Source organism: Salmo trutta, chromosome 3, assembly GCF_901001165.1.
Source record: "Salmo trutta chromosome 3, fSalTru1.1, whole genome shotgun sequence".
Lineage (NCBI taxonomy): Eukaryota > Metazoa > Chordata > Actinopteri > Salmoniformes > Salmonidae > Salmo > Salmo trutta.
In genome coordinates, this window is record NC_042959.1 from 43227658 (window position 1) to 43371836 (window position 144179).

Sequence of the window (144179 nt, forward strand, 5' to 3'; positions counted from 1 at the left end):
CCTCCATCTCACCCGCTTCCTCGAGTTTCTTTTTTGTGAAGAAAAAGGAGGGAGGTCTGCGTCCGTGCATTGATTATAGAGGTCTAAACGCGATCACGGTGGGGTTTAGTTACCCACTACCTCTTATCGCTACGGCGGTGGAATCATTTCACGGAGCACAGCTCTTCACAAAATTGGATCTCAGGAGCGCGTATAACCTGGTGCGTATCAAGAAGGGAGATGAGTGGAAAACCGCCTTTAGTACCACATCAGGCCATTATGAGTACCTCGTCATGCCGTATGGGTTGAAAAATGCTCCAGCCGTCTTTCAATCCTTTGTTGACGAGATTCTCAGGGACCTGCACGGGCAGGGCGTGATTGTTTATATCGATGACATTCTGATATATTCCGCCACCCGCTCCGCGCATGTGTCCCTGGTGCGCAAGGTGCTTGGTAGACTGCTGGAGCATGACCTATACGTTAAGGCTGAGGTGTGAGTTTTTCAAACGAGCCGTCTCCTTTCTGGGTTATCGCATTTCCACCACGGGGGTGGTGATGGAGTGTGACCGCGTTAAGGCCGTGCGTAATTGGCCGACTCCAACCACGGTGAAGGAAGTGCAGCGGTTCTTGGGCTTTGCCAACTACTACCGGAGGTTTATCCGGGGTTTTGGCCAGGTAGCGGCTCCCATTACCTCACTGCTGAAGGGGGGGCCGGCGCGTTTGAGGTGGTCGACGGAGGCGGACAGAGCCTTCAAGAAGTTGAAGACACTGTTCACCGACGCGCCCGTGTTGGCGCACCCGGACCCGTCTTTAGCGTTCGTAGTAGAGGTGGACGCATCCGAGGCTGGGGTGGGTGCCGTGCTATCACAGCGCTCGGGTGCGCCACCGAAACTTCGCCCCTGTGCTTTCTTCTCAGGGAAGCTCAGTTCGGCGGAGCGTAATTACGATGTGGGGGACAGGGAGTTGCTAGCGGTAGTCAAAGCCTTGAGGGTGTGGCGACACTGGCTTGAGGGGGCTAAGCACCCCTTTCTCATCTGGACCGACCACCGAAACCTGGAATACATCCGGGCAGCGAGGAGACTGAATCCACGTCAGGCAAGGTGGGCCATGTTCTTCGCCCGGTTTAGGTTTACCATCTCATATAGACCGGGTTCCCTAAATACTAAAGCCGACGCGCTGTCCCGTCTGTATGACACGGATGACCGACCCATCGATCCAACTCCCATCATTCCAGCGTCAAGGCTGGTGGCACCAGTGGTGTGGGAGGTGGACGCGGACATCGAGCGGGCACTGGTGTTGGAACCTGCGCCGACGCAGGTGCCCGAGGGGCGCATGTATGTGCCGCTCGATGTTCGCGATCGGTTGATTCGGTGGGCGCACACGCTACCTGCGGCGGGTCATCCTGGTGTAGAGAGGACAGTGCGGAGCCTAAGGGGGAAGTATTGGTGGCCCACCTTGGCTAAGGACGTGAGGTCATATGTCTCTTCCTGTTCGGTGTGTGCCCAGAGTAAGGCTCCTAGGCATTTACCGAGAGGGAAGTTACAGCCCCTCCCCGTTCCGCAACGACCATGGTCGCACCTGTCTATCGACTTCCTGACAGATCTTCCCTCCTCTCAGGGGAACACTGCGATCCTGGTGGTTGTGGATCGGTTTTCTAAGTCCTGCCGTCTCCTCCCTTTGCCCGGTCTCCCTACGGCCCTGCAGACTGCGGAGGCCCTATTTACCCACGTCTTCCGGCACTACGGGGTGCCGGAGGATATTGTCTCTGATCGGGGTTCCCAGTTCACATCCAGGGTCTGGAAGGCGTTTATGGAGCGGCTGGGGGTCTCGGTCAGTTTAACCTCCGGTTATCACCCCGAGAGCAATGGGCAGGCGGAGAGGGTGAATCAGGAGGTGGGCAGGTTCCTGAGGTCGTATTGCCGGGACCGGCCAGGGGAGTGGGCGAGGTATATTCCCTGGGCAGAGTTAGCCCAGAACTCACTTCGCCACTCCTCTACTAACATGTCACCCTTCCAGTGTGTGTTAGGGTACCAGCCGGTCCTGGCCCCATAGCACCAGAGCCAGACCGAGGCTCCTGCGGTGGAGGACTGGGTTCAGCACTCCAAGGAGACCTGGAGAGCAGTACAGGACTCACTGAAGGAGGCCAGTGCCAGGCAGAAGAGGAGTGCTGACCGCCACCGCAGTGAGGCGCCGGTGTTCGCACCGGGTGACAGGGTCTGGCTCTCGACCCGGAACCTGTCCCTCCGCGTGCCCTGCCGGAAGCTGGGGCCGCAGTGTGTGGGGCCCTTCAAAGTCCTGAGGAGGATAAACGAGGTGTGTTATCGGTTGCAACTCCCTTCCTATTACCGTATTAACCCCTCGTTTCATGTGTCTCTCCTCAGGCCGGTGGTAGCTGGTCCCCTACAAGAAGATGAGGTGCCGGAGGTCCCTCCACCCCCCCTGGACATCGGGGGGTCCCCGGCGTACAGCGTAAGGGCCATTCTGGACTCGAGACGCCGGGCGGGGGGCCTGCAGTACCTCGTGGACTGGGAGGGGTACGGTCCGGAGGAGAGGTGCTGGGTACCGACGGAGGACGTCTTGGACCCATCCATGTTGAAGGAGTTCCACCGCCTCCGTCCGGATCGCCCTGCGCCTCGTCCTCCGGGTCGGCCTCGAGGCCGGTGTCGGCGCGCTGCAGGAGCCGCGCGTCAGGGGGGGGGGGGTACTGTCACGAGTCCTACCGACGGTGGCGCCCCCTTCTGCTCGGGTGGCGCTCGGCGGTCGTCGTCACCGGCCTATTAGCTGCCACCGATTCCCTTTTTGTTTTTCCCTTTTTTTATGTTTTCTCACCTGCCCTGAGTTAGTCATTAGGAGGGCTATTTAGTTCAGCTGGCCCGCTTCCTATTGTGCGGGATTGTCTTTCTGTGTGTCGACATTAGTTTGCTCGACTGTGCTTGTGTTGCTGTATTTTTCCCTGTTGTTGGGAGCCCTTTAATTTTGTACGTTGTGGTTAATTAAAATTACCACACCGTGTTCGCTGCTTCCTGCGCTTCTTTCCGCCACACCACAGACAAGCCGTTACAGTCTCAGAAATGGCTAATATATTAATGTTATCTGATGTAAGTATTTTATTGATTTCATGAACCTTATTTCTTAGGCGACATATATTAATATGTGCTATTTTTAGCCCTTTCCTGGGTAGCTTATAATTGAGGTCACTCAAAATTGTATATTTGCTGAAATGCTTTAAATTCCAGGATCTCAGGTTCAAGTTATGTCAAGTTTTGAATGAAAATTAGGATTAACTAGCACTTTCTAAAGGATTCTGTTAAAACTATTGAGCTTAGATGCATGGCTGCTGAGCTGTGCTGACCTCACCACAGTACATGAGTAACACCCTGAATGAACATGTATTAGAGGGAGTAATGTTTTGGGGTTCAGTGCAAACAATCAGTCTGCCAGCATTAATAATAGCCCTCCAAGGCTACATTTACACAGGCAGCCCAATTCTGATCTTTTTTTCACTATTTGGTTTTTTGACCAATCAGATCAGCTCTGAAAAAGATTTGATGTGAAAAGATCTGATGTGATTGGTCAAAAGACAAATTAGTAGAAAAAAGATCAGAATTTGTCTGCCTTTGTAAACGCAGCCTGTTTGTGAGTTGTCTCAGTCATGTTCACCATGAATAGGGGTGTGTCAGTGCCGCAGCATAGCTCCACCCTTTGGCCTGATCAAAGGTAATGTTTTTCCTTGGAAATGAAATGTTCCCCTTCTAAAGATTTTGATTTAATTTCAACTCACTGAGGTAATTTTGTGAAGTGATGAGCATTTCTACGTAGTGTGTAGCCTAACCTGGGTGGTAACTTAATATTAGGGCACAAACACATTCTAACACAAATTCGAATATATATCTCTATTAAAAATTATATTGTGATTCAATGAATAAATTCTTTGATCAATCAAATTGTACCGTGAATAGGAGCAGAGAGAAGTCTTGATCTCGTGGTCTTGGTCTTGAGACCACTCTAGACCACATAAATGCAGTCTGGTCTGTGTACTTAAGGTCTAGCCTGAAGCTGGGATAACAACCCCTAATTTTCTCACATTTAACCCACAGCTTTTGTATGCTTGTTTGGACAATACCTATCCCCAAATTACACACCATCAAAGTGCTGTTTCGCTTTTGCTGTCATTACACAGCGTGGTGCTTAAGTTGTCAGAATGTGTAAACATTTTAAGAAGTTTGCAAGCCAGAACTTTGTCATGCATCTCTATGAAAAAAAGATTAGTATAGGCCAATGTCACAGGAAGGCAAAAAAAGATCAAGGACAACAACCACCCGAGCCACTGCTTGTTCACCCCTCTATCATCCAGAAAGTGAGGTCTGTACAGGTGCTTCAAAGCTGGGACTGAGAGATTGAAAAACAGCTTCTACCTCAAGGCCATCATACAGTTAAATAGCCATCACTTGCACATAGAGGCTGCTGCCTATATACATAGACTTGAAATCACTGGCCACTAATAAATGGAGCACTAGTCACTTTAATAATGTCTACATATCTTGCATAACCCATCTCCTATGTATATACTGTATCCTATACTATTCTACTGTATCTTATTCTGTGCCGCTCCGTCCATATATTTATAGATTCTTTCCTTTACTTAGGTTTGTGTGTATTGAGTATATGCTGTGTAATTGTTAGATATTACTCGTTAGATATTACTATAAGGGCACAAGGCGAGACCCAAATGCAGACACAGAGGGCAGATGGCTGAGCTAGGATATTTATTATAACAAAAGCGGTAGGCAAAAGGCAGGTCGGGGACAGGCGAGAGTTCATAAACCAGGTCAGAGTCCAACAGTACAAGGGGATAGGCAGGCTCGAGGTCAGAACAGGCAGAGAGATCAGGCAGGCGGGTTCAGCGTCAGGACAGGCAAGGGTCGAAACCAGGAGGGGCTAGGAAAAAACATAGACTGGGAAAAATAGAAGCTAGGAAAAATGCTGGTTGACTTGGCAAAACAAGACGAACTGGCACAGAGAGACAGGAAACACAGGAGATAATAAGCGACACATGAAAGGGGGTGGAGACAAGCAGAAGGACAGGTGAAACAGATGAGGGGGGTGACAATTACTGCACAGTCAGAGCTAGAAGCACAAGCATTTCATTACACCCGCAATAACATCTGCTAAACACGTGTATATGACCAATACAATTTGATTTGAAGGCCTAGTTATACAGTACCATTCAAAAGTTTGAACACACCTACTAATTCAAGGGTTTTTCTTTATTTTCACTATTTTCTACATTGTAGAATAATAGATCAGAAGCAGTAGGGATGACCAGATATGAATTCTTGATAAGTGCTTTAATTTGACCATTTTCCTGTCCACCTAAGCATTGAAAGTGTAACAACATATACTTTTGGATGTCAGAGAAAATTTATGGATTAAAAAGTATATCATTTTCTTTGGGAATGCAGTGAAGTAAAATCCACTGAACAGCTAGTATACAGTATAGTACTGCCAAAAAGCTTCAGGTCTTTACCTCTTAAAATTAAGAGAACTACTAACAATTTTGTAGCAGTATCAGTATGGCTTTCAAGTGAAAATTGATTTGTGTAACTTACGTTCAGCTTTTATAGTACAGCTCTTTAATGAAATTGATTTTTGTGACTTACATTTATCTTGTATACAGTGCATTTGGAAAGTATACAGACCCTTTCACTTTTTCCGCATTTTGTTACGTTACAGCATAATTCTAAAATGGATTAAATAAAAAAATGTCCTCATCAATCTACTCACAGTACCTCATAATGACAAAACAAAAACAGATCTTTTGACATTTTTGCAAATGTATGAAAAATAAAAACAGAAAAATCGTGTTTACATAAGTATTCAGACCCTTTGCTATGAGACTCAAAATTGAGCTCAGGTGCATCCTGTTACCATTGATCATCCTTGAGATGTTTCTACAACTTGATTGGAGTCCACCTGTGGTAAACTCAATTGATTGGACATGATTTGGAAAGGCACACACCTGTCTATATAAGGTTCCACAGTTGACAGTGCATGTCAGAGCAAAAACCAAGCCATAAGGTCAAATAAAGTAATTCAAGAATTGTCCGTAGAGCTCCGAGACAGGATTGTGTTGAGGAAGGGAAGGGTACCAAAACATGTCTGCAACATTGAAGGTCCCCAAGAACACGTGGAAACCTGGCACCATCCCTACGGTGAAGCATGATGGTGGCAGCATCGTGCTGTGGGGATGTTTTTCAGTGGCAGGGACTGGGAGACAAGTCAGGATCGAGGGAAAGATGAACAGGGCAAAGTACAGAGAGATCCTTGATGAAAACCTGCTCCAGAGCGCCCAGGACCTCAGACTGGAGCAAAGGTTCACCTTCCAACAGGACAACAACCCTGAGCCCACAGCCAAGAAAATGCAGGAGTGGTTTCGGGACAAGTCTCTAAATTGCCTTGAGTGGCCCAGCCAGAATGCCGACTTGAACCCAATCGAACATCTCTGGAGAGATCTGAAAATAGCTGTGCAGCGATACTCCCCATCCAACCTGACAGAGCTTGAGAGGATCTTCAGAGAATGGGAGAAACTCCCCAAATACAGGTGTGCCAAGCTTGTAGCGTCATACCCAAGAAGACTCGAGGCTGTAATCGCCGCTAAAGGTGCTTCAACAAAGTACTGAGTGAATGGTCTGAATACTTATGTAAAAGTGATTTAAAAAAAAATGCTAACATTTCTAAAAACCTGTTTTTCTTTGTCATCGTGTGCAGATTGATGAGAAAAAAAACGTTGAATCCATTTTTCAATAAGGCTGTAACGTAACAAAATGTGGAAAAGGTCAAGGGGTCTGAATACTTTCCGAATGCACTCTATACAGTACCTTGTATGCATTTGTATCTGTCATGTGTGAATGTTGCTGTTTATATGTTTACTACAGTATATATCTTTATCTTATCTGACTTTCCACAACTGAAGTTCCTTCTGTAGAAATAAAGTAATTCAATTCAATACCTGTGTTTACACAGCACATTCAAGACAGGAAGCTATATATGCCTCTCTTGGCTGGGTCCATATCCAGATCTTGATCTGCTGAAAATGTCACATGTGCTTCTGTAACGCCCTCTACTGCTCATCCTATGTCTCCTTGTCCTGCCGCCACTCTCCCAGTACTCTCTCCCTCTCCCTCTCTCTCTGTGTGTGTGTGTGTGATTGTGTGGGCGGAGACAGGTGTGCTGGAGTCAGAGCAGATCCCCACCAGCTGCAACCTGTTCCACAATCAAGACCTCTACAAATACTCAGCCCTGCCACATCCACGCGGCGGGATCGTATTCTCTGCTCAGTCAGTCCATGTTCTAGCCATTTGTTACTGTTCAGATCCTGCTATCCTGTTGTGCCTGTTTTCCTTGCCTGACGTTGTTTTCCTCTCCGCTACAGTTCTGCCCGCTCTGACTCTGGTCCCTGTCTCCTGTCCCAAGTCTCGTCATCGTGCTCCTCTGTCCTGGATTCCCCACTCTACTACCCCCTTGGATTCCCCTCCGGACCTGCTTACCCTGTCTCAACCCCTCTCGCCTCAGCCTCCGCACCTGGTTTGCAGCAACCCGCCCAAGCTTCCCCTGACTTGCACTCCATATCCTCCTGGGGTTCAATAAATACCTTGGTTACTTCATCCCAGTCTCCTTATCTGAGTCTGCTCTTGGGTTCCCCTGTTCCACCCCGCGTAACAGAAAATAAGGACGATTTCTGATGCATTTCTGAGTTTTCAGCACATGCTCAATAATTTGACATATGAAATCAATTTTATCTTAATTCACAAATAATTTTGGATTCCCTCCAATATCATATACTGCTCAAAAAAATAAAGGGAACACTTAAACAACACATCCTAGATCTGAATGAAATAAATAATCTTATTAAATACTTTTTTCTTTACATAGTTGAATGTGCTGACAACAAAATCACACAAAAATAATCAATGGAAATCCAATTTATCAACCCATGGAGGTCTGGATTTGGAGTCACACTCAAAATTAAAGTGGAAAACCACACTACAGGCTGATCCAACTTTGATGTAATGTCCTTAAAACAAGTCAAAATGATGCTCAGTAGTGTGTGTGGCCTCCACATGCCTGTATGACCTCCCTACAATGCCTGGGCATGCTCCTGATGAGGTGGCAGATGGTCTCCTGAGGGATCTCCTCCCAGACCTGGACTAAAGCATCCGCCAACTCCTGGACAGTCTGTGGTGTTGGTGGATGGAGGGAGACATGATGTCCCAGATGTGCTCAATTGGATTCAGGTCTGGGGAACGGGCGGGCCAGTCCATAGCATCAATGCCTTCCTCTTGCAGGAACTGCTGACACACTCCAGCCACATGGGGTCTAGCATTGTCTTGCATTAGGAGGAACCCAGGGACAACCGCACCAGCATTTGGTCTCACAAGGGGTCTGAGGATCTCATCTCGGTACCTAATGGCAGTCAGGCTACGTCTGGCAAGCACATGGAGGGCTGTGCAGCCCCCCAAAGAAATGCCACCCCACACCATGACTGACTGGTCATGCTGGAGGATGTTGCAGGCAGCAGAACGTTCCCCACGGTGTCTCCAGACTCTGTCACGTCTGTCACATGTGCTCAGCGTGAACCTGCTTTCATCTGTGAAGAGCACAGGGCGCCAGTGGCGAATTTGCCAATCTTGGTGTTCTCTGGCAAATGCCAAACGTCCTGCACGGTGTTGGGCTGTAAGCACAACCCCCACCTGTGGACGTCGGGCCCTCATACCACCCTCATGGAGTCTGTTTCTGACCGTTTGAGCAGACACATGCACATTTGTGGCCTGCTGGAGGTCATTTTGAAGGGCTCTGGCAGTGCTTCTCCTGCTCCTCCTTGCACAAAGGCGGAGGTAGCGGTCCTGCTGCTGGGTTGTTGCCCTCCTACGGCCTCCTCCACGTCTCCTGATGTACTGGCCTGTCTCCTGGTAGCGCCTCCATGCTCTGGACAATACGCTGACAGACACAGCAAACCTTCTTGCCACAGCTCGCATTGATGTGTCATCCTGGATGAGCTGCACTACCTGAGCCACTTGTGTGGGTTGTAGACTCCGTCTCATGCTACCACTAGAGTGAAAGCACCGCCAGCATTCAAAAGTGACCAAAACATCAGCCAGGAAGCATAGGAACTGAGAAGTGGTCTGTGGTCCCCACCTGCAGAACCACTCCTTTATTGGGGGTGTCTTGCTAATTGCCTATAATTTCCACCTGTTGTCTATTCCATTTGCACAACAGCATGTGAAATTTATTGCCAATCAGTGTTGCTTCCTAAGTGGACAGTTTGATTTCACAGAAGTGTGATTGACTTGGAGTTACATTGTGTTGTTTAAGTGTTCCCTTTATTTTTTTGAGCAGTGTTTATAAAATATACAGCACTAGTCAAAAGTTTGGATACACCTACTCATTCAAGGGTTTTTCTTTATTTGTACTATTTTCTACATTGTAGAATAACAGTGTAGACATCAAAACTATGAAATAACACATATGGAGTCATGTAGTAAACAAAAAAGTGTTAAACAAATCAAAATATATTTTATCTGAGGTTCTTCAAAGTAGCTACTCTTTGCCTTGATGACAGCTTTGCACCTAAGCAGGCATCAGGTGCGTGTCTTGAATGTATCTCACCCCAAATATCTCCCTAGTAGCAGGAAGATTTTGTAGGTCCTGATTGGATGCATGTAGAAACTGTCCCATTACGGAGAATGTGGAGAATCTGCGTATCTGGAGCATGTCTACTCCTTATACGGTATCGAATAAAAGGTCAGATATCCGGAAATATATAGATAAAGATGTCCCTTGATATTGACTCTTTTCACCCAGTGAGTATTACTCGCGGGCCGCGAACAATTATTTTAGGCCTACACCTTGTTCAGTGTTCTAGCTAACAACCTGGTAACTTACACTCAATAGGAAAATAGTGCTTTTACACCACGTACAAACCTAATATTCCACAAATGCCTTTGTAATTTCAATGACAGGTATTTGTATCAACATTAGCTTTTTGTAATAAACAAATGTCTTAACAGGGTTAGATATTAATTTCTAGGCCATGTGCTTCAGAAGTAGCTGGAATTCATATAGGCCCAATATAGGCTATAAAGTATCCCAATCGATTTTGACCCTGAATTTTATATTATGCTCCTAACCTTTTTAAGTTGGGAGCATTAGTACTTAAGGATGTATTTTTATTTAGAGCCCTGCCTATAAGTGACATGAAACCAAATATGGAGTTGACTTCAGTTGATTTGGCCATTAAAACAATACATGATCCAATCCCTTTATTACTTTCAGTGTAGCTTGTGGTGGATAAAGTTAGACGAAGTTTGTAGTGGCTGTTTAATTAAAGAAAACTGAACCACAGAGCTACACTGAGTGTACAAAACATTAAGGACACCTGCTCCTTCCATGACCTAGACCGACCCGGTGAATCCAGCTGAAAGCTATGATCTCTTATTGATGTCACTTGTTAAAACCAATCAATCAGTGTAGATGAAGGGGAGCAGACAGGTTAAAGAATGATTTTTAAGCCTTGAGACAATTGAGACATGGATTGTGTAAGTGTGTGTCATTCAGAGGGTTAATGGGCAAGTCACAAGATTTAAGTGCTTTTGAATGGGGTATGTAATAGGTGCCAGGCACACCGGTTTGTGTCAAGAAATGCAATGCTGCTGGGATTTTCATGCTCAACAGTTTCCTGTGTATATCAAGAATGGTCCACCACCCAAAGGACATCCAGCCAACTTGATACAACTGTGGGAAAGCATTAGATTCAACACGGGCCGTTATCCTTGTGGAACACTTGCGACACCTTGTAGAGTCTATGCCCCAATGAATTGAGGCTGTTCTGAGGACAAAAGGGGCAGGTATAACTCACTATTAGGAAGGTGTCCTTAATGTTTTGTACACTCAGTGTATAGCTACTTTTCTGATTTTCTTTTTATAAAGTAGCCTTCTGACCTTCCAAGACTGAGGAAACAAAGCAGTCAAAGGTTATGTAAGATATCCATGACATATAGAGAGCTGAGATGAGAGGCACTTGATGCCTGAGGCCCTCGGTTGTCTGAGAAGGCAGGTCTAAACACGTACACCTACAATGTCTCAAAGTATTCACACCTTTGCCTTTCCCACATTTTGTTGGGTTACAACCTGAATTTAAAATGGTGCCGGAAGAAAGAATGGTCCAAACACACCAAGACAGTTGTGAAGAGGGCACGACAAAGCCTATTCCCCCTCAGGAAACTAAAAAGATTTGGCATGGGTCCTGAGATCCTCAAAAGGTTTTACAGCTGCAACATCGAGAGCATCCTGACTGGTTGCATCACTTCCTGCTCGGCCTCTGACCGCAAGACACTACAGAGGGTAGTGCGTACGGCCCAGTACATCTGGGGCTAAGCTGCCTGCCATCCAGGACCTCTACACCAGGCAGTGTCAGAGGAAGGCCCTAAAAATTGTCAAGGACCCCAGCTACCCCAGTCATAGACTGTTCTCTTTACTACCACATGGCAAGCGGTACCGGAGTGCCAAGTCTAGGACAAAAAGGCTTCTCAACAGTTTTTACCCCCAAGCCATAAGACTCCTGAATAGGTAATCAAATGGCTACCCGGACTATTTGCATTGTGTGCCCCCCTCCCAACCCCTCTTTTACGCTGCTGCTACTCTCTGTTTATCACATATGCATAGTCACTTTAACTATACATTCATGTGCATACTACCTCAATTGGGCCGACCAACCAGTGCTCCCGCACATTGGCTAACCGGGCTATCTCCATTGTGTCCCGCCACCCACCACCCGCCAACCCCTCTTTTACGCTACTGCTACTCTCTGTTCATCATATATGCATAGTCACTTTAACCATATCTACATGTACATACTACCTCAATCAGCCTGACTAACCGGTGTCTGTATGTAGCCTCACTACTTTTATAGCCTCGCTACTGTATATAGCCTGTCTTTTTACTGTTGTTTTTATTTCTTTACATACCTATTGTTCACCTAACACCTTTTTTGCACTATTGGTTAGAGCCTGTAAGTAAGCATTTCACTGTAAGGTCTACACTTGTTGTATTTGGCGCACGTGACAAATAAACTTTGATTTGATTTGTAGTTTTTTTTTGTCACTGGCCAACACACAATACTCCATAATATCAAAGTGGAATTATGTTTTTATTACATTTTTTACAAATCAATTAAAAATGAAAAGCTGAAATATCTTGAGTCAATAATTATTCAACCCTTTTGTTATTGCAAACCTAAATAAGTTCAGGAGTAAAAATGTACTTAACAAGTCACATAAGTTGCATGGACTGAATCTGTGTGCAATAATTGTGTTTAACATGACTTTTTAATGACCACCACATCTCTGTTCCCCACACATACAATTATCTGTAAGGTCCGTCAGTTGAGCAGTGAATTTCAAACAAAGATTCAACCACAAAGACCAAGGAGGTTTTCCAATGCCTCGCAAAGAAGGGCACCTATTGGTAGATGGGTAAAAAAAACAGACAATAAATATGCCTTTGAGCATGGTGAAGTTTTTAATTACACTTTGGATGGTGTATCAATGTACACAGTTACTACAATAATAAAGGTGTAATTCCTAACTCAGTTGCTGGAAAGGAAGGAAACTGTTCAGGGATTTCACCATGAGGCCAATGCTGACTTTAAAACAGTTACAGTTTAATGGCTGTGATAGAAAAAAACTGAGGATGGATCAACAACATTGTACTTACTCCACAATACTAACCTAATTGACAAGAGTAAAAAGAAGGAAGCCTCTACAAAATAAAACATATTCCAAAACATGCATCCTGTTTGCAACAAGGCACTAAAGTAATACTGCAACAAATGTGTCGAAGCAATTCACTTTTTGTCAAGAATACAAAGTGTTATGTTAGGGGAAAATCGAATACAACGCATTACTGAGTACCACTCTCCATATTTTCAAGCATAGTGGTGACTGCATCATGTTATGGGTATGCTTGTAATTGTTAAGGATTAGGGAGTTTTTCAGGATAAAAATGAAATTGAATGTAGTTAAGCACAGGCAAAATCCTAGAGGGAAACCTAGATCAGTCTGCTTTCCACCAGACACTGGGAGATGAATTCAGCTTTTAGCAGGACAATAACCCGAAACACAAGGCCAAATCTACATCATGCTTACCAAGAAGACAGTGAATGTTCCTGAGTCGCCAAGTAACAGTTTTAAATCTACTTCAAAATCTATGGCAAGATCTGAAAATGGTTGTCTAGCAATGATCAAAAATCAGTTTCAATTTTGAAAATAATAATGGGCATATTATACACAATCCAGGTGTGGAAATCTCTTAGAGACTCAGGGGTGTGAATACTTACAGTACCCGTCAAAAGTTTGAACACACCTACTCATTAAAGGGTTTTTCTTTATTTTTACTATTTTGTACATCGCACAATAATAGTGAAGACATCAAAACTATGACATAATAAATATGGAATCAAGTAGTAACCAAAAAAGTGTTAAACAAATCAAAATCTATTTTAGATTTTAGATTCTTCAAAGTAGCCACCCTTTGCCTTGATGACAGCTTTGCACACTCTTGGCATTCTCTAAACCAGCTTCATGAGGTAAATTCAAGAACTTTGAAAGTTTCATCAAGCGCAGTTGCTAAAACCATAATGCGCTATGATGAAACTGGCTCTCCTGAGGACCGCCACAGTAACGGAAGTCCCAGAGATACCTCTGCTGCAGAGGATAAGTTCATTCGAAATAATTGCACCTCAGATTGCAGCCCAAATAAATGCTTCACAGAGTTCAAGTAACAGACACATCTCAACATCAACTGTTCAGAGGAGACTGCGTGAATCAGGCCTTCATGGTCAAATTGCTGCAAAGAAACCACTACTAAAGGACACCAATAAGAAGAAGAGACTTGCTTGGGCCAAGAAACACGTGCAATGGACATTAGACCGGTGGAAATCTGCCCTTTGGACTAATGAGTCCAAATTTGAGATTTTTGGTTCCAACCGCCGAGTCTTTGTGAGACGCAGAGTAGGTGAATGGATGATCTCTGCATGTGTGGTTCCCACCATTAAGCATGGAGGAGGAGGTGTGATGGTGTGGGGGTGCTTTGCTGGTGACACCGTCAGTGATTTATTTAGAATACAAGGCACACTTAACCAGCATGGCTAGCATAGCATTCTGCAGCGATACGTCACCCCATCTGGTTTGCGCTTAGTGGGACTATCATTTGTTTTTCAACAGGACAATAACCTAAAACACACCTCCAGGCTGTGTAAGGGCTATTTGACCAAGAAAGAGAGTGATGGATTGCTGCATCAGATGACCTGGCCTCCACAATCACCCGACCTCAATCCAGTTGAGATGGTTTGGAATGAGTTGGACTGCAGAGTGAAGGAAAAGCAGCCAACAAGTGCTCAGCATATATGGGAACTCCTTCAAGACTGTTGCATTCCTCATGAAGCTGGTTGAGAGAATGCCAAGAGTGTGCAAAGCTGTCATCAAGGCAAAGGGTGGCTACTTTGAAGAATCTCAAATATGGTTACTACATGATTCCATATGTGTTATTATATAGTTTTGATGTCTTCACTTTTATTCTACAATGTAGAAAATAGTAAAAATAAAGAAAAACACTTGAATGAGGCGGTGTCCAAACTTGAGATTAGTACTGTATGCAAATTAGATATTTCTGTATTACATTTTCAATACATTTGCAAACATTTCTAAAAACATGTTGTCATTATGGGGTATTGTGTGTAGACGGGTGAGAAACAAAATCAATTTAATCCATTTGTAATTCAGACTGTAACACAACAAAATGTAGAACAAGTCATGGTGTATGAATAGTTTCTGAAGGTACTATAACTACACCAATATGGCTGCATTCTCCCCTCTTAGTCAAACATGGTGGAATGTGGACAGTTTTTTACACACAAACTCACCACCCTAAAATGTTTTTATCAGGCATAATGCAACATATCCAAATAATGTTCTATGTACAGGTTTAGTGCTGTAACGTCTCTCTATGAGAGATGGGTGTAGGAGTCAGGCGGAGGAGAGAAGATAATTATAATAACAAGAGTTTAATAAAGTCCATCAAAAACATACAGGCACTGGACCAAAAATACACAGTCCAAAAATTGCCAAAAGAACGAAATCCAAAGGACATAACCTGAATGAAAAATGATGAACAAAATAACGTCACCCAACATAAAACAGGGAAACGAAAATAAACCCGCACGACACAAAGCGGGTAGAGAGAAAATAAATACCCATACTAATCAACCCAAACAAGGAACAGGTGCACAACCAAAACAGACAAGACTAAACGAAAAAGAAAAAAGGATCAGTGGCAGCTAGTAGACCGGCAACGACGACTGCCGAGCACCACCCGAACAGGGAGAGGAGCCACCTTCGGTGGAAGTCGTGACAAGTGCTTACACATTACATGGTAGGGATTTTACAGATGTTAGAAAGGAGAAGAAAAAAAATTAACAGGTTCCACAAATGTTTTTGTAGAATCCAGTGAGAATATCCCATATGTCATACATGATTTATTACCTCTCAATGTGTGAGTTATTGACTACTATTGACATTAATAATTGAACAGGATGGTAGTAACGGCAAACCTAAAATTGTTGCTTGGCAAAACTTGTTATCCCAAAATTAACATAAAATATAAAGTGAGCTGCTTCGCTTGTACTGACATAGAAAGACACTTTAAGGTGGTGCTCAAGTTGTCATAATAATGTAAACATTGAGTTGTGTAAACATTTCAAGCAAATTGCATGTTACAACTCTGTCATTCATGTAGCATTCATATTGTGGTGCAATATTAAACACAAAATTCCCTATTGAAACTATACAATTACAATAGCTCTCCTACCATTATCTACCAGTAAAGTGAATTAAATGCTTCAAAGGCATGTCAAAGAGAGGTAGAGGAGACTTTGTCAAATCAAAGTGTTTGTTATGACAGGGACATTGCATCAGCTAGTGTTCATGACCATTCACAAACTGTGGATTCCAGCAGACAAGAAGCCCTACTGTTTTACCACTTCTGCAATGGCTGCATTCTTTGGTAATCACTGCTCTGTCACTGATAATAACTTTCTGAATGGTGCTCTGTGTAGATGTCAGTGCTTTGGGGGAAATGCAGGCAACAACGCTTCTTCTCAGTCTGCGAGTGAAATCTATTGTATTTACTGCATGTCATTTATAAAGGTAAAACAAATAGGATATACTGTAATTCATACTCTGCCATTATCCGCCCCTCTCTCAGCTCATCTCTATGCCGTGCTCCAGGTCCATGACTGGTCTTTTCTCAGGGCTGTAGTCTCGGTCATCACGTTCCACATACCTCTGCAGGGTGCTGTAGTACTGCTCACTCTTGGAGAAGGTGTAGAGGGCTGAGATCTCCTCCCAAGCCTTGTGGTTGGGGAATGGGAATATTTCCGGGTCACGGTTCTCAAAGAAGCTCTTTAGGTTCCTCTCGGCCAGCTTGGATGCGTACTCCATAGCGAATGTGTCAAACTGCTCCTTCTCCTTTTCTACATAGCGCTTCCAGAAGGTGAGCTGCAGGTAGCTGACCTTTGAGCGGCAGTTTGTGTAACAGGTCCCGAGGAGCCCTAGAACGGCTGAAATGATGATAATACACCAGCCCAGTATCTGGGGATGTACAGACATGAACCAAAACTTACGCTCACATAAAATGAATAAACAATGCCAACAATAATAATTGTTAATAATAAACATATTCAATACTAATTTTGCTTTACTGTCAATTGGATTTCATTTTGGTCTGACTCGTACCAGTCTTTGCAGCTGTATCAATAACCCATTGACAGTGAAAAATATGACATTCCACCATACAAAAGTCACAAACAGGGTCTGACTGCTGCTTTGCACTCACCTGTGACTGAGCCCGGAACATGAGCAATAGTTCCATGTTCTCGTCACTGGGCAGCTTGGACTTGCTGCAGGGCACGCGGGCCAACTCCTCCCGGCACATCAAGGTCTTGTTTTTACAGAACAGATCCACCACCAGATTATCATCCAGCCCGCTGACGGCACACTCGTAGAAGGTCCCGTTCAACAGTGCCACACACAGCCACATGATAGGGGCCACACAGGCGCCGGAGAAGATTTTGACAAACACTTTGAGGCAGCCGAAACAGTTGCCCCTGGGGCATAGCTTAATGGGGTTGAGGCAACAGCCAGTGTAGAGGCGCCACAGCCTGCTGCTGAAGAAAAGACCCAGCACCAGCAGCACCAGGCCTGGGCCCAGCAGGAAGGTCAGGCCGTATGCAAAGTTCTGGTCGTGGTTGCAGGGGCACTGGAAGGAGACCATGGAGAAGATCCGCTCTCCCCCGATGGTCAGGATGGCCATGAAGCTGTAGCCAATGGTGGCCTTCTGGTTCATGAAAAAGCGCAGGACGGTCTGGAAGTTATCCATGGTGTCGACAAGGGGTTTGTCACGCATGCTCCGCAAAAACCAAAATAATGCAAGAACGGAGCATTAGAAGAGGAAAAATACAGCGGTGAAATAGTTTAGACGCAAACGGTTGCGTCTCCAACACTCACTCCACTCCCTGTGCTGTTTGAGCCGAAGACAAACACACTGAAGTTCTTCTGAGCCTATTTCTGCCCCTCCCTTTCCCTCCTTCCTGTTCTTTCTCTTTCACTCTTCGTCCTCACCAACTCCTCCCTCTTTTCATCTGTTGCCCAACCTTGTCCACCCACTTATTCCAAAGAGATTGTCTGCATTCTCCAACTCTCAAACCCCACCCTGATTCTTATTTCTTCCTTCTAAATGTCCTTCTCTCTAACTCCCCCTCCTTTCCTATGCATAGGTAATAAAATAGCAGTGACTGAACTGGCTGACATCCTGCAGATCTGTTTTTGTACTTCAGACCATGCAGCTGCAGTTGTCCTCTCAGAGTGATGTCATATGACAAGCAGCCACGGGGTCATGCAGTCTGTCAAAAAAAAACCATTAATTTCACTTTAACCAGATTTATTTCGATAGTTATTTGAGCAGTTCAGCACAGTGATTTCAGCAACATGATTTATTATCTGTATTAAAGTCACATACAGCTTGAGCCAGATACAACATTATACACTATATGAAATCACCCTTTGCTCTCTCTCTCGCCCTCTCTTTCTTTTTCCCTTTCTCTTACATGCACAAAACGCGCGCACACATAAACACACACACACGAAACAATGTGGTATTTCGGCACTAAGGTTGCACTGCATTCATTAGCAGTTGCAAAATGAAATGGAAATCAACAATAATGTTAATACTGAGCTATGGAGCCTCACGCAGATGCATATCATGCATACCCAAAAATATAACACAGAGCACTGTTTTATAGACAATCATATAGCTAGCTAGACATTACATTAGACTTGCATAAGACCTACGCATTGTTTCAGAAAAAGGAGAAATGAGCAGATGAAACACGTGTTCTGAGTCAGTGGTTGGTAAATAGAAGAGTTTCCTCTCCCACTTCCTATAGAAGGCTGTGATGAGTTTCTATGCTCTACAATTCCCACGGGATGAAGCTATAATCTCCTCACCCTAAAAGGCTCTGAGTGCATTGATTTCTCCCACAGAGAAGCTTTTAACAGGTCTGTACTAGCCAGATCAGGTAACAAATGTACTAAATCAAAATGTATCTTGTTACAAAATTTAAAAAATACACTAATGACCAATTTATCAATGTATATGTTAGTCTTCAGAGCTTTGGGGCCCCCTGTTACCTCAAATTCGTTTGCATTGGTGTCAGAAAATACAAAATACCATTCTCTGAAGTACCTTGTTACAGTTACAATTCAAAATATATATATTAAAAGTAACTGAAATCTGTATGTCAAATACATGTAACAGAAATACTGCCAATCTCTGACTAGTACTACCTAAGCTTTACACAGAGATACAAATCTAACAATTACACTAAGTTTACATTCAATTCAGAGCTGATGTTCATCACAGTTCTCTTGTGGCAATGGTCGGTCTACAGTGCAATAATATAAATAACAATAACGCAGAAATACTTTGGAGACCAAGCTTGTAAGGTCCAACTGTGGGTTACCGTCATAAAGATGCTACATGTACACTGGTAACAGGCTTTTACTTGAAAGTATTTTGCAGTGCACTAGCTAATAGGAAGTAAATATGCTCCTTATTGTTTTATTTAACTAGGCAAGTCAGTTAACTAGAACAAATTCGTATTTACAATGACGGCCTAGGAACAGTGGGTTAACTGCCTTGTTCAGGGGCAGAACGGCAGATTTATACCTTGTCAGCTCGGGGATTCGATCTAGCAACCTTTCAGTTACTGGCCCAACACTCTAACCACTAGGCTATCTGTCGCCCCATTTCATAGAACCAGGCCATGCGTTTCCTGTTTAATACCACAGAACACCTGTATGTAGGTCAAGTCCCTGGCCTCTGAGCATAAAAATACTAAAGTGAAAAGAAAAGTAGAAGAGAAGAGAAAGAAAGTATGACCAACTATATAAAAAAAATCCCTTCTGAACATAGAATTTCAAATAAAAAGCTGCAAGCAGCACTCGTGATACAGTGAGTGAACTTTCAAGTAACAATATAAAATTGGGAAGTATTGTTATTCAAGTGAAGACCTGAGAGTGGTTAATAAGATGTGATTGGTCTTTCTACTGAAAAATCACCTGATGCACAGCGATAATGATGATGATGATGATGATGACGAAGATTAGAATGCTGACAACAATCCTCTATAATGAATCATGACTTTGATGATAAAAATAATAAGGATGGTTACAGATAGGGTCATGATAGTGATGCTGTTCCTATGATCATATGCATGCCCATTCACAGCATCATCTTGCCCTCATCCACAAAGGCGAGCACGGCTGGATTAGCAGTGTCTGGACCGTCTGACCTGACAGATGACATTCTGTGGTTCCTGGCCTGTGCTGGGTCATGGCACTCCACGTACTTGTGCAGGATGCTGTAGTAGTGGTCTTTGGTGCTGAACCTGTAGAGGGACGAGATCTTCTCCCAGGCCTGGTTAGGTGGGGTTGTGACAGGCTCTGGAGGCGTCTTCTGGAAGAAGCTCTTCAGGTTCCTCTCTGCAAGCTTTTCGGCGTGATCTGCCGTGTAGTTTTCCAGCAGGTCGCTCTCCCGCTGGGCATAGACCCTCCAGAACTTCAGCTGCAGGTAGCTGACTGGGGAGTTACATCGGGCAACACAGGTCAGTAGGAGGTTGAAGACCATGATGGAGGCAATCAGTAGCCAACCCAGGATCTGAAATCAAAACCAATACATTCAACACAATATTCAACTATTCTGCTTAACCCCTTACCTGGAATGCCTGAGTTAATGTCACAGTTATAATACAGTATACTGTACTGCTCAAACTCAAACCATATCTATAAAAATAGCAGGTAGCAGGAGAATGTATTAGGGAAGCATACTGTATATGGAACGGTAGATTCATTTCAGAGGTGTGTGTTGGTCAGCAATTCCTCCATCACATCTTCACATAGGAAGCAGTGTTTCCCTTAGGGTTTTTTTCAGCAGCGGTGGCAAAGTTAGCATAGGGGGGAGTGGGTGTGACCAATGGTGCGACTCCAACCATACATTTTAGAGGACCTCCTCTTGGCCACAGAGAAACAATGTTGCTGTTTTAAAGCTTATTTCCTGCAATTCTACACATTTTGTAATGGAGATTGTGCTGTGTTCTTATGATATCTGAGTGACTCCAACATTCTATCAAAATCAATGGGGGCTGCCTTATCTTTTCTACATACTTTATATCTGGTTTTAGCCTTTTAAATTTACACTGAAAACGTTTTTACCATCCCCCCAGCGGCTGCCTGTCACTGCTAAATTAATATAGGGGAAACACTGAGAAGTTTTGTACATTAATGAGAACAAGTCATACAGGAACTGAGTCAGACTGAAAAATAACTGCTATTTTATAATAATGGAAGTAGCCTATGCTTTGAGGTACTTCTGCTTTGGGGCATTTTAATGTTGGCATTTCCAAATGTAATGCAATGCAACAAATGCGTTCAAAGCAAAAATGTGTACTTCATAATGTCAGAGGCTCAGTTTAAAATATATTACAACTCCCTTCGCTGTCAGAACACATCCAGTGGTGTCAATTACTGTTAGCGGAAATCTGTCAGTCTAATCACCTACACTCCAACAGGCCGTCGACAAAAACAAGGATAGCCCACTAAAACATATTGAAGCGTGTAAAATGGGGCAAAGAAGATATGATAAAAAATATATAATTCAAACCATAACTTGGTTCTATTAGTGTGAATATTATCTCACCTGCGACTCAGCGCGGATGGTTGCCAGCACATCATTGCTGTCAGATTGGGGCACGTGGGTGGCTCTCTCGCACGGGAATTTATAAAGTTCATCCTGGCACTGCGGACTCTTTCCATCGCAAAGGTGGTTTGTGAAAACCGTTACATTGACGCCAGTCATGGCGCATTCAAAGTAATTGCCATTGAGCAAAGCGACTGCAATCCAACTGACAGGTGCAACTAGTGCTGTCGTGGTGATCTGAAAGAAGACCACCCCACAGGCGCAAACATTTTTAAAATGACAAAATTTGGATTTACGTAAACACAACCCTGTAAACAATTTCCAGGTTTTATTGCTCATGATGTAACCTAACACCAACAATGCCAGAGCAGGCACTAAGAGAAACACCATGCCGTAGGAAAAGTTCCAGCCGCTGCAAGGACATCTGAACACCACTGACGAAAATATCTGTTCCCCGCCTGCAGTTAACAACGCAACTAAACCAAACCCGAGACTAGTCTGCTGTTTCTCAACAATTTTAAGAACAGTTTTGAACTTATCCATCATTCCAGACGCACAGGACTTTACAGACACTTCTGCTGATAGCAAGTCATGGGAGCATATAAATTGACGTGACAGCTATACTTTCAGTTCCCCTGCCCGCTCACTGGGGGGGGCCTCCAACTCATGGTGTTGTAAACATGAAGTCACTTCACTAGGCTACAGTTTATTTATGGACGATACAATGAGGGTATTCTATTAATTCCCAGACCAGCCCCGCAGGTTGTCATGCACCCAAAAATCTGAAGGGGGGTGGTCTGGTTGGGTGCTTGCCCCCCATCTATAAATTGGAGAATTTAGCATTTTTCAAACACCTGAAACATCTTATTTTTCTTGCAATCTAGAGGCATAATCTTTATGCTTAATTAAAAAATATATGTTTATTTTTCTGCATATCTTAGGCACAGCTCTTGACCTGTCTGTATCCTCCTGACTGGTGGTAAAAAAATAAGAAACTAAATATGCTTCTCTGCATCTCTGCTCAAATCTGGGTAAAAGATGGAAAGGAATGTGAGTCGTATTCAGTACATTTAGTAATTGGTTGCTTTGAAAAATTCTACCAACCTTGCCAGCTGGCATGCCAGCTAAGATAGTTAGACAAGCTAGCTACTCTATCTTGATTGATGTCCTGAAATGTATTCTTGGTAGCTAGTTAGGAGTTTGGTAGATTAAGAACCTATCTGGGTTAGCGAAAGCCAACTTTATAAAATTGCTAGGTGGCTAGTAGTAAAACAATATTTACAGTGCCTTCGGAGAGTACTCAGACTTCTTGACTTTTTCCACATTTTGTTAAGTTACAGCCTTATTCTAAGATTGATTAAAATGTTTTTCCCCTCATCAATCTACACACAATACCCCATAATGACAAAGCAAAAACAGGTTTCTAGAAATATATTTTTAAACAACGGAAAAATAATATTTAATAAGTATTACATAAGTGTTCAAACCCTTTACTCAGTACTTTGTTGAAGCCCAAATTGGCAGCGATTACATCCTAGAGTCTTCTTGGGTATGAGCTTGGCACACGTGCATTTGGGGAGTTTCTCCCATTATTCTCTGCAGATCCTCTCAAGCTTTGTAAGATTGTATGGGGAGCGTTGCTGCACAACTATTTCCGGTCTCGATCCGGTTCAAGTCCAGGCTCTGCTGGGCCACTCCTGTGTTGTCTTAGCTGTGTGCTTAGGGACGTTGTCCTGTTGGAATGTGAACATTCGCCCTAATCTGAGGTCCTGAGTGCTCTGGAGCAGGTTTTCATCAAGGATCTCTCTGTACTTTGCTCTGTTCATCTTTGCCTCGATCCTGACTAGTCTCCCAGTCCCTGCCACTGAAAAACATACCCACAGCATGATGCTGCCACCATCATGCTTCACCGTAGGGATGGTGCCAGGTTTCCTCCAGACGTGACACTTGGCATTCAGGCCAAAGAGTTCAATCTTGGTTTCAGACGACCAGAGAATCTTGTTTCTCATGGTCTGAGAGTCTTTAGGTGCCTTTTGGTATACTCCAAGCGGGCTGTCATGTGGCTTCCGTCTGGTCACTCTACCATAAAGCCGGATTGGTGGAGTGCTGCAGAGATGGTTGTCCTTCTGGAAGGTTCCCATCTCCACAGAGGAACTCAAGAGCTCTGTCAGAGTGACCATCGGGTTCTTGGTCTCTTCCCTGACCAAGACCCTTCTACCCCGACCCAGTTTGGCCACTGTGTTCTTGGGGACCTTGAATGCTGCAGACATTTTTTGGTACCCTTCCTCACATCTGTGCCGCAACACAATCCTGTCTCGGCGCTCTATGGACAATTCCTTCGACCTTGCTCTGACATGCACTGTCAACTGTGGGACCTTATATAGACAGGTGTGTGCCATTCCAAATCATGTCCAATCAACAGAATTTACCACAGGTGGACTCCAATCAAGTTGTAGAAACATCTCAAGGATGATCAATGGAACAGGATGCACCTGAGCTCAGTTTTGAGTCTCATAGCAAAGGGTCTAAATACTTACATAAATAAGGTATTTCAGTTTTATATTTTTTATACATTTGCAAAGATTTCTAAAAACCTGTTTTCACTTTATCATTATGGGGTATTGTGTGTAGATTGATGAGGAACAACATTTATTTAATACATTGTAGAATAAAGCTGTAATGTAACAAAATGTGGAAAAAGTGAAGGGGTCTGAATACTTTCCAAAGGCACTGTATATATACAGTATATACAGTACCGGTCCAAAGTTTGGACACACCTACTCATTCCAGGGTTTTTCTTTCTTTGTACTATTTTCTACACTGTAGAATAATAGTGAAGACATCAAAACTATGAAATAACACATATGGAATCATGTAGAAACCAAAAAAAGTGTTAAATTCTTGAAAGCAGCCACCTTTTGCCTTGATTATAGCTTTTCACACTCTTGGCATTCTCTCAACCAGCTTCACATGGGATGCTTTTACAACAGTCTTGAAGGAGTTCCCACATATGCTGAGCACTTGTTGGCTGCGTTTCCTTCATTCTGCAGTTCAACTCATCCCAAACCATCTCAATTGGGTTGAGGTCGGGTGATTGCGGAGGCCAGGTCATCTGATGCAGCACTCCATCACTCTCCTTCTTGGTCAAATAGCCCTTACACAGCCTGATGGTGTGTTTTGGGTCATTGTCCTGTTGAAAAACAAATGATAATCCTACTAAGCACAAACCAGATGGGATAGCGTATCGCTGCGGAATGCTATGGTAGCGTTGCTGGTTAAATGTGCCTTGAATTCTAAATAAATCACTGACAGTGTCACTAGCAAAGCACCCCCACACCATCGCACCTCCTCCTCCATGCTTCACGGTGGGAAGCACACATGCAGTGATCATCCATTCACCTAGTCTGCATCTCACAAAGACATGGCGGTTGGAACCAAAAATCTCAAATTTGGACTCAGCAGACCAAAGGACAGATTTCCACTGGTCTAATGGCCATTCTTTGTGCTTTTGGCCCAAGCAAGTCTCTTCTTATTATTGGTGTCTTTTAGTAGTGGTTTCTTTGCAGCAATTCGACAATGAAGGACTTACTCCCCCAGTTTCCTCTGAACAGTTGATGTTGAGATGTGTCTGTTTCTTGAACCCTGTGAAGCATTTATTTGTGCTGCAATTTCTGAGACTGGTAACTCTAGCGAACTTATCCTCTGCAGCAGAGGTAACTCTGGGTCTTCCTTTCCTGAGGCCGTCCTCGTGAGTGCCATTTTCATCATTGCGCTTGATGGTTTTTGCGACTGCACTTGAAGAAACTTTCAAGTTCTTGAAATTTCCGGATTGACTGACCTTCATGTCTTAAAGTAATGATGAACTGTCGTTCTTTTTGCTTATTTGAGCTAGGCTATCTTAGGGCTATCTTCTGCATAGCACCCCATACCTTATCACAACACAACTGATTGGCTCAAATGCATTAAGAAGGAAAGAAATTCCACAAATTAACTTTCAACAAGGCACATCTGTTAATTGAAATCCATTCCAGGTGACTACCTCATAAAGCTGGTTGAGAGAATGCCAAGACTGTGCAAAGCTGTCATCAAGACAAAGGGTGCATACTTCGAAAAATCTCAAATATATTTTGATTTGTTTAACACTTTTTTGGTTACTACATGATTTCATGTGTGCTATTTCATAGTTTTGATGTCTTCGCTATTAGTAAAAATAAAGAAAAACCCTTGAATGAGTCAGTGTGTCCAAACGTTTGACTGGTACTGTATGTACAGTAGAAGTCGGAAGTTTACATACACTTAGGTTGGAGTCATTAAAACTCATTTTTCAACAAATTTCTTGTTAACAAACTATAGTTTTGGCAAGTCGGTAAGGACAACTACTTTGTGCATGACACAAGTAATTTTTCCAACAATTGTTTACAGACAGATTATTTCACTTATAATTCACAATTCCAGTGGGTCAGAAGTTTACATACACTAAGTTGACTGTGCCTTTAAAAAGCTTTGAAAATTCCAGAAAATGATGTCATGGCTTTCGAAGTTTCTGATAGGCTAACTGACATAATTTGCGTCAATTGGAGGTGTAACTGTGGATGTATTTCAAGGCCTACCTTCAAACTCAGTGCCTTTTGCTTGACATCATGGGAAAATCAAAAGAAATCAGCCAAAAAAATTGTAGACCTCCACAAGTCTGGTTCTTCCTTGGCAAAGGACCTTGTGAAGATGCTGGAGGAAACAGGTACAAAAGTATCTATATCCATAGTCAAACGAGTCCTATATCGACATAACCTGAAAGGCTGCTCAGCAAGGAAGAAGCCACTGCTCCAAAAACACAATAAAAAAGCCAGACTACGGTTTGCAATTGCACATGGGAACAAAGATCATACTTTTTGGAGAAATGTCCTCTGGTCTGATGAAACAAAAATATAACTATTTGGCCATAATGACCATCGTTATGTTTGGAGGAAAAAGGGGGATGTTTGCAAGCAGAAGAACACCATCCCAACCGTGAAGCACGGGGGTGCCAGCATCCTGTTGTGGGGGTGCTTTGCTGCAGGAGGGACTGGTGCACTTCACAAAATAGATGGCATCATGAGGGAGTCAAATTATGTGGATATATTGAAGCAACATCTCAAGACATCAGTCAGGAAGTTAAAGCTTGGTCGCAAATGTGTCTTCCAAATGGACAATGACCCCAAGCATACTTCCAAAGTTGTGGCAAAATGGCTTAAGGACAACAAAGTCAAGGTATTGGAGTGGCCATCACAAAGCCCTGACCTCAATCCTCTAGAAAATCTGTGGGCAGTACTGAAAAAGCGTGTGCGAGCAAGGAGGCCTACAAACCTGACTCAGGTACACCAGCTCTGTCAGGAGGAATGGGCCAAAATTCACCCAACTTCTTGTGGGAAGCTTGTGGAAGGCTACCCAAAACGTTTGACCCAGTTAAACAATTTAAAGGCAATGCTACCAAATACTAATTGAGTGTATGTAAACTTCTGACCCACTGGGAATGTGATGAAAGAAATAAAAGCTCAAATAAATCATGCTCTCTACTATTATTCTGACTTTTCACATTCTTAAAATAAAGTGGTGATCCTAACTGACCTAAGACAGGGAATTTGTACTATTATTAAATGTCAGGAATTGCGAAAAAACGGAGTTTAAATGTATTTGGCCAAGGTGTATGTAAACTTCCGTCTTCAGCTGTATGTCTCACGCCCTGATCTGTTTCACCTGTCCTTGTGCTCGTCTCCACCCCCCTCCAGGTGTCGCCCTTCTTTCCAACTATCCCGTGTATTTATACCTGTGTTCTCTGTCTGTTTGTCACCAGTTCGTCTTGTTCGTTCAAGCTAACCAGCGGTTTTCCCTGTCAGCTCCTATTGTTATATATTTAAATAGGACAAATCTGAGGGGGCACGTGGCCATGTGCCCCCTATAGGCATGATGCCTCTGCTCCTGTCTTATCTTGGGTCCTGTGTGATCTCATGTAGGCTCCCTCTAATTCTCCTCTCTTTCTCTCTCACGTCCCTTTCCCTTGGTTTAAAAACCCAGCCAGTTGTTTTCTCTTTAGCTCAATCTCTCTCTAACTCATTCTCTCTCTCTCTCTCTCGTTCTCTCTCTCTCTCTCTCGCACCTGCTGTCGCGACCTTTGAATGCTCGGCTATGAAAAGCCAACTGACATTTACTCCTGAAGTGTTGACCTGTTGCGCCCTCTATAACCATTGTGATTATTATTTTACCCTGCTGATCATCTATGAACATTTAGACATCTTGAAGAACAATCTGGCCTTAATGGCCATGTACTGTACTACTCTTAAGCCTAGTTTACATTGGCAGTTTGAAGTGACCAAAGTCCTATTTTTTTGCATATCTGATTTAAATCTGTTCTTTTTCCTGCAGTGTGAACAGCCAAAAAGCACATGGAATCAGATATTCAAGTCAGACTGATTCATGGCCGTGCGACTTGTCTGAATATTCAAATCTAATTTATTTGCTCTGAAGTTGATTTTAGACTGTTATTTGGAAAATCTTGTTGCTTGCTAGCTACTCTGTTGACAGTTTTGACAAGAACACATGGTAGCTAACAAGCTTGTTAATTGTTTACAAACAAATTAGTGAATGTGGTAGAAAGCTAAACAGCTACCTAGCTAGCTAGTTGACTGCTGTGGCTAGCCAAAAATGACTTGTTTTGAAAGTTGGATCATCTAATCCTTTGAGGCTTTAAAAGTGTACTTATACTATGATTTTTAACATTTAAAGCAGCTGGGAAATGTCCATGGCAGGTATTGTTGTCACCTTAGCTTGCTCCATAACTTCTGAGCGTTAGGAAGCACAAGCACCACCTCCAATCGGTCTACGCCACTGCTCAAATCCGTCATTACTATGACAACAAGCATAGCCATGTCAGCAAATTACTGCTGTCTGAACACACAGAAATCCGATTTGGTATTTGTATTTTGTTTTTCTTATGGATCCCCATTAGCTGCTGCCAAAGCAGCAGTTACACTTCCTGAGTTCTGGCAAAATGAAGGAAGTTATACAATTTTAAAAATATTACAACACATTCATAACAGATTTCACAACACACTAAATGTGTGCCCTCAGGCCCCTTCTCCACTACCACATATCTATAACACAAAATCCATGTGTACGTGTATGTATAGTGCATATGTTATAATGTGTGTGTACGCATGTCTGTGCCTATGTTTGTGTTGCTTCACAGTCCCTGCTGTTCCATAAGGTGTATTTTTATCCATTTTTTATCTGATTCTACTGCTTGTATCAGTTACTCGATGTGGAATAGAGTTCCATGTAGTCATGGCTCTATGTAGTACTGTGCGCCTCCTATAGTCTGTTCTGGACAGTGAAGAGACCTCTGGTGGCATATCTTGTGGGGTATGCATGGGTGTCTGTGCTCTGTGCTAGTCATTTAAACAGACAGCTCGGTGCTTTCAACATGTCAATACCTTTCACAAATACAAGTGTGATGAAGTCAATCTCTCCTCCACTGAACCAGAAGAAATGTACATGCATATTATTAATGTTTGCTCTCTGTGTACATCCAAGGGCCAGCCGTGCTGCCCTGTTCTGAGACAATTGCGATTTTCCTAAATCCCTATTTGTGGCACCTGACCTCACGACTAAACAGTAGTCCAGGTGTGACAAAACTAGAGCCTGTAGGACCTTCCTTGCTGATAGTGCTGTTAAGAAGGTAGAGCAGCGCATTATTATGGACACACTTCTCCCCATCTTAGCTACTGTTGTGTCAGTATGTTTTGACCATGACTGTCACGATCACTTTCTTCGAACTCCCTGTCACAGATCAGCCAAGGCACAGTGTGCCGGTAATTCCACATACTTTATTTGTGAACCCGAACAAAACAAAAAACAGGTGAAAACAGAAAGAAACGTGACGTTCTGGGGCTGCTCAAAGGCAGCTACACAAAACAAGATCCCACAACTCAAGGAGGGAAAAAGGGCTGCCTAAGTATGGTTCCCAATCAGAGACAACGATAGACAGCTGCCTCTGATTGGAAATCATACCTGGCCAAAACATAGAAACAAAATACATAGAATGCCCACCCCATATCACACCCTGACCTAACTAAACAGAGAAAAACGGCTCTCTCAGGTCAGGGCGTGACAATGACAGTTTACAATCCAGTGTTACTCCACGCAGTTTAGTCACCTCAACTTCCTCAATTTCCACATCATTTATTACAAGATTTAGTTGAGGTTTAGGGTTTATTGAACGATTTGAGTAAGTAAGGGGCCTAGACAGCTTTTAGTTTTTGAAATAGTTTAGTTTTTGAAATACTAACTTATTCCTTGCCCCCATTCTTAAACTAACTGCAGCTCTTTGTTAAGTGTTGCAGTCATTTCCGTCACTGTAGTAGCTGACGTGTATAGTGTCAAGTCATCCGCATGTCGTTAGTAAAAGACTAAAAAAAGTAAAGGGCCTAGACAGCTGCCCTGGGGAATTCGTAATTCTACCTGGATTATGTTGGAGAGGCTTCTATTAAAGAACACCATCTGTGTTCTGTTAGACAGGTAATTTTTTATCCACAATATTTTTTTATATAAGTTTTATTTATTTCCCCTTTATTTAACCAGGTATGCAATTTGAGAACAAGTTCTCATTTACAACTGTGACCTGGCCAAGATAAAGTAAGGCAATGCGACAAAAACAACAACACAGAGTTACACATGGGATAAACAAACGTACAGTCAATAACACAATAGAAAAATCTGTATAGAGTGTGTGCAAATGAAGGAAGGAGGTAAGGCAATAAATAGGCCATAGTGGCGAAGTAATTACAATTCAGCAATTAACACTGGAGTGATAGATGTGCAGATGAGGATGTGCAAGTAGAAATACTGGTGTGCAAAAGAGCAGAAAAACTAAAACAAATATGGGATGAGGTAGGTAGTTGGTTGGATGGGCAATTTACAGATGGGCTGTGTACAGCTGCAGCAATCGGTAAGCTGCTCTGACGGCTAATGCTTAAAGTTAGAGAGGGAGATATAAGTCTCCAACTTTAGTGATTTTTGAAATTCGTTCCAGTCATTGGCAGCAGAGAACTGGAAGGAAAGGAGGCCAAATGAGGTGTTGGCTTTGGGGATGACCAGTGAAATATACCTGCTGGAGCGTGCTACGGGTGGATGTTGCTATGGTGACCAGTGAGTTGGGGTGTATAGCACGGGGTGTAAAGCCATTACACATACGTTTTTCCAGCAGCAGACTATGATCGATAATGTCAAAAGCCACACTGAAGTCCCACAAAACAGCCCCCACAATCTTTTTACTATCAATTTCTCTCAGCCAATCATCAGTCATTTGTGTAAGTGCTGTGCTTGTTGAATGTCCTCTCCTATAAGCGTGCTGAAAGTCAGTTGTCAATTACTTTACTGTAAAATAGCACTGTATCTGGTCAAACACAATTTTTTCCAAAAGTTTACTAAGGGTTAGTAACACAATGATTGGTCGGCTATTTGAGCCAGTAAAGGGGGCTTTACTATTCTTAGGTAGCGGAATTACTTCTGCTTCCCTCCAGGCCTGAGGGCACACACTTTCTAGTAGGCTTAAATTGAAGATGTGGCAATATCGTCCGCTATTATCGTCAGTAATTTTCCATCCAAGTTGTCAGACCCCGGTGGCTTGTCATTGCTGATAGACAACAATCTTTTTTTCACCTCTTCCACACCCACTTTACAGAATTCAAAATTACAATTCTTGTCTTTCATAATTTGGTCAGATATACTTGGATGTTTAGTGTCAGCGTTTGTTGTTGGCATGTCATGCCTAAGTTTGCGTATCTTCCCAATGAAAAAATCATTAAAGTAGTTAATATCAGTCGGTTTTGTGATGAATGAGCCATCTGATTCAATGAATGATGGAGCTGAGTTTTCCTTTTTTCCCAACATTTCATTGAAGATGCTCCAAAGCTTTTTACTATCATCCTTTATGTAATTTATCTTTGTTTCATACAGTAGTGTAGTTTCTTCTTCTTTTTATTCAGTTTAGTCACATGATTTCTCAATTTGCAGTATGCTTGCCAGTCGGTTGTGCAGTCAGACTTCCTATTGCCTCATCCCTCCAAACATAACATTTTTCAATTCCTTAACCTCCTGTGTGTCTCACCCTGATCTGGTTCACCTGTCCTTGTGATTGTCTCCACCCCCTACAGATGTTGCTTATTATCCCCTGTGTATATATCCTTGTGTTTCCTGTCTCTCTATGCCAGTTCATCTTGTTTTCCAAGTCAACCATCAGTTTTCCTTGCTCCTATTTTTCCCCAGGCTCTGTTTGTTTCTAGTCCTCCTGGTTTCGACCCTTGCCTGTCCTGACTCTGAACCCGCCTGCCTGACCACTCTGCCTGTTCTGACTACCAGCCTGCCTTTCCCCTTGTATGGTTGTTGGACTCGGATCTGGTTTTTGACCCCTGTCTGGCCTGACCTCGAGACTGCCTATTGTCTGGTACCCTTTGGACTCTGACCTGGTTTATGAACTCTCGCCTGTCCCCGACCTGCCTCTACCTACTCCCTTTGTTATAATAAATATCGGCGCTCTACCATCTTCATCCTGTGTCTGCATTTGGGTCTCGCCTTGTGCCATTATACTGTGTCCATTTACAGACTCACAAGTTGACAGTTACCCTGTGGATAATGCAGAGACAGAGAGTCAGTAAAACAATTCCACACAAGATGAAGAATAAAGGGTTAATGTTCAGGAACTAGCTAGCTAAATGATACAAAAGACTAACTTAAATTGGCTGGGGTCTGTCCATACGCAGTCAAGAATCCACTGCAGGGAAAAACATTATTATTTTTACCTATGAATAATCTAGCTAGCTAGCCTAGCTACGGTGCATTCTAAAAGTACTCAGACCCCTTAACTTTTTCCACATTTTGTTACGTACAGCCTTATTTTAAAATGGATTAAATTGTAATTTTTTCCCTCATCAATCTACACACAATACCCCATAATGACGAAGCAAAAACAGGTTTTAGACATTTATGCAAATGTATTGTTTTCAGTTTACTTTGTTGAAGCACCTTTGGCAGCGATTTCAGCCTCGAGTCTTCTTGGGCATGATGCTACAAGCCTAGCACACCTGTATTTGGTAAGTTTCTCCCATTCTTCTCTGCAGATCCTCTCAAGCTCTGTTAGGTTGGATGGGGAGCGTCGCTGCACAGCTATTTTCAGGTCTCTCTAGAGATGTTCGATCGGGTTCAAGTCCAGGCTCTGGCTGGGCCACTCAAGGACATTCAGAGACTTGTCCCGAAGCCAATCCTGCATTGTCTTGGCTGTGTGCTTAGGGTTGTTGTCCTGTTGGAAGGTGAACCTTCGCCCCAGTTTGAGGTCCTGAGTGCTCTGGAGCAGGTTTTCATCAATTATCTTTCTGTACTTTGCTCCGTTCATTTTTCCCTCGATCCTGACTAGTCTCTCTGGCCCTGCTGTTGAAAAACATCCCCACAGCATGATGCTGCTACCACCATGCTTCCCCGTAGGAATGGTATTGGCCAAGTGATGAGTGGTGCCAGGTTTTCTCCGGACGTGACGCTTGGCATTCAGGCCAAAGAGTTCAATATTGCTTTCATCAGACCAGAGAATCTTGTTTCTCATGGTCTGAGAGTCCATTAGGTGCCTTTTGGCAACTCCAAGCGGGCTGTCATGTGCCTTTTACTGAGGAGTGGCTTCCGTCTGGCCACTCTACCATAAAGGCCTGATTGGGGGAGTGCTGAAGAGATGGTTGTCCTTCTGGAAGTTTCTCCCATCTCCACAGAGGAACTTTGGAGCTCTGTCAGAGTGACCATCAGGTTCTTGGTCACTTCCATGACCAAGGCCCTTCCCCCCCGATTGCTCAGTTTGGCCAGGTGGCCAGCTCTAGGCCAGGCGGTCAGCTCATTCTCCCAACACATAGTTCTAGGCTAAATAAGTATTTTATGGGTTGACATTATTTTGGAGACAAAATAAACTGGTAATTAGCATAGGCCTTACTATTCAAATACTCACTGCAGTGAATGTTGTATTGTACTCAAAGACTTACCAATTTCGATAGGCCCCATTTCTTAGCCTGGGTGCTAAGAAATGTTTGAATTTTTTTTACTTTAGTTTATTTAGTAAATATTTTCTTAACCAACAATGCAGTTCAAGAAATAGAGTTAAGGGCTTGTAAGTAGGCATTTCTCGGTAAGGTCTACACCTGTTGAATTCGGCGCATGTGATAAATAACATTTGATTTGAAGTATTTACTTTTTTTGTCTATATAATCATCGGCAACTGGTAACTGTATCTGCCTAGTTGAACATTTTCATGTATTTTAAATCAAATAAAAAATCGAATCAAATCAAGAGCACAAACTGGGATCATACCACCCATTTCTCGATTGGGCCCATAGACTAGCACTAGCCTACATATAATAAAATATAACCGAGACCCCATAACCTACTAGACGTACTCATACAACAATTCCATCACTTGATGGCGCTGCATACCACATGACCGAATGCATGTGACCATATCAAGAGGCGGGGTTTGAATGTGACAATTTAGCTAACACAATGTAACCATCTCAAGTGTCCAATACAACTGACTGTAAAACCGCAGACTAACTTGGTATTCAGTACTCGTTTCAACTGCTCACCACAAATGCAACAGAAACGGATATCAAATGGTAGAAAACAGATTGTCAACAAAACGGAACCGCTGAGAGGACAGGGCCAGAGAACAGTCATAGTCATATGAGGTGGGTAGCTCGTTTGGTGTGCAACATCAGGAGAATATTACTGCATACATGGTTTGGATGGTTATTAAATGCGAGAAGGGCATATTTATACCGGGCAATATTTTGGGGGGTTAAGTCGGAGACTAGGTTTATGCGGTCAGGACACTTTGGTGAGACAGGGGTTTATCCCAAATAACCCGTGTTGTTTTTTTTTTCTCGGCTGAAAGATCCGCTGCATTGTTGCTAGGAAACCTTTGACAGCACTGAGATGTAAAAGTGATAGTGAATGACCAAGGCCTGCGGACTCCTCGGCTGAAACAGGCTCGAGCGCACTGATTTATATACTCACCACCATCACCACCACCAGACTGCTTCTGTCTTATCTACCGCGCGTGCTTCTCATGCGATGTAAATTGTAGACTATGTTATCCATGTGTAAACATAGCCATATCATGTTAACCATCAAACATCGTTCAATTCGCGAGTTATGTATGGACACTATGTTTGGCAATAAAATATGGTACAGCAAAGTAGGTTAACATATCTAGCCTAGGCTACTTGTCCAAAGTTTGAAAAACTAGAAGTGTCATTTTCACTGGAGCAACCTAAAATGCAGGAATTGGACAGGACAGATGTGTAATGTAGTATCCCATCTTTCTCTCTCGTTCTCTTGGTGCCTATGCCATGCATCTGAAGGTCACTCGGTGAACCAGTGGTGTAGTCAGAAATCTTGATGGCAGGGCCAGCAAAAATGTAGGTGGGCCAAAATTGAGGCACTCAAATAATCATTAAATGATCACAAATGCATAGCGTATCCTACCTTAATGTAATCGATCACACACAACAAATCATCTAACATGTGATTTCACATTACAGACCAAAGAGTCATGGATTTACATAGGCCTACAATACTATTTGGTCTGTAATGTGAAATCACATGTTAGATGATTTGTTGTGTGTGATCGGTTACAGGGCACATCTCCATGTGGCAACAGGGTAGACATACTGATTTTGGCTACTACATGCTGCATTGCAGGAGCTACATGTCCTCTCACTGCCATCAAAAGTATTGTAGGCCTATGTAAATCCATGACTCTTGCATTTAACATGATTTAACAATGATTTTGATGGCAGTGAGAGGACATGTAGAGGACAGCAGAATGTTCTCCACAGCATCTCCAGACTCTGTCACGTCTGTCACGTGCTCAGTGTGAACCTGCTTTCATCTGAGAAGAGCACAGGGCGCCAGTGGCGAATTTGCCAATCTTGGTGTTCTCTGGCAAATGCCAAACGTCCTGCACGGTGTTGGGCTGTAAGCCCAACCCCCACCTGTGGACGTCGGGCCCTCATACCACCTTCATGGAGTCTGTTTCTGACCGTTTGAGCAGACACATGCACATTTGTGGCCTGCTGGAGGTCATTTTGCAGGGCTCTGGCAGTGCTCCTCCTGCTCCTCCTTGCACAAAGGCAGAGGTAGCGGTCCTGCTGCTGGGTTGTTGCCCTCCTACGGCCTCCTCCACGTCTCCTGATGTACTGGCCTGTCTCCTGGTAGCGCCTCCATGCTCTGGACACTACGCTGACAGACACAGCAAACCTTCTTGCCACAGCTCGCATTGATGTGCCATCCTGGATGAGCTGCACTACCTGAGCCACTTGTGTGGGTTGTAGACTCCGTCTCATGCTACCACTAGAGTGAAAGCACCGCCAGCATTCAAAAGTGACCAAAACATCAGCCAGGAAGCATAGGAACTGAGAAGGGGTCTGTGGTCCCCACCTGCAGAACCACTTCTTTATTGGGGGTGTCTTGCTAATTGCCTATAATTTCCACCTGTTGTCTATTCCATTTGCACAACAGCATGTGAAATTTATTGTCAATCAGTGATGTTTCCTAAGTGGACAGTTTGATTTCACAGAAGTGTGATTGACATTGTGTTGTTTAAGTGTTCCCTTTATTTTTTTGAGCAGTGTATAAACTGAACAGTACCGGATCCAAAATTGAACCTTGTGGAACGCCACGTGATATCTATTTGCTCAGAGTTATGTTCACCAAGGGTGACAAACTCTTGACCTGTTAAATAGGTCCTAAACCAATTTAAAACTGGACCAGAGAGGCCAACCCACCTCTGCATTCTGTCCAGAAGGACATCATGGTTAACAGTGTTGAACACAGCACCTAAATCCAATGACAGAGAGCTGTTTGGCATTTATGTTGGCTCTAGGATAATTTACCACTTTAACTAAGGATGTCTGTGCTGTGGTGGGCATGAAAACCAGATAGGATTTTTAAATACAGTTGGCACTTAAATAATTTAGCTGTTTGAAAACCAATTTCTTCAGAATTTTGAAGAATGGAAGGTTGGAGATGGAGGTTGGAGCTGAAGATTCTAGATTACTTTTTCTTCAGAAGGGGTTTCACCATAGCAGTTTTTAGTGCAGTGGGGAAAGTGCTTGTGAACAGGGAGGGATTAACAATAGCTTGCACCTCTTCAGATATGCAATTAAAAACTGTTTTGAAGAAGGTGGTGGAGATAGGATCAAGAAGGCAAGTAGAAGGCTTAATAAGCTGCGATATCACTTTCCTGGGCATGTCTGTGTCAACCAGGGAAAATAACTCCATAGTGCCTTTGCGTGGTAGGCTAGGGCACATATCATCAAACTTCTCATCAGGTCTGGATTCCCAGCCTAACGTTTGTTATCTTATCTCTGAACTATGCTGCAAACTTATCACATTATATGTGGAGGAAAGTTCACATAGGTTTGTAGGGGTAGGAGTTATGGTCGAGAAGTGCACTCTCAAATTATCCTGATTATTAGTGATCAAGTTAGAAAACTGAGCCCGTCTGGCATTTCCAATTGCTTTGTTAGAAATGCCAAGTTGCTCTCTCAGAATATCATAGTGGACTTGCAACTTTGACATTCTCCACTTCCGCTGTGCCTTTCTGCAATTTCTCTTTAATTGATTTGTTTCCTCACTCAGCCAAGGGGTTCTACATTTCGATGTGGCCTTTTTCAACATTACTGGAGCTATGGCATCAATGGTTGCCCTTAATTTGCTATTAAAGTTATCAACTAAATTATCACAAGAGGAAGGCAGAATAGGTGATGATGTATTGTTCATACACTCAATCAAATCTGTAGCAACTTCAGTGGTAAGATAGCATTTCTTAATAATGCGTTCAGTATTACTCTGGGCTATGGGCAACAAGGTAGTAAAAAATGCACAGTAGTCATCCCGAGTGGCGCAGTGGTCTAAGGCACTGCATCGCAGTGCTAGCTGTGCCACTGGAGATTCTGGGTTCGAGTCCAGGCTCTGTCGCAGCCGGGAGCGACCGGGAGGCCCATGGGGCAGCGCACTATTGGCCCAGCGTTGTTAGGGGAGGGTTTGGCCGGCAGGGATATCCTTGTCTCATTGCGCACTAGCGACTCCTAGTACGGGCCGGGCGCAGTGCACGCTGTGCACGGTCGCCAGGTGTATGGTGTTCCCTCCGACACATTGGTGCGGCTGGCTTCTGGGTTGGATGGGCATTGTGTCAAGAAGCAGTGCGGGTTGGGTTGTGTTTCGGAGGACGCATGTCTCTCGACCTTCGCCTCTCCCGAGTCCGTACGGGAGTTGCAGCGATGAGACAAGACTACTACCGATTGGATACCACGAAATTGGGGAGAAAAAAAGGGGTGAAAATACAAAAAAAAGAGAAATGCACAGTGGTGATCAGATAAAGCAACTTCAACTGTAGAGGATATGTCAATAGAAAGCCCTTTGGTAATAACCAGGTCCAGAGTATGTCCGCGGTTATCGGTGGGCCCAATAACTTGTTGGATAAAGTCCATAGAGTTCAAAAGATTAATAAATTCATTGGCCTTGGAGTCAGTCTCTTTGTCAACGTGAATATTAAAATCGCCAAACTCAGAGAAATCCGTAAAGAAAGTGGGGCAATACTCTGCTGGCCTATACAGGGTTATAGCCAGCACTGGTGGCTGACATTTAAACAGTATAGCATGATACTCAAAAGACTCAAAGTCACCAAATGAAATGTCCTTACAGCTGAGAGCATTAGTAAAAATAGAGGCTGTCCCCCCACCCTTTTCCCTTTTCTGATGTATAAAAAGCTGTGGTCTGGCGGGGAGGCTTCAATAAGAGAGATACTACAGTCTGAAGACGGCATGTTTCTCACAAAAACATGGCTATCAATTTTGCGCTCAGTAATGAGGTCATTCACGAGAAAGGTTTTTCTAGTGATTGCTCTAACATTTTAAAAGCTCCATATTCAATAAGTGTAGGCCACTCGGACTCTGGGGCAGGTAACCAATGGAATAACAACCAAAATATGAAAATTACAGCCACATTTTCTGTCAGTCTCCAATCGATCAGAATGGTAGGATATGACAATTTGTATAAACTCACTAGAAGGTGGCGTTAGAGGAACATAAATGAGGTTACTCACAATAACCACAGTGCCATTTCTACAGGAGTTGATATGCTTTCCAAGTCCTCTGTTGCTTATTCTGACAGGGAGGACTGGAGCACTACCAGACCCTATCAGTCAGTCTCTAAAACAGTTTGTGATATTACTGGAAATAATCCTGGAACCCCTGCGGTTAGGATGAATCTCATCTCTTTTTTAAAAACTGCTTATTGCTCCCACAGCAAATCAAAGTTGTCACAAAAGGAGACATTCCTGTCATTGTAAAGTTTCTTCAGGTACTCGTTTAGAGCAACGAGTCGGCTGAAATGTTCCGAACCCCTCCGATAGCACTGGAGGTGGCCCTGTGCTAGTGTGGTGTTATAAAATATATATTTGTAGTCCACCCTCAGTTCCTCAGATCGCCTAAAGCGAAAGTCATTAAAACCTACGTGAATGGGCCTCCCGAGTGGCGCAGCAGTCTAAGACACTGTATCGGTGTTAGTATAGCCTGGGGTTCGATCCCAGGCTGTGTCATTACCGGCCGTGACCGCGAGTCCCATAGGTCGGCGCACAATTTGCCCAGCGTCGCCCGGGTTAAGCGAGGGTTTGGCCGGGGGGGCTTTACTTGGCACATCGTGCTATAGCGACTCCTTGTGGCAGGCCGGATGCCTGCAGGCTGACTTCGGTCGTCAGTTGAACAGTGTTTCCTCCGACACATTGGTGCAGCTGGCTTCTGGGATAAGCGAGCAGGTGTTAAGAAGCACAGTTTGGCGGGTCATGTTGCTGAGGATGCATCCCTCGATCTTCGCCTGTCCCGAGCCCGTTGGGGAGTTGCAGCGATGAGACAAGATCGTAATCACAAAATTCCGATGGCGTGGGAAACCCCAGGAAGGTGGAAGATGGCCCAAGACCTTTCTGTCTTGAGTCAGCGACCTGCTGAACTGTGGTGGCCACCGGCTGGTGGTATACTCCCAAGATCCGTGCTGACTCCCGGGGCTGGTAGGTCCGTCTCAAGTGGGCCAAAGATGTTTGATAGCTGGATTTGATCTTCTCACATAGATGAAGGGTGGTCAGACTGCCTTCCCTATCTCCTACACCTTGCGAGTGTCTAGTCTCCCATGGGCTGCGGAGTTGAGCTTAACATTTGTCCGTTGGATTGGGGCAGATCAACTCCGCCCGACTCATCGACAGCTTTGCTATAGGAGACATTTATAAGTGAGATTCGGTTTGCCTGGGCTACAGCAAGGTTGTGTACTTAGAAAGCAGGCAATCCTTCTCTCGCAGCCTAGCGAGCAGTCGGAGGATCTCTTCCCTAAGCTGCTTGATGGTGGTGCATTTAGTGCAGACAAATCCCTGTCCCAGTTTTCAGTTACGCCTTATCTTCATCTTGTGATTGTGTGGAAATCATCTCATACCCAGCCGTGGATAAAAACACCAGTGGGCTAGCACTGCTAGCGTTAGCCTGCTTCGTTTTCCTGATGGCTATCAGCTAAATGCTACTTAACAGGAATCCGGAACACAAACTTGCAGTCCCAGCCTTAAAGGCTAACCGCGTCGCGGAATCCATAGCAATAAAACTTTAGCTATGATTTAAAAGAAAACAATTTCATAAAAACAACAAACTGAGTGTAGACAGTACACTGTTCTGTTGCACGCACTGATGATGTATGTAGCCTCAAACAAAGCTCATGAAATTCGTAGCACAGCTAATCTTAATTAGTATTAATATTCAGTATTCGACATTTCTGAGACTCACTTTTACAGCACCATCGATGATACAGCAGTAGGAATACAAGGATATAACATCTATAAAAAAGACAGGAATGTCTACGGGGGAGGTGTTGATGTACACTGTATATAGACTTTCTTTTTTCTATTGTGTTATTGACTGTACACTTCTTTATTCAATGTGTAACTCTGTGTTGTTCTTTGTGTTGCACTGCTTTGCTTTATCTTGGCTAGGTCGCAGTTGTAAATGAGAACTTGTTCTCAACTGGCCTACCTGGTTAAATAAAGGTGAAATATTTTTTTTATTAAAAAAATATTCTTAACCACAGAGAGTCAGTAGGAAGCTCAGGTCATGGTCTTTCTTGGCAGATTGCTAATTCACAAAGTGCCTTTGCTTCATTCTATTCATTTAACCTGAAGTGCCTCGCAGTTTCAAGTGGACTTTCAGTCTGCTTTCTATTAGGGGTTAGCAGTTAATTGATCCAAATGGATTAATTGAAATATGCCTTATCTGTTTCTCTTTCCAGGCTAATGCAGGAAGTAACTGCAGCCCTAAGGAATCACAGAATACTGTTCCACCTCTTCTCTCCTTCTCCGGGAGCATGCCATCTGAACCTTGTGTCAGGTAAATCTGTAAGCTGGTGAATCCGTGCACACACACACACACACACACACACACACACACACACACACACACACACACACACACACACACACACACACACACACACACACACACACACACTAACACTAACACAAGTGAATCACACACACAGCCCTACTAATGTTTCCAGTATTTTGTAATCGGGTGTGACTCATTTTGCTCTTAGAGTTTGCAATGCAATCTGCAGTGTTAGCTCACCACATATACTGCAGTTAACTAACCTCTAACCAACCTTGGTTTGGCATTGCTGATCTAAGCTTTGGTGGGGCAGCATGTTGGGCAGGTGTGTTCACAGTCAATCCCTCCCCTCCACACACACACTTCTGCCTGTCATATTATAATCCTGACTCTGCCTCTCAGCCTGTGGCGACCTGTCCCTCATTCCTGGGGTATTACTCTGTCAGGGCCACACACACTGCAGGTAGAGGGACAGGCTGTTCCTCAGGGCCTTGTCCAGCCCGGACAGAGAGTTAGGGAGGAGCAGCCCGGTGACAATGTTGAACTACAGCTGCTGGGCCTTAGAGGTGGCCAGCAGGGGGCTCCAGTGCTTTACCACAAAACACACACACACACACACACACACACACACACACACACACACACACCAGACTTGTGTTCACATACTATCTTAAGGTGACAGACCAAACTGCAGAAAAAAGGACTGACAGCTAGTTAATAATAAACAGACTAGACTAATAAATAATAAACAGCTGGTCTAATAAACAGACAAATATGAAATGGACAGATAGTCGGCTAGGAGAACAAGAGACACAGACCAGGGGATGCGGCAGGTAGCCTAGCGGTTAAGAGTGTTGGGCCGGTAATGAAAAGTTGCTGGTTTGAATCCCTGACTTGAATAGGTGAAAAATCTGTCCATGTTACCTTGAGCAAGGCACATAACCCTAATTGCTCCTGTAAGTCGCTCTGGATAAGAGTGTCTGCTAAATGACTAAAATGAGATGAGCAGAGAGACCGAGATTTTCCCCCAGCCTTAACTGATGTCTCTCCCTTTCCCTATCTCCCCCACTCCCCCCCACACTCCCAGTGGGCAGGAGCTGGTAACAGATCAGAGGCTATGCCAGTCCAAGTCTCACCAGGACTCCGTCCTCTCCGCCCTCAATCAGCAGAGGAAGGATGGCCTACTCTGTGATGTCACCTTGGTTGCCGGCGACCAGAAGTTCCACGCCCATAAAGCAGTGCTGGCGGCGTGCAGCGATTACTTCCGGGTGAGTTTGGACCTGGGGAGGACACTACACTCTTAGAAAAAAAGAGTTATTCAGCTGTCCTCATGGGAGAACCCTTTGAAGAACCCTTTAGCTGCTAGGTAGAACCCGTTTGGGTTCTTTGTAGAACCCTTTCCACAGAAGGTTCTACATGGAACCCAAAAGAGTTCTACTTGGAATCAAAAAGTGTTCTACCTAGAACTAAAAAGGGTTCTTGTATGGGTACAGCCAAAAAAAACATTTGGAACCCTTTTTTCTAAGAGTGTAGTTTGAAGCTGTATTGTCACGTGCACGAGTACAGTGAAATGCATTTCTTGCAAGCTCTTTCCCAACAATGCAATAATCAATATCACTATTACTAATAAAGTAAAGTAGAACAAAAACACACGAGAAATAGAAATAATAAGAACAGGAGAAAGTAAGTAAGCGATATACAGGGTCAGTTCCAGGGTCAGTGCCAATACCATACAATGTGCAGGGATACTGAAGTGGTTAGGAGTAGATATGTATAGGGTGTAAGGTGACTAGACATCAGAATATATATGATTCTATTTTTTTATTTTTATTTCACTTTTATTTAACCAGGTAGGCCAGTTGAGAACAAGTTCTCATTTACAACTGCGACCTGGCCAAGATAAAGCAAAGCAGTGCGACAAAAACAACAACACAGAGTTACACATAAACAAACGCACAGTCAATAACACAAAATAAAAGAAAAATAGAAAGATCTATGTACAGTGTGTGCAAATGTAGAAGAGTAGGGAGGTAGGCAATAAATAGGCCATAGAGGTGAAAATAATTACAATTTAGCATTAATACTGGAGTGATATATGTGCAGATGATGATGTGCAAGTAGAGATACTGGGGTGCAAAAGAGCAAGAGGGTAGGTAATAATATATGGATGAGGAAGTCGGGTGTGCTATTTACAGATTGGCTGTGTACAGGTACAGTGATCGGTAAGCTGCTCTGACAGCTGATGCTTAAAGTTAGAGAGGGAGATATAAGACCATGTGCAGTTGCATCAGAGATTTTTACAATTCGTTCCAGTCATTGGCAGCAGAGAACTGGAAGGAAAGGCGGCCAAAGGATGTGTTGGCTTTGGGGATGACCAGTGCAATATACCTGTTGGAGCGTGTGCTACGGGTGGGTGTTGCTATGGTGACCAGTGAGCTGAGATAAGGCGGGGCTTTACCTAGCAAATACTTATAGATGACCTGGAGCCAGTGGGTTTGGCGACGGATATGTAGTGAGGGCCAGCCAACGAGGTCGCAGTGGTGGGTAGTATGGGGCTTTGGCTCTGCCACCCACGTGCCTCACGGTTCGGATGGTGGTCTTCGGCTTGCAAGCCTCCCCCTTTTTCCTCCAAACATAACGATGGTCATTATGGCGAAGCAGTTCTATTTTTGTTTCATCAGACCAGAGGACATTTCTCCAAAAAGTACGATCTTTGTCCCCATGTGCAGTTGCAAACCGTAGTCTGGCTTTTTTATGGCGGTTTTGGAGCAGTGGCTTCTCCCTTGCTGAGCGGCCTTTCAGGTTATGTAGATATAAGGACTCGTTTGACTGTGGATATCCTCCAGCATCTTTTGACTGCTGGATTTCCTCCAGCATCTTCACAAGGTCCTTTGCTGTTGTTCTGGGATTGATTTGCACTTTCAGGCGTTTGGAAATTGCTCCCAAGGATGAACCAAACTTGTGGAGGTCTACAATTTTATTTCTTGAGGTCTTGGCTGATTTCTTTAGATTTTTCCATGATGTCAAGCAAAGAGGCACTGAGTTTGAAGGTAGGCCTTGAAGTACATCCACAGGTCCACCTCCAATTGACTCAAATGATGTCAATTAGCCTATCAGAAGCTTCTAAAGCCATGACATAATTTTCTGGAATTTTCCAAGCTGTTTAAAGGCACAGTCAACTTAGTGTATGTAAACTTCTGACCCACTGGAATTGTGATACAGTGAAATAATCTGTCTGTAAACAGTTGTTGGAAAAAATACTTGTGTCATGCACAAAGTAGATGTCCTAACCGACATGCCAAAACTATAGTTTGTTAACAAGAAATGTGTGGAGTGGTTGAAAAACAAGTTTTAATGACTCCAACCTAAGTGTATGTAAGCTTCCGACTTTAACTGTAGGTATTCCTCTTATCTAGGTGGGTGAGGGCAGTGTGGAGTGCAGTTGAGATTGCATACCGACCAACAGATCCAAAGACGCTAATTTGAGTGTGTTAGGGGTGTCTGGGATGATGGAGTTGAAGTGTGCCATAACTAGCCTTTGAAAGTACTTAAATCAAATTATATTGGTCACATACATGTCTTTAGCAGATGTTATTGCGGGTGGTGATTGTGATACTGGGTGGTAGCCTTTGTGGCAGTTAGCCTAAAAGTTTTTGGGAACAGGAATAATGGTGGTCTGCTTGAGATGTGGGGATTACAAACTGGGACAAGGAGAGGTTGAAAATGACCGCAAATATGCCTGCCAGCTGTTCTGCGCATGCTCTGAGAACACGTCCTGGAATACTGTCCGGCCTGCGGCCTTGCTAGTGTTGACCTGATTAAAAACCTCACGTCGGCCTCGGAGAGCGAGATCACCCAGTCCTTTGGGTTGACGGGAGCCCTCATGCACGGCTTGGTGTTTTTGTCGAAGCATGTATAAAATGCATTGAGTTCGTCTGGTAAAGATGCATCGTTGGGCAGATTTTGGCTGGTTCTTGCTTTGTAATCCGTAATGAACTGTAGCCCCTGCCACATGCGGCGGGCATCTGAGCCTGTGTAATAGGATTCCACCTTGTTTTTATTTTAGCCTTTTTCCTGTTTGATGGTTCTGTGGAGGTCGTAGCAGGATTTATTGTCATCAGCCGTATTCTCTGGGTTGGCTGCGATAGACCTGTGTGTGGTAGCACTGTCCTTTTAGTTTAGCTGCAACCTTGGTGTTAATCCAGGGCTTTTGATTGGGGAAGCAGCTAACCTTCACTGTGGGGACAACATCAGTGATGCATTTCCTAATGAAGCCGGTCGCGGAGGTGGTTAGCTTGTCGATGCTATCAGCGGAGTCCTGGTACAGTCAGCGCTAGCAAGCAGTCCAGTAGCATAGCCTCCGATTCAGAGGACCATTTATCTACAGAGCACGTCACGGGTACTTCCTGTTTGAGCTTCTGCTTGTAGACAGGAGTATAGAGTCATGATCTGATTGCCGAACAGGGGATGAGGGAGGGCCTTGTATGCTTGCCTGTGAGTAGAGTAACATTGATCTAGGACTATCACCCCTAGTGGTGAAGGAGACGTGTTGATGAAGTTGGGTATTAGGCGTCTTAATGACGCAGAATTAAAATCACCGGCAACCAAAAAAGCTGCCTCCAGGTTGATGGTTTCCTGCTTGTTTATGGGGCGGCGGGTAGCCTAGTGGTTAGAGCGTTGGGCCAGTAACCAAAAGGTTGCTGGATCGAATCCCCGAGCTGACAAGGTAAAAATCTGTCGTTCTGCCCCTGAACAAGGCAGTTAACCCACTGTTCCCTGGTAGGCCGTCATTGTAAATAAGAATTTGTTCTTAACTGACTTGCCTAGTTAAATAAAGGTTACATTTAAAAAAAAAATGTATAGCCTTGTATAGTTTTAAGTGCCAGCTTGTTGTTTTTCTTGTCCTGAGGTGGAATATATACAGCAGTCATGATAACAGCTGAAAACTCTCTCATGAGATAGAAGGGTCGACATTTGACCATCAGGTATTCCAAGACGGGTGAACAATGGGTCAAGACTTCCACTGGGCTAGAGTCAGCACACCATTTGCTGTTGATGAAGAGTCATACCCCTCCCCCTCTAGGATTTCTCTGAATCCAATGTCCTGTTCCCTTGGTGAATGGAGAATCCATCGAGTTGGATAGCCATGGGGTTGGATAGCCATCTTTTCCGAAAGCCATGTTTCAGAAAAGCAGAGAATATTGCAGTTATGAGAGTCCTATTGATATCAAATTCACGCTTGGATGTCATCCATCTTATTATCAAGTGTCTGGCCAATAAAATGGAGGGAAGAGGTGGCCGGTTATCCCTTCACCTTAATCTTGGTTAGCCCAGGGCAGATGAGTCGGAATTGAGGTTTAGTAACTGGCAATCTGATGTGACAAAAGTTCTTGTCGATCATAAGAACTGATAGGGGATACATTTCATCCAAAAAAGTAAAGATAAACGCCAAAAGAAGCAAAGTTGGGTCAGAGCTCGAAAGACGGCCGCCTTACAGTATGACGCCATCTTCTGTGCCAGTATGTAATGTCAGTGTAATGTGCACATCTGCCTTTGGAGGACATCGAACATATACAGTACAGTCCGCATGCACAGTATATCTACACAGTATATCTGCACATACACTATATATACAAAAGTATGTGGACCCCCCTTCAAATGAGTGGATTCGGCTATTTCAGCCACCCCCGTTGCTGACAGGTCTAAAATCGAGCACGCAGCCATGCAATCTCCATAGACAGACATTTGCAGTAGAATGGCCTTACTGAAGAGCTCAGTGACTTTCAACTTGGCACCGTCATAGGATACCACCTATCCAACAAGTCCGTTCGTCAAAAGTCTGTCCTGCTTGAGCCTTCCCGGTCAACTGTAAGTGCTGTTATTGTGAAATGGAAATGTCTAGGCACAACAGCTGCGAAGTGGTAGGCCACCCAAGCTCGCAGAACAGGACCGCTGAGTGCTGACCACCAAGGTGTCCACATACTTTTGGTCATGTAGTGTATATTAGTCAGTAATCAAGCAAACCAGCTTCATGAGGTAGTCACTAAGGTAGTCAGCCAATCAGTTGTGTTGTGACAAGGCAAGTGTGGTATACAGAAGATAGCCCTATTTGGTAAAATACCAAGTCCATATTATGACAAGAATAGCTCAAATAAGCAAATAGAAATGACAGTCAGTCAATGAAATGACAAGGTCAGTCAACACGGAAAATTCCAAGAACTGAAGTTTCTTCAAGTGCAGTTGTAACAACCATCTTGCGCTATGATGAAACTGGCTCGCATGAGGACCACCACAGGAAAGGAAGACCCAGCGTTACCTCTGCTGCAGAGGATAAGTTCATTAGAGTTAACTACACCTCACATTGCAGACCAAATAAATGCTTCACAGAGTTCAATTAACAGACACATCTCAACATCAACTGTTCAGAGGAGACTGTGTGAATCAGGCTTCATGGTCAAATTGCTGCAAAGAAACCACGACTAAAGGGCACCAATAATAAGAAGAGACTTGCTTTGGCCAAGAAACATGAGCAATGGACATTAGACCGGTGACTACTTTGAAGAATATAAAATATATTTTGATTTGTTTAAAACTTTTTTGGTTACTACATGATTCCATATGTGTTATTTAATAGTTTTGAAGTCTTCACTATTATTCTGCAATGTTAAAACAAAGAAACCCTTGAATAAGTAGGTGTGTCCAAACTTTTGACTCATACTGTGTATTTTTTAAATGGTCTGAGAAGAACAACAATGCATTGGCAGGGCAATTCAAGCAAAGCCAATATGCAGTGATAATGTTTTGGGCCTGTAGCCTACTGCACAAACCTCATGACTAGAGAACTGCTTTTAATAGATTAATGTTAAATCACATTTTCCATTTGACTTACAGGAGCAATTAGGGTTAAGTGCCTTGCTCAAGGGAACATGGACAGATTTTTCACCTATTCAAGTTAGGGATTCGTTATCGGTCCAACACTCTTAACCGCTAGGCTACCTGCCGCATCTCCTGGTCTGTGTCTCTTGTTCTCCTAGCTGTCTATCTGTCCAAGTGAAAATCTCAATTCCATATGTGAAAATCTTAGGCTGACCGCATTTAGTTGTTTGGTCAATATGATGTACCTGTCTGATTCGCGCATGTCTCAGTGGACTACTCCATTGGAGGCCACAGGGATGGCACAGTCCATCACTCTAAGACGTGTGTGGTTATATTATAAATTGTGCAACACTAATAAATCAAATATTATTTTAGAACATGCGCTTTCTCCCGTGTTGGATATGGTCGCTGTCCGCGGTTCTGAAACATAATATTCAGTGCGCCAAAGAATTGGCACTATTCCCTATGTTGCTATGTGCATAATAGCAGAAGTGCAGAAACAGCCCCTGCCTCAAGCCCTATTCATATGGGATTTGTTTTACTGGGGGTGGTCGGGTAATGTAATTATGTGCACATTATGTGCACAAGCGCAAAACACCACATCTGTCATTTTTTTGCGTCAACAATAACTGATTCGATAAATTGAACGAAGTGCATAGCCTATATATGAAGGGCCTACATGTATCAACTTTCACAGTGAATGCTATGTTTGTGCGTATGAATTGAATAATGCATCAGTAAAAAATATAGCGCCTATTTAATATCGCAATGATTATGCTGTTAATAGATCGCAAAGCAGCATACAACCGACTTAAACGTTTGGAAATGATAAGTTCACTTTCGCATCCATAGCCTTAAAACGCATCTCAAGTGCAAGTGCGCTGTTTAGCTCACATCTGAAGGCTGGGGGGCATTTAGGACGTCTACTGGGGATCGCTAAAATATCCTAAGGATTATCACACTTCTTCAATTCAAATATTTAGGCGATACTATACCAAAGATGGTTTAGAAACTTGGGAACCAGGCTCGATTGATCAGTGTAGCCCTGTTGTCGCCTGGACTTGTCGAAATATCTTCATATAGTAGCCTTGTGTAACCACCATCGAGCTGTAGGCCTAAGAGTGCGTCCTAGACTAAATACCCTAACTTACTTACGCCTATATTTCAATATATAGGCTACTGTATTAATCACTCAGTCATTCATTTGTTCATGCCATCACACAGTATACGAGACATTCATGCTTTGAAATGCAATCAAGCATTTTAGTTTTAAAATTAATAACAAAGGAAGCTTTGAATAGTTAGCCTAAACAATAAATACATCGCAATTCACGAATGCATGCAGCTGTTTTTAGTCTGATGTATTAAAGCCGCACATATGCTCAGCATGCTCAACATGCTCTGCTCACACCTACTGTAATGGTCCGAGCCTAAACCACATGAAAACAACACTAGACAATATGGAACACAAAGCTTTTACTATCACATCCTGGAATACACAAGGTCTGAGGTCATCTGCTGTTGGCCTAAAGAGCAGGAGCCCAGACTTCATCAAAGAAATTGGAAATACAGACATTGTCATCCTACAAGAAACATGGTATTTTACATCTGGCTAGATATTAATAAGGAATGATCTCAACAGAGAAAAATCTCCTCGTGCTACCTAAACTCAGCAAAAAAAGAAACGTCCTCTCCCTGTCAACTGTGTTTATTTTCAGCAAACTTAACATGTGTAAATATTTGTATGAACATAACAAGATTCAACAGCTGAGACATAAACTGAACCATTGTCATGCTGGAGGGTCATGTCAGGATGAGCCTGCAGAAAGGGTACCACATGAGGGAGGAGGATGTCTTCCCTGTAACGCACAGCGTTGAGATTACCTGCAAAGACAACAAGCTCAGTCCGATGATGATGTGACACACCGCCACAGACCATGACAGACCCTCCACCTCCAAATCGATCCCGCTCCAGAGTACAGGCAGCGGTATAACGCTCATTCCTTCGACGATAAATCCGAATCTGATCATCACCCCTGGTGAGACAAAACTGCGACTCGTCAGTGAAGAGCACTTTTTGCCATTCCTGTCTGGTCCAGCGACGGTGGGTTTTTGCCCATAGGCGACGTTGTTGCCGGTGATGTCTGGTGAGGACCTGCCTTTCAACGGGCCTACAAGCCCTCAGTCCAGCCTCTCTCAGCCTATTGCGGACAGTCTGAGCACTGATGGAGGGATTGTATGTTCCTGGTGTAACTTGGGCAGTTGTTGTTGCCATCCTGTACCTTCCCGCAGGTGTGATGTACGGATGTACCGATCCTGTGCAGATGTTGTTACACATGGTCTGCCACTGTGAGGACGATCAGCTGTCCGTCCTGTCTCCCTGTAGCGCTGTCTTAGGCATCTCACAGTACGGACATTGCAACTCATTGCCCTGGCCACATGCGTCCTTGCAACATGCCTAAGGCACGTTCACGCAGATGAGCAGGGACCCTGGGCATCTTTCTTTTGGTGTTTTTCAGAGTCAGTAGAAAGGCCTCTTTAGTGTCCTACGTTTTCATAACTGTGACCTTAATTGCCTACTGTCTGTAAGCTGTTAGTGTCTTAACGACCGTTCCACAGGTGCATGTTCATTAATTGTTTATGGTTCATTGAATAAACATGGGAAACAGTGTTTAAACCCTTTACAATGAAGATCTGTGAAGTTGTTTGGATTTTTACGAATGATCTTTGAAAGACAGGGTCCTGAAAAAGGGACGTTTCTCTTTTTGCTGAGTTTATATCGCCCAAATGAATCCCCATACTTTAGGATGACTTCTCATCCTAGAGGGGGAGATAAAACATTTTCAGGCCCAGGGACATGAACTAGTCTGTGGTGACCTAAATGCCAGAACTGGACAAGAACCTTACACCCTCAACACACAGGGGGACAAACACCTACCTGGAGGTGACAGCATTCCCTCCCCCATATTCCCCCCTAGACACAACTACGATAACATAACCAACATAAACGGGTCATAACTCCTGCAGCTTTGTTGGACGCTGGGTATGTACATAGTTAATGGTAGGCTTCGAGGGGACTCCTATGGTAGGTACACATATAGCTCATCTCTTGGCAGTAGTACTGTAGACTACTTTATCACTGACTTCAACCCAGAGTCTCTTAGCGCCTTCACAGTCAGTCTACTGACACCGCAATCAGATCATAGCAAAATCACACTCTACTTGAACAGAGCTTTGCTCAATCATGAGGCATCAAAGCCAAATGAACTGAATAATATTAAGAAATGCTATAGATGGAAGGAAAGTTAGGCAACAACAAATGCAATCCCTTCTAGACAATTTCCTAGACAAACTGTTTTACTGTAATAGTGAAGGTGTAAACTTGGCAGTAGAAAATCTAAACAGTATATTTGACCTTTCAGCTTCCATATCAAATCTAAAAATGTCAAGCAGACAACCTAAGAAAATTAACAACAATGACAAATGGTTTGATGAAGAATGCAAAAACATAAAAAGAAATTGAGAAACCTGTCCAACCAAAACATAGAGACTCAGAAAACCTCAGCCTATGCCTTCCCTATGGTGAATCACTAAAACAATACAGAAATACACTACGGAAAAAGAAGGAAAAGCACGTCAGAAATCAGCTCAATGTAGTTGAAGAATCTATAGAATCTAACCACCTCTGGGAAAATTGTAGAACTCTAAACAAACAACAACACAAAGAGTTATTTATCCAAAATGGCGATATATGGATAAACCACTTCTCCAATCTTTTTGGCTCTATAACAAAGAACAAACAGCAAAAACATATACATGAACAAATACACATCTTAGAATCAACTATTAAAGACTACCAGAACCCACTGGATTATCCAATTATCTTGAATGAGCTTCAGGACAAAATACAAACCCTCCAACCCAAAAAGGCCTGTGGTGTTGATGGTATCCTTTATGAAATGATAAAACATACAGACCAAAAATTCCAATTGGCTATATTTAAACTCTCTAACATCATCCTTAGCTCTGGCATCTTCCCCAATATTTGGAACCAAGGACTGATCATCCCAATCTACAAAAGTGGAGACAAATATGACCCCAATAACTTCCGTAGGATATGCGTCAACCTTGGGAAAATCCTCTGCATTATAATTAACAACAGACTCGTTCATTTCCTATGCAAAACAATGTACTGAGAAAATTTCAAATGGGCTTTTTACCAAGTTACCGTAGGACAGACCACGTATTCACCCTGCACCCCCTAATTGACAAACAAACAAACCAAAACAATGGCAAAGTCTTCTCATGCTTTGTTGATTTCAAAAAAGCTTTCGACTCAATATGTCACGAGGGCCTGCTATACAAATTGATGGAAAGTGGTGTTGGGGGAAAAACATATGACATTATAAAATCCATGTACACAAACAGCAGGTGTGAGGTTAAAATTGGCAAAAAAAACACATTTCTTTCCACAGGGCCGGGAGATGAGACAGGGATGCAGCTTAAGCCCTACCCTCTTCAACATATATATCAACGAATTGGTGAGGGCACTAGAACAGTCTGCATCACCTGGCCTCACCCTACTACAATCTGAAGTCAAATGTCTACTGTTTGCTGATGATCTGGTGCTTCTGTCCCCAAACAAGGAGGGCCTACAGCAGCACCTAGATCTTCTGCACAGATTCTGTCAGACCTGGGCCCTGACGACAAATCTCAGTAAGACAAAAATAATAACGGTCTTCCGAAAAAGGTCCAGTTCCCAGGACCACGAATACAAATTCCATTCAGACACCATTGCCCTAGAGCACACAAAAAACTATACATACCCCAGCTTAAACATCAGAGCCACAGGTAACTTCCACAAAGCTGTAAACGATCTGAGAGACAAGGCAAGAAGATCTGACCCATTTATTGTTCACAATTACTCTGAATAAATTAAAAGTGGTTGTCCTAATCTTTTGTAGAGTAGAGACTGTGTTAGCTATGGAAACACAATTTACCTAGAACAACACTAGTGCTTACACCCAAAAAAGACCAGTCCTAATGAAAAAAAGGCCAGGAGTATCCTCTGCTCTGAGGTTGTAGTGATGAGTGGTGTGACTGTAGCCTGGTCCCAGATCTGTTTGGGCTATCATGTCAACTCTTTGCATGACAAGGTGTGGCATGAAGGCACAAACAGATTGGTACCGAGGCTAGTGTGATTTAGGAGTCCTTGATTATTTTAGTTGTGGATTAAAGACATGACTAATCCATCACCCTGCCACTTCCCCTGTTCCTCCACCCTGATCAATGGCTCTGCCATCATCTCATACTGTGACACCAATCAATTGCTTTGATTGGGGAGCACCCGGCATCAGGCACAGCAGGCTTAGGGCCAGGCAGCTGCTCTCTCTGGGGCTTTGATTTCACTTTGTTTGTTTGTTTGTTTGTTTGTTTGTTTGTGTGTGTGTGTGCATTAACGGAGTGTTTCCCAGAAAAAGATCAGGACCAGGAAGTAACCAGTCTGTGTGTCAGATAGTGATAAATATAGCTTTTAAAATGGGTAGTCCTTGGGGGGGGGGGGGGGGGGGGGGGGGGGTGTGTGCTGATCAAGCAAAAATATTAACTTCTGTTCTCTCTAAGACAATGGGCAATAAAGTTTTATTTTTTGCCCGTGGAACAGACAGCTATATCGGTCCACTAATACAGGACTAGTAAAGACCCAGTGCACTATTTTTCGTATTTATTATTATGATATTTTAGGGGGTGCTTCAGCACCCCTACTTCCCGCATCTATGAGGACATATACAGTTGTTTTTGTAATTCAACTGGGCTGTAGCCTATTTATAGATCAGGCTTGCTGTGCCTATGTCTGAGGTCTCCTCTCTCACTCTCTGTCTCTCTCTCTCTGTCTCTCTCTCTGTCTCTGTGTGTGTGTTCTCAGGCCATGTTCAGTCTGTGCATGGTGGAGAGTGAGGCAGATGAGGTGACTCTTCAGGGAGTGACAAGTGTGGGACTGAAACATGCACTAGACTTCGCCTACACAGGACAGGTGAGTCTACAGTAGCACCTTCATCTACAGCTAGCCACCACATGTCCTCAAGTCACACACAGGTACTGAACTGTACACACAAACTTATCTCACAAATATCCAGGCTAACACTAACTAAGAGTGACAGTTTTCAGCTTTTCGTTAGCTGATTAAAGCTATAGCCCAGCCATACTCAACAGGCAGATTGTGGTCTGGATACTTGACCCCGAGGGGGCCCCCATTCATTTTGTTGAGTCACTCAGGTATCATACGAACGCACATAAAACATGACAAAATGTGTAGAATTGCAGGAGATTTGCTTTAAAATGCAGACGTTTTCTCTCTGCCAAGAAGAGGGGTGTGAGCAGCTTGGGGTCATATGAGTCACGATGTGGCGGTTTGTTACTATGCTGATAAATGACAATATCCATCCGGACCTTTGCCATCTAGTACATTTGTGTGACTGGACCTTCTTAAGTAGTGGTTGAGTACACCTGCTACAACCTATGCATGGATGTGATATCTAACCTAGCCTGACCCTACAGTATGCCAGTGATTTTCCCCCCTCCTCCCCCCCCCCCTCTCTCTCTCCTCACCCCCCCCCCTCTCTCTCTCCTCCCGCTCTCTCTCGCTTGCCTATCTCTCTTCCCCCCATCTTTCTCTCCCTCTCTCTCTCTCTCTCTCTCTCTCACTGTGGTGAGGAATCAGGAGACCTATGCCCTGTGGCCTAGCAGTGAGAGGCTGGCTAGCTCGTAATTATTCCTAATTGCATTTCCACAGTGGAAATGAGCAGGGGGAGTTGTGTCGATGTAGGTCAGCAGCCGGCTGCCGGTCCGTTTCTTTCTGCTGAGATGATGAGACGTGAGCAATATGCTTATTTCAGTAAACAACCACACAGCTGAAATCCACCAGCCACATGTCAGGGGCCATAAAGGTTAGCAGACATGCTGTTGCTATATAGTCTACACTGAGAGGACGTTTTATTTGATGTTGCTAAAATCATGTATTTACATGGCAATTACATTTCAATGGGATAGGTATCACAGTTGTAAGAAGAATAACTGTGTGTGAATAACGATGTCTAATAACACGCTAACTGCAACGTAATGGCCCTTTTTTTAAATTCATGTTTTATAGACACTGAATATAAAGTGGGACCAACACATGTAGTCTATTGAAGAACAGATAGCGTAAATAATGCCTCTCAAAGGCTTTCAGTGACACATGAGTGAAAACACATTAGTTTAAATGCTATTGCACAAAAAAACACGCCTGGCCTGAGACCACAGTCACACACCCACACACATGAATCAGCAGCAGTATATAAAGTGACCACTGGTCCTGAGTGCTTCTGTCATTGAGTGTGTCCAGAATGGCACCCTGTTCAAATACATAGTGCACTACTTTTGACCAGAACCCTATGGGCACTTATATAGGGAATATGATGTAATTTGGGACGGAACCTGTATGTCTGGGGAGGTGAGCAGTGTGTGAGGTGGACAGGAAGTGGTCTCACTCAGGTCCTCTCCTCAGATAATACTGGAGCCAGGGGTGATTCAGGATGTTCTGTCGGCAGGAAGTCACCTTCAGCTGCTGGAGCTGCTCAGTCTCTGCTCACACTACCTCGTCCAGGTGAGGAGTCAAGACAGACACACACACACACACACACACACACACACACACACACACACACACACATATTACGTACTCACATATATTACGTACTCACACAAACAGTCATATACAGTAGTACAGTCAAATAAACACGTGTATCACACACACACACACTGCAATTTATTGTGTATATGGAGGGTCTACTCTCCATATGTTCAAGGTACCTCCTAATCACACAAGACCACACATTAAACCCCCCTGTCACCACCAGAAAGAGACATTAGCATGACAATGGGCAAACCGTTACATCACGTTATGGTAAACAGTGCTCTTATACACCATCTGCTGGTGGAGAGAGAAATGGACACTGTTGCACACCATTGATTTCACTGCACTTTCCCTACAGACATGCTCACTGTAAACACCGTATTATACAATTAGATAGCAGTTAGAGCACAGCTGAAGATGCAGAGAAAAGGCCCAGGTTAGCATAAAATATAGATTCACAAGTGTTTTGTCTGTATGAAAGGCGATATTGAACAGGTTATTCCTGTGTGTTAGTTTTTGTTTGAGCTGAATACTCACAGAGCCATGCAGTATGTTGTACATGGCTCTCCTTACTGCCAGCAGATGGCAGTCTTATTCCACTCGCAATCTCCGTTTTCTATTCTCTTGCCTCCTCTCCTGTTCCCTCTCTCATACTCTGTGATCTACTTGAATGACAATGTGGTCTCATCTCAATAGATTCAGTGATATATAAACTGCAGTTCAAAAACACCCCAAGGAAAATGTGTGTGTGTGTGTGTGTGCGTGCGTGTGCGTGCATGTGAGGGATATTTAACGGTATGTCTGTGTGTGTTACTGGATGTATTAACTCAAACCCTACACCCCAACCGAGCACTCCGTTCTGCCACCTCTGGTTTCTTGGCCCTCCCATCCCTACAGGAGGTCAGGTCCTGCTCAAAGCTCTGCTCTGTCCTGGCACCCCAACGGTGGAACAGACTTCCATCTAACGTCAGGACAGCGGAGTGCCTGCCCATCTTCTGAAATGTTTTGAAACACTTCCTCCTCAAACAGTATCTTAAATAAATCCCACGGCACCCCCCAAAACATGTATAAATAAATAAAAACCTACACTTGTCTTTTCCTGCTACTTTATTGTGGGAAGATCACAGTCCCACGGCTGTGACGTTGTTGTCTCGCCTAGCTATCCTAAGATGAATAAGAGCGTCTGCTAAATGACTAGCTGGGATTCTCATCTCCACGACATGTACAGTTGAAGTCGGAAGTTTACATACACTTTAACCAAATACATTTAAACACAGTTTTTCACAATTCCTCTTCATTTAATCCAAGTAAAAATGCCCTGTCTTAGGTCAGTTTGGAACACCACTTTATTTTAAAAATGTGAAATGTCAGAATAATAGTAGAGAGAATGATTTATTTCAGCTTTTATTTCTTTCATCACATTCCCAGTGGATCAGAAGTTTACATACACTCAATTAGTATTTGGTAGCATTGCCTTTAAATTGTTTAACTTGGGTCAAAAGCTTCCACTTTAAGTTGGGTGAATTTTGGCCCATTCCTCCTGACAGAGCTCGTGTAACTGAGTCAGGTTTGTAGGCCTCCTTGCTTGCACACGCTTTTTCAGTTCTGCCCACAAATATTCTATGAGATTGAGGTCAGGGCATTGTGATGGCCACTCCAATATCTTGACTTTGTTGTCTTTAAGTCATTTTTCCACAATTTTGGAAGTATGCCTGGGGTCATTGTCCATTTGAAAGACCCATTTGCGACCAAGCTTTAACTTCCTGACTGATCTCTTGAGATGTTGCTTCAATATATCCACATAATTTTCTGTCCTCATGATGCCATCTATTTTGTGAAGTGCACCAGTACCTCCTGCAGCAAAGCACCCCCATGCTTCACGGTTGGGATGGTGTTCTTTGGCTTGCAAGCCTCCCCCTTTTTCCTGCAAACATAATGATGGTCATTACGGCCAAACCGTTCTATTTTTGTTTCATCAGACCAGAGGACATTTCTCCAAAAAGTACGATCTTTGTCCCCATGTGCAGATGCAAACCGTAGTCTGGCTTTTTATGCCGGTTTTGGAGCAGTGGCTTCTTCCTTGCTGAGCGGCCTTTCAGGTTATGTCGATATAGGATTTGTTTGACTGTGGATATAGATACTTTTCTACCTGTTTCCTCCAGCATCTTCACAAGGTCCTTTGCTGTTGTTCTGGGATTGATTTGCACTTTTCGCACCAAAGTATGTTCATCTCTAGGAGACAGAACACGTCTCCTTCCTGAGCGGTATGACGGCTGCGTGGTCCCATGGTGTTTATACTTGCACACTATTGTTTGTACAGATGACCATGGTTCCTTCAGGCATTTGGAAATTTCTCCCAAGGATGAACCAGTCTTGTGGAGGTCTACAATTTGTTTTCTGAGGTTTTGGCTGATTTCTTTAGATTTTTCCCATGATGTCAAGCAAAGATGCACTGAGTTTAAAGGTAAGCCTTGAAATACATCCACAGGTACACCTCCAATTGACTCAAATGATGTCAATTAGCCTATCAGAAGCTTCTAAAGCCATGACATCATTTTCTGTAATTTTCCAAGCTGTTTAAAGGCACAGTCATTTTAGTGTATGTAAACTTCTGACCCACTGGAATTGTGATAAAGTGAATTATAAGTGAAATAATCTGTCTAAACAATTGTTGGAAAAAATACTTGTCATGCACAAAGTAGATGTCCGAACCGACTTGCCAAAACTATAATTAACAAGAAATTTGTGGAGTGGTTGAAAAACGAGTTTTAATAACTCCAACCTAAATGTAAACTTCCGACTTCAACTGTATATTTTTAGTGTCGACTGACAGTGACTCGATGTAGTCGGGAGGCCCGGTCCGCCTGCAGCCGCCGCTGCTCAACTCCACTGAGATGGTACATGTCGTGGCGTTGAGAAACTCTGCTACTAAATAACTCCAATGTAAATGTATTTACCTCATGAGTCTTTACCCTATGCCCATGTGTCCACAACAGGAGCTGAACAGTGTTAACTACCTGGACCTGTACCGTGTGTCTGATCTGTTCCACCTCCCTGCTCTGGAGGAGGCTGTTGTCAGCTTCCTGGTAGAACACCTGTGTGAGCTGCAGCAGAGCCGCCAGGAGGAGGTGCTGCTGCTCCCCTACCGCCTCCTCAGGGAGGTGCTGATGAGCGACCGCCTCACCTCCCTCAACGAGGAGGAGATCTGGCAGGTACAACGCACTGGCTCCTCACAGTCTCACACACACACACACACACACACACACACACACACACACACACACACACACACACACACAATGGAAGGAACGCACACATGTTTGTAAATGCATGCACATATGCGCACACACACACACACACACACACACACTATATGCACACCATAAAATGCAGATCTTCCATACAGCCAGACCCACACAGACTTTGATATACTACAACACACAGTGTGTCATAAAACAACAACTGGTCAATTTTCCTTGCCTGCACCAAAATGCTCTCTTTATATTTATGTATAGGAGTGAATAGGAAAGGAAGGTGTATGTGTGTGTGTGTGTGTGTGTGTGTGTGTGTGTGTGTGTGTGTGTGAGTGTATATATGTATGAGGGATGGGTGAAGTGTGGAGGGGGGGGCTATGCATTTTGACTGTTCATTTGCACCAATCAGGCCCCCCTCTCCCTTCTCCCCCCTCTCTGATTAGGCCCACCGCGGCTTCATCAGCGCCCCAATCCCCCAGCTGTCACTCCGGCCGCCCGTCTGATTGAAAACAATCAGGCCTCTGATGGCAAAATTACCCTGACCCTTTAGCCAGGCGATGCCGCCATAATCAGACCCTGATTAGGCTGCTTTGGGCCTCCTTCACTCTGCCGAGAAGGTTAATTTGGGCATCCGCCCGAAAAAACGTGCGGGCGCCAATACACAGCCGATATAGTTTGCCCGTCAATCATAGTCACACCGACTTCTCTCCGAGTCTCACGCTCTGGAAATCACATTTTCTTGGGTCTTTGTTTTTTCCCCCCTTCTTCGCGTGTTTGCCTTTCTCTGCCTGCTCTCTCCCTCTCTCTTTCTGTCTCTCTCTTTGGGGAGGAGGGGAGAGACGGGAAGTTGATTTATTCTCTGCCCCGAGGAAGTTCTCTGATCCAGCGTGACCTTCAGTCAGCCTTCCCGGAGCGCACACACCCCTCCGCCACTTCAGAGGTGGGAGGAGGGAGAGAGCGGGAAAGAGAGAGAGAGGAGGAGAGGGGTGTAGATAGCAAAACCAAGAAGAGGACAAAGCAGAGAGTGGAAGGGGGCAGGGGGGTGTAAATACTGTTGTGTTGGCATAATTTTTGCATGTATTTAAGGAAGAATGACAAAAAGGAGTGGCAATGACAGTAGCAGGACAACATATACAATTGATGTGTGAATAGGTCTGTGTCTATGTAAATGTGTGTTTTTGCTCTGTTGTTTGTACAGAATATGGTTTGAACGCATATACGAGCCAGTGTAATGTTTGAATAGGATTTCAGTGTGTATCCAGTGTGCCTGCGAGTCAGGAGGAGGTGCTGACAGTGAACCGCTCCAGCTCAGTAATCTTGCTTTGCTGTAATAAGTTCCCTGTCTCTGTACTGATTGTGTTAAAAGCCACTTTGTTTCCCCGATAATGGTATCAGTGATCTTCAGCCATCTCGCCCACATTCACGCGCCACTGCCGCAGCTAAACAGCCTCCGATTGCGCTCACTGTTCAATTAAATCCCCTCTCTGCTTCTCTCCTCTCCCGGTCCTCAACAAAGGAATGTACCGGTGGATATTTATGATGCTTGCACACAACACACTATTGTGTGTGTGTGTGCGTTTGTATAAGTGTGTATTCGTTTGTATAAGTGTGTTTGTGTATACGGTAACACACTCGTCTTGATCTTGCAACACTGCTCTGTAGGCATTTGGAATACTAATAAGTATGAATCGCTTCCCTGTCTTCCTCTTCCCCCTCTCCTCTTTAGCTGGTGGTGTGCTGGTTAGAGCATGACTGTCGGTACCAGTACACAGAGGACCTGATACAGCACGTTCGTTACGGCCTTATGGACGTGGCCGCCCTGCACCACGTGGCACAGTGCCACCCACTGGTCCAGTCCAGTGCCACCGCCGCCGCCCTAGTGGACGAGGCTCTGGAGTACCACCGTGCCACCTTCGCCCAACCCCTCCGCCAGACTGCCCACACTAAGCCCCGCTTCCAGTCTCTCACCCTCTACATCGCCGGCGGGCGCAAGCGCGAGGTTAGCCGCGTGCGGGAGCTGCGCTACTTCAACCCAGCCGCCCAGGAGAACGTGCGCGTGGCCGGGTGCTCCAATTGGAGCGAGCTGGCGCCAATGCCCGCTGGGCGCAGCCACCACTGCGTGGCCGTCATGGGCCACTTCCTGTTTGTGGCGGGTGGCGAGGTGGAGCATTCCACGGGGAGGACGTGTGCGGTGAGGACAGCCTGTCGGTACGACCCCCGGGGGAACCGCTGGACGGAGATAGCCTCCATGAAGGCGTGCAGGGAACACTTTGTCCTGGGGGCTCTGGGCCAGTACCTGTACGCGGTGGGGGGGAGGAACGAGCTGAGACAGGTGCTGCCCACCGTGGAACGCTACTGTCCGAAGAGGAACAAGTGGACCTTCGTCCAGTCCTTTGACCGCTCGCTGTCCTGCCATGCAGGCAGTGTGGCTGACGACCTGCTCTGGGTCTCAGGTACACACACACCCAGATGGAGAATAGAGCAAAACACACTGAACACACACACACAAACACACATGCACGCCACCTGTGTGTAATACTCTTGTCTGTTGCAGGTGGAGTCACAAACACAGCTCAGTACCAGAATAGACTGATGGTGTACGACCCAGAACAGGTAACTGAAGAACTGGTAGTACAGAGAAATAACAGAAAAGCCATCAAAACAATGAAAACCATGGTTTCAGAACAGTTTCTGTTTATGTGATAGCTGAGTAATACGCTTGTTTACTGCAATAGGAGGATGTGTGCGCGAGAGAGAGCGCAAGACAGAGAGAGTGAGAGAGACAGACAGAGAGAGCACATGAGAGACAGAGAGAGCGAGCGCCAGAGAGAGTGAGAGCGTGTGAGAGACAGAGAGAGAGAGAGTGCGAGAGAGAGAGAGTGCGAGAGAGACAGACAGAGAGAGAGTGCGAGAGAGACAGACAGAGAGAGTGAGCACGTGAGAGACAGAGAGAGAGCGGGTGAGAGACAGAGTGCGAGAGAGACAGACAGTGAGAGCGCGAGAGAGACGGAGAGAGAGAGTGTGAGAGAGACGAAGAGAGAGAGCGCGTGGGAGACACAGCGAGAGAGAGCGCGTGAGAGAGGGAGAGCGTGTGAGAGACGAAGAGAGAGAGCGCGTGAGAGACGGAGAGAGAACGCATGAGAGACAGAGAGAGCGCGCGTGAGAGACAGAGAGCGCGCGTGAGTGACAGAGAGCGCGCGTGAGAGACAGAGAGCGCGCGTGAGAGACAGAGAGAGCGCGTGAGAGACAGAGAGTGGGAGAGAGCGCGTGCGAGAGAGTGAGAGAGCGCGTGCGAGAGAGCGCGTGCGAGACAGAGAGTGAGCGCGTGCGAGACAGAGAGTGAGAGTGAGCGCGTGCGAGACAGAGAGTGAGAGAGAGCGCGTGCGGGACAGAGAGTGAGAGAGTGCGCGTGCGAGACAGAGAGTGAGAGAGAGCGCGTGCGGGACAGAGAGTGAGAGAGAGCGCGTGCGGGACAGAGAGTGAGAGAGAGCGCGTGCGAGACAGAGAGAGAGAGAGAGCGCGTGCGAGACAGAGAGAGAGAGAGAGCGCGTGCGAGACAGAGAGAGAGAGAGAGCGCGTGCGAGACAGAGAGTGAGAGAGAGCGCGTGCGAGACAGAGAGAGAGAGAGAGAGAGAGCGCGTGCGAGACAGAGAGAGAGAGCGCGTGCGAGACAGAGAGTGAGAGAGAGCGCGTGCGAGACAGAGAGAGAGAGAGAGAGAGAGAGCGCGCGCGTGAGAGACAGAGCGTGCGAGAGACAGAGCGCGAGAGACAGAGTGCGAGAGACAGAGCGAGTGAGAGACAGAGAGAGAGAGCGCACCGAGAGAGACAGAGAGAGAGAGCGCGAGAGACACAGAGAGAGAGAGCGTGAGAGACACAGAGAGAGAGCGTGAGAGACACAGAGAGCGAGCGTGAGAGACACAGAGAGAGCGTGAGAGACACAGAGAGAGAGAGCGTGTGAGACAGAGAGAGAGAGCGTGAGAGACAGAGAGAGCGTGAGTGCGAGAGAGACAGACAGAGAGAGTGAGCACGTGAGAGACAGAGAGAGAGCGGGTGAGAGACAGAGTGCGAGAGAGACAGACAGTGAGAGCGCGAGAGAGACGGAGAGAGAGAGTGTGAGAGAGACGAAGAGAGAGAGCGCGTGGGAGACACAGCGAGAGAGAGCGCGTGAGAGAGGGAGAGCGTGTGAGAGACGAAGAGAGAGAGCGCGTGAGAGACGGAGAGAGAACGCATGAGAGACAGAGAGAGCGCGCGTGAGAGACAGAGAGCGCGCGTGAGAGACAGAGAGCGCACGTGAGAGACAGAGAGAGCGCGTGAGAGACAGAGAGAGAGAGAGTGCGAGAGAGAGAGAGTGCGAGAGAGACAGACAGAGAGAGAGTGCGAGAGAGACAGACAGAGAGAGTGAGCACGTGAGAGACAGAGAGAGAGCGGGTGAGAGACAGAGTGCGAGAGAGACAGACAGTGAGAGCGCGAGAGAGACGGAGAGAGAGAGTGTGAGAGAGACGAAGAGAGAGAGCGCGTGGGAGACACAGCGAGAGAGAGCGCGTGAGAGAGGGAGAGCGTGTGAGAGACGAAGAGAGAGAGCGCGTGAGAGACGGAGAGAGAACGCATGAGAGACAGAGAGAGCGCGCGTGAGAGACAGAGAGAGCGCGCGTGAGAGACAGAGAGCGCGCGTGAGAGACAGAGAGCGCGCGTGAGAGACAGAGAGAGCGCGTGAGAGACAGAGAGTGGGAGAGAGCGCGTGCGAGAGAGCGCGTGCGAGACAGAGAGTGAGCGCGTGCGAGACAGAGAGTGAGAGAGAGCGCGTGCGAGACAGAGAGTGAGAGAGAGCGCGTGCGGGACAGAGAGTGAGAGAGTGCGCGTGCGAGACAGAGAGTGAGAGAGAGCGCGTGCGGGACAGAGAGTGAGAGAGAGCGCGTGCGGGACAGAGAGTGAGAGAGAGCGCGTGCGAGACAGAGAGAGAGAGAGAGCGCGTGCGAGACAGAGAGAGAGAGAGAGCGCGTGCGAGACAGAGAGTGAGAGAGAGCGCGTGCGAGACAGAGAGAGAGAGAGAGCGCGTGCGAGACAGAGAGAGAGAGAGAGAGAGCGCGTGCGAGACAGAGAGTGAGAGAGAGCGCATGCGAGACAGAGAGAGAGAGAGAGAGAGAGAGAGCGCGCGCGTGAGAGACAGAGCGTGCGAGAGACAGAGCGCGAGAGACAGAGTGCGAGAGACAGAGCGAGTGAGAGACAGAGAGAGAGAGCGCACCGAGAGAGACAGAGAGAGAGAGCGCGAGAGACACAGAGAGAGAGAGCGTGAGAGACACAGAGAGAGAGCGTGAGAGACACAGAGAGAGAGCGTGAGAGACACAGAGAGAGAGCGTGAGAGACACAGAGAGAGAGAGCGTGTGAGACAGAGAGAGAGAGCGTGAGAGACAGAGAGAGCGTGAGAGACAGAGAGAGCGAGACAGAGAGACAGAGAGAGAGAGAGAGAGCGTGTGCGAGACAGAGAGAGAGAGGGCGTGTGAGACAGAGAGAGAGAGAGCACGTGCGAGTCAGAGAGAGCGCGTGCGAGACAGAGAGAGAGAGAGAGAGAGAGAGCGTGTGCGAGACAGAGAGAGAGGGCGTGTGAGACAGAGAGAGAGAGCGCGTGCGAGACAGAGAGAGAGAGCGCGTGCAAGACAGACATAGAGAGAGAGAGAGAGAGCGTGTGCGAGACAGAGAGAGAGGGCGTGTGAGACAGAGAGAGAGAGAGAGCACGTGCGAGTCAGAGATAGAGCGTGCGAGACAGAGAGAGAGAGAGAGCGCGCATACGAGACAGAGAATGCGTGCGAGACAGACATAGAGAGAGAGCGCGTGCGAGACAGAGAGAGACCGAGAGAATGCGCGAGAGAGAAAGAGAGAGAGAGAGCACGCGAGAGAGAGAGAGTGCGCGCCAGAGAGAGAGAGAGAGAGAGCGCGTCAGAGACAGAGAGAGTGCGTGAGAGAGAGAGTGCGTGAGAGACAGAGAGAGCGCATGAGAGACAGAGAGAGCGAGAGAGCATGCGCCAGAGAGAGAGAGAGAGCGAGACAGACAGAGAGAGAGAGCGCGTGCGAGAGCGAGAGACAGACAGAGAGAGAGAGCGCGTGCGCAAGACAGAGAGAGAGCGCGTGCGCGAGACAGAGAGAAACAGAGAGCGCATGCGAGACAGAGAGAGCGCGTGCGAGACAGAGAGAGAGCGCATGCGCGAGACAGAGAGAGAGCGCGTGAGAGACAGAGAGAGAGAGCGTGAGAGACAGAGAGAGCGAGACAGAGAGAGAGAGAGAGCACGTGAGAGAGAGACAGAGAGAGAGAGAGAGTGCGGGAGCGACAGAGAGAGCGAGAGAGCGTGAGCGACAGAGAGAGCGTGAGCGACAGAGAGAGCGTGAGAGCGAGAGAGCGCGCGCCAGAGAGAGAGAGAGAGAGAGCGAGCGCCAGAGAGAGAGAGAGACAGCGAGCGCCAAAGAGAGAGAGAGCGAGCGCCAGAGAGACAGACAGAGAGAGAAAGCGTGCGATAGATAGAGAGCGAGAGTGAGAGAGAGAGAGTGCGTGAGAGAGAGAGAGTGCGTGAGAGAGAGAGAGTGCGTGAGAGAGAGAGAGTGCGTGAGAGAGAGAGAGTGCGTGAGAGAGAGAGAGTGCGTGAGAGAGAGAGAGTGCGTGAGAGAGAGAGAGTGCGTGAGAGAGAGTGCGTGAGAGACAGAGAGAGAGAGTGCGTGAGAGACAGAGAGAGAGAGCGCGTGAGAGACAGAGAGAGCCCATGAGAGACAGAGAGAGCCCATGAGAGACAGAGAGAGCCCATGAGAGACAGAGAGAGCCCATGAGAGACAGAGAGAGCCCATGAGAGACAGAGAGAGCCCATGAGAGACAGAGAGAGCGAATGAGAGACAGAGAGAGCGAGAGACAGAGCGCGCGCCAGAGAGAGCGAGCGAGCGCCAGAGAGAGAGAGCGCGAGACAGAGAGAGAGAGAGAGAGAGCACGCGAGAGCGAGACAGAGAGAGTGTGCGCAAGAGCGAGCGAGCGAGCGAGCGCCAGAGAGAGAGAGCGCGTGAGAGCGAGACAGAGAGAGTGTGCGCAAGAGCGAGCGAGACAGACAGAGAGCGAGAGACAGACAGAGAGAGCGTGCGCAAGAGGGAGACAGAGAGAGAGAGAGAGAGAGAGAGAGAGCGTCTGCGCGAGACAGAGAGAGAGCGCGTGCGAGACAGAGAGAAAGAGAGAGCGGGTGCGAGACAGAGAGAGCCCATGAGAGACAGAGAGAGCGGGTGCGAGACAGAGAGAGCCCATGAGAGACAGAGAGAGCGGGTGCGAGACAGAGAGAGAGCGCGTGCGAGACAGAGAGAAAGAGAGAGCGGGTGCGAGACAGAGAGAGCGGGTGCGAGACAGAGAGAGCGGGTGCGAGACAGAGAGAGCCCATGAGAGACAGAGAGAGCGAATGAGAGACAGAGAGAGCGAATGAGAGACAGAGAGAGCGAATGAGAGACAGAGAGAGCGAATGAGAGACAGAGAGAGCGAATGAGAGACAGAGAGAGCGAATGAGAGACAGAGCGCGCGCCAGAGAGAGAGAGCGCGCGCCAGAGAGAGAGAGCGCGAGAAAGAGAGAGAGAGCGCGCGAGATCGAGACAGAGTGTACGCAAGAGCGAGCGAGACAGACAGAGAGCGCGTGCGAGAGCGAGAGACAGACAGAGAGAGCGCGCGCAAGAGGGAGACAGAGAGAGAGAGAGAGAGAGCGTCTGCGCGAGACAGAGAGAGAGCGCGTGCGAGACAGAGAGAGCGGGTGCGAGACAGAGAGGGCACGTGAGAAAGAGAGAGCGCGTGCGAGACAGAGAGAGAGCGTGTGCGAGAGAGAGAGAGAGCGCGTGCGAGAGAGAGAGAGAGCGCGTGCGAGACAGAGAGAGAGAGAGCGCGTGCGAGAGAGAGAGCGCGTGCAAGAGAGAGTGTGCACGAGAGCGAGACAGAGAGAGAGTGTGCGTGAGAGCGAGCGAGACAGAGAGAGAGCGCGTGAGAGAGCGAGAGACAGACAGAGAGATCGCGCGCAAGAGGGAGACAGAGAGAGAACGCGTGCGAGACAGAGAGAAAGAGAGAGCGGGTGCGAGACAGAGAGAGCGGGTGTGAGACAGAGAGAGAGCGCGTGTGAGAGAAAGAGCGCGTGCAAGAGAGAGAGCGCGTGCGAGACAGAGAGAGAGAGCGCGCGCCAGAGAGAGAGAGAGAGAGAGAGAGAGAGAGAGCGCGTGTGAGAGAGAGAGCGAGAGCGAGAGCCAGAGAGAGACAGCGAGAGCCAGAGAGAGAGAGAAAGCGAGCGCAAGAGAGACAGACAGAGAGGGAGAGAGCGCGCGTGAGAGTGAGACAGAGAGAGTGCGTGCGAGACAGAGAGAGAGCGCGTGCGAGACAGAGAGAGAGCGCGTGCGAGACAGAGAGAGAGCGTGTGCGAGACAGAGAGAGAGCGCGTGCGAAACAGACAGAGAGAGAGCGCGCGCCAGAGAGAGAGAGCGCGTTTGAGAGACAGAGAGAGAGCGCGTGAGAGACAGAGAGAGCGAGAGAGAGAGAGCGCACCAGAGAGAGAGAGAGCGCGTGAGAGAGAGAGAGCGTGCGCCAGAGCGAGAGCCAGAGAGAGTGAGCGAGCGAGAGCCAGAGAGAGCGAGCGAGAGCCAGAGAGAGACAGCGAGCGCCAGAGAGAGACAGCGAGTGCTAGAGAGAGAGAGACAGCGAGCGCCAGAGAGAGAGAGAGAGAGAGCAAGCGCCAGAGAGAGAGAGAGAGACAGAGAGAGAGAGCGAGCGCCATAGAGAGAAAGTGAACGCCAGAGAGAGAGTGAGCGAGAGAGCGAGCGCCAGAGAGAGAGCGCCAGAGAGAGCGCGAGCGCCAGAGAGAGAGAGTGAGCGCCAGAGAGAGAGAGAGAGAGAGCGCCAGAGAGAGAGAGAGAGAACGCAAGCGCCAGAGAGAGAAAGAGAACGCGAGCGCCAGAGAGAGAGAGAGCGAGCACCAGAGAGAGAGAGAGCGCGAGCGCCAGAGAGAGAGAGAGCACGAGCGCCAGAGAGAGAGAGAGAGCGCGAGCGCCAGAGAGAGAGAGAGAGAGCGCGAGCGCCAGAGAGAGAGAGAGAGCGCCAGAGAGAGAGAGAGAGAGCGAGCGCTAGAGAGAGAGAGAGAGAGCGCGAGCGCTAGAGAGAGAGAGCGCGAGCGCCAGAGAGAGAGAGCGTGCGCCAGAGACTTAGAGCGAGCGCCAGAGACAGAGAGCATGCGAAAGAGACAGAGAGCCCCAAAGACAGAGTGACAGAGAGAGAGCGCCAGAGAGAGAGAGAGAGTGAGCGCCAGAGAGAGAGAGAGAGCGAGAGAGAGAGCGAGCGCCAAAGAGAGAGAGCGAGCGCCAAAGAGAGAGAGCGAGAGCCAAAGAGAGAGAGCGAGCGCCAGAGAGAGAGAGAGCACGCGCCAGAGAGAGAGAGAGCACGCGCCAGAGAGAGAGAGAGCGAGCGCCAGAGAGAGAGAGAGAGAGAGAGAGAGAGAGAGAGAGAGAGAGCGAGCGTCAGAGAGAGAAAGTGAACGCCAGAGAGAGAGAGAGAGTGAGCGCCAGAGAGAGAGAGCGAGCGCCAGAGAGCGAGCGCCAGAGAGAGAGCGCCAGAGAGAGAGAGAGAGAGAGCGCCAAAGAGAGAGAGAGCGCGAGCGCCAGAGAGAGAGTGAGCGCCAGAGAGAGAGAGAGAGAGAGCGCGAGCGCCAGAGAGAGAGAGAGAGAGAGAGCGCGAGCGCCAGAGAGAGAGAGAGAGAGAGAGAGCGAGCGCCAGAGAGAGAGAGAGCGAGCGCCAGAGAGAGAGAGCGCGAGCGCCAGAGAGAGAGAGAGAGAGAGAGAGAGAGAGCGAGCGCCAGAGAGAGAGAGAGAGAGAGAGCGAGCGCCAGAGAGAGAGAGCGAGCGTCAGAGACAGAGAGCGAGCGCCAGAGACAGAGAGCATGCGAAAGAGACAGAGAGCCCCAAAGACAGAGTGACAGAGAGAGAGCGCCAGAGAGAGTGCGAGCGCCAGAGACAGAGTGTGAGCGCCAGAGAGAGAGAGAGTGTGAGCGCCAGAGAGAGAGAGAGTGTGAGCGCCAGAGAGAGAGAGAGTGCGAGTGCCAGAGAGAGAGAGTGCGAGCGCCAGAGAGAGAGAGGGCGAGCGCCAGAGAGAGAGAGGGCGAGCGCCAGAGAGAGAGAGGGCGAGCGCCAGAGAGAGAGAGGGCGAGCGCCAGAGAGAGAGAGGGCGAGCGCCAGAGAGAGAGAGCGAGCACCAGAGAGACAGAGCAAGCGCCATAGAGAGAGAGAGCGAGAGAGACAAAGAGAGAGAGGGAGAGAGAGCGAGCGAGCGCCAGAGAGAGATCGAGCGAGCGAGACAGAGAGTTGACTGAATGCTCTGAGAAACTCTGGGTTGAGGTCAGTGATTAAAGTAGTCTACAGTACTACTGCCAAGAGATGAGCTATAGGTGTACTTACCATAGGAGTCTCTGTCTCTGGCGCACTCTCTATCGCTTGGCAGTAGTACTGTAGACTACTTTATCACTGACCTCAACCCAGAGTCTTTCAGAGCGTTCAGTCAGCACACTGACACCCCTATCAGATCACAGAAAAATCAGTCTACTTGAACAGAGTAATACTCAATCATGAGGCATCAAAGCCAGAGGAACTGAGTAATATTAAGAAATGCTATAGATGGGAAGGAATGATGTGTGGAACCTACCAAAATATAATTCGGCAACAACAAATGCAATACATTTTAGACAACTTCCTGGATGAAACGTTCCACTGTAATAGTGAAGGTGTAAAATTGGCAGTAGAAAATCTAAATAGTATATTTGACCTCTCAGCTTCCCTATCAAATCTAAAAATTTCAAACACAAAACTGAAGAAAATGAACAACAATGACAAATGGTTTGATTAAGAATGCAGAAACCTAAGAAATTGAGAAACCTGTCCAACCAAAAACATAGAAAACCTGAGTCTACTCCTTCAATATAGTGAATCACTAAAACAATGCAGAAATACACTATGGAAAAAGGAACAGCACATCAGAAATCAGCTCAATGTAATTGAAGAATCCATAGACTCTAACCACTTCTTAGAAATTAGAAAACACTAAACAGATAATTATTTGTGTTGTTATCTGTCCAAAATTGAGATGTATGGGTAAACCACTTCTCCAATCTTTTTGGCTCTATAACAAAGAACAAAGAGCAAAAACATATACATGAACAAATACAAATCTTAGAATCAACTATTAAAGACTACCAGAACCCTCTGGATTATCCAACTATCTTGAATGAACTACAAAACAAAATAAAAACCCTCCACCCCAAAAAGTCCTGTGGGATTGATGGTATCCTCAATGAAATGATCAAATATACAGACAACAAATTCCAATTGGCTAAACTTAAACTCTTTATCATCATCCTCAGCTCTGGCATATTCCACAATATTTGGAACCAAGGACTGATCACCCCAATCCACAAAAGTAGGAGACAAATTTGACCCCAATAATTACTGTAGGATATGCGTCAACAGCAACCTTGGGAAAATCCTCTGCATTATCATTAACAGCAGACTCGTACATTTTCTCAGTAAAAACAATGTACTGAGCTAATGTCAAATTGGCTTTTTACCAAATTATCGTACGACAGATCATGTATTCACCCTGCACACCCTAATTGACAAACAAACAAACCAAAACAAAGGCAAAGTCTTCTAATGCTTTGTTGATTTAAATTTGGCACGAGGGTCTGCTATGCAAATTGATGGAAAGTGGTGTTGGGGGAAAAACATACAACATTATAAAATCCATGTACACAAACAACAAGTGAGGTTAAAATTGGCAAAAAACACTTCTTCCCACAGGGCTGTGGGATGAGACAGGGATGCAGCTTAAGCCCCACCCTCTTCAACATATATATCAACAAATTGGCGAGGACACTAGAACAGTCTGCAGCATCCTACTAGAATCTGAAGTCAAATGTCTACAGTTTGCTGATGATCTGATGCTTCTGTCCCCAAACAAGGAGGGCCTACAGCAGCACCTAGATCTTCTGCAGAGATTCTGTCAGACCTGGGCCCTGACAGTATATTTCAGTAAGACCAAAATAATGGTGTTCCAAAAAAGGTCCAGTCGCCAGGACCACAAATACAAATTCCATCTAGACACCGTTGCCCTAAAGCACCCAAAAAACTATACATACCTTGGCCTAAACATCAGCGCCACAGGTAACTTCCACAAAGCTGTGAACAATCTGAGAGACAAAGCAAGAAGGGCCTTCTAGGCCATCAAAAGGAACATAAAATTTGACATACCAATTAGGATATGACTAAAAATACTTGAATCAGTTATAGAACCCATTGCCCTTTATGTTTGTGATGTCTGGGGTCTGTTCACCAACCAAGAATTCACAAAATGAGACAAACACCAAATTAGGCAGATACCCGCTTATTATCAAAATCAAGGAAAAAGCAGCTAAATTCTACAACCACCTAAAAGGAAGCAATTCCCAAACCTTCCATAACAAAGCCATAACCTACAGAAAGATGAACCTGGAGAAGAGTCCTCTAAGCAAGCTGGTCCTGGGGCTCTGTTTACAAACACAAACAGACCCCACAGAGCCCCAGGACAGCAACACAATTAGACCCTACCAAATCATCAGAATATAAAAAGATAATTACTTGAATCATTGACAAGAATTAACAAAAAAACAGAGCAAACTAGAATGCTGTTTGGCCCTAAACAGAGAGTACACAGTGGCAGAATACCTGACCACTGTGACTGACCCAAATGTAAGGAAAGCTTTGACTATGTACTGACTCAGTAAGCATAGCCTTGCTATTGAGAAAGGCCGCCGTAGGCAGACCTGGCTCTCAAGAGAAGACAGGCTATGTGCACACTTCCCACAAAATGAGATGGAAACTGAGCTGCACTTCCTAACCTCCTGCCAAATGTATGACCATATTAGAGAGAAATATTTCCTTGAGATTACACAGATCCACAAAGAATTTGAAAATAAAACCAATTTTGATAAACTCTCATATCTACTGTGTGAAATACCACAGTGTGCAATCACAGCAGCACGATTTGTGACCTGTTGCCACAAGAAAAGGGAAACCAGTGTAGAACAAAAACCATTGTAAATACAACCCATATTTATGTTTATTTATTTTCCCTTTTGTACTTTAACCATTTGCACATCGTTACAACTGTATATATACATATGACATTTGAAATGTCTTCATACTTTTGGAACTTCTGTGAGTGTAATGTTTACTGTTCATTTTTATTGTTTATTTCACTTTTGTATATTATCTACTTCACTTGCTTTGGCAATGTTAACATATGTTTCCCATGCCAATAAAGCCCCTTGAATAGAATAGAATTGAATTTAGAGAGCAGGAGACAGAGAGAGAGCAGGAGACAGAGAGAGAGCAGGAGACAGAGAAAGTCTCATTTGTATTCACCGTGGAGCTACATTCACCTGCCAGGAACACCAACCCCCCCACCCACACTACCCTCAACAGATGGCCACCCGTCAGCTTATACAGACATAGGCACGCACGCCCACACACACACGCTCACGCACACAAACATGGTCACGTACGCTCCCCCCCCCCCCCCCCCCCCCCACACACACATACAAAACAACCATAGACACACTTAGTCAAATGTGCATAGTCGGATACATCCGTGTAAAATGGAGAGAGTGAAGTATATTATCAGGAAGGGGGGCCAAATCATTAGGAAAAATCATAGCCCTGGTGTCACATTATTTATCCAGCACTGAACATACATCAATTACCCAAGCAGGGATACGCTAAAATATTAATCCATCTATTCAACATCTTCTCACCATCCTTTTTCCTCACCTTCTCGTTCTCTCACTCGTTGCCCCCACCCCTCTCTCCTCCACCCCCCCTCCTCTCGCTCCTCTCTGTCTCTTTCACTCCCCCCTCTCTCTTTCCCCCTTTCTCTTTCTGACAGAACCAGTGGCTGGCCCGCAGTCCCATGCTACAGAGGCGAGTGTACCATGTCATGGCCGTGGTGAGAAGGCAGCTGTATGTGCTGGGAGGAAATGACCTGGACTACAACAACGACCGCATCCTGGTCCGCCACATCGACTCCTATGACATAGACATGGACCAGTGGACCCGCTGCACCTTCAGCCTACTCACGGGTGGGTGGGTTGCGCATACACACATGCTCATGCATACGCATGCACGTGCACACACAGGCAGGCAGACACACATACGCGCACATGTGTACACGCACGCACGCACACACATACTAGATAAGATCACTGTTCTCCTTTTTCCCGTGACTCTCCACCCCTCCCGACCTTGATTCCCTGTGAAGTTGTCAAGTAAGTTCAAGGTGAAGTCATGAAAGGAGATGGAGGGACTTATTTTCGGGATCTTTCCCAACGCACCCTGTGTCTCAGATGACATTGAGTCATCTGGCCTCTCTTTGGCACAGCGAATCATTGTTTTCGCTCTCTCCTCTCTATCCTCTGCAGGTCAGAACGAATCTGGCGTGGCAGTCCATGATGACCGAATCTATGTTGTCGGTGGATATTCTATTTGGACCAATGAGCCCCTAGCGTGTATTCAGGTGAGTGACCTTGACAGGTTTAAGTAACCTGAAACTATGTTGTGCATAGTTTATAAGGTTATAATATATTATGGGGAAAGAGGGTATTCATAGCAAATGTTATCTTATTCAAATATTCTATTATTCCATGTGCATGACATGTTTATTTCACTTCCTGTTGTCCAGGTGTTGGATGTGAGCACGGAGGGGAAGGAGGAAGTGTTCTATGGACCAACTCTACCATTCGCCTCCAATGGAATAGCAACGTGTTTCCTCCCTGCTCCATACTTCACCTGCCCCAACCTACAGACTCTACAAGTGCCCCATCACAGGATAGGTGCTGTCTAACACACTAATAGAGACTACAGTAAAATGTCTACGTAGATACATCATGCAAACAACTCATATGGACATACATACAATTATGTAACACAAAATAATACAACCAAAGGTCTGCTCCTTTACAACAGCCCCACTCTTCCTCTAAAATGCACACACACACACACACACACACACACACACACACACACACACACACACACACACACACACACACACACACACACACACACACACACACACACACACACACACACACACACACACACACACACACACACACACTATTGCCGCCCAGATAAGATTACCCACGTCTTCCCCAGTTTCAGGATCCCAACCTAACCACTTCAAGTGCAGCTGTCACTGCCCATCCTGAGGACTTGACACTACCCATGAACTGAAAAAAAACATGGCCCTGAATGAAAAAAGGAGGGTCCTCAAGAGGACTTTGAGGAGGTTCCCTATTCCTATCCAGCTACCCTGTGATGATGGACTGATCAGCAGGGTTTGGGTCAATTCCATTTCAATTCAGTCAATTCAGGAAGTAAACAGAAATTCTGATGACAATTTTGCTCATTGAAAAGCATTGAGCATAATAGATATTGATTGGAGTAATATATCCTGAATTGACCCCAACCCTGCTCAGATGACTGGTTGAATAAAGGGGCTGCTCTAGTTAAACTGGTACAGAACCGTAGATTGCAATGCTGGAGCACTCAAGGGGAGCAGAGCTCTTTACGGAGTGAAATGGCTCCCTCTTTTACTAATGCACTATAGGGCTATTGGCAATCTAACTAGCTGTACTTACTACTTACCATAACCCATCTACCCAATACGAAGCCAATGGACTCACCCAAGGTCATTTCAATTGAAACCTGTCATGTGTAAACTGTGGTCCCGTCTTACTCTTTCTTGAGCGTATGTTTTTCTATTCAAGCTCAGGACTTAAGACTGTTTAACAGTTCAGTGAATGTCTGACCACGTGTCATACAGTGCATATACTCAACATACTGTGTGTAGGAGAACCTAAGCTATGTGTTGCCACTGTCTTATGCCATTTTCAAAATGTCCTGTTTTACTTCGACAAAGAAATAACGCCGTAACGCCTCCAGCAGTGAGAGAAAGAGGACTTTAAAAACACAATAAAGAGGTACTGTATCAATAAAGCTTGTGATAAGTTGAATCGAGCAAGTCGTTCATCCGCTGTATTGTGTTAGTTTGAAATAGGGGAGCATTTTTTTTTACTTTTGGAAGGGTTGTGTTTTTTTTCTATTGTGCACAGGGCACTTTTTCCCTGGTTTACATTCTCCCTTTTGCAGGATTTACTATATCATTTATTCTATCCTTAGCACATTTTCTCATCTGCTTGCACGCACATCCCTTATATCGAGGTGTTTTGGTACTTCCCTTATGCAATACGCTTTTCCACGCACTAACTATTATTATAAACTGGGTTGTTCGAGCCCTGAGTGCTGTTTGACTGACAGCCGTGGTATATCAGACCCTATACCACGGGTATGACATAAAATGTATTTGCATTGCTCGAATTAGTTGGAAAGCAGTTTATAATAGCGATACGGCATCTCGGGGGTTTGTGGTATATGGCCAATATACCACGGCTAAGGGCTGTATCCTGGCACTCCGCGTTACGTTGTGCGTAAGAACAGCCCTTAGCTGTGGTATATTGGCCATATACCACACCCACTTGGGACTTATTGCTTAACTATACCACAAGTATACAAAACATTAAGGATACCTGCTCTTTCCGTGACAGACTGACCACGTGAATCCAGGTGAAAGCTATAATCCCTTATTAATGTCACTTGTTAAAACCACTTCAATCAGTGTAGATGAAGGGGAGGAGACAGGTTAAGGAAGGATTGTGTATGTGTGCGATTCATAGGGTGAATGGGCAAGACAAAAGATTTAAGTGCCTTTGAACAGGGTAGGTGCCAGGCGCAGCGGTTTTGTCAAGAACTGTAACGCTGCTGAGTGAACAATGGTCCCCCACCCAAACGCCATGTAGCTAACTTGACAACTGTGGGAAGCATTGGAGTCAACCTGGGCCAGCATCCCTGTGGCATGCTTTCGACACCTTAAGTAGAAGGAGGGGGATATATCTACCAGTCTGTCTATCCTGCCCTCTAGCCACCATTTATAGTGACAATAGTGGTAGGTGGACCATTTGTCCAGATCTGCAATAGTCCGCCACAGTGGACACATCATACCCATAAAAACACAGAAATGTTTTTTTTCCGCCATTAATTTTTCACATCGTGAAGTTTACAAAAAAATGTAATTAATTGTGAGGTTTTGATAGCCGTGTAATTCTCTCTCGGACAAGGTGAGTTTTATCAATATATTCGCCTCAATTTACTTAAAATGTGCAATTCTAATTATTGATAAAAGTGACTTGTCTGAGAGAGATTTGCGCGGTTATAAAAACGTCACGCCAGTGTAAGCCTACATGAAACTAAGACCTTATATGAAGTAGTTCTAAAATCCCAGATGGAAAAAAATGAATGGTGAAAAAAACGATTGGAACCATTTCCTGGGTTTTATGACTCATACTGTGGTACTCAATAGGCTAACTAGCAATCATGGCACATATATTCATTCAAAGCTGCACCAATATTCAATATGAATCCACATAAACAGGAAGAGCTGATAGGAAGTGGATAGGCCAGGTAAATCCCTGAGCATGAAAGACGAGGCACGCAGCACAAAAAGCTCCCCTATTGATCTTTAGGGACAATACAATTATCCTACCAAGACTAGCCTACAACACCACAATGAAATGAAGAATTGCATTACTGTTTTCAAGTGAGTACAACACTCTACTCTAGGCTGCAGTGAAAATGTCATTTGAATGACGGTGCAAAAGCCCTGTGAATTGAGCGTTTCATTCCATTTGGCTAAGTTCTGGGTCTACTCTGGACAGTTTATAAGGTCTAGAAAGGCACCGTAGCAGGCCTGTCTGGCTGTATTTCTACTTCTGATACTGAGATGCGCGGTCTTGTTGCGGATCATCATTCTCGCATGTCGTCCTATAATAATGTGGCCACAATAATGCAGGCCCAGTTAATCAGGAAAGCTCAACACATGCTCTGCCTCCTCTCCGATCTGAGCAGCTATTCTTCGCTCATCTAGAATCTAATGATTCAATATAGCCCAAATAATTACCTTATACATTTGGCATAAACACACAACCAGTCACAATGTTTTGGATTACTGCCTGGTATGGCAACTGGTCGGCCTCCGACCGCAAGGCACTACAGAGGGTAGTGCGTACGGCCCACTACATCACTGGGGCCCATCTTCCTGCCATCCAGGACCTCTACACTAGGCGGTGTCAGAGGAAGGCCCTAAAAATTATCAAGACTCCAGCCACCCTAGTCATAGACTGTTCTCTCTGCTACCGCACGGCAAGCGGTACCGGAGCGCCAAGTCTAGGTCCAAGAGGCTTCTAAACAGCTTCTACCCCAAGCCATAAGACTCCTGAACATCTCATCAAAAAATGGCTACCCAGACTATTTGCATCCCCCCCTCTTTTACACCACTGCTACTCTCTGTTGTTATCATCTATGCATAGTCACTTTATTAACTCTACCTATATGTACATATTACCTAAACTAATCGGTGCCCCCAAGGATTGACTCTGTACCCCCCGTGTATAGTCTCGTTATTGTTATTTTACTACTGCTTTTTAATTACTTGTTACTTTTATTTCTTATTCTTACTCGTATTTTCTTAAACTGCATTGTTGGTAAGGGGCTCGTAAGTAAGCATTTCACTGTAAGGTTCACTGTAACCTGTTGTATTCGGCGCATGTGACTAATAACATTTGATTTTAATGTTTTAATCTGATTACTTCAAAAGTCTCCTGTAGGCTACCTGCGCACTTTCGTCCAAAATATAATTCCAGCATCCAAACTGTGCAGTGTCCATTTGATGAATGGAAAGACACATTACAAAACACAAAAGTTTAATGACATTCAGAGACTGTCAAGCCAAGCTTTCGATACTGGGTAGACCTATAAGTTAAGGAGGGATGTAGGCCTATTTTCTGTTTGTCGAGATTGACAGTCTTTGATTGTGGTGTTTAAAAAGCAAACCTTGATATTGAAGCGCCTGAAGCCGGTATGCTTCACTTATTGATTGTGTGGTACATTGGCACAGAAACCTGTTGGTGGAACATTCGTTGCATACATTTTATAGAATCAGATTTTTAATCAGATTTCCTGGCCTCCCGAATGGTGCAGCGGTCTAAGGCATTGCTTGAGGTGTCACAACAGACCCGGGTTCGATCCCAGGATGTATCACAGCCGACCATGACTGGGAGTTGGAGCGACGGGACAAGACTGTAACTACCAATTGGAGAAAAAGGTGTAAAAAAAACCAACTGATTTCCCCTAGCTGATCATTGTCTGCAGCCGGCTCTGATCGTAACGTAATAAAACAGACAGGGAGAATGAGCTCGTTCGTGGTGGTCGGCGAACCCTCAACCTTGTGTCCCATAGCCCTGCGTGGCATCAACTGTGCCACAAAAGCATGCTGAAGTGGAAAAAGCCAATATCCACATTTATAAACACATGGTTGCTATGGTTATTTTTTATTTGTGTTTGTAAACATTATTTTGAGTTAATTATATGAGGGGGAGGGTATGCAACAACAAAAAACTACAGTACAAAGGGGAGGGTCATGTGAAAGTATTTTTTTGTGTGCATTTTCTTTATGACACCTCAAGTTCGACCAGGCGTGAAATTATGACTGACGAAATGAAGCCTGATTGCAAAGGAAAAAGGGAATGGAAAGAGCAGAAGTAATCTTTCGGACTCTCTGGCTGTATCTGATGAGGGACACAGTGTCAGGAAAGGAGGTGGTTCTGCCTGTAAAGTTGGGCCAACAAAAGAGTGCATTAGCACACAGAGATCCTATTTATCTACTATCAGTAGTTACTGTCACACCATAGAAATAGTTAGAACAGAATAGTATACATTTATCTATATGCATCACACACACTTCCCTCGTTCCATGCCTGTACAATTAGGAAACTGAAATACAACACATGCACTTCCACATTCTCTTATTTCATCACATTATTTACTTTATTTCGTAACACCTTTTTGAAAATATTTCAATGGGAAACTTGATCATAAATTATGATCTGTAACCCCAACAGGACAATTTCTATACATTATGTACATGTAAATACATGAATTTCAAGCCCAGTGGTGTTGAGGTCAACAGCATGGTAGCCTGGTCCTGGGGTCAAGGGTTAGTCCTCCTCCAGGCTGATTATCTCCGCCTGACCACCGTCCCCCAGAAGGGTCAGCAAATTCCTATATGTATTCCTGTCACACATGCAGTGAGTGAGTGAGTGAGTGAGTGAGTGAGTGAGTGAGTGAGTGAGTGAGTGAGTGAGTGAGTGAGTGAGTGAGAGGGGGGTCACAAGATGACTCACAAAGATGTCACAGCACAAGATCCAGTATATTTCATACAGAGAGTGGACTGTGTCACTGAACACTGCATCAGCGTTCACTGTATATATATACAGTGCATTCGGAAAGTATTCAGACCCATTGACTTTTCCCCCCAAAAATTGTTACAGCCTTATTCTAAAATGGATTAAATTGTTTTTTTCTCTCATCAATCTACACACAATACCCCATAATGACAAAACAAAAACAGGTTTAGACATTTTTGTAGATAAAAAAAAAGGAAATATCACATTTACATAAGTATTCAGAACCTTTACTTTGTTGAAGCACCTTTGCAGTGATTACAGCCTCGAGTCTTGTTGGGTATGACGCTACAAGCTTGGCACATCTGTACTTGGGGAGTTTCTCCCATTCTTCTCTGCAGATCCTCTCAAGCTTTGTCAGGTTGGACGGGGAGCGTCGCTGCACAGCTATTTTCAGGTCTCTCCAGAGATTGGGTTCAAGTCCGGGCTCTGGCTGGGCCACACAAGGACATTCCGAGACTTGTCCCGAAGCCACTCCTGCGTTGTCTTGGCTGTGTACTTAGGGTCGTTGTCCTGTTGGAAGGTGAACCTTCGTCCCGTCTGAGGTCCTGAGCGCTCTGGAGCAGGTTTTCATCAATGATCTCTCTGTACTTTGCTCCGTTCATCTTTCCCTCGATCCTGACTAGTCTCCCAGTTCCTGCTGCTGAAAAACATTGCCACAGCATGATGCTGCCACCACCATGCGTTACCGTAACTATGCTGCCAGGTGTCCTCCAGATGTGGACACCTACAATTTTGGTTTCATCAGACCAGAGAATCTTGTTTCTCATGGTCTGAGAGTCCTTTAGGTGCCATTTGGTGCCTTCCGTCTGGCCACTCTACCATAAAGGCCTGATTGGTGGAGTGCTGCAGAGATGGTTGTCCTTCTGGAAGGTTCTCCCATCTCCACAGAGGAACTCTGGAGCTCTGTCAGAGTGACCATCGGGTTCTTGGCCACCTCTCTGACCAAGGCCCTTCTCTCCCTTTTGCTCAGTTTGGCCGGCCGGCCAGCTCTAGGAAGAGTCTTGTTGGTTCCAAACTTGTGTGCTTTTCCAAATCATGTCCAATCAATTGAATTTATCACAGGTGGACTCCAAGTTGTAGCAACATCTCAAGGATGAGCAATGGAAACATGACCCACACCGTAATTTCGAGTCTCATAGCAAACGGTCTGAATACTTTTTTATTTCACCTTTTATTTAACTAGGCAATTCAGTTAAGAACAAATTCTTATTTACAATGACGGCCTACACTGGCCAAACCCGGACGCCCTATAGGACTCCCAATCACGACCTGTTGTGCTACAGCCTGGAATCAAACCGGGGTGTCTGTAATGACACTGAGATGCAGTGCCTTAGACACAAGCAAGCTTGTGCGCCACTCAGGAGTAAATAAGGTATCTGTTTTTTATTTTGAATACATTTGACATTCTAAAAACCTGTTTTTGCTTTGTCATTATGGGGTAAAGTTTGTAGATTGATGAGGAAAAAATATATATTTAATACATTTTAGAATAAGGCATATTCTAAAATGTGGAAAAAGGGAGGGGTCTGAATACTTTCGAATGCAGTCTGTCTGTCTCTCTGTCTGTCTGTCTGTCTGTCTGTCTGTCTGTCTGTCTGTCTGTCTGTCTGTCTGTCTGTATGTATGTATGTATATATATATATATATATATATAAATAAATAAAAAATAAAAATAAAATATATATATATATATATATTTTTTTTTTTATTTTTTTTTTTAAATTTATATATTTATATATATATATATATATATATATACATATATATATAAATATATAAATAAATTTAAAAAAATTTTTAAAAAAAAATATATATATATATATATTTATATATATATATATATATATATATATATATATATATATATATATATATATATATATATTGGGGGTTGTGTGTTTTTTATTAGTGATGTGGTTTGATATCTGGCATGTCACACACTGGCTTTATGGTTTTATGACTACTGAAAAGCATTTGAATAGAATCAACTTAGGACGAAAGTCCCAATCCCTACATTTCAGATGTTTTCCCCACATAGGCCAACACGCAATTTATACCATGCAACTTACACCGTGCGATAATGGTTCCCCGTGGTGTGTGTAAACGTAGCGTTATATCAGGTAGAGTGACAAGATTCTCTACGAGGAAACGGATAAAAAGGCATCCTACATGCTGTCGGACTGCTTTGGACTGCTAATTCCCATAATGCAACAGTAAATGAACCTTAAAAATAGGATTATGTATAGGTTAGGTTATGTCCAACATTTGAAAACATTTTGCTACGGTGTACAATAATAGACACGACCCAAGTGCTGAATGCAGAGAGAGGAAGAGTAAAGGTTATGGCAGTTGGTGTCACTCACCGTAGAACAGTGACAGTCTGGTCACATGGTGCATCCCCTGCGGCGGCTGAACATCTCTCCACCACCAGCTGCAGGGCCTCTGTACTGGTCCTCCTCATTGTGAACACACAGCTGCTTTTAGACTAGTTACCACATGCGGGCACACATTGCACACACAAAAACCTAGAAAAACACTACCCATAAAAGCAAGCTTGTTCGCACATTGTTCACAAATATGATTACTGTGTGTACGTGTCTTTATGTGTGTGTACTCTCACGGTGAGGCTCGTTGACCAGCTTCAGGCAGCGGAGCAGAGAGGGGAAGGGGCATGGTGAGCAGGGCGGGGTCACTGCATTGTTCCGTCTCAGCAGCTCCAATAGGAAGGCCAGGACCGTGACCAGGCGGGGCGGAGGGGCGTTGCCTTTAAAATGCAGGAAGTTCTCACTATGGAGACAGACACAGAAGAGGTATGACACAGAGCCAGTCGTCTGGCCATTTAGTAGATGCTCTTAGGAGGCTGTCAAGGTGGATTAGGATGAAGTTGTCCTGAGACACTGCTCCAAGGTCAGTTTGGCTTCGCATTCCCTTACCTAATTATTAAGGTGAGAATTTGGGCAGGGTTAACTCATCCTGGATATGTGCCCAAGAGCAATCTCTACCCAGAGCGTCAGAATCCTACCTGATCATCTGAAGGACGCTCCTCCTCAGTGCTGCCCCACGTGGAGTGGGTGTGGCCTCGCAGGCCGCCAGCAGCGCCGGGTGATTGGCTGTGGCCCCAACCGATGGAGTGGCAGGCAGGAAATGGTCAAGGTACTTGGAGATGACATCACGGAGCTGCTTCCTTAGGCAGGCTCCCTGAGACAGACATACTGGCTGCTATAGACAGACCCTGGAGGGGAAGAAAGGAGAGACAAACACACAGTGAGAGAGGTCAGTATAGTATTATTAATTCTCATGGAAAATACTTCTGGATTTTTCTTTCCTCCCCTCTAACCCTGCTAGTATAGTACTTTCTGAAGTATCCAAACAATACTTTTTTCCTGAAGTATCCAAACTGGGGTAGTAGGTAACATAATGTTTAGGTATAGGGAGTGTGTGTGTTCGCGGGTGTGTGTGCGTGTGTCTGTTCATGCGTCCCACCTGCAGGTAGAGGGTGTCATGACGTTGGCCTGTGGGTAAGGTTTATGACCCCCCCATAAATACCTTTCTCCCCTTCCCCTCTCTCTCTGACCCTACTGAAGGACTTTTGAATAGCCTTTGTTAAATATAGAGAGTCTGGGAACATCAAACAAGTTGGGGGAAAGGAACCATATTTCGGTAATAGAACCAGTTGGAAATATGCGTTGGAACTTCATGAGTATGGATGTCAGTTCGGTTGTCATCTGAGACATTATGACTGATGACAGGACGACATAAACTGTACCTGGGAAAGTCTACACATTCTTCCGAGGACAGGAAGATCTCTGTTGGCCAACACAGCCAGCATCTACGACCAACCTACCGAAGCGCAGCTCAGAGTAAATATTTATTGCATTTTCCATTTCCAAATGGGCGGAAATTTAGAATGCATACGATAATGTATTTACGATGGCATAGCTGCTTTTTCTTGTTACTCAGTCTTCCCGATCTTTCATTCAAGCCCAACCCCCTTTCTTTGTGTAACAAGCCGCCATGCCGGTTTAGCCCACTAGGGCACATTCTCCTATCATTTCCTTGTAACCATATCGGTTTGTTTATGCATTTCTGTGAATTATTTAGTTTAGTAAATAAATGATTTTAAGACAATTGATGTATGGATGACTCATAGTGAAGACTGGGTTCGTGCAGATAACCAACAATTTACGACGTTTGGAATGAGACTAACGTGAGGTAAACTAACACATCATTAATCAGAGGACTCGTGGATCAGATATTATAATATCTGAAAGTTATATTAGGAAAATTATAACTTTGTAATGTGAATATTTTCCTTGTTGCCCCGACCTTCTAGTTAAGTACAGTTACACGATTAATCAGTTTAATCGCGTAATAATAATTACAGAGAGTTATTTGATAAACATGTCTTCAGTTTAATGATGCCAAAGACACGACAAGGGACAGGCTGTCCCTCAAGGCCTTGTCCAGCCCGGACAGAGAGTTAGGGAGGAGCAGCCGATGACAATGTTGAACTACAGCTGCTGGGCCTTGGAGGTGGCCAGCAGGGGACTCCAGTGCTTTACCACGAAACACACACACACACACACACACACACACACACACACACACACACACACACACACACACACACACACACACACACACACACACACACACACACACAGTCAACACCAAGGATGACACATTCAACGCGTTTGAGGAGATTGGCTCGAAGCAAGTCGCTGGGCAGAATTGCTCATCCTTATCCTCTCACATACGCCGATTCCTTCTCGCCCAACACCAAATTGACCTCTAGCCAATATCTTTTCTACACACTTGTAGAGATCTGAAATGATTGGATAGGTATAAGCAATAAGGTTATAGCTCCACCTTACACTTATCCAGTCCTTAGAGATTCATACAACAGCCTAAGGGTATAGGGGCAGCCCTCCGTGATGCATACACCCACCCACAGCCCAGTAGGCCAGCAGTAGCCCCTCCTGAGGACTCTTATTGACCAGGTAGTGTTTGATATACTTCGTGATGTCCCCCTGTGTAGTCCAGAGCACGGGCGACCATGGCAGAATGCTCAGACAACAACTGCAGCCCACTGTACACACGCCCCACAGCCTGAAAAAGAAAAATACAAAAGCGACATAATGTATTTAAGCTGTATATGTTTGGAAATGCATGTCTTAATAGGGCATTGGGCCACCACGAGCCGCCAGAACAGCTTCAATACTTCTTGGCATAGATTCTACAAGTGTCTGGAACTCTATTACAAGGATGTGACACCATTCTTCCACGAGACATTCCATTTTGGAAAACGCTGTATCAGGCGCCGCTCCATGAATCTCCCATAAGGGTTTTAATTGGGTTGAGATCTGTTGTTCGAGACACACACACACACACCCTCAAAACCCCCTATGCTACTTGAGACCCCTCTTTCAAAGTCACTGAGATCTCTTCTTCTAGACATGGTAGCCAAAATAATGGATAACTGGGCATTTTTATACATGACCCCTAAGCATGATGGGATGAATTGCTTAAATAACTCAGGAACCACACCTGTGTGAAAGCACCTGCTTTCAATATACTTTGTATCCCTCATTTACTCAAGTGTTTCCTTTCTTTTGGCGGTTACCTGTATGTATCTTGCATGCTGCAAATATCCTTGTTCACATGCGTGTGTGAGATGACAAGCTACCCTGTTACACTATGTGTGTGACGAGGTGCTCCCATGTTACAGTGTGTGTGTAGTACCTTGATGAGCATCTCCAGAGCAGACCTGGGCACTAGCTTGCTGCCGGCTCTAGTCTGCAGCCCGGCCCTCTGCAGTAGGGAGTCCACCTCAAGGAGCCTTAACACGAGTCTAGTGAGCTCTGACAACTGCTCCTCCAGAGCCCTGCCTGGAAAAAGTCAGTAACACATCATAAATAATCATATATGCCACTTAGCAGACACTTTTATCCAAAGACTGCATTTACACACGTATCCCAATTCTGATCTTTTGCCCAATTATCGGCAAAATATCTGATCTGATTGGTCAAAAGACCAATAATTGGGCAAAATATCAAAATTGGTCTGCCTGTGTAAATGCTGGCCATTTTTAGGATGTGTATTAGCTCCTTATGGGACCTGAACCCACAACCTTGTGTTTCTAGCGCCACACTCTTTCCAACTGCCACACACACACACACACACACTTACATCTCCACAACAAAACACTGAAATAAACGTACAGAAATACACATACTTAAAAACAGAAACGGATGGGAAATCATCCTAATATTGTAATAGACAAGAAGTGTAGGTTGCAAGTGTTTTAAATGTGGCCTAACTGACTGAGGATGTCGTTCCATTGCTGAACGGAGACCAGTGAGGCCTGGCCAGTGTGTACATGCAAGACTCTAAGTACCTTTTGGATAAAAGCGTTTGCTAAATGGTCGGATGTCCAGGGTTCTAGGTTGAGGTTCTGTACCTGCTCTGCTGTCAATGCCATCTGGGTTCTTGTGGATGTGCTGCTGCAGAACATAGCGGAACCAGGCTGTCACAGACAGGGTCTGGGCTAAGCCCGACACGGAACCTCCACAGCCGGAGCTCACTGAATACACCAGCTCGCTGGGGAAGAGAGGTCAGTTTGACATAGAACAGACGACAAATGCGTTTAAGGGAATCACAAGTTAGAGTAAGGTGAGGCGCAGAATTGATCATCTTGATCAAATAATTTGTTATTGTTTGGGATGCGAGGTGATTTGTAGACCAGTGATTCTGTGCAGTCTGACCGCAATGTAGTGGATCTCAATCTCTATGTTCCACCGGAGCACAGCGCTGCACAGATGTGCTAATCTGTATAAGGGAGGCTCACATGATGGATAGTAGTTTGGAATGCAAAGGTGATTTGTAGAGCAGTGATTTTGTGCAGCACCTTGCTTAGAATGATCCTTTCGGATGTCTGCCACCACACATGGTTTGTATTCATTAGTGCACTCCGTAGCACAGTGTTTTGCAATAAAAACCAAAAACAAGCATTTCTTATTGGACAAGTTCAGACCCTGCTTACTAGGGTAATGTACTGGAGTAATGTTACCTGTTCTGGAGCAGGTGGGGTAGGTAGCAAGTCACTAGCAGGGGGGTGCAGCATGTCGTCCCAGCTGAAGCACTGCATGATGGACTGGATGGGGTTGGGCTGGAGGTCTTGGGGGGGGGCAGAGTAAATCCTGGAAATGAGAGTCAACATTCATACCATGTTACCTACGGTAACTACCCTGGAAAATACGTTTGAGAGAGTCATACTATAATGGAAAGATTTTTCACTGCATGCTCAACACAAAGCACAGATGCAAGATGTTGAGAGTAAAAGAGAGAGAGAAAAAGAGAGAGAGAGAGAAACAGTGAGGCAAAGGCAGACAGTGTATATTATCTCATGAGGAAGACAATTGTTAGTGTGTGCAACCCACAGTGTGAAATTGTTGTGTACAGTGAACATTTATCCTCCTCCCCCATTCCTCCCACTCTCTCCCTCTCTCCCTCTGTGTGTGCATCTGACCTGCGGCAGCATCAGCCAGCTGGGCAGGAGGGGTGTTGGAAAGGCGCAGGCTGCGGAGGAAGGGGAAAAGGTTGGCCCAGAGAGCTGCTGCCACCGCTAGGTGGCGGCCTTTACCCACGCTGGCATTGGGAGGAGGCAGCCAGGCACCGGGGGGGACATGCTGAGTGGCCAGGCTGGACATTGCGCTGATGGACCGTCCTGTAGGAGACACACACACACACACACACACACACACCAATAACATCCTTATTCAACAGAAACACAGTATCTCTCCTTCACACCACCTCTCCACCTCCTTCCCTTTCTTATATTCCGCTTCCTTCCTCTCTTTCACATTCTCTCCATCCTTCTTCATCGCTCTCTCACTCTTCCCATCTCTGGGGGGATTAGGTCATGCGGTGCGATGCAGGGTAGAGAGGAACAGGACAGGGCAGAGCGGGGCTGATCCCCTGTACACAGACTGGGCTCTGGCTGCTGTGTCTGCCTGGCTCCACGGCGGCTGGCATTAGCCCAGATAAGCAGCTGAAGGAGCTGTAATCTCATTTAGACTGGAGATGATCCTCCTGTCCCCTCATTCGCCCGGATGGAGCGATGGAGGGGAGGGAGGGAGGCAGGGCTGAGTACTGGCACCCTCAGCTCCCCTTGCACTCCCCACTCGTGTCACACACACACACCTCTGCCTGCGCCTTCCAGCAAGGTTGCATCTAATCCAGAGAGAGCTGAGACAATCGATTAGAGTCTGAATTCATTAGCCTCGTTACTACGGCGGAATGGGCCTTTCACACCCATCAAGGCTCATTGTACAAGACATAGTCAGAGACCCCACTTAATCCTCCCCACTGCCGCTTCTTATAGCTGTACACACACCATTAGAGACCCCACTTAACCCCTCCCCCAATTGCAGCCACTAACACACACACACACACACAAACTGACTTGCAACCCAGACAGCTGATGAAACTGTGGGTTTGCACAACCGATGAATTTCTGCACAAACTGTCAGAAACAGTCTCATGGAAGCTCATCTGCGTGCTCGTCGTTCTCACCAGGGTCTTGACTTGACTGCAGTTCGGCGTCGTAACCGACTTCAGTGGGAAAATGCTCACATTCGATGGCCACTGGCACACTAGAGAAGTGTGCTCTTCATGGATGAATCCCGGTTTCAACTGTACCGGGCAGATGGCAGATGGTGTATATGGCATCGTGCGGGCAAGCGGTTTGCTGATGTCAAAGTTGTAAACCGAGTGCCCCATGGTGGCAGTGGGGTTATGGTATAGGCATGCATAAGCTATAGACAATGAATACAATTACATTTTATCAATGGTAATTTGAATGCCCAGAGATACAGTGTCGAGATCCTGAGGCTCATTGTTGTGCCATATATCCGCCCGCCATTCCCTCATATTTCAGCATGATAATGCAGGGCCCCATGTTGCAAGGATCTGTACACAATTCCTGGAAGCTGAAAATGTCCCAGTTCTTCCATGGCCCTCATACTCACCAGACATATCACCCATTGAGCATGTTTGGGATGCTCTGGATCAACGTGTATGACAGCGTATTCCAGTTCCCGACAATATCCAGCAACTTTGCACAGCCATTGAAGAAGAGTAGTACAACATTTCACAGCCTGATCAACTATATGCGAAGGAGATGTGTTGCGCTGCATGAGGCAAATGGTGGTCACACCAGATAGTGACTGGTTTTCTGATCCACACCCCTACCTTTTTTTTTAAAGCTATCTGTGAGAAACAGATGCATATCTGTATTCCGAGTCATGTGAAATCCCTAGATTAGGGTCTAATGAATTTATTTAAATTGATCAATTTCCTTATATGAACTGTAACTCAGTAAAATCTTTTTAAATTGTTGCATGTTTATATTTGTATATTTTGTTCAGTGTAGTTAAGACATACTGTAGTCTACACCGGCTTAATGCGTTTGTTGTTTTTGTCAGCTAATCAAAGTGGCACTGTCTTCAGTGGCTCCAAGTGAAGCAAACAACGTAGATCTTTAAATCAATGCAAAGTTGAATTAAAATTACGGAATTAAGTTAGTTAAATGATAAGGAGTAGGCTACAACGACCAATCATCAGGCTGTTGTTTAATCTAAAATGAGTTGTAGACAAGGACGGGAAGCACAGCAAAATAGCCTCAATTAGCCTAGGTAGCTAGCTTCTTTACATTGATTTGATGCAGTCAAGACAGGCACAATCTGTATGGCTACTCTCTCTTTTTTTCCTCCTTCCCAGGTCAAACTCAAGCAAGCAGAGTATCACCTCTCTCCTTTAGTCACGCAGGATGCGCAGCAAGCCAGTTCCCAAGTTGTTTTTTTCTTTTTTTTTTTACATTTTAGTCATTTAGCAGACGCTCTTATCCAGAGCGACTTACAGTAGTGAATGCATACATTTCATACATTTTTTTTTTCTTCTCCGTACTGGTCCCCCGTGGGAATCAAACCCACAACCCTGGCATTGCAAACACCATGCTCTACCAACTGAGCCAACTGAGCCACACAGGACCTTACCCCTTTTTCTCCCCAATGTCGTGGTATCCAATTGGTAGTTACAGTCTTGTCCCAGTCAACTCCCGTACGGACTCGGGAGAGGCGTGCGTTCTCCGAAACACAACCCAGCCAAGCCGCAATGCTTTGTGACACAATGCCCGCTTAACCAGGAAGCCAGTCGCACCAATGGGTTGGAGGAAACACCGTACACCGGGCAACTGCGACCAGCCCGCCACAGGAGTCGCTAGTGCGCAGTGGGACAAGAACATCCCTGCCGGCCAAACCCTCCCCTAACCCGGACGGCGCTGGGCCAATTGTGCGCCACCCCACGGGTCTCCCGGTCACGGCCGGCTGCGACAGAGCCTGGACTCAAACCAGGGTCTCTAGTGGCACAGTGCCTTAGACCACTGCACCACTCGGTAGGCCCCATTCCCAAGTTTTTTAACACATGTATTTCGACTATCCGGACATCTGATAAAATGTCATGATATTATTCTAATAGTGAAAATATTTAAAATACTCAACCATAAAAATAAACAAAAATAACGTCTCAGCAAAGAGCAATTTCTCAAGCAACACTTTTGCAAGGACTGTCTGGGAGTGGTCTCAGTGAAGAGGGAAAAACTGAAAACTAGCAGTTATTGCCTGAGAGGTTTGGAACTCTCTTTCTTATTGGTCTATTAACTAATGTAACCAGGCAGGCCAAAACTCCATCCCACCAAAACAGGCAAAAATTTCAGCCGGTATTTTCAAACAGCTCTTACACAAAACGGGCATTATCATAATTTTCACAATTACACAGTATTATCCAACCTCAGTGTGGAAAATGATGTTTATGATTGCACTGGGCCTTAAATAATGACAGGGGAAAACAACTATTGCCTCCCACCACCTCTATAATGTCCATCCACTGCTCTTTAGAGAGAGACCCAGGGTCCAATGGAGGGCCAAGGTGTAGGGGCGTAGGGTCTAGATACGAAGGAGAGCACTTAATTAAGATCTCAGATAATTGTCCACCACCCGTACTCCAATATAATACTGAATGTGTACCACTGAGACCTCACACACACCCTCTGGCGACACAGGGGTCTCAAGCCCTCATGCACAGGATCATGGGAAGGAATGCAATGTGAGGAATTAGCCTACTGGTTGGCTGTTAGGCGGGCGTCCGGCCTTGGCGACAGCCATACGAGTCAGTGGTTGTCACACACGCACACACACCTCTTGGTCTCGGCCTCTGGCGGGATAATTCTCTTGATGTGTGCAGATTCCGCTCTGCTCTTAATAAACATAATGACGGCGAGGCACAATTTGCAGGACTACATAATTACCTGTTAATTGTGTCACTGAAAACACATTAATCACAGAGATACCAAGTACTGCCAGGATGGAGAATTAAGCATAATTTGGCGGGACGAATTTGAGAGAGCGCTTTTTTATTTCATTAAATGGGTCAGCGTGATCTCGGCCATAACACTGTCCCCTTTGGGAGTTTGTGCAAATGAGTGCCCTCCAACCCCGAGATATGAGATGGGGACGTTTTTAGAATTAGCGAAGCTAACGAGATATGCCGCGTTACGGGAGCCTGGACTGAAATAAGAGAAGAGCACACTAGTGATGGGTGAAAAATCTACAGTTATATATCGGGATTTTTTTGAACGATATATCGTATTGACAATATCGCAATATTTTTTATATCGTATCGGCACTTAAGTATCGTGATATCGTATTGTGAGGTCCCTGGCAATTCCCAGCACTAGCACACTTAGTGTTTCACCTTGGAGTTATGTGTGTATGTGGGAGTGTTGGCATGTATACACAGGAGAGTCAAAGCAAGCACACACTCACATAAGTCGTGAGTGAGGATTGTTGCAGGCTGGCAGCTTACTGCTTCACTAGCGCTGACTCAGGGTAATCCAAACTGAACAATAACACAACACTGTAGTGGTCCGGTCCATTTACATACAACCAGACATCCTCTCCCTCCTGACACCTCTGTCCTACCCTTTTACTTCTTCCCTCACCAAAACAGACACCTGTGTCACCTGTGCCTTTCTCTATAAACCCTTGACCTCTGATCGGGTCGTCCGTGTAACACACACCCGTGGCCCGCCTGTGACCTCACCCTGACACCGTCTCCACTCTCCGCCACACAGTCACTCCACATACTCACGACCTGCCGCTATACCCATGGTGACCGCACTGGGGCCCCTAGAGGCCGTAACTATACTCAGGCCTCTGCCAGCACCTGCTGAAGGTGACCTGGGGGCCACGGGGCCCCAAGAGACAGAGAGGGGCCTCCCGACACAATGGATGGGCTGGGTTTATCGTAGGGATGGAGGGGGGACAGAGGACAGCACAATCCTGCCTTTGTAGATGCCAGTACTGGCGCCTGACTGACCCCTTTACGGCTTCTAGATCCCAGCATTGATAGGTAGGGCCAGGAGTTTTTTCACGTGATCATGCCAGCAAAAACTCCAGGATCTAGTTGTAGGGTCTAAGGCCAATGCCTGAAAGCATGTCTGTCTGTCTGTCTGTCCATCTGTCTGTCTGTCTGCTCGTCAATGTGTAGAGTGTGTGTGTGCGGGCATTTGTGTTAACTGTGTCTTAGTGAGTTGCTGAGTGTTTGTCTCCCATCCATCACCGTAGCTCCCTCAGCACAATCTGCAGAAAGCCCAGGGCAGAGCTCAGCTCCGACTGGCGGCAGGCGGGCAGCAGCAGACCAAACTCCTCGTTGAGTAGCTTCTCCTCCGACAGACCGAGACATACGCTCGTCTCAAACACCTCGGCCACGCCCCCTAGGTAGGACCCCAGGGGGCCCCAGAGGGCCAAGCGGCGAGACGGTTCTGTGGTCTTCAGGTAGAACTCCCTGGCAGTCTGAGAGACTGGGCCCCCACATCAAGGCCCCTCTCCTGGAAGAGCATTAAGAGAGCCAGTAGGCCCCTCCACACCAGGCTCTGTTGGGCAGGCCCAGCAGCTCACATGCCCGGCCGGCCACGTCCTCCAGCTCGGCCTGCCGGGTCAACACAAGGAAAACAGCAGGAAGTTCATCAGCCCAGCCTCGGATAGTTCCTGCATCCGCCGCTGGTGGAACTTGGAGTACACCATGGAGAGGAGAGAGCGAGAGAGATGGATGAGAAACAAGGGACATGAGTTTCCATTGGTCATAGTAAGATGAAGAGATAGTAGTGTCACAGTTCAAATTGAGTGTGTGACATTCATATTACTCACTGAGACTTTGCATTGCTCTAGTCAAGATCAGAGTGCATATGTATTGGTAGATCTCCCCACCCGTCCCTTCCTCCATCATAAAGCTCCATCACTCCTTCTCTGGTGCTGATGAGAGACATGCCAGGCGTGAGTGTGTCTGTGTGTATGAGAAAAACACCCAGCGCAACGTTGTTGGATCCTGCGGGTACCGTGAACAAATGCCTTTAGAGATCATGTTAAATGTCAGACACTCAGCCACGCAGCGGTAGGCACACAGTCGCCCTCTCTGCAGTCAAACCAATCTACTGCAACACCAGTTAGAGATCAATAACTACCACACACACACACACACACACACACACACACACACATACATACAGATCCTACACGCGCACGCACACACACACACACACACACACACACACACACGCCACCCCCTGCAGTGCACCCAGAGGGCTCCATAGTTCCCCTAGAACGGACACAGCACATATTGAGGAACAGGGACTGAAACTCCCCCATACAAATTATGAGCATTATCATGACTAGGGCTGTGGCGGTCATTACATTTTTGCAGCCGGTGATTGTCAAGCAAATAACTGCCGGTCTCACGGTAATTGACCATCAATTAAAATAAACACATTTTGCATCTCCTGGCTTTCATGCATAGCCTACAAGTCACTAATACAGACCTTTGGAACATCTACAGTACCAGTCAAAAGTTTGGACACACCTACTCATTCATTTCTACATAGTAGAATAATTATGAAAACATCAAAACTATGAAATAACAAATATGGAACCATGTAGTAACAAAAAAAAGAGTTAAACAAATCAAAATATATTTATATTTGAGATTCTTCAAAGTAGCCACCCTTTGCCTTGATGACAGCTCTGCACACTCTTGGCATTCTCTCAACCAGCTTCATACGGTAGTCACCTGGAATGCATTTCAATTACCAGGTGCGTTGTTAAAAGTTCATTTGTGGAATTTCTTTCCTTCTTAATGTGTTTGAGCAAATCAGTTGTGTTGTGACAAGGTAGGTGTGGTATACAGAAAATAGCCCTATTTGGTAAAAGACCAAGTCCATATTATGGCAAGAATTGCTCAAATAAGCAAAGAGAAACGACAGTCCATCATTACTTTAAGACATGAAGGTCAGTCAATCCGGAAAATGTCAAGGTCTTTGAAAGTTTCTTCAAGTGCAGTCACAAAAACTATCAAGCGCTACGATGAAACTGGCTCCGCATGTGTAGTTCCTACCGCGAAGCATGGAGGTGGTGTGATGGTGCTTTGCTGGTGACACTGTTGTGATTTATTTAGAATTCAAAGCACACTTAACCAGTATGGCTATCCCATCTGGTTTACGCTTAGTGGGACTATCATTTTTTTTCCAACAGGATAATGACCCAACACACCTCCAGGCTGTGTAAGGGCTATTTGATCAAGAAGGAGAGTGATGGAGTTCTGCATCAGATGACCTGGCCTCCACAATCACCTGACCTCAACCCAATTGAGATTGTTTGGGATGAATTGGATGCAGAGTGAAGGAAAAGCAGCCAACAAGTGCTCAGCATATGTGGGAACTCCTTCAAGACTGTTGGAAAAGCATTCCTCATGAAGCTGGTTGAGAGAATGCCAAGAGTGTGCAAAGCTGTCATCAAGACAAAAGGTGGCTACTTTGAAGAATCTCAAATATATCTTGAGTTAATTTGAACACTTTTTTGGTGACTACATGATTCCATTTGTGCTATTTCATAGTTTTGAAGTCTTCGCAATTATTCTACAATGTAGAAAATAGTAAAAATAAAGAAAACCGCCTCAATGAGTAGGTGTGTCCAAACTTTTGATTGGTACTGTACATTTTAAAAAGTCGAATAAATCAATTTAATATAGCCTACACCATCACAATTAATCGATTACTAATTTTAGACAGTTCTAAAGAAACATGATATGAAGAAAATGTAGTCTAAATCAGAACAGAATAGCATACTCTGAGTTGTCCTTATGTTAGGCCCTGATATGGCAGTGGGCTACACTAGTTTATTTAGCAGACAAGATTAGAATTCCGTGGTATTATATTATATTATTTTTATAGTATGAAGAATAAAATGTAACATAGCTGAATGAAATAGAAAGGATATATTCTGTGTTGAGCGGTTAACAAAGAAACAAGTCTTCCTATATGCTTAATTTAGAGTTATTTATGCAACTTTAGTTGTGATAAAAACATTGGGCTATACAGTGCATTCGGAAGGTATTCAGACCCCTTGACTTTTTCCTCCTTTTGTTACGTTACAGCCTTATTCTAAAATGGGTTAAATCATTCCCCCCTCATCAATCTACACACAATACCCCATAATGACAAAGCAAAACAGGTTTTTATACATTTTAGCAAATGTAAAAAAAATATATATATATGGAAATATGACATTTACATAAGTATTCAGAACCTTTACTTAGTACTTTGTTGAAGGACCTTTGGCAGCAATTACAGCCTTGAGTCTTCTTGGGTACGACGCTACAAGCTTGGCACACCTGAATTTGGGGAGTTTTTCCCATTCTTCTCTGCAGATCGTTGTCCTGTTGGAAGGTGAACCTATGCCCCAGTCTGAGGTCGTGAGAGCTCTGGAGCAGGTTTGCATCAAGGATCTCTCTGTACATTGCTCCGTTCATCTTACCGTTGATCCTGTCTAGTCTCTAAATCCCTGCCGCTGAAAAACATCCCAAAAGCATGATGTTGCCACCACCATGCTTCACCGTAGGGATGGTGCCAGGTTTCCTCCAGAGGTGACGCTTGGCATTCAGGCCAAAGAGTTCAATCTTGGCTTCATCAGGCCAGAGAATCTTGTTTCTCATGGTCAGAGTCCTTTAGGTGCATTTTCGCAAACCCCAAAGCGGGCTGTCATGTGCCTTTTACTGAGGAGTGGCTTCCGTCTGGCTAAACTACCATAAAGGCCTGATTGGTGGAGTGCTGCAGAGATGGTTGTCCTTCTCAAAGGTCCTCCCATCTCCACAGAGGAACTCTGGAGCTTTGTCAGAGTGACCATTGGGTTCTTGGTCACCTCCCTGACCAAGGCCCTTCTACTCACGATTGCTCAGTTTGGCCGGCTGGCCACCTCTAGGAAGAGTCTTTGTGGTTCCAAACTTCTTCCATTTAAGAATGATGGAGTCCACAGTGTTTCTGGGGACCTTCAACGCTGCAGAAATGTTTTGGTACCCTTCCCCAGAACTGTGCCTAGACAAAATCCTGCCTCTGACAAAATTCCTTCGACCTCATGGCTTTGTTTTTGCTCTGACATGCACTGTCAACTGTGGGACCTTATATAGACAGGTGTGAATACTTTCTGATTGCACTATGTTTAGATTTTTAAAACATTCTAAGGCTGCATGATGCGACTCTAATGATGATTGGAAAAAGGTCACATGAGCTCTGCTTTGTTTTTTTTCTGCAGGCTGTACACACTTCATCAGTCTCTCATTCACGATTTGACAAGCACTTGATAATATTCTCACCAGGCCTCAAATTTCTGTGTGGCATCCCCCTTGTGTGGCCGCAATACCCCCTAAAGAATTCCATGCCTTTTTGCAGCCAAAGTGGTCGTTGTGGGATGAATATAATAATCATAATTCCCTTCTCCTGACTGCCAATCAATTCTTATTAGCCAATGCCCATCACGTGATTGGGTCCTTCTCACAGGCATCTCAGCTCCATAGAAGGCTACAAGTGAAAACAGACACATCGGGGACACAACTGCGTGTGTCCTTATCGAATTCCATATTGAAGATGTTAGAAGAACTGTCACATTTACTTTTCGTCAGCCAACAAGATGAGCATGCCTAACGAACAGCAAAAGCACTAGCCTATGTCAATCTACTATCGCCCATAGTACAAAGGTTTACGTATTCTATTGGTCAACTAGTCCTTTTGTGCGAGAACTAAATATTCCAAACATACTCTGGGACAGTTGATGGATGTGATAGATCCCAAATTAATACAACCATTCGCATCAAAAAAACTTTAAAAGCAATGAGTCTGAGCCTCCCGAGTGGAGCAGCGGTCTAAGGCACTGCATCGCAGTGCTTGAGGCGTCACTACAAACCCGGGTTCGACCCCAGGCTGTGTCACAACTGGCCGTGACTGGGAGTCCCATAGGGCGGCACACAATTGGCCCAGTGTTGTCTGGGTTAGAGGAAGGTTTGGTCGGGGGAGCTTTACTTGGCTCATTGCCCTCTAGCAACTCCTTGTGGTAGGCCTGTCGCCTGCAGGCTGACTTTGATGGTCAGTTGAATGGTGTTTCCTCTGACACATTGGTGCAGCTGGTTTCAAGGTTAAGTGAGCGGGTGTTAAGAAGCGTAGTTTGGAGTTTGGCAGGTCATGTTTCGGAGGATGCATGACTCGACCTTCGCCTCTTCTAAGCCTGTTGGGGAGTTGCAGCGATGAGACAAGATCGCAATTGGATATCACGAAATTGGGGAGAAAAAGGGGGTAAAATACAAAAATTTTAAATAGCAATGAAAGAGATCAGAACATTTAGCTTAAAACGTTGATAAACTATTAGGCTATTTCTTCACATTATAAGCGCAGCAATGCGCACACGGCAGTAGGCCATGAGTGCAAATGTACCAAAATGATATCAATTAGCGGGATAACACCGTTCTCAAAAGTGACCTCTGTCATGATGTGACTATCATTTATGTGATGACGGTTATTCATCGAAAAATGACATACCCCGTTTAATTATTACGCGATTAAATTAACCATGCAACAATTAATTAATTGGTAATCTGGGGAACCACAGGAAAAGTTTATTTAATGAGTTACCGTTTCCCAAATTAACTCAAGAATATATCAGCATATCTCCATATCCTACCCGTCATCCATCAATCATTTCCTCATATCAGTGTCATTCTAATATTCTATAAATCTGCACGAACCCTAGTCTACATGATGACTCAGCCTACACAAATTTCCTTAGTAAATAGATAATGAACTAACTAAATGATCACACAGAAATACATAAACACACACAGTATAGGTTGAATTGATTACTAACATAATGCAATGAAAAGTCCCTAGTGGTCTAACTCGATATGATGGCTTGTTACACAATGGGAAGGGGGTTGGGACAGATAAAGAGCGGGAAAGACAACTGTATGTACCCATTGTACATACAGTTGGAAAACTATGCTCATGGGAATGTGGCTACATTGCACATGAACAACAGCACATTCGAAAAGAAGTGCAATGTATATATTTATGTTTGTATATCTTTGTCGTCGCTCTCTGTTGAAACCACTCGATCCGTCTATGGCGAGTAGTTTGATGCAAGTCTCTGGTTGTCCACCAGAGGTCACAATGTACTTAGTAGTTGTAGTGTTCGTTAGACTGGATCCTTCAGAGGTAAACACGCGGTGGTCCTCAGTCGAGTTTACTAGGCTACCGGTATTTAAAAAGCTGCAGACTGAATGTTCCGGTATAGTCCCTATCCTCTTCACTAAAGAGTTCCAGAGGGTCCCACCATTTTCTGGTCTTGTAGTTTTAAACCATTTGTCACGTATTCAGCTCGTGCTGCTCGTAGACTGGTCTCAATGGCAGCAACCCAGCATGTTTTGGTCTAATATGTTAATTCTTCAGCAAGTTCTTTAAAGCACTCGCCTTGGAGGGTGGTTCCATCACGTTGCCACAATGTCTGTGCTCACGTGGGCGTGGTTACTGACTTGGCAAAAGTTTATATGAAAAACTATTCTCCTTTAAAGGCTAAAATCATTAAAGGTGCATTTTCATGGTGAAAAATATCTTCCCCAAACTTGAAACTCACGTGCCGCCTACGTATGGCAGTTAGCAGAGGTGTGGACTCGAGTCATGACAAATATGATGACTTGCAACTCAACTTTGACTTTAACACCAATGACTTGTGACTTGACTTGGACTTGAGCATTATGACTCAACCTGACTTGATACCCTCCCCAAGCCCAAATATTAAAAATTCTGCTATTAAAAAAAGTGTGCAGCGCATCAAACTCTTCATTTAACGGATTACAGTTTGAATCGGACAGCAGCCAATCAAATTGTGCAAGCTGAGAAAACGTTGTGCGTGGCAGTGCAGAGGAACGTCGGCGGGTGAATTCTGATGGAGCCCTTGGAAAGACGATACCCCAAATTATTATTTTCGGATATAAAGACGACACTGTATCAACAAAAAACGAATTGCAACTTGAAAAACACGCGGGAAGAAAATTACAGACGGAGGCGCAACAATTTCCAACTTTGTTCAACAATTGAAGCTGCACAAAGAACGGTAAGTCGTGGCTAATATAGCCGACAGCTATATATTTTATTACTTTACTGGTGTATCATGTAGGCTTGTGTAACGTTAAATCAATGAGCCTCCACACAGTCAGTCAGTGCGGGAACGTGATCATTGCACCCAAGATTGAGCTACAACTGGCTAAGCAGTTGGTAACCTAAATCCTGCCTGATGTTACTGCTGTTCCTAAAACCATTGACATACGTTAGCCTACTGTAACCACACAGTGAGAGAAAGAGTGTGTGTTAAGGTTGGGCGATTGCGCCCCATAGCGATCCTCGATAGTCAATCACTATTGGGGGGGTGTGTCTTTCTCCATGGAAATATAATGTTTATTTGGAAAATAATACATTTTTAGATCTTTTTAAAAGCATTCATGATTTGCATAATTGTAATATACTATTACTCATGTAATACCTTTTAACATTTGGTGAAGAGCACATTATGACTCGTTTAGAACTCGAAACTCAAAGTTTAGGACTTAAGACTTGACTTGAGACTTGACTCGGACTTGCCTGTCTTGACTTGGGACTTGACTGCTAAGACTTGATCCCACCTCTGGCAGTTAGGCTTTACACTGATTGTAAAGCGGATTAATGTGCTTAATTTTAAGAAGATATTTTGCCACTTTAGTTGTGATACAAACCTTATCAACAGGCTACATGAGGTGTGTGACTATGATTTGAAAAAGTCGCAAAAAGAAGTCATGCGCTGTTTCTTGCCTGACTGCACACACTAGGCATCATTCACAAGCGATAGATAATACATCATTCACAAGTGAAAGGCTGATATTGTCACCCATCAGACCATTCTTAATTTAATCTTGTCTTTACATATATTAAATAATGTACAGTACCAGTCAAAAGTTTGGACACAGCTATTCATTCCAGGGTTTTTCTTTATTTGAACTATTTTACCAAGAGCGTGCAAAGCTGTCATCAAGGCAAAGGTTGACTACTTTGAAAAATATAAAATATATTTTGATTTGTTTAACCCTTTTTTGGTTACTACATGACTCCATATGTGTTATTTTATAGTTTTGATGTCTTCACTATTATTCTACAATGTAGAAAATAGTAAAAAATTAAGAATACCCTTGAATGAGTAGGTGTGTCCAAACTTTTGACTGGTACTCTGTGTGTGAAATGAGTTATGATTTAGAATGGACCATTATCATGCACCTGTCTCGGAACAGGGGCAGGGGGAAAAATACATGTAATCTATGCACTTCAATAGCGAATGGAGGACGCTTTTTCTGTGGTTCATTTTCATGCCAGGTAGGCTATATTCCTGTTGTAAAGCGAAGCAATATGCTAAAAATTAGGATAAGTTGAGAAATAAATAGAGGCCTAGCCTATAGAAAGCTGATGCAATCCTCTTTTTAATAGAAAACCATCAAAACTCTTGTTTTCTCGCGCAATTGTATAGCCTATAGAAATGTTCCTCAACATGAGCTCTCATTAAGTGTTCGATTTTATTTTCAATCACATTTGCATTTATGTCAGAGTGATTAGAGGGACAATAAAGTGCTGAGTACCAGGCAGTTAGCAAGTTTAATATGCTACTAATGACCGTCAGAGCTTGGAGAAGCTTAGTTACCGTGACTCAGCGGTCCCGTGGAATTTGACTGCGGTCATGACTCATGACTGCCGGTGTGGCGGTAATATGGTCACTGTAACAGCCCTAACCATGACTGGTTCTAAAGTTCTGCTACATGCTACAGGGAGAGAGAGTGAGAGGAGAAGAAGGTAAAAGGTGTATGGATGGTATACATGTCGAAAAATAACCTAAGGTATGAAGAGATTGTGAGAAGAAGCGAAAGATGAGAAAAAGAGAGAAGGTAGATAGGGAGATCCATTTAGAGAAAAACAGCAGTGGGAAATGGATTTACAGTTTGTCTGTAACAGGTTGGGAGGCTTTTTGCTGTGTTTTCTGTCTGTCAGACAGACAGTCCGTCTGCGTGTCTGTGTGTTTGTTTATCCTGGACATATTTTTCCGGAGGCAAGCAGATGCTCACGACTCCCGGCATAAGAGATCAGCGCTCTCCCAGTCGATCCCATTAATGCAGCCACCACAGGCCTCCCATGGAGCCGGTCCAGCCAGCGAGAACGCTGCCGGAACGTTGCCGGAACGCCATAAGCACGCCCGGCTCTTCTCGAGGGAACTGGAGCAGAGACAGAGGGAGAGGGGGTGTTCTAATCTGGACCAGGCCCAGCCCAGTCCGGTCCCTGCCAGCAACCTCCCTGCCGCTGCCCACCCCCATCCGTGCTGGAAACCAACACGGCTTCGTTAAGGGGAATTAACCGCCATGCTCGTTAGCTAATTAGCCTTCATGTCTGTGGAGCGGCTGAGCACGTTCCAGACAGAGGGAAGTCATTAGGCGGATTTATCCTTCTCGCTGGCGCCCAGCCGGGCCCGTCCCAGGCCACGTTCTGATGTTGGGATCCATGGGCTTATCGTCTTTGGTCTCCCCCAGAAAGAGGAGCCATGGCTGGGGGAGTTTGGGAAGCAGCTGTGGGTTTGATGTGTGGCTCAGTGGGACTAGGCTGGTCTCCGCTGAGAGGAGAGGAGAGGCAGGTGGAGGTTCCTCCTGAGACACCTGCTCTCCCTGGGAGTCTGAGCAAATAGCAATGCCTCAGAGATGTGCTGTGCCACACCTGGCAGGCACACACACACGCACAGACACGACTCTCTGTGCCTTGATCTTGACGTGTCTGTGCGTGTGTGTGTGCCTGTGAGTGTGGACTTACCTGTCCCCCTTGGGACAGTATTTCATATCAACATAATATTGAACAAAACTAATTTAGCTCCATTTAAAGAGTACCTTAAGGGTTTAAGTGGCCTCCTTTTCTGTACCCCTCCATCTTACCCATCCCTACATACACACACACACACCTCACCTGCCCTTGATCTGCCTCCAGGGGGCGCCGCCTGCATTCTCCTGGGCCAGGTACAGAGCCAGCACTCTGAGGAAGATGTGAAAGGAGTTGGCTGAGCGGTACAGTTGGGTGTGGCTGGGAGAAAGGAGGGGGGAAGGGGAGCAGTAGATCCGGGCCTGGTCCAACAGGGCCAGGGGGGTTCTGCTCACACTGCAGAGCCCTGACACCCCTAACCAGGGCACTGTGATCGAACCGCTTTGGAGGGAGGGGAGAATGTAAGTGGGATATTTTGAGGAGTACATTACATATTGTCCATGTCTTAGAGTGGTGTGTTAGAGGTGTTCCTTACCAGGTTTTGTGGTGACAGTGCTATTTTTAGGTTTCCATAGCACAGACAGATTCAGGCAGCAGTGGACGTGCATTCTGATCTGATCCTCCTGTAGCGTTCTCTGCAACACACACAGATCAATCAACAAACTAATTATAACTGTACACTGAAACCATGCTCCCATCCATAACCCATATCCTCTTTGAGCGAGAGCCTACCTTAGGGTTACAGGTGGAATTGAGCAGCTCACCCACAAAACTCCAGTTGTCCTCCAGCTGTTTCTGTGAGACCAGAGCATACATTATATTACCAACAAAACATACAGTCTAATAAGCTTGGCAAGAAGTCAAAATTGCAGCCTGTGACTTTCATCTTAACAGGGGATGCGATCGGGCCAAAACAGGATTTTGACCGTTTAAACTATAAATGGAGGACACATTTCACAAATTCAGCCATATCTGATTAATCAGGAAAAATCACACCCCTTTACAGTTTAGGACATCCCTCCTTATACCCCCTAATCTCAGGTAGATTACCGTAAATTCCGGACTATAAACCACAACTTTTTTCCCAGGCTTTGAACCTCGCGGCTTAAACAATGACGCGGCCAATATATGGATTTTTCCCGCTTTCAAAAATGTTTTCTCCAAAAAAACACATTCTGTGACGTGCTCAGTTTTTTGGCGGCATGAAGCTTTCATTAGACCAACGAAATTGCCGAACGGGTTAAGGTCAAACAACTTTTTTGTTTACTGTTTAGATTAAAACGAGCGCTCTCAAACTTCCCATCATTCTGATTACGGTAGTCATTTTGTCACCCTCATCATGGCAAAGACACGGAGAAATGCATATGATGCAGCTTTCAAGTTGAAGGCGATTGATCTGGCTGTTGGAAAAGGAAATAGAGCTGCTGCACGGGAGCTTGGTCTTAATGAGTCGATGATAAGACGTTGGAAACAGCAGCGTGAGGAATTGACTCAGTGCAAAAAGACAACTAAAGCTTACTGCTAATTTTAAATTTTTTGTTACAAGCCATGTTTCGTTAAAGCCTATTTATTTTTGTTACAAGCCGTGTTTCGTTAAAGCCTGTGTAAAGTTCATTTGTTTCAATGTACCGGTAGGCACCTGCGGCTTATAGACATGTGCGGCTTATTTATGTTCAAAATAATATTTTTTTTTAAATTCAGTGGGTGCGGCTTATATTCAGGTGCGTTTAATAGTCCGGAAATTACGGTACCTCGTTTTGGAAGGCCCCGTTTCTGCTGTATTGTCCCAGCTCAGCCAAGTGAGTGACAAGCCACCAGGTGAAGCCCAGAGGGTCTTTACAGTGTGTAGGGAGCACACCGTACTCCTCTGCTACAGGCTGGCCACTGATCAGAGACCGCAGCAGTGTGTTCATGTAGTTCCAGAAAGACTACGGAGAAACACACACAAGTACGCACACACACACACACACACACACACACACACACACACACACACACACACACACACACACAGTTGTAAATACAAATGCTATGTCAAATTTGATTAATTGCAGATAAAATCCAATGGTCACCAAATCATAGTTACATCAAGTGTGAATGTGTGTGTGTGTTCACCTGTGTGTGTAACACTTTGCTCCTGTGTTCCAGTAAGTGTATAGGTAGTATCCACAGCTCTTTGGTGCAGGTGCAGTGGTAGTGATGGCTGGTTAAGGGCCTCAGTAGGCCTTACCTAGAACAGAGGACAGAGTTAGAAATACCCTTACCCAAAAAGCCTCAGCCTCGGAAGAGGCTACTAACTCTTACGGAGATGTAAATGTTGCCTGAAGGTTTTAAATTACCTATCGATTTCACCCGTTCCAGGCAGTATTATAACCATACAAAAAGTTATTAGGAATTTGTTTTTTGTTTTTCTTCTCCCCCAACTCTTAGACACAATCACATTGCTTACATCTGCCATGACAGGATCATTGTCCACCCTCCCTCACGGAAGCCTGGAAGGGATGAGAGAGCCAAGCCTATGGGTTCGTAGCTTCAACCCCGCAGCACACACACACACCCCAATTGATTAATGGACTGCTGAATGTATTTTTTTTCTTGCTTTGTTTGCTCTTCTCAGTATTATGTCTATCTCTGATAAGCTACCAAGGAAAAGGCTGAAATTAGCCCTACTATATGTAGCCTTAGAAATAAGGTTCATGAAATCAATAACTTGCTAACATCAGATAATATATAGACATTTCTGAGAGTCACTTGGATAATTCATTTGATGATACAGCAGTAGCAATTCAAGGATATAACATCTATAGAAGAGACATAAATGCTTATGGGGACTGTATATATATTCAGAGCCATATCCCTGTAATGCTTAGAGAAGATCTTATGTCAAGTGTTATTGAAGTGTTGTGGCTGCAGGTTCACTAGGCATATCTAAAGCCTTTTCTTTTGGGGTGTTGCTAGAGGCCACCAAGTGTGAACAGTCAATGTCTAAATAATATGTGTGAAATGCTTGATAGTGTATGTGATATAAACAGAGAAGTCTACTTTCTTGGGGACCTGAACACTGACTGGTTTTCATCAAGTTGTTGGATCAAGAGGAAGCTTCTTACTGTAACCAGTGCCTGTAATCTGGTTCAGGTTATTAATCAACCTAACAGGGTGTTTACAAACACTATAGGAACAAGATCATCCACATGTATCGATCACATCTTTACTAATACTGTAGAACTTTGTTCTAAAGCTGTATCCGTACCCATTGGATGCAGTGATCACAATATAGTGGCTATATCCAGGAAAGCCAAAGTTCCAACAGCTGGGCCTAAAATAATGTATAAGAGCTCATACAAAAGATTTTGCTGTGACTCTTATGTGGTTGATGTTTAAATATGTGTTGGTCTGATGTGATTAATAAGGAGCATCCAGACCCAGCACTTGATGAATTTATGAAATTGCTTCTTCCAGTTATTGATAAACATGCACATGTTAAAAAACTGACTGTTAAGGCTGTTAGAACTGTTAAGGCTCCATGGATTGATGAGGAATTGAAAAATTGAATGGTTCAAAGAGATGGGTCAAAAGGAGTGGCTAATAAGTCTGGCTGTATATCTGACTGGCTGACTTACTGCATATTGATTACTTCATTGGCAAAGTGGACAAACTTAGGCAGGAAATTACAACAACGAACAGTGAGCCATTGTATTCATAAAAAAAAAAAAATGAAAGAAAAGCATTGCAAGTTTTAATTTTGTAAAGTTAATAATGACAAACCTCCTGGCATTGACAACTTGGAAAGCTACTGAGGATGGTAGCTGACTCTATGGCCACTCCTATCTATCATATCTTTAATCTGAGCCTAGAGGAAAGTCTTTGTCCTCAGGCGTGGAGGCAAGCCAAAGTAATTCCGCTACCCAAGAGTGGTAAAGCGGCCTTTACTGGTTCTAACAGCAGACCTATAAGCTTGCTGCCAGCTCTTAGCAAACTGTTGGAAAAAATTGTGTTTGACCAAATACAATGCTATTGCAGACTTTCAGCATGCTTATAGAGAAGGGCACACAACATGTACTGCACTGACACAAGTGACTGATGATTGGTTAAAATAAACTGATAATAAGAAGATTGTGGGAGCTGTACTGTTGGATTTCAGTGCAGTCTTTGATATTATTGACCATAACCTGTTGTTGAAAAAAACTTGTGTTATGGCTTTTCAACCTCTGTCATATTGTGGATTCAGAGCTATCTATCTAATAGAACTCAAATTGAAGCTTCTCTAATGTCAAACATGTAAAGTGTGGTGTACCGCAGGGCAGCTCTCTAGGCCTTCTACTCTTTTCTATTTTTACCAATGACCGGCCACTGGCATTAAACAAAGCATGTGTGTCCATGTATGCTGATGATTCAACCATATACACATCATCAACCCCAACTAATGAAGTCACTGAAACCCTCAACAAAGAGTTACAGTCTGTTTTGGAATAGGTGGCTAGTAATAAACTGGTCCTGAACATCTCTAAAACTAAGAGCATTGTATTTGGTAAAAAATAATTTCCTAAGTTCTAGACCTCAGCTGAATCTGGTAGTGAATGGTGTGGCTGTTGAACAAGTTGAGGAGACTAAATTACTTGGGGTTACCTTAGACTGTAAACTGTCATGGTCAAAACATATAGATTAAATGGTTGTAAAGATGGGGAGAGGTCTGTCCGTAATAAAGAGATGCTCTGCTTTTTTAACACCACACTCCAAAAAGCAAGTTCTGCAGGCTCTAGTCCAGTGGTGCAAGGAAAGACATACAGTGGGGGAAAAAAGTATATGATCCCCTGCTGATTTTGTGCGTTTGCCCACTGATAAAGAAAGGATCAGTCTATAATTTTAATGGTAGGTTTATTTGAACAGTGAGAGACAGAATAACAACAAAAATATCCAGAAAAACGCATGTCAAAAATGTTATAAATTGATTTGCATTTTAATGAGGGAAATAAGTATTTGACCCCCTCTCAATCAGAAAGATTTCTGGCTCCCAGGTGTCTTTTATACAGGTAACGAGCTGAGATTAGGAGCACACTTTTAAAGGGAGTGCTCCTAACCGCAGCTTGTTACCTGTAAAAAAGACACCTGTCCACAGAAGCAATCAATCAATCAGATTCCAAACTCTCCACCATGGCCAAGACCAAAGCGCTCTCCAAGGATGTCAGGGACAACATTGTAGACCTACACAAGGCTGGAATGGGTTACAAGACCATCGCTAAGCAGCTTGGTAAGAAGGTGAAAACAGATGATGTAATTATTCGCAAATGGAAGAAACACAAAAGAACTGTCAATATCCCTTGGCCTGGGGCTCCATGCAAGATCTCACCTCGTGGGGTTGCAATGATCATGAGAACGGTGAGCAATCAGCCCAGAACTACACGGGAGGATCTTGTCAATGATCTCAAGGCAGCTGGGACCACAGTCACCAAGAAAACAATTGGTAACACACTACGCCATGAAGGACTGAAATCCTGCAGCGCCCGCAAGGTCCCCCTGCTCAAGAATACATATACATGCCCGTCTGAAGTTTGCCAATGAACATCTGAATGATTCAGAGGACAACTGGTGAAAGTGTTGTGGTCAGATGAGACCAAAATGGATCTCTTTGGCATCAACTCAACTCGCCGTGTTTGGAGGAGGAGGAATGCTGCCAATGACCCCAAGAACACCATCTCCACCGTCAAACATGGAGGTGGAAACATTATGCTTTGGGGGTGTTTTTCTGCTAAGGGGACAGGACAACTTCACCGCATCAAAGGGACGATGGACGGGGCCATGTACTGTCAAATCTTGGGTGAGAACATCCTTCCCTCAGCCAGGGCATTGAAAATGGGTCGTGGATGGGTAGCATGCCAGCATGACAATGACTCAAAACACACGGCCAAGGCAACAAAGGAGTGGCTCAAGAAGAAGCACATTAACGCATTTTTGACATGCGTTTTTCTGGATTTTTTGGTTGTTATTCTGTCTCTCACTGTTCAAATAAACCTACCATTAAAATTATAGACTGATCATTTCTTTGTAAGTGGGCAAACGTACAAAATCAGCAGGGGATCAAATATTTTTTTCCCCCACTGTAGTTAAGCTGCAGCTGGCCCAGAACAGAGTGGCACGTCTTTCTCTTCATTGTAAACAGAGGGCTGACGTAAATACTTTCTCTTAGCTAAGAGTTTAGGAGAGACTGACTGCATCACTTCTTCCATTTATAAGAAACATTAATGTGTTGAAAATCCCAAATAGTTTGCAAGGTCAACTTATACACAGCTCTGACACACACACTTACCCCACCAGACATGCCACCTGGGGTCTTTTCATAGTCCCCAAATCCAGAACAATTGTTTTTAAAGTGTACAGTATTATATAGAGCCATTATTGCATGGAACTCCATTCCCTCTCATATTTCTCAAATAAACAGCAAACCTGGTTTCAAAAAACAGATAAAGCAACACCTCACGGCACAACGCCTCTCCCCTATTTGACCTAGATAGTTTGTGTGTATGCATTGATATGTAGGCTACGTGTGCCTTTAAAAAACAATGTACGTAGTTCTGTCCTTGAGCTGTTCTTGTCTATTAATGTTCTGTGTTGTCATGTTTCATGTTCTGTGTGGACCCCAGGAAGAGTACTGTAGCTGCTGCTTTTGCAACAGCTAATGGGGATCCTAATATAAATACAACAACAACAAAAATATACCACCCACCCACAGAGAGATGGGAGCACAGTGCCAGCCATAGTGTGGCGCCCCTGGAGCATTTTTAAGGGGTTTGCCTCATGGCTTACTCAATGGTTAGCATTGTTAAGGAACACAAAACACATGTATAACCCCATACACATTACCTTGCTGTATTTTCCCATGGCCAGGCCAGTGAGGTCAGAGAGCAGGTTGCAGAGATGCTCCTCAAACAGGCTGTTGTTGGTCAGGTTCTCCCCAGTCAGGTTCACAAACTGGTGGGCGTACACCACCTAACCTGCAAAGGTCAAACAGACAAATAAGAATGTAGTAGACCTATAATACACTGACAACACCAGCCTGACAACACCAGCCTCAACTTGTTTTTCTTCTCTCTTTTCATATTGTGTATTTCAGATCCGCATTTGATTTTTGCAGTACTGCATATGACATTTGTTTTGCCTTGGAAGATTACCCTATGATAGGTTAGACGAGATCTTAAAAATAACAACAATAAAAACAACACATACCTTGCATCCTCTGCCCCAGCAGGTAGAGAATCTCCAACACTGACCAGTGGATGTCCAGGTGGAGGCATAACAAATGCCAGAAGGGAGGAAACAGCTGAGGGGAGGTATACAGTAAAAGCATATCAGGGTATATTCACCAGACCTGGGTTCAAATACTATTTCAAATATCTAAATTACTTTCACATACTTACGAAATGTGATGGAACATTTTATGTTTGTGCTTTTCTAATAATGTGACTGATTGAACGAATCCTCACTATCAGTATCTGCAATTTGGCAGTACCCCCAGACCATTGTTTTGAGAATGAAAGATATCTCAGTTTCAAGGTCTCAGCTTAGAGAAGAAGCCCTGCGAGGTATTGGTCTGTCACATGCATGACCCAGTATTGGTCGGTCACATGAATGAAGTTAACGTTAATCATTCATTAATTATGAATTATGAATGAGCTAAATCATGCAAATATAACTTGTCTGCAGTATATAAGAGAACTAACGGGACTGCCCCGGTAGAGCTCCTGATCGACATGTGTACTTGGTGCATTGAGTTGGTTGGAACCTCTCCAGCGCGCTGATAATAAAGAATGATTCATTTAAGATTGACTTTGAGTGTCCCTGCGTAGAATTTCCACAATAGAAGTTTGTATTGAGATATAGTTGAATAGTAGTTGAATACTTTTATGTATTTGCAAATACACTTGCAAAGTATTTGATAAACTTAAATCCACTGACTCAAATACACTCCTATGCATTTAACTCAGGTATTTGAAAATAGCATTTGAAATAAGTATTTGAGCATACTGTCAAATACAATTTGGTTTTACATTCAAATACTCAAATAAAAATACTTGTTTTGGGCTGTGTATTTGAATACTCAAATACACAGAAAAAGTATATTAAATACCAGATACTCAAATACACATATATTTGAACCGAGGTCTGGTATTCACTCACAATATTCATACTTTGTGTGTTTGTGTGGGGTGGGGGGGCTACCTTGCCCTGGTGCTGTATGGTGAGGGCACTCTGGATGTTGGCCGGCAGGTCTTTGAGGCGCCCTATGAGGAGGGTGACTTCAAAGAGCTCCTCCAGCAGAGCAGAGGGTAGCTGAGCCTCCAGCTCCTCATATGGCTGACAGGGGCCCTCCTCCAGGGGACAGGTGGGCTCCAGGTACCTTCAGGGTGCAGAGGTCACACAGGGAATCACAGAAAAGTCAGGTGTCAGACTGAATGCTGATCTTTTGACCTTTTAAACAAAAAAACAAATCCTTACAGTGTTTTACTGGAACTAGCTACGTACAGTTGAAGTCGGAAGTTTACATACACTTGGGTTGGAGTCATTAAAACTCATTTTTCAACCATTCCACAAATGTATTGTTAACAAACTATAGTTTGGCAAGTCGGATAGGACATCTACTTTGTTCATGACACAAGTCATTTTTCCAACAATTGTTTACAGACAGATTATTTCACTTATAATTCACTGTATCACAATTCCAGTGGGTCAGAAGTTTACATACACTAAGTTGACTGTGCCTTTAAACAGCTTGGAAAATTACAGAAAATGATGTCATGGCTTTAGAAGCTTCTGATAGGCTAATTGACATCATTTGAGTCAATTGGAGGTGGACCTGTGGATGTATTGCAAGGCCTACCTTCAAACTCAGTGCCTCTTTGCTTGACATCATGGGAAAATCAAAAGAAATCAGCCACGACCTCAGAAAAATAATTGTAGACCTCCACAAGTCTGGTTCATCCTTGGGAGCAATTTCCAAACGCTTGAAGGTACCACGTTCATCTGTATAAACAATAGTACGCAAGTATAAACACCATGGGACCACGCAGCCATCATACTGCTAAGGAAGGAGATGCGTTCTGTCTCCAAGAGATGAACGTACTCTGGTGCGAAAAGTGCAAATCAATCCCAGAACAACAGCAAAGGACCTTGTGAAGATGCTGGAGGAAACAGGTACAAAAGTATCTATATCCACAGTCAAACGAGTCCTATATCGACATAACCTGAAAGGCCGCTCAGGAAGGAAGAAGCCACTGCTCCAAAACCACCATAAAAACACCAGACTACGTTTTGCAACTGCACATGCGGACAAAGATCGTACTTTTTGGAGAAATGTCCTCTGGCCTGATGAAACAAAAATAAAACTGTTTGGCCATAATGACTATCGTTATGTTTAGAGGAAAAAGGGGGACGCTTGCAAGCTGAAGAACACCATCCCAACCATGAAGCACGGGGGTGGTAGCATCATGTTGTGGGGGTGCTTTGCTGCAGGAGGGACTGGTGCAGTTCACAAAATAGATGGCATCATGAGGGAGGAAAATATGTGGATATATTGAAGCAACATCTCAAGACATGTATTTGGCTAAGGTGTATGTACACTTTCGACTTCAACAGTATATGCCTAATAAATATAGTCTATGCCCTAGGCCAGGAACACAGTCAGTGAGAATCAGTAATAACTGACCAGCAGGCATTACCTGTATAGGAAGACTTTGACATATTGGAGAAACAGCACACACTGTTTCCTAAGGTCTTCTGCCTCATAACGGAGGCTGCTGGCTTGGCCTGAAACATAACATTGTCAAGTACATTCAGTACAACAAAAACAGTACAATATTTCCCCATCACAACAACCTAGAAAAACATCTAACCACCACCATACCAAATCACTTCACAGTTGGTTATTTCCACAAACCTATATCAAATTTCAACTTATGAACTCTCACAAAACCTCTCACAAAACCATGAGCAGCAAGGTATACATTAAGTTAGCTTACCAAAGTCATGAGAGCTGGACTGCACCAGGGTCTCTAGTTTAAGAAGCTTTTGCCTGAAAGGTGACAACAAATTGTGACATTACTGACCTCGAAACCCTGACAATTAGAGACAGTGAGGCAGCTATACATAGTCTGAAAAAAATGAATGAATGACATTATCTTGATTAGCCTTGATCTTGACGTGTCTGTGCGTGTGTGTGTGTCAGGTGTGGCACAGCCCATCTCTGAGGCTCCACATTATCTGGCTGTATTCCCACCTGAACAGGCCGAACAAAAGCTTGGTAGATTCCACCAGAGCAGTCTCTGTCACCCATGGGAAGCCAAAGATATCCACTGTGTCCTCCTCATAGTCTGCAGGGGCTGGGGCCAGATGTAACAGCAGCCTTTGGAAGACAATAGTAACTTAGTGTCACGTTCTGACCAGTAAAGGGGTCATTTGTTATTGTAGTTTGGTCACGACGTGGCGGGGGGTATTTGTTTTATGTGGTTCGGGGTGTGTGTTTATGTAGAGGGGTGTTTGGTTTGAGTATTCCAGGGTTTTTGGGTTATGTTCTATGCGTCGTATTCTAGGTTCTATCTATGTTGTGTATCTCTTTGTGTTGGCCTGGTATGGCTCTCAATCAGGAACAGCTGTACATCGTTGTTGCTGATTGAGAGTCATACTTAGGTAGCCTGTTTTCACCTGTCCCTTTGTGGGAAGTTGTATTCGTGCACTGCTATGTTTAGCCTGCAGAACTGTTAGCAGTTGTTCGTGGTTTCGTTTTGTTGTTTTTGTGTGGAGTTCGTAATAAAATAAATATGAGCATTCACGTACCCGCTGCATTTTGGTCCACTTCCTATGACGGCCGTTACACTTAGATCTGCTGCAGCCTAAAAGACACTGAAGGCAGGCAGTTTTCCTCAAACAATATTGTCAGTAATGATTCTGTTGTATTATAACGAGGTCAACATAATATGTATTATTTCTGCCAACTGTTGTCAGCCGTCCAATCTAACAATCTTTTGAGTTACTATGTGTCACATACGATATGAAAGTCCCACCTACTTCCTGGATCATGTCCCACGCTGTTATTGAATGGCCTTCAAGATTATATTGTCAAATTCATGAAAACACAGTAATTTAAGATATGTCAAATATATTAGTATTTGTGGATTAATTGACTTCTACCTGATGCCTTTCATGAAGATTTCTGATTGACTGAGTAAATTAATCCACAAATACAAATATAATTTTACATATCTTAAATGACCGCTTTTTTATTAATTTGATTATATATTATTGAAGGCCATTCAAAAACACTGTGGGACATGATCCATGAAGTAGGCGGGACTTTCATGCTGTATTTACCATGAGGAGTGGTGTTTTGTCATGAGTCATGGCAAATGCCTAATGTAATGTCTCTGTACTCTTATACAGTAGATTATACACTGAACAAAGGAGTACTGAGGAGTATTTCTGTCAGTAATAATGTATTTAAATTGACTGATTTCCTTATATGAACTGGTACTCACTAAAATCTTAGAAATTGTTGCATGTTGAGTTTATATTTTTGTTCAGTATAATATTAGCCTGCTAACATATGCCTCAGCTGTGTGCTCATAGAGACGTTACCGTTTCAGGGAGCCCCTGCCAAAATAACTGTCAGATGACAGTGGCCGGGTGTCTTCCCGACCCGAGTCAGATGCACAGGAGAAACAGGGTGGCAGGCCTGGGGTCAGCTCACACTGGCTTTCCCCTGCGAAGGGTGACATCAGCGTCCTCTTCCGTTGTGTTCACTTTAGAGAAGTGACAAAGACACAATCTGTCATTTCAACAGTCTGGCCATGGCACTTTGGTTGGGAAGATGAGGGATGGGGCTGGGGGAAGTGTCAAATTCATAGTTAAGCTAACTTGGCTAACTACATGTACGCTTATATGACACCCTGTTGATTTTGTTAGTCAATCTCACTCAGATATCATATTAAAAACAGCAAACATTTCTCTCCACCCCATGGCAAAATGTGTAGAATTGCAGAGACTGCTGTAAAATTGCAAAAACGTATATGCCCCCATGGCAAAATGTGTAGAATTGCACAAAATTAACTAAAACTTAAAAAACAACAACAGGGGGATGCTATTTTTGTTGTTGCTCGCAATGTGCTGTAGTGTGGTGGGGTCGGGGGTTATACACACGTGGATACGCACACCAGAGAGCAACTGCGGCCCCTCATTATAAGTTCAGGTTTTTCTGGCCCCCACCTCCGTCAAAGTTGACCATCCCTGGTATAGTTGATGAAATGTATTATATTTGTATGTCATTTGTAGTCTCGTATGAAAGTAACGTCCTATGCCCTTCCCCGACAGTTGGTCTCTTGGTGTCCCCGTCTCATTAAAAACAGTACAACAGTGAGGTAAAATTGGACACAGGCTAACCCTAATTTCCATATGCAGATCTGTCTCTGCAAAACGGTATCTCGCCATCTCACCATGCTTGCATTCAAATGCATATTCACATATTTTCCAAAATCATTTTCAACAGGAGCAGAATGTTGTCGTTTGCTGGAGTAGTTTGTGACGGGATTTAATTGGCTTTCGTTTGCATACATGCTCGAGAACTAGGGAATCTATAGGCTAGATAAGTCCACATGCCACCGTGTGTTTATACAACTGGGCAAATGTTTATGAATATCCCCCTACACACCACAGATAGAGACAATAAAGAGGACCGAGAGACATTGAATTGGATTCGTTTGCTTTGTGAGGCAACGTATATGGTTTTCATAACATCAAGAGATCCAGACCCAAAGCAAGCACACGGAGTCGTTTTGGATGTAAAGGTAGGTTCCATCATTTCTGCTAACCTTTCTTTGGAGAGAGGGGAGGACAATTTCAACCTGTGTATATGAATACATCTCCTTCCTACAAGCGAGTGTGTAACTTAAGTCTTTCCAAATGGTCCATTGTGCTGTGAGATCAATTCTGTCGTTTTATTCGGGGGCGTTTCTAGCTTTTAGGGGTACCTAAAAGCGAGACTTTTCCCCGGAAAACACTTGGCAGCATAAGGAACATTTTACAGTTTTAAAGTAAATGTAAGCTAATTTCTTGCAGTTCTACACGTTTTGCCATGGGATGGAGAAAACATGTTGCCGTTTTAAAGCTAATTTCCTGCAGTTTTTACATATTTTGCAATGACTTATGCCATGTTCATATGAGATCTGAGTGAGAGTAACTAACAAAATCAATGGGGGCCTCCTTGAGTTCAGGGCCCCTGGGCACATGCGTGCCTTGTGTGCCCAGCCAGTAATTCTGCCATGATTACTACAAAGTTTAGATAGCTGGCTAGACTAACTTACCTAGCAATCTATCAAATGTTAGCTGACATGGACTAATTGAGTGACAGTGACTGACATAACTTCCAACTAGCTGCCTCTTATTAACCCACCATAATATTGGCCTGGAAACGGCACTGATTTTATTATTATTATTTATTATTATTGCATCATTTAGTGCAATTTATTATATAGGGCTACTGTATTTCCCCATTGGTGTAACCCAGAATTGTGTCATGTATGTTGCAGTGAAACAGCAACTGTTTCTCGGAAATACAGTATTAGTTTTTACATGTGAATATAATCAGCATGTGTAATCAGCATGTCAGATGTAACCGATGTAAAATGGCTAGTTAGTTAGCGGTGGTGCGCGCTAATAGCATTTCAATCAGTGAGTCACTCGCTCTGATACTTGAAGTAGGGTTTCCCCTTGCTTTGCAAGGGGCGCGATGGGTAACGATGCTTTGTGGGTGTCAGTTGTTGATGTGTGCAAGGGTCCCTGGTTCGAGCCCAGGTCGGGGCGAAGAGAGGGACGGAACCTACACTGTTACACAGACATGCCGAGAGTTTGGGACTATAAGGTTCTATCTGCAAAAAGATAATTCTGAAATAATTGGCTTAACCGAACCCTCATTGGTTCGAATGGTGTCAGCATTTTTTTTTATCAAGTATTCTTTTGAACTTAACAACATGAATTGGGGTATTTTGAGGTACTATATAGGTAGAGAACATTGAACAATAACATTTTTTTGACAAAAATGCACATAGAACCTTATACAGTAGGCCCAAACTCTCGATGCATAGAGAAAATGCATGTTGATGGGGAAATTAGTGGAGCTGTTAGCAGCACGCTGTAACGGGGCTCAGCATGCCACTAACAGCTTAGCTTCCTCCACTGTCCGACTGCCCTATGCTGGGCTCAAACCAATTATCCTGTTTCACAACACACGTGAACGCGCTCCTTGACACTGTGCAAACCGATTGAGCCATACAAAAGGGACCCCTTGCATGGCTCCATCGGCGACATTTCAAGATAGCTGTGGAGGAAGCTTAAGGTACGTTCTTAACTCCGTTACACTCACCCCTTCTTAACTCGCTAGACAGCGAGCAACCCCGACCGTTGAGCTGAGGCCAACTGTCGATCCGGGTCACGTCACCACCGTAACGGGGCTCAGCGTGCTGCTAAAAGCATAGCTACCGCCACTGTCCGACTGCCCCATACTGGGCTCGGGGTATCTACAGATACTGTTTGTCATTCTCAAGGAATTGTTTGTTTGTTTACGTTTACAGTAACAAGTCTGATGTCAACAGTAACAAGTCTGGTCTGCAAATTAACACCCTGGCAGTGCTGTGTGACCTATAGCCTGACCTCTGGAAATCATGTCCAATTCAACCACGAACTCTCTTTTTTTTCTTTTAAACGCTCTTTACAAAAAGAGTCCCATATAGTTAGTACCTCATATTGATTTAGCATAATGAGCTACATTCTCTTTCATTGGGTCTCCTCCAAAGAATATCTCCTCATTGTGCTGAGCATAGTGGTAGTCACTTTTATCTCTGGTAAGGCCCTGTGGCCTCTGCTTGATCAATTAACCTGGAATTGTATCATGTTTAAGGGAAACAGTAACTGTTTCTTGGAAATAAAGTACGTTTTCACTTGTTAATGAACTGATGTCCTCCTGTAATCAGCATGGGAGACGTGGACGGAAATGCATGTTGATGGAGAAATTAGTTGGGGCAACTGATGAGTGCATCCTAATATAACCCTGTTTGTCTGGGTGACACATGTCACTCTGGGTGACACATGTCACGCAGGCTATCAAAATAACCTCATGCTATAACTAGAACTGTATGGGTGTGAATGGTAATCCCAGTATATTCATTTATGTGATCAACATAAGCATAGAAGAGAAAATTCACCCACCATAATATTGGCTTACTCCTCACCTTACCAAACAGTTATGTCAAACTGATGTGTAACAACACAATGGAGAAGGAAGTGTTTGCAATGGAAGTCTGATTTAAATATCATGCCCAAATCATCGCAAAAATATTTTGGGTCATGAAAGCAATATTACTTTATTGAAACATAATTTTAAGATTTACAAAAAACTTAAACAATGCATACAGGTCCTTTGTTTTTTGGGGTGGTTATTATAAGTTAAGACAGTTGTGCTAATCTCAATACGGTATTTATATGTCATATTTGCCTGTATCAAGGGGAATATTTCAATAGTTGAAATTACCAATGAGTGACTTGAAATCTTACAGATTGTGACCACTCGTGGTCACTACCTGACTGTCACTGCTCTGTGCTCTCTGGGTGTTTCTGGAGGCAAAGGCATAGAGGAATGAATCCAAGCTGCTGTTGATGAAGACCAGAGATCCTGCAATCCTCCAATTGTCCTCCCAGAACACTCTCAGAGCCTTATTCTTTGCCAAGATGGCCGTCACTCCCAGCACATTCATGACATGGTGAGGAGTCCATAGAACGATGAAGGTCCCAACGATAAGGCTCACTAATCTGGTCATCCTGGGGCTCCTGAAGAAAGCTGTTTGGTTCACCCTTTGCTGGAGGCGGATATAGGCTGTGGCCATGATGAAAAAAGGAACTACAAATGCCAGGAGAGTCTGCAGGAGCAACACAGCCACCAGCTCAGCGTCTGATGCAAAATCATACTGGCACCGGACCCATCCATCATCATCCTTCACATCCCGCACCGTCACCCCATAAGGAATGGACAGGACCCCAGCTACCCCCCACAGGACAACCAGTAGCACCCGCTGCTTTGCCACACCCGGTCTGGCCCAGCTGTGAGAATGCACTACCTGGAGGTAGCGCTGGATGCTCAGAAGTGTGACAGTCAGCAGACCGGTACAGATACTGCAGTAGAAAAAGTACATGTTGAGCTGACAGAGCACTAGACCCAGGCTCCAGGTGAAGACTAGGTTGTAGATACGCAAAGGTAGGGTAAGGATGCAGAGTAGGTCCGATGCAGCCAAGTTCAACATCAGTCTCCGGCTCAAACTGGATAGATCTTGGTTCCCGATGGAGGACGACTATAACTGCAATGTTACCGGGAATACTGAGCAGGCAGTACAGAGACAAGGCCACGCCAGGAGCCAGACCCCAGAAGGAGGCATTAGAGGTGGAGTTGAAGGTGGAGAAGTTAAGTTGTTCCATTTCTTGCAGTAAGGCAAACTGACCGGTCGACTGGCTCTCAGTAAAGTGAAACCCAGATATGTCATATGGGGTAACAACCTAGTAATATTTCTGAACGTTCGCTATTTGTAGTTGCAGAAGCTTGCTGATCATGTTAAGGAACAAATGGCACTCCTTAGAGGTCTACGGAACTCAACATTTTACTAGGAAATACATAATTATTTTAAGGAATGTGTGGGCAACCCTTCAATGGATTGAAGAACTTAATGTGGCACTTTCAGTATTAATCAAACCACAATTCCCTGGGTTAAGGTTCTCCAACCCTATTTAGCATTAAGTATGTAGAATTCAATGTTTTTAAACATACCCATTGGTTCTGAAACGGTACAAAAATGCAAATGTTTTGTTAATGCATCGGCTCCATGCATTAGGTTCCATGCTAGTATTTTCAGAGCAATAAACAATGTAAGAATTCTCCCGCGTTTAACATGTTTTAAACGTCATACCCTATCATCTTAAAATAATTGTATACTAAGTCATTGAGCAACACAATCCATTTAAGAGATAATGTAGAAAATAAATTGTAAACATGCTAAACAGGGGATCTACAGATATGTCGTTTTTTTTTCAAGGAATGAGCAGCATTGTTTTTTTAATGTATTTTAATTGTACCGAGTACAGTAACAAGTCTGGTCTACAAGTTAACACCCTGGCAGTGTTGCGTGACCTCTGGAAATCATGTTCAATTCTACCACAAACTCTCTTTAAAAACTCTTTTAAAAAATTAGTCCCATATAGTTAGTACCTCATAATGACTTTGCATAATGAGCTACATTCTCCTTCTTCATTGGGTCTCCTCCAAAATAGATCTCCTCATTGTGCTGAGCATAGTGGTAGTCACTTTTATCTCTGGTAAAGCCCTATGGCCTCTGCTTGATCAATTAAACTCCTGAAAGGCCTCTCCCCTGGCCCTTTCATCCTTCCGCATGGGAGGAATAGAAAGTTATCAGTCTTTCCAAGCTGATATGCAGGACGGAAATAAGTAGTTTGTCTATAAAAATGTACAGGTGCTTTATCTGCGTCACAGTAGGCCCCCAGGCCGCCTCTGCATTCAGTTTGCTGCTGCCTGTACGCCATTCGCTCCACGACCCATCTGGCCCCTTGTTCAGCCTGCCTTTGCCTGGGGCCTGCTTACATAGGGGGTGTACTGTACAGCCCTACCCTGCAGACCCGGCTCCTCCAGCTCCACACAGGGATAGACTAGGGCTAAGTCCCCTGGCGATGTTATTGATTTCAGCAAGGGTATTCTTACTGTAGATTGGGCCTGAGTGATGGTGTAGATTTGAACCACGATGATCCTATTGATGGGGTAGTTTGGGGAGCAGTGTGGGTAGCCGTTTTCATATGGCTGACTGTTGAGTGTTTTGAAGGGAGGTGATGTTAAAGAGGAAGTGAAGGAGAAAGAGCATAACCCGAGTGATGTGTTCATCATTGCTCAGTGAATATAGAGGGATAAATTGAAACGGCAGCGATAAAGAACAAACATGAAAAAAAATATATAGTCTAAGTAAGCTACTCTTTAAGGAAATGTAAAGCTAAATTATTAATTTAGGTAAAAAAAACATTTTCCTAAGATTTTTTGTTGATGTGAGGCAGCAACAGTTCAGGCTCAGTCAGGTGCAAAAAATATATATATTTTACCGTGCAGGTGATGAAGAAGGCTGGATCCAGTATATAAAAAACAATCACCTTTCTTGGCCAATAGCAAAATTACCTCAAACACAGGGCAAAATGCCCATAAACACACATCTGAAGAGTATATGGCAGAGCTAAACTCAGCAAAAAAAGAAACGTCTTCTCACTGTCAACTGCATTTATTTTCAGCAAACTTAACATGTGTAAATATTTGTATGAACATAACAAGACTCAACAAATGAGACATAAACTGAACAAGTTCCACAGACATGTGACTAACAGAAATGGAATAATGTGTCCCTGAACAAAAGGGGGGGGGTCAAAATCAAAAGTAACAGTCGGTATCTGGTGTGGCCACCAGCTGCATTAAATACTGCAGTGCATCTCCTCCTCATGGACTGCACCAGATTTGCCAGTTCTTGCTGTGAGATGTTACCCCACTCTTCCACCAAGGCACCTGCAAGTTCCCGGACATTTCTGGGGGGAATGACCCTAGCCCTCACCCTCTGATCCAACAGGTCCCAGACGTGCTCAATGGGATTGAGATCCGGGCTCTTCGCTGGCCATGGCAGAACACTGACATTCTTGTCTTGCTGGAAATTACTCACAGAACGAGCAGTATGGCTGGTGGCATTGTCATGCTGAAGGGTCATGTCAGGATGAGCTTGCAGGAAGGGTACCACATGAGGGAGGAGGATCTCTTCCCTGTAACACACAGCGTGGAGATTGCCTGCAATGACAACAAGCTCAGTCCGATGATGCTGTGACACACTACCCAGACCATGACGGACCCTACACCTCCAAATTGATCCCGCTCCAGAGTACAGGCCTCAGTGTAACACTCATTCCATCGACGATAAACGCGAATCTGACCATCACCCCTGGTGAGACAAAACCGCGACTCGTCAGTGAAGAGCACTTTTTGCCTGTCCTGTCTGGTCCAGCGACGGTGGGTTTGTGCCCATAGGTAACTTTGTTGCCGGTGATGTCTGGTGAGGACCTGCCTTACAACAGGCCTACAAGCCCTCAGCCCAGTCTCTCTCAACCTATTGTGGACAGTCTGAGCACTGATGGAGGGATTCTGCTTTCCTGGTGTAACTCGGGCAGTTGTTGTTGCCATCCTGTACCTGTCCCGCAGGTGTGATGTTCGGATGTACCGATTCTGTGCAGGTGTTGTTACACGTGGTCTACCACTGCGAGGATGATCAGCAGTCCGTCCTGTCTCCCTGTAGCGCTGTCTTAGGTGTCTCACAGTACGGACATTGCAATTTATTGCCCTGGCCACATCTGCAGTCCTCATGCCTGGTGCACATTCACACAGATGAGCAGGGACCCTGGGGCATCTTTCTTTTGGTGTTTTTCAGAGTCAGTAAAAAGGCCTCTTTAGTGTCCTACGTTTCATAACTGTGACCTTAATTGCCTACCGTCTGTAAGCTGTTAGTGTCTTAACGACCGTTCCACAGGTGCATGTTCATTAATTGTTTATGGTTCATTGAACAAGCATGGGAAACAGTGTTTAAACCCTTTACAATGAAGATCTGTGAAGTTATTTGGATTTTTATGAATTATCTTTGGAAGACAGGGTCCTGAAAAAGGGACGTTTCTTTTTTTGCTGAGTTTATAACAGCATGTTACCTGACAAGCAGCTCTCCCAAAATGAGGAAAATGAGGATCCTAAAAGAACCTATCTAACCTGGCATAAACCCTTCATGCCTTTCCAAGTAAATTCTCAATGAACAGGGATAGGCCTAATACACTTTAATGGCAATTTGATTACACAATTCACATTACTCTGGCCAAAAGGAAACCTGTTAATGAAAACAACGGCATCATTAAATATGAGTTATTATTAATCAAACAATCATCCCGTTTGTATGGGGAGAAATAGAGGGAAATGTGTTATATGGCTTGACTAGGATTTTTGCCACAAATGCTAAAAAGTTAGCATTTGGAAACAGTAGCCAGGTTAACAAAAGCATTGCATGCTTGCATTTCTGTCTTACAGATGTAGAATCTTAACTTCAGCCAGTTTTCAACAGCAGGAAAAGAATCCTGCAGCAACAGGAAATGTGAATTATCATGTGAATTATAATTATTGGACATTTTTTGTTGGATTTTGTAGGGGGCAAATCTGACATTTTATTGTGGAAATGACTTACTTTAGAAACCATTTTAAACATTGAATACACTACAAGTATGCAGTTACTGCTGTGCAGGTAAATACAATTCTCAGCAAAAAAAAAAGAATGATCAAATTAAGATCCTACATCTGTACCTTGTCCATAGACTGCTTACAGTGTAAGGAAACCAATATGTAATTTTGTAACTTGGAATTATCGTTTACTCAAAAATTGTAACAGCTGTTTTACTGTCCGTATATCATAGTCAGTCCTTCATAGATGCACTACATGACCAAAAGTATGTGGACACCTGCTCGTCGAACATCTCATTACAAAATCATACATTAATATGGAGTTAGTCCCCCCTTTGTTGCCTTAATGCCCGCTTTTCACACACTCTGAAAGTGGGCATTATCATGCAGTGTTCCCCTATTTATCTATTTCATGATGCTAGAAAGTGATTGTTGAATTTCGATACATAACTGGTCATGTCATTTTTTAAAGGCTTTCCACTAGATGTTAGAACATTGCTGCAGGGACTTGCTTCCATTTAGCCGAAGGAGCATTAGTGAGGTCGGGCACTGATGTTTGGTCGATTAGGCTTGGCTCGCAGTCGGCATTCAAATTCATCCCGAAGGTGTTCGGTGGGGTTGAGGTCAGGGCTCTCGACAAATCATTTCTGTATGGACCTCGTTTTGTGCATGGGGGCATTGTCATGCGGAAACAGGAAAGGGCCTTCCCCAAACTGTTGTCACAACGTCGGAAGCACAGAATGTCATTGTATGCTGTAGCGTTAAGATTTCCCTTTTCCCTAAGGGGTCTAGCCCGAACCATGAAAAAAAGCCCCAGACCATTATTCGTCCTCCACCAAACTTTACAGTTGGCACCACACTATGCATTGGGGCAGGTAGCGTTCTCTTGGATCCTCCAAACCCAGATTTGTCCGTCGAACTGCCAGATGGTGAAGCGTGATTCATCACTCCAGAGAAGGCATGGCGGCGAGCTTTACACCACTCCAGCTGATGCTTGGCATTGCGCATGGTGATCTTAGGCTTGTGTGCGGCTGCTCGGCTATTGAAGCCCATTTCATGAAGCTCCCGACGAACAGTTATTCTGGTGACGTTGCTTCCAGAGGCAGCTTGGAACTCGGTAGTGTGTGTTGCAACCAAGGACAGACGATTTTTACGCACTTCAGTAATCGGTGGTCCCGTTCTGTGAGCTTGTGTGGCCTACCACTTCGTGGCTGAGCCGTTATTGCTCCTAAACGGTTCCACTTCACAATAACGGCACTTATACTTGAACGGGGCAGCTCTAGCAGGGCAGAAATTTGACGAACTGACTTGTTGGAAAGGTGGCATCCTATGACGTTGAAAGTCACTGAGCTCTTCAGTAAGGCCATTCTACTGCCAATGGTTGGCTATGGCGATTGCATGGCTGTGTACTTGATTTTATACACCTGTCAGCCCCAGGTGTGGCTGAAATAGCCGAATCCACTCATTTGAAGGGGTGTCCACATACTTCTGGATATATAGTGTATCACTCTTCCCTGGGAAATTCTTATGGCTTCGCTGCAGTTGATATATCTAAAGTCTCCTATACATCCTTTAAAGGCCTAGTGCAGTTAAAAAAACGTGATTTACCTGTGTTTTATATATATTTCCACTCTATGAGGTTGGAATAATACTGTGAAATTGTGAAAATTATTATAATGCCCTTCTAGCAAGAGCTGTTTGAAAAGGCCACCTGAAATGTCAATCTGTTTTGGTGGGATGGAGTTTTGGCCTGTCTGGTGACAAATTAGTAAATAGACCGATAACAAAGAGAGTTCTTAACCTCTCTGCCAATAAAAGCTAGTTTTCAGTTTTCCCCTTCCCCACTCAGACCCCTCCCAGACAGTCCTAGTGAAATTCTTGCTTGAGAAATTTATCTTTGCTAAAAAGCTAGTTTTTTTTCTGTTTGATCATTTTAATTGAAAACAGTCACAGTAAGGTACTTAATTGTTACCCAGAAAGGATTTGATATTGAAATAAAAATGGCTCCATTGGAACTTTTAGGCTCGGGGCAAACAGGTATGAGTAGGTTATAGCAGTAACTCAATGTAATAACATGAGCCCCACACAATGGTGGCGCAAATAAAACAGGATAGATAGAGGGATGGCATAAAAAGGCAGATAAAGAGATGGTTTTGCATGAAGATGAAAGTCCACAGAAGGAGAGTGCTGTGTTTCTGCATTCGATACATTCGCATTGAGGTCAAGAGATTAAATTGTGTGGGAAGAGTGTGTGTGAAAGTGTGTGTTTTCATGCTCTGGGCTCTTATGCCAGAGTTCTAACCCAAGGATCAGACTCGGACACTTTCTGCTGCTACAGGTGGGTGGTATTTATACTGTACGCTATAGGCTACATCCCCTCTTTGCGTGCGCATTTGATACAGTGGCTCACATGGGAAGTATTAGGGTCTATGTTGAAGGTATTATTGCTATTATTAAATGTTCCAGTATAATGTTATAGGCCTAGGGAGAGGTTGCTGGATCCTGTTACTAACTGTGCTCCTGCATTGTTACAAAGCCATAGTCATTGTCATGATATGACAACTTGTGGACTATGGTACTCTGCTGAAGGGGAACTAACATCTACACTATATGCTCGTGCTCGATTAGATGTTTCAGTACATTTACAGCAATAATTTGGCAAGTGGATTATTTAAATCTACATTATTATGTTTTATAACAACACTTATGTGTTAGATCTCTCTATGCATAACATTTTTAATTGTCTCAAATGGGCTGTTCTTTAGTCCGAGATGATTATAAGACATTATAAAGGGGTCTTGCTCATGGGAAGTCTTACAATGCATTAAAATGTTATTCTCACCTAATAACTCATTTAGATGAGCAGGTCAGGCTCAGGCAGGCACCTTCTTTTGCTTGTAAAGCAACAAATGAAGGACTTCACTTTCAGTTCTATCGGTACTGTCTGTCTATTTCTGTGTCTGTAGCTGGATGGCCCTCAGGCCTGCATTTCCCTTGTCACACACTCTCTGAAAGCTGGCATTATCATGCAGTGGTTCCCCTATTTATCTATTTCATGATGCTAGAAAGTGATTGTTTAATTTCGATACATAATTGATCATGTCATTTGTTATTGACCTAGACATTTTCCTGTCAAACTTTACCTACTGTTGTACCCTTTGACCTGTTGATTATTTTACAACATTTTGTTATTCTTTGGCTATGCAGTTTCATAGCTAGTTAAAATGTTAATGCACGGTGCTGGTTAACAAACCATAATGAAGTGTAACTTGTAAACACTATTGATTTGTAATTGAGGTTTTAGAAATGTAAGTTAAAATGCTGTTGTTGCTCTCTCACAGTAACTACCCTCAGGCTTGAACTTGGCATGAGTTAAACCATATTTCTGTGTATCAGGGCCTTGAAGGACAGGGCGGTGGTTGTGCTGCTGACTGTATGCTGCCTGCTGCAGTGGCTTCTAGCGACCACAGGGGGGCAGCCCGGCACCAAGCCCCACTTCTATGCTGTGGAGATGGACTGAGGCGCCACAGATGCACGAGCCCTGGCCGAGCAGCACGAACTACAGTTCATATCACAGGTCAGTGCATATTTAAAACCTACCTTTATTACTTCATCTTATGGACCCGCAATTTTCGTTCTTTAAATCAGTTTACTGAGGGGCTTTTTGTCGGGAGGTGTATGAAAGTGCTGACTTCCATTTCCATTTGAGGATATCTGACTTTCATCAAATTACAGCGGGCTTTCTGAATATTTCATATCTGATCAAAGACCCCCTCTCACCCACACACACACACACACACTCACTTTCACTTTTACCTATCGTCACAGGCCAACCTTGGAATCCTATACTAAAATTTGATATAAGAAATCCAGTTGTCTTTAGAAATGATTAGGCCTATTGGCTTCCATTTTATCTATTGTCTTCTCGCCTGTCCATCTGTCTGTATGACTGATTCGTACCATATCAGTACTGTCTTTTGTAAAGCGTCTAGGCCTATTCAGGGTGTTTGTGTAGCTGATGTAATCGATGTTTAGGGGACGTGAGTTTGAGTCAAGTTTTGTAATTGTGTGGCTTAGTAGATTCTGTATGTCAATGCGCCAAGATATTCCGTTTTTTGTAGTTTGAGGTACAGTGTTAGTGTTATACAGTATAGTGTGTTTCCAAGTTCCTGTTTTGCCTGGTCAAACTATTGAAGGAGAGGGTGAGCGAGTATGAGGTTATTGATAAGTGATCAGGGATGTGTCCTTTGCCCTGGTGGTCGACTCCCTAATGTTCACCCTGAGGACGTAAGCACATCTCAGCCTTGGCTCTGCCCGCTGCTGCCTGGACTAGGGTTGCACATTTTGGGGAAAATTGAAAGGTGGAAACTTTCCATGGGAATTAATGGGAATATATGGGAATTAATGGAAATATATGCAAATTAATGTTATGTTTTTTGCATTGGATATATTTACCATATCATATGGAGACAGAACCATAAGCCTTTTTTACCTTATCATCAATATACATAATTGCAAAATATTAAATCCTTCCAATAGAAATAAAAAAAACAATTTAGTTACGAATTGAACTTTAATTAAATGAGTGGACTCTTCACATGGGATGATTTCACTGAACAACAAAAGAAAGGGAATATTGAATGATACCCAATGAACCATCGCATCTCCCAAAAACGTTTTCAACATCTGTAAAATGATAGTCTATAAACTAAAGCTTTGGTTGTCTTCCTCTCAGGCTTCCATGTCTTCTCCCTGGACCTCCTCAATGTCCACCTCTTGAACATCAGACTCTGAGGCCTCATCTTCACTGTCACTTTCCAACCTTGTTGAGGATGGCTCGTTGTCAGGCTCAAAACACCTCAAATTTGCCCGGATTGCCACCAGTGTTTCAACCCTTGTATTGGTCAGCCTGTTGCGTGCTTTGGTGTGTGTGTTCCCAAACAAGGACCAGTTGCGCTCTGAGGCGGCTGATTTTGGTGGGATTTGGAGGATGATGGAGACAACAAGGCAAAGAGCCTCAGATCGACAAAGTCCTTCCACCAGGTGGCTGATGAGATATGTTGGCACGACTGCCATATTGCATCTCCATCCCAAAGCCCTTTCTTGGAAGTGTACTTCGCCAGACTGCCAAGAACCTTGCCCTCATCCAGGCCAAGGTGGCGAGACACGGTAGTGATGACACCATAGGCCTTGTTGATCTCTGCACCAGACAGGATGCTCTTGCCAGCATACTTGGGGTCCAACATGTACGCTGCGGCGTGTATGGGCTTCAGGCAGAAGTCTTCACGCTTTTTGATGTATTTCAGAACTGAAGTTTCCTCTGCTTGGAGCAGCAGTGAAGTGGGCAGGACTGTACGGATTTCTTTTCTTACATCTGCAAGCAGAGTCTGAACATCAGACAGGATGGCATTGTCTCCCTCAATCTGTGCAATGGCTACTGCTATAGGTTTCAGGAGTTTCAGGCTGCTTACCACCCTCTCCCAAAATACACCATCCAGGAGGATCCTCTTGATGGGACTGTCCATATCAGCAGACTGTGATATGGCCATTTCTTGGAGAGACTCCAAGAAATAAAAACAAACCGAATTCCTTTCATTGAAGTGGTCTGGAAGAAGCGTTTGGTGTGGTTAAGTCAGAATGACTCCACATGACTTACCAGGAGACTATCAAACATGATGACAACACCACCCCAACAGGTGTTGCTGGGCAGCTTCAATGTGGTGCTCTTATTCTTCTCACTTTGCTTGGTGAGGTAGATTGCTGCTATAACTTGATTACCCTTCACATACCTAACCATTTCCTTGGCTCTCTTGCAGAGTGTATCCATTGTTTTCAGTGCCATGATGTCCTTGAGGAGCAGATTCAATGCATGAGCAGCACAGCCAATGGGTGTGATGTGAGGGTAGGACTCCTCCACTTTAGACCAAGCAGCCTTCATGTTCGCAGCATTGTCTGTCACCAGTGCAAATACCTTCTGTGGTCCAAGGTCATTGATGACTGCCTTCAAGTCATCTGCAGTGCAGAGACTGGTGTGTCTGTTGTCCCTTGTGTCTGTGCTCTTGTAGAATACTGGTTGAGGGGTGGAGATGATGTAGTTAATTATTCCTTGCCCACAAACATTCGACCACCCATCAGAGATGATTGCAATACAGTCTGCTCTCTCTATGATTTGCTTGACCTTCACTTGAACTCTGTTGAACTCTGCATCCAGCAAATGAGTAGATAAAGTATGTCTGGTTGGAGGGGTGTATGCTGGGTGAAGAACATTCAGAAATCTCTTCCAATACACATTGTCTGTGAGCATCAGAGGTGAACCAGTTGCATACACAGCTCAAGCAAGACATTCATCAGCATTTCTCTGACTATGTTCCTCCATTGAGTCAACAAAAACTTCTGATTCCAGGAGGACCATGAGCTGTTGCTATCGATAAGGTGTCTGATTCATCATTTTCACATTGATTAGAAGTAGAGGGACTTTTGTCAGAGGTTGCTTGTGGTGAGCGCTGAGGGAACTTAATGCACTTGGCCAGATGATTCTGCATTTTTTTTGCATTCTTCACATATGATTTGGTATAATATTTGCAAATGTACACAGCTTTTCCTTCTACATTAGCTGCAGTGAAATGTCTCCACACATCATAGTGCCCGTGGCATTTTCCTGTAAAGATTAGAAAAAAATAATTTAAAAAAATAAATACAATTCCATGTACAGATAAATAGTTAAGCAGTTAGGTTGAAACAACTCCTTTGTAAGATTTTAAAAAAAATGAAACATGTATGGAAACAGGTGAATTAACACTCCTCAGTTAGCAGGCTCAAGCAAGTTAAAACCCACTTGGTAACTAACTAGCAGAAATTGTTAACAAGTTAGAACTGATTTAAACACACTTTGCTGTAGGCTACTATTTACTAGTTAACAAAAATAAATGTTTGTCATATAAAATATATTCCCCCACCAGTATTGTAATCAAAACTTACCAGAAAGCAGGTCGTCCTTGGCTCAGACAGTGTAGTAGTGTGGGCTCAATATCATCTCATTAGTGTGCAAGATCTTGAGAATCAGCTGTACATGTGATGGAAGAGTGCACTGTGCATGCAGAGGGTTGCAATTCCATTGAATTGTGGATAGTTTAACCAAAATATACCACAAGACCTAGAATTGCCTTATGTGTGTCCCACAAAAAAGGTTCACTGTTTTAAGCTAACTGTTTTTGATGAATTTATGGAAAATTCCCCAAATTCCCAGGCTTAACTTCCCAAGGAAAAATTCCGGAAATTTACCGGAAAGTTTCCGACCCTTTGCAACCCTGGACCATGAATAATACATTGAGTTGACTTTCATCAGGAGTTTATTGGACAGTGCCCCTCCATCTTTAACTCTTATACACACACGGGCCCATACGAACACACACAAGCATACATGCATGCACGCACGCAAAACGTAAATGTGGCCTCCTCTTCTCAGGTATTAACGAGAGTGGGATCGGTCTCGAATCACCTCTCTTTCACTCTCTCTCTCTCTCTTTTTGTGTATAGTATAGTCTCAGCAACTTTGGTCTCAGCAGCAGAGGAACGCCAAGCCAACCATGTCAGGTTCCTGTAGCTCCTCCAATCTGCTGACTGGCCTGTTTTACCTGTCGCCACAGGCTGATGCTAAATGTCAATGACATTAAATCCCTTTGTTAAGTCAAATCCAATTTAATTGTGTCACCGGTGATTTGCTCATTGCATGCATACGATATTGTATATCAAGACCGGCACTTCACAATTGACTGTGATATTTTTGAAAACATTGAAGTGAAATGAAAAGTTTGACAGCACGGCGGGCTTTGGAGGATTGTGATATCTGCTTCTGGCATTCCAGTGGTAATATTGTATGAAGGGAATGGGAATCAAATGTCTATTGACGCTAGCATTCAACATATTGGTGGTCTCTTTGATTTAGTAGCGCACCTAGGAAAATGTCATCAGGTTTCTGTGTATTGTATTGTGCTGGCTTGACATATTCATTTCAACTGGGATAAAAAAAAAGAAGCAAAAAGGTAAAAACAGAGACAGCATTTTTGACATGATATATTTTACAGCAATGCACTATAGGTCTCTTTACCTTCTGTGCGCACTCTTCAATACTGTATAATACAGCATAGCAGACATTATTGTAGTCAATTCAATATAAATGTCCAAATTTTCAGTGGCAGAATATTCACCTTCCTATTTTGGATTTTATTTGATTAATTGACGGTCACTGGGGAGATTCAAGAGGACACTTGCAGTTCGCTGTCCAAATTTCTCAGTGCTCTTCTTCTTTGGTTCAGATGATGATGATGGCCAAGATTAAACATCGTTATGTTGTTTTTCTCTAACCATACCGTACGGCTCCCAGATTTTTACCTAAGCAGACATTTCAAAAGGGCCTTAAAGATACCTCTCATTTGAAGGGTGGTATTAAAACCTTCAGCAAGCCTGTACTTTAGATGTCTGAACGTCAGAAAATCTTCAGATGAGGCGCAGTGAAAATATAGAACAGAAAAAAACACACGTTTTAAGTTAGTTTCAGTTCTCTCAAGAGAGGATAAGGATGTGAGTTGTAGTATCAGAAACTCCCCCATGCGTGTGTTTGTGTGTACTCAGGATGGATTATTGTCAGAATGTGTGGTACAGGTACTCTTCCAAACCCATGTAGTATATGGTTGCAGTCCATTGTTTATAGATGTGATGTGTAGCCCATTGTGTGTGTGTGACAAGAGCACGCTCAGACAGGGTAGGTAATAGCAGACATTACTGGTGTGAGGTTTCAGACATGGAAAACAACAGGATCGTTCTCAACCACTTCACACACACACACACATGCGCACGCACACACACATGCGCACGCACACGCACACACACTTCTCATGGCCCCCGGCATGTGTGAAGGATTGGCATGCACACACACACTCCCCTTAATCTCTTCATACTCCTTTTATTATACAGAACATCAGACTGACTCAAGATACTGTACAGGCTTAAGAGCCCTCGCACTCACATGCGCACATGCATTTTGCATGTGTATTTGCAAATATGTCGTATCATGTTATTGCGTATTTGTTTTAATGACTGTAGATAGTGTGTATATGTGATAGTAGTATATATGACCGTGTGTGTGTGTGTGTGTGTGTGTGTGTGTGTGGGTGCGTATGGGTAGGTGCGTGTGTGGTGTGTGTGTGTGTGGTGGGTGTGTGTTGTTGTTGTTGTGTACTCTGAGACCAGGAAGTCCCTCCTCTCCACCCAGTGGTGAAAGGCCTCCCAGAATTCCCCTCTCTCTAGTGATGTGGAACACTGCTGCCGGATTACCATATCATTACCATTCTATTACCATAACATTACCAAAGCACAGCTTGTGTTAGTGTCTGTGGACATTGTATCAGCTCATCAAGAGATTCAACCCCCCCCATGCCTATTTTACACATACCCTACCTTCCACCTGTCTCTCTCTACCAATCATACATGTACTCTTGAGATGTGTTTTCTATCTGAGTAAAGCACATGTAATTGATGTAGAGAACTGGATTTACTGGGCTAAATGAAATCAGAGCGCTCAGAGATCAGTCAACTCGGCTGTCATACACGCTTAAAACTACCTTTGAACAGGGCTTAGTCTGTATACTGTACCTCATTTAGAATCTCAATATCCTTTCAACAAAAGATACAAACCTGCGAGTTACAGACTGACCAGTCAACTGAGCGAACGTGCAATATCAAACCAGGACATGTAAAATGCGGACTGCAGACAAACGTAAATGCTGCTTACATGTGCTAAAACAGATACAATATTGACAGTATCTGGCAAAATTAGTAGAGAATGCTGGTAAATACACAAATAAATATATTCTATAAAGGTTTCAAGGTAATAGACATTTAAGTCTTCCGAACAACCTCCATTCCCTATGTGTTCATATGCATGGTGGATGGATGTTGGCTGAAATGCAATGACCAGACCCCAAGGCACACCTCTCTTTCCTCTCCCTCCTCCATCTCTCTCTCCTGTGTCCTCTCCCTCTCTTTGCTCTTTGTGCTGGGCACTTAGGGGCACGGGGAGGAATACCAATACTCTAATGGCTAGTTGTGAGGCCCCATTCCATTAGTTAGAGGGCTGAGGGTTCACTCCTCTCTCTCTCTCTCTGTGTGTGTGTGTGTGTGTGTGTGTGTGTGTGTGTGTGTGTGTGCGTAATGGAGGCAGGTGATGGCCATGGCAGGAGGGTGGGCACCGCTGCACCAGCTGCACACTATAAAAGGCACCGCATTCATTTTTAAATTTTAAATTTTATTTGTTAATTTTTTATTTATTTCACCTTTATTTAACCATGTAGGCCAGTTGAGAACAAGTTCTCATTTACAACTGCGACCTGGCCAAGATAAAGCAAAGCAGTGTGACAAAAAACAACAACACAGAGTTACACATGGGCTAAACAAACGTACAGTCAATAACACAATAGAAAAATGTATATACAGTGTGTTCAAATGGAGTAAGGAGGTAAGGCAATAAATAGACCATACTGGCGAAGTAATTACAATCTAGCAAATTAACACTGGAGTGATAGATGTGCAAGTAGAAATACGATATACGAATAGATAAGGCAGAGCTTTACCTAGCAAAGACTTATAGATGACCTGGAGCCAGTGGGTTTGGCGACGAATATGTAGCGAGGGCCAGCCGACGAGAGCCGATGATTCTGCTCACTCTTAACTCCTCTCCCACCTGTCCTACTCATGCCTCACTCTCAGCTGTTAAGACAGGGAGGAGAAACGGACAGACGCAAAAAGAGGCAAAGAGTAGTCTCTGACTCTGGAAGATGTAGATGTTTCTCCCTTCCAGGTGGGAATGCCAGGAAGAAATGGAGGACGAGGAGGAAGAGAGCAGAAATTATGTTGGGTTCTCTCTCTCTCTCTCTCTCTCTCTCTCTCTCTCTCTCTCTCTCTCCAGGCTGAGATGATGTATGGCTACAAAGGCCACATGTTGGCCGTGTGATGGATTAAAGCACTTTGTAGGAAAATTACTGAGAGCGCCTCAGCACCCCCGAGTCCAGCCTTAAATAAAACTCTCTTCAATATTGAAATGGAGAAAGGAGAGGCGAGAGGAGGAAAGGTAAAAGGGGAGAGAGGGAAAGAGAGGGAGGGGATGGGAGAGAGAGAGAAACACAAACACATTTACTCACACAATGCACTTAAGCTATGTGGAAATAGACTTGCAATGAGAGATATTGCTATATAGACCTTTTAGCGTAAGAGGTTTAGCATTGTTATAGCTTCTGTAGATAATGGTGATATTTGGAAGAAATTAGACTTAAATAAATGCACTGAAAACGAAGACATACACTAGCTTTATTAAATCCTTTATTTTTGTTAGATTAAAATCATTTTTTTACTGTGCGGTGCAAAAACCATGTCACGCTCATTTTGATTCGTTGGTTGTTTAATCATGTAGGTCATTCTGTGTTTTTGATTGGTCAGTGTATTAGTGCTGTTAATGGTACTCTATTCAGATTGGTCAGTTTAAGGTAGCATGCTGTCATCCTCTGCTCATCACTTACTGTTCATCCAATTAGAGGCAGAAATGAATGAATATTTCACATCTGTGGATAAGCAGTGTGAGGATTACTAGATTAGCGGGCGATATAAAGAGGTTTCAGAACCACTACCACATTACTACCCTTCCCTCTGTGTTAGCAGCAGAGCAGACTTTCATCTAAAACACCTTTGTCCAACTACATAGCCCAGAATTCTCTACCAACCCTGAAGCCAACAAGACATCACTGCTCACCCCACTTACCCCATCCAACATGGCACCATCACACACCCCCCCCCCCCCCTTTTTCTCCCTCTCTCTCTATCACACACACACAGACACATACACACAGATGCACACACACGCCTGGTCGTATCTCTTAGTTATGGCTTCTATTGGCTTCCACAGGCCTAAGCCCCTGTAGAGCAGTAAGCATACACACCAGCTGTCTCTCTCTCCATAGGGTGGGCCCGCCACACGTGGCTCTTGCACATCGCCTCAGTGACTCTTGATGTCTCTGTTTGTTTTTGTTTTTCTTCCACGCTGTCCCCTCCCTTCCTCTGTCGGTCGGAGGCTGTCAGTGGGAGCGGCTCATGCGGCTTGTTTGATAGATGTGTCAGAGAGCTGTTCAAACCCATACTATGGCAGACCTAGGATGCGTCCTAAATGGAACCCTATTCCCTTTATACTGCACTACTTTTGATCAGGGTCCATATGGCTCTGGTCAAAATGAATGCAATATATAGGGAATAGGGTGCCATTTGGGACGCAGACTTAGAATGGAGGTGGGCATAGCTATAAAGTCACAGATAGGCTGCTACGCATCAGTGTATTGAGACCTGTTAACTCACCCTCTAGTGACCTCATGGGTGGAATGTTATATTTTTCATAATTTCATAATGAATAAAAAAAAACTGAAAAGTATAATATTGGATGCAAACTCAAATTGAATACATTTCAACTCTTTATCTGACATGATACAGGTGTCTTCTTTTATTTAAGCCCATAACCATGTGTATGAGCGGTATACTTTTGTTTCAAAGTAGATTTGTTTAAGACTACCAAGAAACACTCTGTGTGACCCTGATTCAGGCCACTGCAGTAAAAGGTTAGATGATGTAGTGTAGTCACTGGGTTAGTGAAGATTTTGATTGACAGGTAATGATAATAGTCACAACATGCCAGTGGCATGGTACAGATATAGCATCTTAATTTGACCAGTATTGTTGCAGCAGTAAAATAATCCTGCAGCAACAGGAAAGGTGAATATATTGTGTGGATTAAAATGAATGGACATTTATGTAGGGGTTAATACATTTTTCATTAGGGCAAATCAAGACCGACATTTTAAAGTCGAAATGACAAACTTTACAAGACTTTTTAAACCTCAAGTGTGCATTTCGAATTGTGCATTTCCTGTGGCGCAGAAAAATTTGATGCGACAACAGGGTGATCAAATCAAGGTCCTACACCTGTATGTTGTGATGCATAGGATGAGCAGTGACTTCAAGCTTTGATTCATGCACACACATATAGAAGCATATCTTAAGTACGGTTTCAACACCTAAACTCTACATAGATAAACACAAGCAGACACACCGTTGCGCACACGCGCACATGCACGGACGCACGCACGCACACACACTCAATTAAGGATACCCTTTTCTGCCTATTATGCAATGTGAGTATTTTTTTCCCCCCTTGGTGGTCCTTACTGCAAAAGGTCACCTCCATAAATTAAAAGCCAATTAGATTTTTTGCAGGTTTTAAAAAAGCAACATGTTTTCCTTCATATTCTTTTCCTTTCTCTCTTAAAGAGCGACTGGCAGAAATAGGTGCTTCTTTCGTAGCTCAGGTCTAGGGGAGAGGGGGGAAGTGCCCTACACACAGCATTAACTGTGTCCGCTGTAAACTAGGATCAGAGGGTGAAGGCTGAGAGGTTGGTTGGATGGCTGTGGTCAGTCCTTGTCTGTCGCCCTGTGAGGATTTTAGGATTTAGCTCATGTTTCATTAATATACAGTACACAATCATCAAGGACCCATGCGCTCAAGGCCAAGACCACTTCTATACTGTACTGCTTTATTCCACTCAAGATCTAGAGCTATCAATATCAAGCTATCGAGGCAACACATTATTTTGATGACTCCATACTAAACACAACCCGAAGCTGGACTGATACATTGGCTGATGGGTTATGAGATAAGTTGACGTGTTAACACACTGAGAGGGTTGTAGGGACAGAGGTTCTGTCTGGTCCCGTCTGTGATATGATTAGTGTTCTCTCTCATTGGCGTGTGTGTGTGTGCGTGTGCGTGTGTAAGGCAGACAGGCCTTATACTTCCACACTGGAGGACATGAGTGAAGGAGCGGATAATTGATAGTGACAAGTCTCTCCCCGCTTTAATTGCTGGTGGTGGATTAGATTACCTTTTCAAAGTGCCTTCATTAGCAGGGGGGAGATCCATACCAACTCTAACTCTGATTGTCCTCATATTGTTCTCCGCTGAACCTGCCCTGGCAGGGTGGCCGTGTTTGCTTTGGCGGGATTGGGTAGGGATGTTTTGGTGGGTGTCAGTAGATGGATGCAGTCATTTTGTGTAATGGCTTCCATGTTGTGTGTTGGAGTACAGCAACACCACCAGTCAGAACCCCAGCTCTATACCCTATCAGCAGCCCCAGTCAGAACCCCAGCTCTATACCCTATCAGCAGCCCCAGTCAGAACCCCAGCTCTATACCCTATCAGCAGCCCCAGTCAGAACCCCAGCTCTATACCCTATCAGCAGCCCCAGTCAGAACCCCAGCTCTATACCCTATCACCAGCCCCAGTCAGAACCCCAGCTCTATACCCTATCAGCAGCCCCAGTCAGAACCCCAGCTCTATACCCTATCAGCAGCCCCAGTCAGAACCCCAGCTCTATACCCTATCAGCAGCCCCAGTCAGAACCCCAGCTCTATACCCTATCAGCAGCCCCAGTCAGAACCCCAGCTCTATACCCTATCAGCAGCCCCAGTCAGAACCCCAGCTCTATACCCTATCAGCAGCCCCAGTCAGAACCCCAGCTCTATACCCTATCAGCAGCCCCAGTCAGAACCCCAGCTCTATACCCTATCAGCAGCCCCAGTCAGAACCCCAGCTCTATACCCTATCAGCAGCCCCAGTCAGAACCCCAGCTCTATACCCTATCAGCAGCCCCAGTCAGAACCCCAGCTCTATACCCTATCAGCAGCCCCAGTCAGAACCCCAGCTCTATACCCTATCAGCAGCCCCAGTCAGAACCCCAGCTCTATACCCTATCAGCAGCCCCAGTCAGAACCCCAGCTCTATACCCTATCAGCAGCCCCAGTCAGAACCCCAGCTCTATACCCTATCAGCAGCCCCAGTCAGAACCCCAGCTCTATACCCTATCAGCAGCCCCAGTCAGAACCCCAGCTCTATACCCTATCACCAGCCCCAGTCAGAACCCCAGCTCTATACCCTATCAGCAGCCCCAGTCAGAACCCCAGCTCTATACCCTATCAGCAGCCCCAGTCAGAACCCCAGCTCTATACCCTATCAGCAGCCCCAGTCAGAACCCCAGCTCTATACCCTATCAGCAGCCCCAGTCAGAACCCCAGCTCTATACCCTATCAGCAGCCCCAGTCAGAACCCCAGCTCTATACCCTATCAGCAGCCCCAGTCAGAACCCCAGCTCTATACCCTATCAGCAGCCCCAGTCAGAACCCCAGCTCTATACCCTATCAGCAGCCCCAGTCAGAACCCCAGCTCTATACCCTATCAGCAGCCCCAGTCAGAACCCCAGCTCTATACCCTATCAGCAGCCCCAGTCAGAACCCCAGCTCTATACCCTATCAGCAGCCCCAGTCAGAACCCCAGCTCTATACCCTATCAGCAGCCCCAGTCAGAACCCCAGCTCTATACCCTATCAGCAGCCCCAGTCAGAACCCCAGCTCTATACCCTATCACCAGCCCCAGTCATACATACCCAGCCCCATCTATATCTGTCCCTATCCCCATCCCCATTGATCCCTATCCCCTTTCTTATCCCCGGCCCTAGTCATCCCCATCCCCATCCTATAGTCTCAGTTCACTCGACAGCCCCAGTCAGCTCCATCCGCAGTCCCTATTTCCAGCCTGCCTCCCACTGAGTCTAATGGAGTGTGCAGGAGCCAGGGGAGTCGCATGCGCTCAGCACAGCTCAGCTGGGCTCAGGACTGCCAGCATTATAAACTTACCGTGTGATTATTGTCAGAGCGGGACTCTGCTGCCCGGGGGGTCTGCACTGATGGGTAGTGTGTCACTGAGTACAGCCAGCCTGGGAGGGCAGGAGGGAGGAGGAGAGTGAGAACAGGGAGTAGAGAACACTGACTGAAGAGGAAAGAAAGCAGAGGGAGGGAAGGCTGAGATGATACATGGTGTGGGAGATAAAGAGAGCACGTAGGGAGTGATATATAGAGAGAGGAGGATAAGAATAGTCTGGGGGAAGAAAAAGAGAGGCAATAGGGAAATCAGGGAGGGAGAAAAATGTTGAAGAAAAAGGGATGGGGAGAGAAGGAGAAATTAGAGGAAATTGTTAAGCGTGCAAGCGTGTGCTGTGATATTGTTTCTCTCTCTCTCCATCTTCCTCTCCCTCTCTCTCTAAACGGTGGGGATGTAGCCTGTATCTGCCAAGGAAAAGGAACTCAATTTGGAACAATTTACTCGGCAGTCTCGGGCCTGATGTACCTTGGGGACAGAGAATAGGAGAGAATGAAACTGAAGGAAGATAGAATCAGCAAGAGACACACACACACATAGTCCACATACACAAACCCCTCTCGTACAAGGCACACAATTGCCACAAAGTAGATTTCACTTAGTTAGGTCTCCCAGGCGAGTCAAAAGGTTTGAGTTTATAAGGCTTGGAAATGAAAAGCCTGGGATTTGGCCAGATGAAATGTGGGCTATTGGATTTTAGCACCACCACCTCTTACAGAGACAGATGGTCAGGGTAAATGTTGAAATCGTGTTGTGGAAGGGGTCACAAGGGGAGTAAAAGGGTATCTTCATGATATGCTCTCGTTTCTACACTTAGCTCAGGTGGAATCAAATCATAAACCTCTCTAACCCTCTACGTAACCCCAACTTCGGGAAAGAGGTCCGAAACGTCCTACTGTGTATGGCTGCACTGGACATGAATGGAGCGATACTATAGTCATGTGCTAGAGTAGCGTAGCGTGTGGCGTGTGTTTGTTTTTGTTTGTGTGTGTGTCAGTAACATGTCTGAGCTCCACCCAAACAGATAGGCAACCTGGAGGGCCACTTCACCCTGAGAGACAGCAGGGGGCGCCCTGACAGAGCTGCCCTGGGGAACACCCTGGCAGAGAGAGCAGGGGTGAGTATCTACTGCACTTCAGGTAGAATATTTAACCACTGATCTAGGGTCAGATAACCATATCCCTAATCCTACCCATCAGGGGGATGATAAAATAGCTGACCCCTTATCAGTGGTTAGGAGAAGCTATTACCTATTCCATCTGCTATGAGCACAGAGAGACACATAACACCAACAGTGCCTGTGTTGTATCCGTACTGTATATGCATTTCCAAGCCTTTCTAGGGATTTTTTCCTAGCCACCGTGCTTCTACACCTGCATTGCTTGCTGTTTGGGGGTTTTAGGCTGGGTTTCTGTACAGCACTTTGAGATATCAGCTGATGTAAGAAGGGCTTTATAAATACATTTGATTTGATTTGATTTGATATGCATACATTATGGTGGGGTTATATGTTATGTGGTGACATGTTGCTTGAGTGTAAGCTGTCTGTAGAACATGGTAGGAAACTGATGTGAAACAAGAGTAAAGAGAAGCTATTTTTTTCCGATGTGGTTATTGGATATATTTACCACGGCCCTGTTCGAAGCAAATTCACACCAATGTATGAGTTTTAATTTTACGCAGCATGTATATGCAAATGTAGACTCATTTGGTTTTGCGTTACTGCTTTAATCAAGCCTAGTGTTGATGAGAAAAAAGAGAGAGTGTGTGTTGATGTTTACCTCTTTGGTACGGACCCCCCATAGCACCCCTGCCCCCCATCCCAACCCTTTTGTACCACCTCTATCACCCCATCCCCGCTCTGCATAACCCTCCGAGCATGCAGCCTCCTCGCACCGAGGCGTTGCTAGGGCAACTGTCACCCACGGCGACATCCCATGACAGCATGGGGCGACTGGAGGGGAGAGAGGGGCTGTGGCACATCCTGTGTCCTCTCTCTAAAGTCCCCTCTCTCTTTCTCCCCTGTAGACCTGGCCCTTTACCAAACCCTGCACCCCTATCACACCCTTCATTCACTGTCCTGACCTCTCACACACACATGAACGGACGCGTGCAAGCACACACACACGCTCGCACGCATCCACAAACAGACATACACCTAGACGCACAACACACATATACACACACACACACACACACACACACACACACACACACACACACACACACACACACACACACACACACACACACACACACACAATACCCCTACAGCAGAGAGAAGATCCTCTAACTTTTACCATCTGAATCAGACTCCGTGTGATTAATTGAAGTAATTTATGCACAATCTCTAGTGACTCCATGTATGCTTCATGATTTCATTAAAATGTAAGTTTAATTACTTTTCTAGCGTCTTAACTTTAGGTGAAAATGAATTCACACTCTGACAATATTGCATATTTGATAATGAGTCTCAAACGTAATGGATGGCGCAAATAACGTTTTGTAATCATGAAGTATTACAGAAATATTGCGTATTTACATAGTACCACCATGGCAGTTTCCTTGCTATAACCCTCATTATACAGGTATGTTGTATTTGCATTACATTTACATTCTCCTCTCCATTCCCATTGGTTGGTGTTTGCTGTTTAACCCGCCTGTTGAGGATGTAGTATAGAGCGGAACTACAGCTCTGACATCACTCTCTATAACATGATTAGAGAATTCCTATGTTTAGGAGTGTGAGACCTAGAACTCCTATGTTTCAGAAGAATATAATCTGCTTAATTGATTTTTTGGGGGGGTTTAAAACAGTCAATATTGTAATAGGGTTATGAGAGACTTTTATTTGTGTGTGTGCGTGTTTGTGTGTGTGTGTCTGTGTGTGACAAATACAATTAGTGTGCTACCTGGGCTGTAGCCAAGGCCTGCTGCTCTGCTCTACAACTCCTGAGTCTCAGCTTTTCTCTGACTTGTTTTCAGCTCAGTTGATAGCAGTGGATCTGTCTACCAGTATAATGTATGTGAGATAACTCTATGGGGCTTACATCTTTATTTGATAGGATTGGTGGTTAGTCTAGTCCTATTTCATGTGTGCTATGGCAGCTACTGAGTTGCAGACACATTTAAAGCAATAAACTGAGACACAAGAAATGTATAGTAAATTATACTACAACATCCAGATGGCATAGAGATCAGTGAGTCTGTGGATGTGATGTGATGCGAGGTAATGTGGGAAGATTGTAAAAAGACATTATCTCTCTCAGAGAGAGAAAGAGGGGCATGGTGGAGGAATGGTCCGTTGTGGTCCCCACGAGGGAGTGTGGGTTTGTTACCATGTAATCCCGACCCATGCAGCCCGAGCAAAGCAACAATTAGCCATTGTGCTAATTACACTGCTAATTACATGTTTACCAAGCCTCTGGAAAGCAGCTCATCACAGAGATCTTCGAGGTCTGAGACAACACGCAGATAAGGCCTCAACATACGCACACACGTGCATGAACAGCACACACTCGCACCTGCACACACCACACACACACACACACACACACACACACACACACACACACACACACACACACACACACACACACAGAGACTGACTGAGTTTGCTGTGCTGAGTGTAGCTGCTAGGTTAACTGCAGTGTGAGTGTGAGGCTTCAGACTGCAGAGTTCCACGCTCTGACAGTAATATCATTTCCCAGTCTTCAGAGGGCATGTCTGTGTGACGTAAAACAGAATGAGATCAGACTCTCCCTCTCTCTCTCTCCCTCTATCTCTCTTTTTCCCTCCCTCTCTCTCTCTCTCTCTCTCTCTCTCTCCTCTGCCAGCTCTATGACACACACTCTTGATTCACCTGTCTCAGCCATCTCACCTGGATCACGCTCCCTGGGGGAACACACACACACACACACACACACTGATTCTCAGAGACTGAACTCCACAGTGACCTTTTACAGAGCGTCTCAGACACAGACCCCCCACCGACTTCTGACCTACACACATGTCACTGCTAGTGCGGAATAAAAACACACACACACACACACACACACACACACACGCACACACATAGGCACACACATGCACAAGCACACTCCCAGTGTACATCCAAATCACCCCCAGAGCAGAATACACTAATACACACTTAATTGGTGCAAAACCTGAAAGAGTGGGACACCAACAAACATGTCAACAATGGAGCAAATGCAAAAAACATGATTTGAAGCTATAAATCATTTGTCACAACGAAAGTAAAACCAAAATATTTTTCGCCGCTTTTTTATGTGGTAAAGATACGTTTATTATTTTATTTATATATTTTTTTTACTAATCTCATTAAGTTAAATCATGTAATAAAAATCTAATATATCATTATTAAATTACAGAAACATTACACACTGTAGCTTCAATATTCATTAATTTATACACACATACACAGAATACAACACTGTATGCACTCAAATACAGCTGACTCATGTACACACGCTGTAAATAACTAAAACAGTACACACTGTAAGGATGATGCTCTGTCTACAGTGTTTCTCTTTGATGATTTCCCCGCCGTTTCGACCTCATTGTTGTGTAGAGGTTTGATTTTGCCTCTGATTCTAACGATCCCCCACAATACCTTCTCTCCTCCTCTCCCGCCCTTCCCCTTCTCCATGCTCCTATCCTCCTCCCAAGGATGGAAAAACATTAGATACATTTTTTCTCTCTTTCTCTCCAACCTCTCTCTCTCTGTCGGTGTTGTGTGTGTTTTTTTAAGACTCCAGTCACATCCGCAATCCCACGGCCCTATAAGGAGCTTTCACGCTTTTTGGTTTGCTTTAGATGTTTAATACCCCTCTCTTTTGTGTCAGGGAGCTGGAGAGGCGTTAAGAAGCGCTGATAAACCCACTTAGATCCCTTCCTGGCCCGTCACCCCGGCCTGCCAGGCCGCTTTAGCAGGGAGCTGATCTGTGACGGCCTGCCACTCAAACTGAGAGCTTCTGAAGGCTGACACAATAGAGTGAGCAGCGCACAGGGCCCCGGCGGAGGGAGAGATGGAGGGAGGAGAGGGAGTCTTGGAGGAGAGGGGAGGGAGGGAGTGGGAGAGGGAGTCCAGGGGACAAGAGGTGCAGGGAAGAAGGCGAAAGGGGGCATGAGTGTATCTTCCTTATCCCTCCCCTGTCTTCCACTGTGGCCTCTTCTTTCTGCTCTCCATCGTTCCCCCTTTCTCTCTCTTCTGTCATATTCTCTAACCTTCGTTCCGTCCATTTGCCTCTCACATTCAGACCCAATCAATCTCCGTTTTGTCTCCCTCTCTTCATTCTCCACCTTTCTTTCTTCCTATCACAGCCTCATCCCCCTCTCTGTGTTTTCCCCCTTCTCTCTCTCCCTGACTCTTTGTCCGTCAACCTCCCCCTTGTCTCTCTTCCCCCCTCCCTTCTTCCATGTCTCTGTGGTCAGACTGTCAGTGAGGGAGAGGATGGAAAGGGGAGAGGAGAGAGGAGGAGATAGGGATCAGTGGCGTGCGTCCAGGCGTGGGGTGGCGATGGTGGTGGTGGTGTGCGACTCCGCTTCGCCATAATGGGCTGGGGCAGACAGACAGACAGCCGGAAGAGTGACAGGGAGCGGGGTGATTGACAGGGGCACACTGGCTCTGGCGCCCGCATCCCAGGGGGCCGTGGGGGGTAGCCGAGCCCGAAATGTCAGCCGTGATATCTGCACAGTTCCCAGTGTCTGCTCTGCCCGTATCGCACGGCTGCAGCTGGCTGCCATCGCCCGCCCTCACTCACACTCGTTCCTGCTCGCCCTCTGTCTCTCACTCTCCCTTTCTCTCTCTCTCTCCTTCACTCTCTCTTGCTCTCTCTCTCCCTCACTCATTCCCTCACTCACGCTCATTCCTGCTTACCCTCTGTTTCTCTCTCTCTCCATCTCTGTCCTCTGTCTCTCTCTCTCTCTGTCTTCCTCTCTCTCCCCCTGTTTATCATCCCTCTCTCCCTCTATCTCCTTCTCCCTCACACTTTATTTCTCTCTCTCTCTCTCTCTCTCTCTCTCTCTCTCTCTCTCCACTCTCTCTCTCTCTCCCACTCTCTTGCTGCCTTTCAGAAACACGCATACTCTTTCAACCAGTTTGTTTTATCATAGCTGTCTCCTCATCTCTTTCTCCATTCATCTCTCACTCTCTCTTTCAGCCTCTGCTGTTCTCTCTCCATCTGGCCACACTTCATTGTGATTTGGAAAATGTCAGCTTCAGGTGGTCATCTTTTGTTTTTTTAACTTGGGTTTGCATTACAATGGCTCACTTTGTGTTCTCTATGTGAGAGAGGGAGAGAGAGGGAGGAAGAAAGAAAAAGAAAGAAAGGGAGTTTTTTTTCTGGGAATAGAGGCAATAGGCTTTGTTGTGCGTGGGTGTGTGTTTTATGTTTGCTCATGTCTGTTTGCGTGTGTGTTTGCGAATGCGTGTGTCTGTACAATGTGTGTGTGTGTGTGTGTGTGTGTGTGTGTGTGTGTGTGTGTGTGTGTGTGTGTGTGTGTGTGTGTGTGTGCCTGCATACATGTCATTGCTGGATGATGAATGCATTGACTGTGGAGGGGTCAGTGTCACAGACTGCATGGTCAATGGCCCACATCCCTGGAGCGGAACCGTGAGTGAGCCTCCCCAAAGACTCTGAATCTGCCATTAAGACACACACGCGCACGGCCACACATGCATGGACACACACACACACACACGGCTCCCCTGTGAGTGTGCCATTAG

At 44.7% G+C, this 144179-nt stretch overlaps 3 protein-coding genes and 1 pseudogene across 5 annotated transcripts; 1 reads left to right on the forward strand and 3 right to left on the reverse strand.

The window, feature by feature from the left end:
- Positions 1–15078: 15078 nt before the first annotated feature.
- Positions 15079–17918, reverse strand: LOC115175653 (calcium homeostasis modulator protein 5). The gene is made up of 2 exons (XM_029735066.1): positions 16927–17918; positions 15079–16682 (listed from the first exon to the last, which is right to left on the reverse strand). Exons 1-2 carry the CDS (start codon positions 17494–17496, stop codon positions 16293–16295), a joined length of 960 nt encoding a protein of 319 aa, XP_029590926.1. The 5' UTR covers positions 17497–17918; the 3' UTR covers positions 15079–16292.
- A 146-nt stretch (positions 17919–18064) lies between these two features.
- Positions 18065–21961, reverse strand: LOC115175646 (calcium homeostasis modulator protein 6). The gene is made up of 2 exons (XM_029735056.1): positions 21346–21961; positions 18065–20307 (listed from the first exon to the last, which is right to left on the reverse strand). The coding sequence occupies exons 1-2, from the start codon at positions 21889–21891 to the stop codon at positions 19873–19875; spliced, it is 981 nt and encodes a 326-aa protein (XP_029590916.1). The 5' UTR covers positions 21892–21961; the 3' UTR covers positions 18065–19872.
- An 11886-nt stretch (positions 21962–33847) lies between these two features.
- On the forward strand, positions 33848–74712 carry LOC115175662 (kelch-like protein 32). 3 transcript variants are annotated; one of them, XM_029735077.1, is made up of 11 exons: positions 33848–34094; positions 40732–40829; positions 41914–42094; positions 53626–53733; positions 55246–55344; positions 58371–58586; positions 60355–61081; positions 61183–61241; positions 72583–72775; positions 73115–73209; positions 73375–74712. In XM_029735077.1, exons 2-11 carry the CDS (start codon positions 40807–40809, stop codon positions 73534–73536), a joined length of 1863 nt encoding a protein of 620 aa, XP_029590937.1. In that variant the 5' UTR covers positions 33848–34094; positions 40732–40806; the 3' UTR covers positions 73537–74712. The 3 variants fall into 3 exon arrangements, with proteins under 3 accessions (XP_029590937.1, XP_029590945.1, XP_029590953.1); XM_029735085.1 differs by lacking the exons at positions 33848–34094; positions 40732–40829 and having other exon boundaries at positions 41921–42094; positions 53637–53733; XM_029735093.1 differs by lacking the exons at positions 33848–34094; positions 40732–40829; positions 41914–42094; positions 53626–53733; positions 55246–55344 and adding an exon at positions 58202–58271.
- A 3922-nt stretch (positions 74713–78634) lies between these two features.
- LOC115165387 (protein MMS22-like) lies at positions 78635–117631 on the reverse strand (annotated as a pseudogene).
- Positions 117632–144179: the final 26548 nt, after the last annotated feature.

Coding starts and splice junctions, on each gene's coding strand:
- LOC115175646 (XM_029735056.1), bottom strand. CDS start 21,891: ATGATGGATAAGTTCAAAACTGTTCTTAAAATTGTTGAGAAACAGCAG. Junction 20,308..21,345: donor CCATCCGCGCTGAGTCGCAG/GTGAGATAATAT, acceptor TTTTGATTTCAG/ATCCTGGGTTGGCTACTGAT.
- LOC115175662 (XM_029735077.1), top strand. CDS start 40,807: ATGCCATCTGAACCTTGTGTCAG. Junction 40,830..41,913: donor CCATCTGAACCTTGTGTCAG/GTAAATCTGTAA, acceptor CCACACTCCCAG/TGGGCAGGAGCTGGTAACAG. Junction 58,587..60,354: donor ACGAGGAGGAGATCTGGCAG/GTACAACGCACT, acceptor TCTCCTCTTTAG/CTGGTGGTGTGCTGGTTAGA.
- LOC115175653 (XM_029735066.1), bottom strand. CDS start 17,496: ATGCGTGACAAACCCCTTGTCGACACCATGGATAACTTCCAGACCGTC. Junction 16,683..16,926: donor TGTTCCGGGCTCAGTCACAG/GTGAGTGCAAAG, acceptor GTACATCCCCAG/ATACTGGGCTGGTGTATTAT.